Below are 144,179 nucleotides of genomic sequence, written 5' to 3' on the forward strand. Positions count from 1 at the left end.
TTCCTTCCCAGAAATTTTGAATTGGGGACCTATCTGCTTCTGTTTTACTGTACGAACTCATGGGATCAGATTTACACGGGGATCAGTACCCGTAAACATTCCCAAGCTAACCTTACTCGCAAAACTTAACGTCATCACAGGAGCTAAATTTAATTAATTTTACCACATTCCGTCTACATGGTAATGTCTGCTTAACAGCATGTATCTCCAATAGACAAAAGGAAGTTTCTTCTTAACACCGCGTAACCTCGAGCAGAAAAGGCAACAGAACATACCAGCATGGAAATAATAGTAGAACAGTAATGACTAACTCTCTCCGACAAGAAAGCCACATGACTCACGACCGGAGAACGATTGCTACTGGACGAGAGGAAAACGACTCACCAAAGTCTTCATGCTGTCACAGCAAAGAGTTTGCGAAATAGCTAGTATCGACGTTGAACATGGAGATGACGAGATCTCGTAGATTATAGTACAATAATTATTGTGATTCACAAAAAATGGTGAAGTATACTCCGAGGAAGTGAAAGTGCTGCGAAACAGCCATCTTCAAACCCACTGCATCACGTTGATAGCTGTCACCAGATTAGCCGATGGCAAGCATTAAAAACGAATACTTCGTACATGTAAGCGCCTGATATGCCTCCCACGTGATCATGTCACTCCGTAAAAACGTAGTATGGGAGGACGCCCACTAATTTTCAATAATAAAAGACATCAAATACTAAAGCATGTTTAAAGCGTACAAATATTTATTTACGACATTTACAGTACGAATCATATAATTTTCTCTTCTTGAGTATCTCCGTAGTCTCTCTTTCTGTTCCACTAATATTGGCTTCCAATATCTACTGGCAGTCACAGCAGCAATAGCGTAGTGCTAGGTTCGTAGTATGTCACTGCGAATCTTTCTTAAGTTCGGCGTGATTTGAGAGTAATCTGAGGATAATCTGAGACGGAGCTCTGGGAGCGGCGGATTAGAAAGACGGGCAGTCCACGACAGTTACAGGCAGTGAGCTGATGCGAATTCGGTTTCCTCTCCTGGCGTGTGTAGCGCTGTCGGTGACGCGTGGAGAGGCCTTTACAGGGTGATCAGAAACGCCCCGCCAAAGTTGTAATGTTCTTACAGGATAACTTGTGCTGAGAAATAATTGTTAAGAAAAAATTCGATACGTTGCGCAGTTTCCGAGTTTACGTTATCCAAGCAGGCCGTTGTGCTCGTAAATACAAACGGACCGCCGGAGAAGGTGTCGCCAAACGTGTTCTTCGTTTGGTTTTATAAAACCGAGCAAGGTGGCGATACAAAAATTAGACATGGGACTAAAGTAAGGTCGAACCCGAGCCAAAGACTGAGCAGTCTCTTGCGCTCTGGGCACAATTGGCACTAATCGTATCTGGCGGGCTGCTTCAATTTGCTCGTGCAACGGCCTGATTAGCCAACGCCACTGCTGACTAACTCGGAAACGGCGCCAAGTATCTTCTTTTTTTAACAACCATTTCTCAGCGCATCCTACTTTCTAACTCGCTTACAAGCTTTCCAAACTGCTTCTGACCATCCTATACAGCACGGGCTCGCGGCGGCCAGTTCAAATGTCTCTTCTGTGGAGATGCGACGGCACACGAAACGCCGCGTGCGGTCGATGTAGACACCGTCGATGCCGCAGGTAGTTCTACCGCGTCCGAAGTGGCTACACGCCCAGCAGAATATTATTGAAACGATGAAAATTCTTTTGAGTATTTTCAGGGGGTGGTCAAACCGAGTTAACTGTAGACTCCAAGTAAAAACTCAAAACGTGTGACCACCAGTAAAATGTTGGTGAGGCAGCTAAGACAAGCCAATCGAAATATATCCAGAATGAGTAAATATCGGGAGTTAATAAAAAGTGTCCAGTACTTTGAGAGAGGGTAATATGGACCCAAACAGGATAAAATTTCCAGTATACGTTGTCTCAAAAATGCATAGAATAAGAGCTATGAGAACTTTATCATCTTTGCTGCTGTGAAACACATATCTTATTTCTGGATGCTCTTTGCTTTTACAAACGACCTATAGAACTCAGTAACCAAATTAGTAAACAAATGGGGATGTATAACTTTGTTACTGTGAAACAGCAGAACTTCTAACGTAATCTACATAGCATTACATAGTGCTCAACTTGTTAGTCATCACTAAAGGAAGTACTGAGTACAATGTCTGACGTATTAGAGAACCAGAGGTTTTTTTTTTTATTTTCAGGCAATTTTCAGCAGTCGATATTGAGCCGTGTTGCAGCTCATATTGGTGCAGTTGGTAGATTGGCATCGTATAATAGGGATAGTGGCGTCCCGTTTTCTTCTTGTGTTTACTGGTGCCACTATGTTTGCTAGCGTTGTCTGTTCGCGAATGGCAGCAGCAGCGGTTATCGATATATAGTACAGTGGTACTATCTTTGGAGGGAAGTCGAGTGTTTTCCAGGTCGGAGTGTGTCAGGTAGCTTAGCTTGGAGTGACATCCGGCACCATGCAGGCACTGCCGGTCTAGTTGCTGTAGTTGCGAGGGCCACAGCCTCGTTGTCCACTGAACCTAGGACGTTTGAGTTGAGTGAACATTAACCTAGTAGTTGTTCGTTGCTGCTCGCAGTGTCGCTGAGACGAAGAGCACCGAGTGGAGTGTTTGGAGTTGGCGAAATTAATTAGCCATCCTCGACTTCTTATAATTAATCATTAATCATTGAACTCCTTGTGTTATTATTGGTGGATTTCAACCAGCGATATTTTCGTGCCTAGTGGCCGCTAACGCCCCAGTTACCCCGCCCTGGAGGTTAGTGTATTTTTGCGGCAGTGTACCTTTCGCCGCCTTGCCGCTGCTGTCCGGTAAGGCATGACAGCCTCCTTGATTAAGGTTCGGATATTTTGTGTCTTTTGGACTGCTTTGGTCATAGTGGTTCCTTCTGCTTCTGGATTTTCTGAACACCGGATTATGAAGACGCATTGCTGTCCGCCGTTTCCGCCTTGCCTGGGTAATTCCATCGTTGTATTGGTTATCAGACGTTAAGTAGATTTTGCAAGAGTGTTGGTCTGCGTTTAAACTGTCACTAGTTTGAGTTGCCACCCGGTTGAGTGAATACAACTCTTGGCTGCCTGTCTCATTGTTTACGAAGTTAAGCGACTTTCCCAGGTTGATACTTGGAGCACAGTCTGAGACCCACTTTTCTCTTGATTTTGTTGGATAGTGATTGGTTTTTTAAAAAATAATTTAATTTTTAATTATTACTGTTTGGGCCTTCAGCCGACACAGAGTTTAGTAAGGCCTTCAGCTGCGAGTGTAACTTGTCTTAAGAAATTTTAATTAGATATTGTCTCTTAACAGTGAAATTTTAATGATTGTCTTTTTTTTAATATTTTAGTAGCTCTTGGAGAAATTTAACTGGTTCCAGGCCTTCAGCTGTCAAATTGTTTTTTGAGTTATTACTATTGGGGCCTTCAGCCGACAAATAAATTGAATGTCCGATCAATAACGCCTTCAGCCGTGAGTGCAACTTCCTTAACAACTTTTTTTTTTTAAATTAGACGTTGTGTCTTAACAATCAAATTTGACAAATGTTCTTTATTGTCAACTTTATTTGCAATTGTTTGCAAATAAAGTGTACGTGTTTAAAAAAACTGAGCAACCAACGGTAACTGTTCAAGGCCCCGTCCATACAGAATTCTACCTTTCCCCAAGTATGGGTCTCAGATATATGTTTCAGAAAACTCATGACACTCAACTGCATTAACTCGATTTCGTTAGTGCTGCTGATTTCGGCTGTAAGCCATTGTCTGGTATGAAAATCGCTAGCTGACCAAAACATTGAACCTCCCCAAACAATGCATTGTCCTTTGACTGTCTTTGTGAGGTGTTCCCAGACATTTTGAAGAAAATGGGATAGTTCTCTATCATGCATTAACCACTTCTCCAGCCATTCCGGAATTGTACCTATTCCACCAGGACTGGCAAGTCGTGGTGGTAGTAGTAAGTTCCTATGGGACCAAACTGCTAAGGTCATCGGTCCCAGGCTTACACACCACTTGATCTAACTTAAACTAACTTACACTAAGGACAACACACACGCCCAAGCCCGAGGGAGGACTCGAACCTCCAATAGGGGAAGCCACGTGAATTGTGGCAAGACGCCCTAGACTGTGCGGCGACTGGCAAGTTCTTTGATAGGAGCTGACAATACCCTGCACTAGTTAAGCATGCCAGACTACAAGTTGTGCAAATTGAAGGTGGAAGGGCAGAAAGGAAAGTGAAGGAAGTGATGTTTTCAGCTACATCAGGACTTTATGTGGAATCAGCAGTGATAAGTGAATATATGTGTCAGACTGCGACTCGAATTTTTGTGGTAAGTTCCTGTGGGAACACACTACCTAATCTAACTTAAACTAACTTAGTCTAAGGACAACACACACCCATGCCTGAGGGAGCACTCTAACCTCTGATGGGGAGAGCCGCGCAGACCGTGACAAGGCGCCCTAGACAGTTCGGCTAGGGACTCGCATCAGAGATCTCCTGCTTACTAGGCAACTCCGTTAACCACTGCACCACTCAGCCCACAGTGTTAATCACAAATGGGCAGACTATCTCGGCGTGCTTGTCCTAGTTTTAGAGTCCCGCTGGAGGTCATAACGTAAATGTTCATCCACACCGATGCTTATGGATTCGTTGCCCATTGAGGTATATCAGATGTATGAAAGTATGATGTCTCCTCTTTCAGACATGTCTGAAAGAACAGTCACCATCCATTCATATAAGCTATGAACTGACACTGTATTCACAGCCTCTTTTAGCGATGACTGAAAAGTACATGTCGTATGTAGCAGCAAGTAGATTACATTAGAAGTGCTGCTATTTCATAGTAACAGAACAATGTGCTCCCATTTGTTTACTCATTTGTTTGCTGCTTTCTGTTGGTCGCTCGTAATAGCAAGGAGCAGTAGAAGAGACGTGGTTCACAGTAGCGAAGATGAATAGGTGCTCATGGCTCTTAAGATGTGCACCTTAGGGACCACGTTTGCTGAACGTTTCTGTTTTGTTTTCGTCGACAGTACGATTTCTTGAATGAAGGGAGCAAATTTTTTTCTATTTTTTTAAAAAAAATATCGCCCTTCATACCCTGCAGATTTTGCTCAGTTATAGCGGAAAATGTAGTAAATTTTCTGACAGACATATTTAATTTTTAAGGTTTGTAGATGCCGAATTATAATATCAGTCTTGTTTCTTACATAATTATACAGGGTGTAACCGATATAACTCTAGATATTTCTATTGATCACTGAGGAATGTGTACTGAATAACATTTTATCGATATTCAAGTACTTTGTAGACTAATAGTAATAGCTACTGCAAGTCGTCTTTTATTTAGCTTGCTTAGTACCTTCAAGTACTCATATGTGTGTCAAGCCGTTAATACTTATTTTCCCATGGACACAGATCATATCTTCAAGATTGCACGGGTGGACGCAAATCGATTAAGCTATACTGACAGGCGTAGCCCACTTAAGTGGTGCAGTTACAACCATGCAGAAAACGTCAGGTTGTAAAGTTCGTGACGTTTTTGCGGTAAGACTGTTCGACAACTAGCACAGATATGGGTACATATTGGGATACCACATATAAAAATATATGTATTTATACCAGCCACACGCTGTGTACCTTTTCCTGTGGCATTGCAATGAGCCCATGAAGTGGAGTTCAACAACGTAACGTGTATGGAACCGTAACAATATAACAGCATTGCAAGCCATAAAAAGTACTCTGTCTTCAGGCCACAAAGTTGACCATCGGGACCATCCGACCGCCCTGTCATCCTCTGCTGAGGATGCGGATAAGAGGGTCGTGTGGTCAGCACACCGCCCTCCCGGACGTTATGATTGTTTTATTTGACTGGAACCGCTACTATTCGGTCGAGTAGCTCCTCAGTTGGCATCACGAGGCTGAGTGAACCCCTAAAAATGGCAACAGCGCATGGCGGCCCAGATGGTCACCCATCCAAGTGCCGGCTACGCCCCACAGCGCTTTACTTCCGTGACCTGACGGGAACAGTTGTATCCACTGTGGGAAGGCCGTTACCATTGCAAACCATAATCGTCTGCATTATTATGCGAACTCTAAGCAATCACTTAACTTGTAGCCGCGCGGGATTAGCCGAGCGGTCTCAGGTGCTGCAGTCATGGATTGTGTGGCTGGTCCCGGCGGAGGTTCGAGTCCTCCCTCGGGCATGGCTGTGTGTGTGTTTGTCCATAGGATAATTTAGGTTAAGTAGTATGTAAGCTTAGGGACTGATGACCATAGCAGTTAAGTCCCGTAAGATTTCACACACATTTGAATATTTTGAACTTAACTTGTAGTGTCCCAAATTTATGCGGAAATCATCGCATCGGCGTAGCCAACTAAATATATGGTTCACCTCGTTTATTTGTGTTGAATTTATTGAAGGATCTGCATATGCATGTCTTTATTATTGGAACTGTACGTGTACATGTTACTGCAGAAGCACGTATAACTTTCTCTTTCATGTAGTGGTTAGCGTGGGCAATGGAGACGCATCGTGGTGGCGTGTCGAGGCGCGAATATCTGACCACCAGTTACTGCGGAACGAGGGCCATAGCGACTTCGACGTGATTATGCGTTGACCAGAGAATTCACTAAGTGAATTATAAAATTGCTGTGCGATCTTGACAACTAACAATGGTCTTGCTAATCTTTGTCATACCCTTCACCAGTATGCATCAAGTTATGTTGACCTTTATTTGCGGAGCTCTTATTACTCATACAACGCAATAATAGGACGATTTGGGTTTGATTCTTAAGTACTATTCTGCAGCATCTACAGAAACTTATCACGATTATTTTCGCGAGAGATCATTCTACATCTACATTTATACTCCGCAAGCCACCCAACGGTGTGTGGCGGAGGGCACTTTACGTGCCACTGTCTTTACCTCCCTTTTCTGTTCCAGTCGCGTATGGTTAGAGGGAAGAACGACGGCCGGAACCCTCAGTGCGAGCTCGAATCTCTTTGTTAGACTGATGCGAATTCCCATAACATTAGGTAAAAGGTTGCTCAGGCACCTTGTTTTAGAGTTATAAGGCCAACATTTTCGCATTAACTTTTAATTGTAGAATATGTTGCCGCTACCCCACCCAACAGCTAAGATATTTCGCTCACTACTGCTTTTCGTTGACGATTTCTTGCCGTGATTGTGCCTACTTCATAGAGTTTCGCCACACCCGACTCACGAGCAGCCTATGATGCACACACTAAGAAAAAAAGACGCACCACGAAGAAATAATGTGAATGGGACGGAAATCGGTAGAGGGCATGTACATTTACAGATGAACAAATGATTACAATTTCAAAAAAATTCAGTATTAAGCGCTTCACGAACTAAGCGAGTTGGTAACACGTTGGGCTACTTCTGGGTGTTATGAAAGCAGTTATTGGGCTTGTCATCGATTGACAGAGTTCTTGGATGTTCTCGGGTAAGGGTATCGTTCCAAAACTGGCCCGTCTGTTCATAGAAATCCCGAGCTGGTTGGAGGCTCCTGTCCAAAACTCCCTAGACATCCTCATTTGGAGTGAGATGCGGCGACTTTGCAGGCCAAGATGGGCTTTTGGAAGCACGAAGACGTGCAATAGAAGCTCTCGACGTGCACAAGAGGGCGTTATCGTGCTGGAATGTAAACCCACGGAGGCTTGCTATGAAGGGCAAGGAAACGGGGCACAGAATATCGTTGACATACGGCTGTGCTGTAAGGATGACGCAGACAGTAACCAAAGGGTTTCTGCTATGAAAAGAAATGGCATCCTAGATCATCACTCATGACTATCGGGCCGTACGGCTGGTGACGGTCAGGTTGATTCCCACCACTGAAGGTGAACGCCTCCAGGGACGTTTTCGTTGATCATCAGGGCAAACTAGAAGAGGGGCTTGTCGCTGAAAACAATTGTTCTACAGCCAACGAGATTCCAGGGCGAAGACGTGTCTGCAGATGCCACAGACAGTGCTGAAGACCCACACTGTCGCCGCCAACAGCTCGACAGCGAGGAGTGATGATCTGATTTAATTTCGTAGCAAAACCCTTTTTGGTGTCATTGGCGGCACCTCCACACCACAGAAGAGCGTTGACGATATTCTACGTCCCCTTTGTTGCCCTACATAGCAAGCCATCCTGGGCACACGATTTACCAATAAAATAACCTTTCACACATGACAAGACTTTCTTCCGCTTGTATTCTTGCCTGGCAAACCATATCACCCCAGCAAGGTCGTCAGATCTCTCCCCGATTGAGAACTGGATGCTACTCTATCCTGTGCAAGACTCTTCATCTCCGAGTAAGTACTGAAACCTATATCCTTCTTAATCTGCTTAGCGTATTCATCTCGTGGCCCCCTCTACGATTTTTACCCTCCACGCTTCCCTCCAATACTAAATTGGTCATCAGATGCCCCACAACGTGTCCAACTAACTTATCCCTTCTTCTAGTCGAGTCGTGCCACAAATTTGTCTTCTCCCCAATTCTGTTCAGTACCTCCTCATTAGTTACATTATCTACCCATCTAATCATCAGCATTCTTCTGTAGCGTCACTTTTCGAGAACTTCTATCCTCTTCTTCTATAAATTATTTATCGTCCATATTTTCCCTGCCATACATGGCTACACTCCACACAAATACTTTCAGAAAAGACTTTCTACATCTACATCTACATTTATACTCCGCAAGCCACTCAACGGTTTGTGGCGGAGGGCACTTTACGTGCCACTGTCATTACCTCCCTTTCCTGTTCCAGTTGCGTATGGTTCGCGGGAAGAACGACTGCCGGAAAGCCTCCGTGCGCGCTCGAATCTCTCTAATTTTACATCCGTGATCTCTTCGGGAGGTATACCTCATCCAGAAACGCACCCTCTCGAAACCTGGCGAGCAAGCTACGCCGCGATGTAGAGCGCCTGTCTTGCAGAGTCTGCTACTTGAGTTTGCTAAACATCTCCATAACGCTATCACGGTTACCAAATAACCCTGTGACGAAACACGCCGCTCTTCTTTGGATCTTCTCTATCTCCTCCGTCAGCCCGATCTGGCACGGATCCCACACTGATGAGTAATACTCAAGTATGGGTCGAACGAGTGTTTTGTAAGCCACCTCCTTTGTTGATGGACTACATTTTCTAAGGACTCTCCCAGTGAATCTCAACCTGGTACCCGCCTTACCAACAATTAATTTTATATGACCATTGCACTTCATACCGTTCCGCACGCATTCTCCCAGATATTTTACAGAAGTAACTGCTACCAGTGTTTGTTTCGCTATCATATAATCATACAATAAAGGATCCTTCTTTCTATGTATTCGCAATACATTACATTTGTCTATGTTAAGGGTCAGTTGCCACTCCCTGCACCAAGTGTCTATCCGCTGCAGATCTTCCTGCATTTCGCCACAATTTTCTAATGCTGCAACTTCTCTGTATACTACAGCATCATCCGAGAAGAGCCGCATGGAACTTCCGACACTATCTACTAGGCCATTCATATATATTGTGAAAATCAATAGTCCCATAACAATCCCCTGTGGCACGCCAGAGGTTACTTTAACGTCTGTAGTCGTCTCTCCATTGAGAACAACATGCTGTGTTCTGTTTGCTAAAAACTCTTCAGTCCAGCCACACAACTGGTCTGATGTTCCGTAGGCACTCTCTGACACTATCTGAAAATTCTATATTCGTTGTTAGCAAATTTCTTTTCTTCAGCCTATTTTTTGTCTGCACTGGCTTGTTCATCTTTGAATTTTTGCTACCTACTTAATGTTGTCAATCCTTGATCTCCCTCTACAATTTTTATCCGCCCCCCTCCCCCAGTTCTCTGTATATCCAAACTGATGATTCATTATGCCTCAGGATGCGTCCTATCAACCAATTCCTTCTTTCAGATAACATTTCCTGGCATTTAAATGTGTATTGTGTGTTAATACATTTTCATTTTCAGAAACGTTTTTCTTTTATTTCCAGACTGAATTTTGTATCCTACATATTTCGTCCATCGTCAGTTAATTTCCTCCACAAACTTATATACTGCTTTTAGCGTCTCATTTCGTATTGTGATTCCCTTGGCTTCGCATGACTGAATTCGAATACAAATCATTACCCTTTTTTTTACTTTTACTGATATGCATCTCATAATATCTATTCAGGACACTATTCATTGCACTCCGCTGATCTTCCCAATCCTTTTCGCCTCTCTGACAGAATTACAGTGTCTTCAAAAAAATCTATTTTTTTTTAAATTTCTTTCCACGTCTCTTCCGCGTTTGGTTTAATGCTTGCTCAACGCACAGATTCAAAAACATCGGGGTAGGATACAAGCGTGCCTCACTCCCCTTCCTGTACTCCTTTTCTCGTTAGTGTTAGCTCTTAATAATGAAGCAGCGTTTTGAAACCTAGTTTTTTGTATTATTTTAGTACTTTGTATTATTTTAGCACTTTTCCACGTCGGCACTGGTAGAGGATGCCTGGAAAGAACGCATCGTTAACGGTCGTTACGGCCAATGCAAAACTCTGAAATCTGTATCTACAAGTTCCGTCATGCATAACAAGGCTACGTGCATCAGGTAAGACAAATACGAATGATAGACGTGTCCATTGAAACAATATTTACCCAAACGAATAAAACGTGAAGGAAAAGGGAAGTGCTGTTGTTTTAAGATGAAGATATCTCTCTGGTAATTAACGTTCTGTTTCTCACTTTTTCAGAAGTTACGATATTTCATTACAAATGAGACACGAACGCTGAAGTGAGGAAAAAAAATACTGGATTTAAAGGGTGATGTATGCGAAATTCCAGTACTTTGAAAAATAGTCACAAAGTCCAAAATTTTCAAGATAACGGAATTAAATCTAGCGCAGTTCTTAAGAAATTTGTGCACACACACACAGACACACACCCACACACACTAGTTTTCATGCTTATAGACGTTATACGTTTTTAATTATAAGCAACTGAAATGTTTTCAGCAAGGTAGGTACATATCAGGGCTTAAATTTCGTCCGAAACACACCGGAACGGTGTTCCGACTCTTCGCAGGGAATTTTATTTGAACTCATTGGAACAAGTCAGTAACAGAGATTTATAATAGTACACGTGTGTTAAATCACAACGAAACCGTAATTTGCAGCTGCCCCGACACCAGTGACTTGACAATGGTGCCCAATGTGATGATAGGGCAGGGACATGTGGCGAGCTACTATATAACTAGAATAACATATTAATTAATTACATATTTCAGATCAAAAGATTAAATTTCCAGAAAATTCATGGTGAAGTTCCTGAGAACCCAAGAATACGAATGCGCACGTAAAACTTCCGCTTCACCATGCACCTAATACGTAACTGTTTAATATTTGGGACTGACAGCAGTTGAAAACATGACGTCATAGTCACGAAGACTACGACTTGTGCCGATATGGATCGAGCAGAACTAGGGAGCGAAATGACTCTACTAATGGACAGTCAGTAACACCTGCTGTTTGTATTAAATCTAGTGATTATAATAAATTACGTTTTAAAAACCTGAATCGCATAATAATATTTTGCAAAAATTTGTTTCTCGTTGTAAATTTTATAGCAAGTTTTCAAAAATCTATACTTGTGATTTTATGGCTAACGGGGGTGGGGAGGGGTGGGGGGAGGAGAAGACGATTGAATAAATCCGTTCCGGCATCTAAAATTTTTTATATTAAATTCTAGTGCAAATGCTCCTTTTCTGGAAACAACAAAATTTTTGTACGAAATTTGATATGGCATTATTGGCATTATTATAAATATAGGTGGAATAAAATTTTGATATCTTGTTTTGCTGGAATTTTTATAGTTTTCCAAACGTCTGTGAAGAAAAATGGGCCAAATTGTAGGGCTTTTCTCTTGCATAAATGCCTTACTATTGTATCAATGAAAATTACTCCCAATCAGTGAGTCACTATGACATTGACAAGTTGCATGCCAAATGTAAGTACACAGACGCCAATGGTTTAAGAGGAAATGGTACATAAAATTTCCACAATGCAAGCTGTAGGAAACCCAAACGAAAGATCTGACGTGTTTGTATAGGTCTTACCTCATGTGTGTTAACTAGCACAAATCATATGCGTACTCCTTTTCATCCTGAAGCAGTCTTTCGTTTTACCAACTGCGACATAGTCGCGTATACAAACAGTGATCCAACACTGTCAAATGTTTGTTATTCTGGTCTTTGGTCACAATCTCAATTCTTTAGACGATGGCTGGTTTCAGTCCGTAATGATCATTCTCAGATCTTTTTTACGCCATGTCCTAAAGTGCTAAGGCCATATTGGCATCGTCAAATTATATGCTGATTAAATATTTTGACGATGCCAATATGGCCTTAGCACTTTAGGACATGGTGTAAAAAAGATATGAGGATGGTTATTACGGACTGAAACCGATAATCGTCTAAAGAATTGAGATTGTGATCAAAGACTGGAATAAAAAACATTTGAAAAACATTTGAGTCTTTTGTTTTATTGTCTTTTTTTTTGTAAATCTAATTTTCAAACTGAGAAACAATTCTCGTGTCATCGACTTCCTTCAATATCGACAGTGCGAAAGCTTCTGTATCAAATACTAGCCTCTATAGAGTTGGTAGTCTGCCAAGATTACCACAGTTAGAAACTAAAGAAGCATCACATGCCGCAGTTTCAACATTAGTTTCGGAAACAAATCGTTTCTATACCGGAGAATTGTAACTTTCATTAGGATTTCGTATTTTTTATGCATTAGGATTTCGTATTTTTTATGCATTCTTTCTGCAGATGTTCTGGATATGCTGAACATCTAAAAATTAGTTTTATTATATTCAACACAGCCTGAGATAAACTGTGCTTACGTGAATAACTGGTGCCATCAAGCACAGCTTTCTTGAATTTGCAACATAACATTTCACACGAATTGGTTATATATATATATATATATATATATATATATATATATATATATATATATATATATATATATATATAACCAATTCGTGTGAAATGTTATGCTTAGAGTTACTCACTTGCGAAACATAGAAGTACAGCATAATTTTTAGTTGTGAGTTTATTAATTTCAGTCCATAATACAATCTGGAATATTTCAAAGTGTGCGCCACCGTTCTGTAGCCATCTACTAGTAGTATAAGACACTGTTTGCATAAATTGTCATTTCTATCTGAGCACTTCAGTATGTGCTGCTTATACTATGTATATAATAAATTATTTCAAAAGTTCAACTATACTGAACAGTAGAAAGTGCGTTAACAAGAAACAAAGTGTATAACACATTTTTGCACTTGTATGAGAGCTGAACTAGTCAGGCAGAGTCTTTCTTTTTCAAACAACCTTGAGAGTAGTAGCCCGTAACCGTCTGCTAGTTGTGGCAGTGGCGTGTGCTCCGTAGGCAGCTGTGAGCATAATGTGATGACCGATGAAGTACTTATTGAGGAATATTTATAACGTGACTACATCTGGAGTTACAGAAAGGAGACATCAACCACTAAGGAATAATAAACGTAACATGGCAGTAAAAGGAACGAGGAATGATACGGAAATTATTTATCTGCTACTGAAAGGTGACATCACAGCAACAATCTAGCTAAACGATTTGTTACTTGTAAGGAGCAGTTTCTCAGCAATGTTTTGCGTTTACATTCTGTTACTAAAGAGAGTAAAAACTGAGTAAACAACTGATTTCCTTTATTAACTGTTTTCACAGCACATCATTACTAATTATTTTGGCACGCAAGTATAACATTTCATTAGCAGCATTCTGTTTCATTCATTGTTGTAAATCATTCATTATTTTAGTTTGCATGCGAAATGCTAATGGTCGTTGTAGTTACTGCGTTATCATACTATTATTTAAACCAGTGACGGTGTGTAACACATCCTTATCTACTCCATGTCAACGTTCCAGTTGTAATAGTTATTTTGTTTCATTCAAATCACCAGTTGTCAGTGAGTGATCACAAAAGTGGAATAATTTTACCGTGCGTACTGAAATTTTGTTATAACTCTGTGTCGAGTAGTCCGATATCTTCACAGTCATATTTTCAATAATTCAGCATCTTTTGCTGTACATTCTGTGGCCGTGTTCCACGTACTCAATTTTGTAACACTTTCATTTACGTTTTAATTTTAAAACTCTGTCCTCCATTCGTTTTTGCACATCACCAACATTCTAACTTTTGTATAGCTCAACTAGGGTGATACGATTTACTTTTCAAAACATTTTTGGATACTCTGGGGTCTCCTTGAGCTAGGTATGTGTGTATCTAGCACCATACGTTTCCACACTTCGATTCAACGTAAGCTGCATACCTGCAGGTTCCATTCCACCACTAGAACCGGAATAATTTTTACAGCATATTTTCCTGTATTCAGGTTTCCACCTATTTGCGTCATCTTCATCGAAAGCATTGTTGTCTAGTGAACTTTTACCACAATATTTATTTATTACCTAAATCTACAGAATTTTTCCAGTATCAATATTAATTATAGATATTCCCCATGCAGCAATGTGTGGCCACGCTTCATCCATGTTCCGCCACATTTGAGACACAAACCCATGTCTGGTGTGTTACTACTTCTGCCTCCATATCACTATTCACCTTCACAGCTTCATATGCAGAGTATTTCACATTATCTGCCATTCCATTTTGAAGAGCACGTAGACATTCTTTTTCCACTAATGAACCTAGCATTGAGTTGTAGCATGTTCACAATCACACAAAACAGTCTGGAACCTCTAAAAAATTACTGTACACTATAGTAATTATTTACCATAATTACAGAATAGTAATTATTTGCTATTACTACATAGTAATAGCATATTTGCTTCATATCTCCGACTGCTGGATGCTGAAGTTTGTCTGAATGATAGTTGTCAGAAATTAAATGTATTTTACACACTATGCTAGTTCTGTCTTCTTTGTCATATAATATTGGGTAATAATTTCAAATCAATAAGGCTAAACCAACTAGTAGAATGAGTATCTGAGCCATACTCATCAAGTGATATACCATTAAATGCCTATGAGGCGATTTCCAATGTTATAGAGTTCAAAGAGTTGTACTATTATAGAAACTGTAATTTAAATGCTGGCGTCCATGGTGATTAAGTATTGCTTACCCACTACCATTGACAGTTCCCAAACAGTGGCTCAGTTTTGAGAAACTTCACCTGAATGTAGATTTCTTCTATTACTTTGCCATCTTAATTTTTTTTGCCGTCAAGTGTAAATAACTATGATTGTTACAGAACCAAGTATATGTTTAATTGTGTAAAATGAGGTGACAAAAGTCATGGGATTCCTCCTAATGTCGGGTCAGGCAACCTTTTGTCCAGTGTAGTGCAACAACTCGACGTGGCGTGGACTCAAGTAGTCGTTGGAAAACCCCTGCAGAAATAATGAAGCATGCTGCCCCTATGGCTGTCCATAATTTCGAAAGTGTTGCCGGTGCAGATGTTGTTCACGAACTGACCTCTACATTATGTCCCATAACTGTGCGATGGGCTCCATGTCGGGCGATCTGGGTAGCCAAATCATTCGCTCGAACAGTCCAGAATGTTCTTCAAAACAGTCGCGAACAATACTGGTCAAGTGACATAGCGCACCATCGTTTGGGAACGTGAAGTCCATGACTGTCCGCAAATGGCCTCCAGGTTGCCGAACATAGCCACTTCCAGTCAGTAATCGATTTAATTGGACCAGCGGACCCTATCCATTCCATGTAAACACAGCCCGCAAAATTATGGGCCACCGTCAGCTTGCACAGTACCTTGGTGACAATTTTAGTCTATGGCTTAGTGGGTCTGCGCCACATTCGAGCCCCACCATCAACACTTACCAACTGGAATTGAGACTTAGCTGGCCAGGTCACAGGTTCCAGTCTTCTAAGGTCCAAGCGATTAGGTCACTAATGCAGGAGAGGCGCTGCACACGATGCCGTGCTGTTAGCAAACGCACCGGCGTCGGTCGCCTGCTACCATAACCAACAAACGTCATATTTCGTTGCTCTGTCCTAACAGATGCGTTAGTCGTACGTCCGACACTGAATTCTTCTGCTATTTCACGCAGTGTCACTTCTTTGTCAGCACGGGCAACTATATGTAAACACCGCTGCTCTCTGTTATTAAGGGAAGGCAGTCAGCCCCTGCGTTGTCCGTGGTGCGAGATAATACCTGAAATTTGGTATTCTCGACACACTCATGACCCTATGGATCTCGGAATATTCAATTCCTTAAAGATTTCCGAAATGTCCCATACGTCTAGCTACAACTACATTTCCACCTTCAAAGTCTGTTAACTCTCGTCATGCAGCCATAATCATATCGGAAACCTTTTCACATGACTCATCTGAGTACAATGCATTGCCCTTTTATACCTTGTATGGGCTATGCTACCGACATCTGTATATGTGCATATCGCTATATCATGACTTTTTGTGGCCTCAGTGTATATTTAGAATATTTCTGGCACCATATGCACAATGCTAATTCATGTTAAATTTGTCATCTCTGATAGACACATATGTTTAAAAGATTATTTTCTGTATGCTCGGCACCACACCCCTATTAGATCATAGCTCCCTATCACTTCATTGGTAGCTGAGCGTGGGTGATATATGGAGGCAGGTTTCTGGGCCTGTGTACTAGTAGGGAGGGAAGTTTTGTCGTGTCAAGTTTTGCTGCTTGTCTTAATGACTGCAGGTGACTGTAAGTTCGGAACAGGCCATGGACTGAAAACATTGTGATGGGGATATTGTACCTGAATAAGCACCAGCTCCAGTACGAGCTTGGGATAGTCGTTTATGCATTATAGGCAGTGTAGCTGTGTTAAGTCAATGAGTGCATAGTGCGTTGGGCCACTGCCTTAGCATGACGGCTGACACAAGTCGGTGACGCTTGAGCTGTGTGCAGTGGTTTTCTGTCTGATGTGCAAGCAAATTGTAGAATTATTGCAAGGTTGCGTGCTTGCGTCGCTTCAAATCTTTACGATTCAAGCAAATGTGAACCATATGTATAATCACGTTCAGGATTTAAGTATTGTAGAAACCGATTCGAAACAAAACTCTCCTATTGAAGTGCTATTCTGAAAAGCTTTCATTTACAGCTTCATGCAAGTTTGCAGAATTGGAAAGTGGGGCACAAGCAACTCCCTCCAATATTCAAAGAATAAAATATTAAGAGTTTAGATTAACCAATGCGGAGATAGGAAATCATGGAAACAACTGAAATAGCGAATCGCTTCGCTGCAATTTGCATTTATTGTAACACTTGATAACAGACCAAGAACATGTCGCATGTTACACTTGACAGATAATAGCACTAGAACAATAATAAACACCTAATACAGTTTTCTGCTCTTTAGTTGAAGTTCAACAGGCGAACACACTTTAAGTTCTCCCATAATCATAAATATTCGCGTAGGCGCGTTAAAGAACTGGTTATGAAACAGTCACTTACAGCACCAAGGCAGGCACACTTCATGTAAAGAGAAAATAATTAGCTAGTTTACACATTGACTAGAACATTAAAATGAATAACAGGAAAGTGCACCATCCACAACACCTTACGACGATAGTGAACCTCAAATAAGTTCCTTTCTTCACAATAGGACATTAAGTGCAGCTCAATAGTAATAAAAAATTTAGCTTCCACCAATATACATATAAATACATATATGCGCATAAGCACAATTAAAAACTGGTGGAAAAATAATAAATTGGAAATTGACAAATCTATACTCAAAGGATCCGCACTACATCCAAACACCTGAAAAATGGCAACTTAATGGCTATCTAGAGTAACAAATTAAGAATAGCATCCTTATAGATTCATTAGAATAAAGGAATAAATAACACATACACGGCTTCTGACGGCCGACAAACTGTGTTGAGTTATTGGGCAGTGATTAATTTAAATTAGCCACAACATACGCTATCCAGGTTAGCGGTGTATTTAAAGACAAGCGTCGAGCAAGGACCCTGGTCAGAATGTAATCAAAACTAGCAGGCTTGCCTTACACGGCAGACGTGCCAACACATCCGTACATACCCCATAATCAACTACCGCAACATAAATCATTGACAGATTTCAGATAATATTTTAAAAGAACATACTTAAATATCCTTGTTTACCACAGGCCTTAATTCGTAAACAGGTTAGGCTCTGTTATTGAAGCGACGCAAAAGAGCTTGAAAGTTAAGGTCTACAATTTCTCTTTGCCATTTAACACTCGTCGTGACGAAGTAAAGGAAGAATCCAGCTAATTAACTGAAAGTCACTACTTGGAACCGGTATTTGACGATGAGCTCAAAATCAACAGACAAAGGTGAGAGTCATGTTTACACTCGCAAAAAACACACGCAGAACACGAGCATAAGGAGAATATTAAATAAACTGCTCCTTCTTCAGTCATTTACACACCAACGCCAATATAATCTTCGTCGAATTACTGTAGACGCTGGTGTGCCCAATTGCTTGCAAGTAACGCAAAATAATGGTCAAAACATCTTACTTCAAGTCCGGCGACATCCGTAGGATAGGGCTTTTAATGGTCAGCCAGGAGTCATCCCCTTTGATCGATCTGCAGCCGAGACAGCGACACTGGATGCTAACACGGCTTTAACGATGCACCACATCTGACGCCAAACATCAACAAATGGCGTGGCCTCCTGTACACTCCCACACGTCCGCAATTAGAACCCCTCCTCCAGACCGAGGCTCTCTCGCAAACACGGCCGCAGCAACGTCAGAGCGCCCTCTGGCTAGGGTAAGGAAACAACAGAGTACGAAGCGGGAATTTCAAAAGCAACGCCCTACAGACAAGGAGGAAAGGCAGAGAACCAACAGTAACATTTCGTCACGGTTCAGAAAGATGACTCTGGGTGAGATAAAACAGACGGTTCTCTTCTCACCCAGATGCTCGTGGTGAGCGGTTGGAACCTCGGGTAGGTGTTGTGATGGAAGGTGGAAAGAGTTTAACAAATTAACTAATCCGCTTTTACAAGTAATACAGAGCATTGATAAGTTATCTACAGACACGAGTAGTTCAAAGTGGTTCAAATGCTCTGAGCGCTGTGGGACTCAACACTTGTGGTCATCAGTCCCCTAGAACTTAGAACTACTTAAACCTAACTAACCTAAGGACATCACACACATCCACGCCAGAGGCAGGATTCGAACCTCAAACCGTAGCGGTCGCGAGGTTCCAGACTGAAGCGCTTAGAACCGCTAGGCCACAACGGCCACCTCAACTTACTGAGGGGTTAGGGTAGCCATGTTGGCTCTTTGCATTAGGGTTACCGAAATAGAGGCAGTAAACAACATTCTAGAAAGCATGTGTACAGAGGATAGGTTACATATTATATTCACTAATGAACCTTATAGTTTTGCAGAGTTACATGTGTTACAGGCGAGTATACAGAATTTCTGTTTAGGTGATGAAACGCGCGGCATTCGTAAACCTTTGTAAGTAAAAACACGTTTCGTTGTATTAAATCAGAAAAGGTGGTATCTGATAGCAGATCATACTTTCGGTGTAGTCAGTGAGGTCATTCATTGGGGGGCAGTCCGGTACCTTGAAGCAAGTAAAATGGAACTGACAACATCGGGTAGCAGCTAGTGGTAAGAAGTGCCGGGGGCTGATCAGGGAGTGTAATAGGGAAAAGGCGTTCCAGCTCAAGTTTACCATCTGTCTGTGCCACCTGAAATCATGAGCCAATATTGCATACTCGACTAGGGTATGACATCTCTTTTTTTATATACACCAAGCATCTTCATACTTTTAAACCTTACAACAGATAATCAAGAAAAGTGTAACCGTTGACGAGTTGTTGGCTACATTGGGCGGAATCCTTATTAATATAGGGATTCGTGGCTTGTCATGGCTGATGAAATTTACTGTTGTCAAGGGTCTATTGACCGATGCGATTTAATAAAGAACACAGGGTGTGTTCTAGATGAGGCAAGTAAAGATTTCCTTTTTAAGTTTCAGCACAATAAAAATTTTTCTGTGTAACCATAATTATATACGAGTGATTTTCCCCTATTCATGTCGCTTACCTGCGTGAAAATGAGGGCTAGCATTTGCTGGAAGTACTTCACAAATTTTGCAACTTACTGACCAATAATTTAAATCATTGAGTAAAAAATTCAGCTCACCAATCAAATACCTGTCCACTAATCCCCTTACTGATTCTCTCCTCCTAAAATGGAGGAGTTACATAAAATTATCAATCAGCTTTTGGTGGTTGGTGTGGTTAGCTCATCATTGTCTCTGTACTTATCGCCTATTTTTGAGGCTCCTAATCCCAGTGGCGAGAATTATTGGCCAATGGTTGATTACTACTCCCTGAGTCAGAAGGTAGTATTAGAACTTGCACTGTTACCAGATCTCTGTAACTGTTTTACCTGGTTTTCAGGAGCTCGGTATTTTAAGACACTGGATCTTAATGAGACTTATTATCATGTGTCACTGGCCAGAGTCAAAACCCGTCACTGTATTTTGTACTGACTGGAGTCTGTTTTAATGTAATCGTGTAGCTTTTTGGGAAAGACCATGTCGGCTATATTGTTGTGTTTGCTGGAATGACTGTTATGGGAAACTCAAATTTAAATTTATATTACGTTATTACATACAGCAAGACCTAGGTTGAACAACTTGATCATTTATGCGAACTCTTGCGCCATTTATATGAGCTGGGCTGACTGTATAACCCTCCAAGGGCGATAACCTCGGACGTTTCCTTTTTGGGACACATTATGTCAGCCGATGGAACTATCATAATTATATTAAAACTATCACTTCATTCTGCCATCGAATAAGCAAGGGGTAACTAGGCTTATAGGAACTGTGAATTTCTGTCGAAAATTGTCGCTAATATTGCCCAATTGGCCGCATCTGTAAAACAGGTGCGCCGAAAGGGTGAAAGATTACAGTGGACCAACACCCAGCAATTCGTATTCGACCTCTTGAAAATGGCCTTAACTACCACATCTGTCTTAGCTGTACTTGATTTCGACCACAAATTTATCTTGCAAACTGTTTCCTCCAGCTCAGGGGCAGCGGCCATGTCTGGGAGAGCAGAAGCCGCCCACCAAGTGAACAATATCTGAGCGGAGACAACAAAGTCTCTGATACTTTGTCAGTGACTCGGAAACTGTTCGGCCCTCACAAATTATCCTGAAATCCGTAAGCGTTACTGCCGGTTTTCGAGAGGTTGCTTGCCTGTTCGGTAACTTAAAGGAGGTACAATAAGAGAATGCTCTGTTAAGTAACATCAAGCAACAGCTTAGAGACTGTTAACGGATGCTGGACCAGAAGGTACAGGGGATTCAAGAGATTTTGTTTCAATACTGCGATTTCCCACTTCACGACTGCACCGTATTACTCACACCTGTCAATCTCGGAACATATTAATCGTGGCTTGAAATTAGCTCTGCCGATTTTTGACGCCCACCTCAGGCGATGTGGGATCCGTCCATTAACTGGCTTGTTTCACATTTAACACAATTGTGCAGGAAATACTAAAACTACACCCACCAAGCTGATATTTTCGTTTCTGCTTAACTCGCCGACATCAAATCTCTGGTCAATAAATGATTCTTTTCCTGAGGATATTAATCCATAGGTCATCAAGAGAAATTGGGAAACTACTAGGAACAATATTCACCTTGCACAACAGAGGGAGGCAACTTGGTATAAAAGCAACATGTGCCCTGTCTCGCTAAAGGTTGTGATGTTGCTTTTCTTTTTAAAGAAAAAAATAAAAAAAGGCATACTTGTACATTAACAAAACATACACGAGATGGCACACACAAGTCATCGCCTAATCGCATTGATACACTGTGCTTTCACGTTTCAGCTATTTCCACTACCCAGCTGACAGACGACTTGTGCTGTTGCCACCACCTCAGAAATAGGACAGGAAAAATTAAAATTGTTGTTTTTTTTTTTTAAGAAAGAAAAATGCCAGAAGGTATCCCCCATGGTCTACTGTGTGCCACGGCAGCTCGGTCGCCACTGCTGACTTGTCACTCCACACTGCTGCCACCTCATCACCGCCGTGGTCTTCGCAATAAAAACCCAGTTCAGCTGCTGGAGTGTGAATGATGGTACGCCTGTCTGCTGTGGAATGAATGACGCCCACACAGTGTGAGTTTAGGGGAGTGGTCGCCACCCCACCCAGTAGCAGATAAGATCTGTCATTTCGCTCCACACGCCGAAGAAAGTATCTATATGAACGCTTATACTTCTATAACGATGTATAATGCATAAAAACCATGTGTAATTTCGAAAGTTACCAGCGAAGTGCACACGCAGGAAATTGTTTCTTAAGTTACAGTCTACATACAATGTCTTACCATAAGTATCCAAACACATCCTGCTGGAGATGGGGTGTGTCTACCGGTTGTCGCACAGTGCAGTAAAAATTAGGTAATCGTTACCGATGGCAGAAAAAATGTAAACAAATTATATACTTACATGCATGTCATTTGCGACCATTTGTCTGTTCTTGTTTGGACATCTCCGTTTCGTCTGTGGGATTGCTTCTCATCTGTGCATTTAACTGGGTTTCAGGGAAGAAAGACGACGTAGCTCTTTTGAAACACTCTATTGAGTATTTTTATAGAATAGGTGTTGTAGATTGTGTATGAATTCCACAGTCACCATTGTATATGTCAGCAGAGACCATTTGAGTAGGATAAGGGAGATTAGATGGCATGCAGTCACTGTTCTATTGCTCAATACGCGTGTGAGACAGAAAAGTGCTAAAATCTGTACCAAGTATCCTACGCCATGTAGAGTCATCTGTGGTATACAAATGTAGATTTAGATGGTATGAAAGTTGCTTTTAATACTGCGAGGTCTGCAAGATTTGCATCGCTTGAGAATATTACACAGAACAACGAGACTACCGTATTCATAATCAACATGTACGCAGTACGTACTTGGACGCTCAAGCTCAAGATTGATTGTCGATAAACCTCCGTATCAGCTCTAACTTCTTGGATTTTCTTATTGTGATCATTTCTCTATAAATACAACATTAACCCTCTTGTCAATGACTGTCGGTAAACCTCCATATCAGCTCTAACTTCTTGGCTTTTCTCGTTGTGATGACTTCGCGTGGGAGCAAGTAATATATTGTCCAAAGCGTACGTTCTCAAAAGTCCAAGATTAGCCCTGTCGTACTACACAATGTCTCTCTTGTAGTTCGTTGTTTAGCATCTCCGTAACGTTTATGTACCAAATAAACCATAGTGCACCTACTACTTTTCGTTGGATTTTGTCTGCCGCTTCTTTAATACAACATGATTAGGGTTCCAGACTGATGAGCAATACAAAAATAAACCAGTCGAATAAGTGTTTTGTAAATCACTTCTTACGTAAATGTGATATATTTCCTAAAGATTTCTCCTAGTGAGCTATCCACTTATTTTACTATTTGTCTTATGTAATCATTCCACTTTAGGTCAGTCCAGATGGCTACTTCCACATTTTTACGGCTATTAAGGCCGTCTTTGATGTATCACGTATTGTGTAGTAGAACGTAATGAGCCTCTCCGCTCATTTATATGCTCTACATCACGTCTATTTGCGTTCAGTATCTACTTACAGCCCCTGATGCAACCTTTGGTGACTCGTTACATTGTTGTGGAGTTGCTAACCTCTTATAGTCAACTCCACCATCTGTGATCACCCTTCTAGTGCTTCCAACTATTAGGGGCACAGCCTCCAGTCCACCACATTTAGATACAATTTAAACATTTCTTTACACGATTCCAGATACGAATGTATGCTTATAAATAAATTTTTCGAGTGTTCTTTAATGTAGTAAACACCTCAGATCTACTTATTTCTACGAATACTCCAACATATAGCCATTTTCCGTTGATATTTTCAATAAATTCTGATGTCCTACATTCCCAGTCATAGTCAGTTTTTCCGAACACTATCTTTAATGTAATATGTAAACCTTGCTCCCACAACCAAAATGTCATGGTGTTTCCCAGTAACAGTTTCTATTCTGGCATTCTATTTTTATTACTTCATTCTTTTCGCCATATACTACAATTTTCATTTTTTGACCTCGTTCCATTCCGTATCCAGCTTTCTTTTATGTACCCACAAAACGTTCACTGCACTGAAAGGAGTAATTTCTCTTATAGTGAATGGTGTTAAGTCCATTTGAAACATTGGTTCCTTTTCCTAAAGTCTGTGGAGTAACATTGTGGTAACAAACCATAATTCAATAATATCAATATTTACGATATTGTGCAGAATGTCTAATGCTTGTCTTTATTGCATTCTGCGTTAACAATGTGCTGGTAGTTTATAGGTAGATAATTAAAACTGTAGGCAGCAGAACACAGTTAACAACTTTTTGTCGTTCTTGATTGTCCGGTAGTTTCACTTCTATACCAGTCAAATTAGATATGTTCTTGTTACCGCAACAGATAAATTTCACAACGCTGTTAAATACAACACAGCTGCTGTTTTGTATGCTATCATCAGGTAATATCATGTTCTTTAGCTGCAGAAGATGGAAAAATTTCGTATAGATGCTTACCAACGTCCTTAGTTACAAATCTATAACATGTTTACCGATAATTTCGTTTACTCCTGGACATGTGATTCTTCTATCTTTATTCTAGAATTGGAGCTCATTTACGATAGCAGTCTTAGCATTGCTTGCAATAATATTACCGATCTTACACGTTTTCTTCGTGCGCCTGGTTAACAGCGTGTTTCCGGGTGTTCGGACAATTTGTATTTTCGCTTTTATGGGCAATATTTCGACGGCCAGTCTAGCAGTCATCTTCAGGTGCTGTGAGATTTGCTGTTATTGGTACTCGCTTACTGGTCTCCAACCAGACTGTGTTCTGTTGTTGCTCTCATGACGCTATTTATGGCCCAATTCTATTGCCAGAGGCCACCACGTCCTTTGACGCTCTTTGGTTTTCATAGCTCGTACAGATATTTCGTGAACCGGAAACTCTCAGCGTTTTCTAACTCTGGTGAATGTGACGGCTGATGAGTTGGGTTGGTTAGGCTGATTTGGGAGAGGGGTCGAAACAGCGAGGCAACTGGACCAATCGGATTAGGGACGGATGGGGAAGGAAATCGGCTGTGCACTTTCAAAGGAACCTTCCCGCCATTTGTCTGAAGCGATATAAAGAAATCTCGGGAAACCTAAATCGGAATGGCCGGATGCTGGTTTGAACCGTCGTCCTCCCGAATGCGAATCCAGTGTGCTAACCACTACGCCACCGCTGGTGAGTTTGTAATAAATTGAGTGCCCGACCCCAAGCGTTATTTAAAATGAACCCAGCGACCCTGTTTATTAGGTTTCTGACATCTTAATTTCGATTGACTCCGTAATTGTGCTGTCCTAGGAACTTGGCGTTTGCATCACAATACTGGACTCATCGTATTTCATTTCATGCTTACATTTGAGACAATGCTCGGAGACAGCTCAAGGCTTTCAGAGACCTGGGTCGTCTTTCACGTTGCAAAGAATACTTTTTATCTTAGTTGAAGGGAGTGAAATACTCTGGATGCCATATTTCTACAGGAGTCAACCGAAATTTCGAGATATTGTGCCAGCAGAAGATAGAAAATCGATCTTTGGCTTCTCTTCCTCGGTCTCGATCTAAACCTCTTTCTCAAGCATTTTCTATTTTCATTACACTGCCCGCTCAGTTAGATGGTCTGAGTACCCGCTATTGTAATTCTTCGGCGAGACTCTCGTTGTGGGAATGTGTTCGATCTCTATGGACCAAATTCCTTTGCAGCGGATTTCTTTGTGGCGGATGGCGATAGCTCGACGCATGTAGAGGTCTGTATGCGTAGGTTTTCTATACATAGGGTGACACATTCATATTCGTTCTTCCCTTAACTAACATGTCAAGGAAAGGTAGTTAGTTTTCTTTCTCAAGTCCCTCCGAGAACTTAACATTTCAATGGATGGAGGTCAAACGTTCCAGAAACTCATGGAGCTTTTCCACTCCATTTGGCCACACTACAAACGTGTCGTCTACGTACCGAAAGAAACACTTTGGTTTCAACTGGACAGATTCTACTGCCTTTGCTACTGCTTCGTCACGACAATTGGTAACGGACTACCCATCGCTACGCCATTGGTTTCTTCATTATATTTTCCTTCGAACAGGAAGTAAGTTGGTAACCTCCCCCTCACTTATCGACCTTAATGACTGTAAAAATTAAACCGCGTGTACCTAATGGAAATTTGGGAAAAGCAATCGTCACCGAAAATAATCTGTCGGTAAAGAGGGAGGAAAGGGTCACATCTAAATGAAAGAAAAAATGCAAATGAAACTGGTGGAAATTAATTTTGAAAAGGGGTAAAGTTAATAAAGATGGTAAATGTGCGGTCGTTACGTTAACAACTAACTACCGTTAATTAGATATTTGAGATTTGGGGAAAATTATGGTCGCCAGTCCTATGGACAACTACTATAATAACCGAAAAATAATGGTTATTGCACATATAATTAGCATTAAAAGCGTGGCATCTGAAGGTTGACACGTGTTGTGTGAAAACTGAATGTTTATCAGAAGTAATAAATTTCATTACACTCTTGCTTGATTTAGCAAAAGAATTAATAAAACCATGAAACTGAAAGTTAATTTAGTGACTGAAATTAATAGTGAACTTTGTTTCTGAAGCACTACGAAATTCAAGAAAATAAGGTTAGTCCTTGACAACCTCAACAATCATTTCAAAAGCTGCTTGAATCTACGCAATTTAGAAATAAGAGATTTAACTTTGAACTTGAATTAAATGATTCTGAACAATTAACAATAGTAAAATTTAGTACGTACTAAGATGAGCTGCAGTTACAGGTAAGCTAAAATACGGTAACAAAAATCGCACTCTTAATTTGTGCTTGTGTAATCTAAATATTGTAGCCAGATATGAATACCTTAACTGAACTTTGAAATTAAAGCAGTGAAATCGAATGATATTACTTTAATGCTGGCGTTTGATTTTCAACGACACTCGACTTCATTTCGGAAAAGGAAGGGACCCTGCTTGGTAATGCAATTGTGACAATGAGCAACAAAGTTTTTGCTAAGTTACTGTATTTTAGTGATGCTAATGGAATAGTTTGAAAAGCTGAGATCTGCCATACAGTTCTAAAACTTTACGTGCTTTCAGTCTTCCCTGTTGGTTGATTGAAGGTTTGAAGTCGTCGATAGAGGAGGTGGCGACAATCACTCATTGTCGGCCGTAGCTGTTGCAGAAGCTGGATGCTGCCGCACCTTCTTGTCGACATGGTCAGCAGGCGAAACGGGCTCTTGGTGTGTGCGTGCTAATGTTTCCCGTCCGCGACATCGTGCCAGAAACTATTATAGCAAGTCGAGTGCAATTACATGCTGCCAAACCCCAAAAGCGCGGCAACTCGCGCGCGGGAGCGTTACTCAACACACCTGCCCCACCGCCCTACTCCAGCCAGACCCCGCTCTGCCCGCGATCCACGAGGCAGAGTTAACACTCCCAAAGATCCTAAACACTTTGGTTCTCCACACAACTTATCGATGTAATCGTTCCATAGCATAGTTTTCCCTAGGCAAGACCCAACGTAAAAATCAAGTAGTATTTACAAAACAAAACAATTATACATCGACATAAATGCATATATATACAAATAGTAAAACAATTACAATATATAAAGACGCAGAAATGTCTCATCTTCAGGTAACAAAATAAGGAAAAAATTTATAGTACAATAGATGGAAACAGGACGATAGGCATTTCCGGCGTTACGAGTTGCTGTCAGAGCGTCCCTAAAACTACGAACTTCTCCGCTTTAGTTCCAAGGAAACAGTGAGTGATACTCCTGTAAAGAGGGTGATAACATCGAAATTGACCATAACATCTGTATGCTGGAGCCCAACTAAGGAGGTGTACAAAATCTGCAGAGCTGTAGATGTGTACGCACTTCCCCTATATTTGCTGGTAATACGTTTCAGGTACTTTGCCAGCTGGTATGTAGATGTGCCGAAATTACTAACAGTGGGCCTTAGAAGAATATTTCCCTTGTTTGTCTTAAAGTTTCATGTTTAAATACCTTTAATGATGTGTTAAGCGACAAACCTGGCCCAGTGAGGAGATTCTTAATTCTCTTATCGCTTTTATTCATGGTGCTGATATCTGCCTGTCTACATGCATCATTTCCAAGGAAGAAGGAGTGGTACAGAGAAAAGAGCCAGTAGTTCTGCCAGCAGACAAGGGCAACATTATGGTTCGAATGTTACGTGAGGACTGCCTTAAGAAGATTTTCGATCATTTGAACTATGGGTGCACCATCACTCGCACTTTAGCAGCACAATTGGGTTGGCAACAAGAGGACCACTTCTGTTACGATTAGTGGCAGCAGCAAGTAGTGGATAGGTGACAGTGGGTGCTGAGTGGACCTCGGGAGACATTCTCGCGCACTTTGCTTGTTTTAAACAAAGAAATTCCAACTGTTCCTATCGTATCCCATTGATGGCGATAACAGCAACAGATGATTGGAAAGTTTCAATGGGAACCGTGGGATATGGGTGTGATTTGGCGACACCTTGTGTGCGAGCTGGAGTGTGTATTTTTTAATGCGCATACATAGCTGCAAAATTGTTCCTACTTCATTAAAAAGGAGGGTGTGAATCATACTGTGTAATCGATAAGTGAAGCACATACGTCATGTGATTTGTTTCATACAAACTAGCCATTTTAAAGTTTCTGCAAATATAATTCAGTCCTCAATAATAGTAAAGATGAGACCGTTTTATTTTATTTGCTCTCAGAAAAAGCTAAGCTCTGGAAACAACCATAATAAATTGGGGTTTGGGGATTGGTCAAGTAGGGAAATTACGCTGTTTTCTATGAAAGGCTGGTTATGCAGCTTTAGTATCAAGGCGTCCTATGTTTTGATGCTCAAGTAATTTTCTTAAAATGGTGTCAGTCGCTGTTGCTGTCCCTGAGAAGTAGAGTGTTTCGGAAAATTTCGGATGTTTTTAAAAATTTCATAGACCTCTGCGAATTTCTTTCAGTGGCTTCAAGAATTCCACGTGGCGTGCTATACAGTTGACATCTAGAATATTGGTGAACTGTGAACTATTGAGCGAGTATATCAAAACTGAAACCATCATATGAAATTTTATACTGTTTACTGACTATTAAAATTTGCGGTTGTTTAGACGTCACGTCGCGAAATTCTACATTAATCCTGACTATTCATGTGATAATGTGCTGTATGTGTGAATGTGATACTGCAAACTAGTATTATGTCAAGAACAGTGTCTCAGGATGGACTTGGTATCAGCATATGCACATTGCCAAAATAGAAATATATCACAGAAATTTTCGACATGAACTTGTTTTATTCAGACGTGATATAAGGAACCCTCTTTGCAGCAGGAAACAGGAAGTTTTATGCTACCTAGCTTATACAAAGCGTCCAAGCTGTCTTTTAAAAAGTGTTTTTCATGCTTAATCAGATTATATGTCGCTTCAGGACTGCGCGTGGTTCTAAGGAAACTTGAAAGGTCCCCTTTGAACAATTATACATGATTGTGCTTAAACGGACACACAATATTTTTAGCGCATCGCAATCTGACTTCCAAAAATCCATACAAAAGAATGGCCCTGACTAACATTAACCTATACGTTTCACAAATTACTTACCTCACAAAAATCTTCATTACTCGAACTACTGCAATACACCGAGCGCCACTACTGCCAGCTAAATAAAAGATTCAAACTATTGAAGGCACTAACTACTGATAGGCACAGTTAGCAAAAGAAAGATTTTGATAGAGAACAAACAATGCCTTTGCCTTAATAGTGTTCAAAAGTCATATTATATATATCAGTTCATGACATCCAGTCTTACAAATGTACTGTCTCTGATGGACACACGTCCAGATCATCCACTCTCAAAAATCTGCCATCTCACTTCCACACATCCACCATTGCTGACGGCTCACCTCCAACTGCGCAACGCTACGCGCTGTTAACAGCCAACAGTCCAACACTACAATAGCAAATTGCAACAATGCAAACCAGCCACAGACTGCACACAGCACAACCAGTGATTTTCATACATAGCCCTACATGGCGTTACCAATATAAAAACCTGAACAGCCTACTTACAAACTTACGGTGGTAGGTGCGTTTCAAAAGACATAACCAACTAACGCCACCTCACAGACCATTAGCTCTGAACGACAGTAGGTGTCAGGCATGCCCCCAACAGCGTACAGTATCGCCGGGAACTCTTTGTTACTAAATCAATTGAATTTGGGTATTTCCATTTCTTAACAGGGAAGAGATAAATAATATTTAGTTAACGTTAAAACGGAGAAATTTCACATGTGTTTCAAACAAGAAACATTGTTTTATGGAGACGAATGGTACCACATATTTTCAATAATCTTTTTTTTATTCTATTTGGTCTCAGTCAATGCACATTGCAAATCATGCTCCAAAATTCATTCATACACAAACAGTTGTCTATATCATGGCATTTTCTTATCGTTTTTCCAAATCAGAAAAATAGTAACTAAAATAATTTAACATTTATTAGAAGTGCTGTCTTAATTACTTCTTGAATCAGCATTTTTCAACCATTGCATCGAGCGTCATTATCAGCTGTTGCAACATCGAAACGCCCTCAAGCTTTGCTTTGATAAAGATCCAGCTTCCAAATAAAATTACTAATCTTATTTAGGGTTGTTAAGATATACGCCACTGAGTCTCGTAAGATGAGGTCAAATGTATTTTTTCAGAGAATCCCTGAAGGAATGACACTTCAGAAAAGAAATAATTATATGTTATTTTGACTGGAGTGGCCAGTAAACTCCAACAATTATTAAACGAAACAATGAGCAACAAGCGAAGCCATTGCTTGGTCCAACCACTGGGCACGCCGAACCAAACAGCTGCAAAGTAGCAATAAGTTGAACTTGAAGTTCAAATAACGTTGTGCATACATTTTTTTTAATAAGCGGTGGTTTGCACTGCATTGTGGCATTTGATAATAATGGTATTTGTGATTTCTACTTATCTAATAAACATTAATGGCAAAACTCGAATAAAAGAAGTGATTACAGCTTAAAAATAATTTAACTTCGTGACTGAAGCACAATTAAATCATTTTAGTTTTACCCCACAGACTACTTCATTTTACTATCCCAGTGGGTAATTACCTATGGGTTTGCAACCAGAGAAGTAAAGACAGTGCTTTGTTGAGTGGGCGTGCGTTCTACAAGGAAGAATGCACAGAAGCAACAAGTCCCCCAGGGTTCAGTCCGCAACCCATTGATTTTCACCCTATATATCCATGCATTCTCAGTTTTGATACGTTGTTGGATTTACGGTTTACGTAACAGACATTTGCAGTAATGATATCCACATGTGTCTGAATGTTAGATTCATGTTGTTGCTGTTGTGGTCTTCACTCCTGAGACTGGTTTGATGCAGCTCTCCATACTACTCTATCCTGTGCAACATTCTTCATCTCCCAGTACCAACTGCAACCTACATCCTTCTGAATATGTTTAGTGTATTCATCTCTTGGTCTCACTCTACGATTTTTACCCTCCACGCTGCCCCCCAGTACTACATTGGTGATCCCTTGATGCCTCAGAACATGTCCTACCAACCGCTTCCTTCTGCACAAGTTGTGCCACAAACTCCTTCCCAATTCTATACAATACCTCATCATTAGTTATGTGATCTACCCATCTAATCTTCAGCATTCTTCAGTAGCACCAAATTTCTAAAGCTTCTATTCTCTTCTTGTCTAAACTATTTACGTCCATGTTTCATTTCCATACATGGCTATACTCCATACAAATACTTTCAGAAACGACTTCCTGATACATAAATCTATATTCGATGTTAACAAATTTTTCTTCTTCAGAAACGCTTTCCTTGCCATTGCCAGTCTACATTTTATTACATACGTACTGTATTTCATGTCGACCATTACTGAAAGCAATGACTTCGTTCTGTAGCAATTCTCAAGCAGTGTACATACTTGGGTTTGGAAGTGACGAGCATTTCAGCACAATCTCTTCTACTACTTTAAGTGTCTCATTTCCTAATCTAATTCCCTCAGCATCACCTGATTCAATTCGACTTCATTCCGTTATCCTCATCTTGATTTTGTTGATGTTCATCTTCTATCCTCCTCATTCAACTGTTTTGCCAACTCCTTTGCTATCTCTTACTGAATTACCATGTCATCAGCAAACCTCAAGATTTTTATTTCCTCCACCTTGATTTTAATTCCTACTCCAAATTTTTCTTTGGTTTCCTTTACTGCATGTTCAGTGAACAGATTGAATAACATTGGGGATAGGCTACAATCCTGCCTCACTCCCCTCTCAACCACTGCTTCCCTTTTGTGCCCCTCGACTCTTATAACTGCCATCTGGTTTCTGTACAAATTGTAAATAGCCTTCGCTCCCTGTATTTTACCCCTGACACATTCAGAATTTGAAAGAGAGTATTCCAGACAACGTTGTCAAAAGCTTTCTCTAAATCTACAAATGCTAGAAACGTAGGTTTGCCTTTCCTTAATCTTTCTCCTAAGATAAGTCGTAGTGTCAGTTTTGCCTCACGTGTTCCAACATTTCTACGGAATCCAAACTGATCTTCCCCGAGGTCGGTTTCTACCAGTTTTTCCATTCGTCTGTAAAGAATTCGCGTTAGTATTTTGCAGCTGTGACTTATTAAACTGATATTTCGGTCCCTTTAGTCAGCCATAGTGCCAGTAGTGTCTGTGTCGTCTTAACTGCCGTCTGCCTCACGTCCGCTGTGCAGCGAGTTACCTTAATTTAAGTATTAACTGTATTTTTCTTACTTGTCATTTCTTCTTTCGTGTGTTTTTGCTTTTAGGAAGCTTTAATTGTCGACTGCTAGTAACAGTGTTCAATAGATTTCGTGTTTGCTTTGAATACAGTCGGAGAGAGTCCCTTTAGTCAACCATAGTGCCGGTAGTGCTAGTGTTTGTTTTCAATACAGTCCAGAGACAGGTAGTGCTATTTTCATTGTTTTCTACAAGAAACCACAGTTAAGTCAACAATCAGCCTCCTTTAGTGAATTAGCAGTCTAGTTAAAGATTGATTAGCTCTCTACAGTAAATTGATTTCTTAGGATGGATAGGATGTGTGACTGCTGTGTACGGACGCAGGAGGAGAAGGCCGCTGTTCGCGAACAGCTGAACGTGTTGTTGGCCGCGGTCAGCCGTCTTCGGGCTGCTGCCTCGGAGTGTAGAGGCAGTAAGGAGTCTGGTGCATCGCATGGTACACCCCAGGTGTTACATGCTTCACCCACTGTCTGTGCTGTAGTGACATCTTCGCGGGTACCAGGCGCGGTTGGGCGACCCTCTCCCCAAGGGGAGTGGCGGGTTCAGCGGTGTTCGCGGCGCACGAGACGGATGTTTAATGTTTAGGCTGGCCGTGTCGCATCGCCCGCTCTGCCTGTGAGTGGACATGTGGCCGCTCCTTCAGCAAGGTCCGAGCAGGCACACGGGGGTAGGGGTTTATTAGTCATTGGGAGCTCCAACGATAGGCGGGTGATGTAGCCCCTTAGGGAAATAGCGGAAAGGTCGGGAAAGAAGGCCAGTGTTCACTCTTTCTGCTTGCCGGGGGGGGATCTCATCCGAGATATGGAGGAGGCCCTGCCGGCGGCGATAGAGAGCACTGGGTGCACCCGTTTGGGAATTGTTGCTAATGTCGGCACCAATGACTCCTGCCGTCTGGGTTCAGAGGTTATCCTGAGTTAGTACAGGCGGTTGGCGGAATTGGTGAAGGCGGAAAGCCTCGCTTGCAGGGTGGAATCTGAGCTAACTATTTGTAGTACCGTTCCTAGAACCGATCGCGGTCCTCTGGTTTGGAGCCGAGTAGAAAGCTTAAATCAGTGGCTCAGACGATTCTGCGGAGGTCTGGGGTGAAAATATCTCGACCTCCGCTATCGGCTGGAGAAATGTAGGGTCCCCCTGAATAGGCCAGGCGTGTACTACAAGCCGGACGCGGCTACAAGGGTAGCGGAGTACGTGTGGTTTTTTAGGTTAGAGAATTCCCTCCCTAGACCCGACAAGACACCTCCTGAGACGCGGCAAGGTAGGAGTAGGCAAAATGCAACAGAGAATAACGATATTAATGTGCTAATACTAAACTGCAGGAGCGTCTATAGAAAGGTCCCAGAACTGCTCTCATTAATAAACGGTCATAATGCCCATGTAGTACTGGGCACAGAAAGTTGGCTGAAACCAGACGAAAACAGTAATGAAATCCTAAACTCAGATTGGAATGTATACCGCAGAGACAGGTTCGTCAGTGAAGGGGGAGGCGTGTTTATAGCGATAAGAAGTGCTATAGTATCGAAGGAAATTGACGGAGATCCGAAATGTGAAATAATATGGGCGAAGGTCACAGTTAAAGCAGGCTCAGACATAGTAATTGGATGTCTCAATAGGCCTCCTGGCTCAGCAGCTGTTGTGGATGAGCACCTGAAGGACAATTTGAAAAATATTTCGAGTAGATTTCCCCACCATGTCATAGTTCTGGGTGGAGATTTTAATTTTCCGGATATAGACTGGGAGGCTCAAACGTTCATAACGGGTGGCAGGGACAAAGAAAGCAGTGAAATTTTTTTAAGTCCTTTATCTGAAAACTACCTTGAGCAGTTAAACAGAGAACCGACTCGTGGCGATAACATATTAGACCTTCTGGTGACAAAGAGACCCGAACTATTTGAAACAGTTAACGCAGAACAGGGAATCAGCGATCATAAAGCGGTTACTGCATCGATGATTTCAGCCGTAAATAGAAATATTAAAAAAGGTAGGAAGATTTTTCTGTTTAGCAAATGTGACAAAAAGCAGATTACAGAGTACCTGACGACTCAACACAAAAGTTTTATGTCAAGGACAGATAGTGTTGAGGATCAGTGGACAAAGTTCAGAACCATCGTACAATATGCTTTTGATGAGTATGTGCCAAGCAAGATCGTAAGAGATGGAAAAGAGCCACCGTGGCACAACAACCGAGTTAGAAAACTGCTGCGGAAGCAAAGGGAACTTCACAGCAAACATAAACATAGCCAAAGTCTTGCAGACAAACAAAAATTACGCGAAATGTAGTGTGAGGAGGGCTATGCAAGAGGCGTTCAATGAATTCGAAAGTGAAGTTCTATGTACTGACTTAGCATAAAATCCTAAGAAATTTTGGTCTAGTGTCAAAGCGGTAGGTGGAGCAAAACAAAATGTCCAGACACTCTGTGACCAAAATGGTACTGAAACAGAGGATGACAGACTTCAGGCCGAAATACTAAATGTCTTTTTCCAAAGCTTTTTCACAGAGGAAGACTGCACTGTAGTTCCTTCTATAGATTGTCGCACAGATGTCAAAATGGTAGATATCGAAATAGACGACAGAGGGATAGAGAAACAATGAAAATCGCTCAGAAGAGGAAAGGCCGCTGGACCTGATGGGATACTTGCCCCCCTTCTTGCAGCGGTGTACCGTAGGTCTCTAGAAGAGCGTAGCGTTCCAAAGGATTGGAAAAGGGCACAGGTCATCCCCGTTTTCAAGAAGGGACGTCGAATAGATGTGCAGAACTATATACCTATATCTCTAACGTTGATCAGTTGTAGAATTTTGGAACACGTATTATGTTCGAGTATAATGACTTTTCTGGAGACTAGAAATCTTCAGCATGCGTTTCGCAAAAGACGGTCATGTGAAACCCAGCTCGCGCTATTCGTCCACGAGACTGAGAGGGCCATAGACACGGGTTCCCAGGTAGATGCCCTGTTTCTTGACTTCCGCAAGGCGTTCGATACAGTTCACCACAGTCGTTTAATGAACAAAGTAAGAGGATATGGACTATCAGACCAATTGTGTGATTGGATTGAAGAGTTCCTAGATAACAGAACGCAGCATGTCATTCTCAATGGAGAGAAGTCTTCCGAAGTAGGAGTGATTTCAGGTATGCAGCAGGAGAGTGTCATAGGACCGTTGCTATTCACAATATACATAAATGACAGGTGGATGACATCGGAAGTTCACTGAGACTTTTTGCAGATGATGCTGTGGTGTATCGAGAGGTTGCAACAATGAAAAATTGTACTGAAATGCAGGAGGATCTGCAGCGAATTGACGCAGGGTGCAGGGAATGGCAATTGAATCTCAATGTAGACAAGTGAAATGTGCTGCGAATACATAGAAAGATAGGTCCCTTATCATTTAGCTGCAAAATAGCAGGTCAGCAACTGAAAGCAGTTAATTCCTTAAATTATCTGGGAGTACGCATTAGAAGTGATTTAAAATGTAATGATCATATAAAGTTGATCGTCGGTAAAGCAGATGCCAGACTGAGATTCATTGGAAGAATCCTAAGGAAATGCAATTCGAAAACAAAGGAAGTAGGTTACAGTACGCTTGTTCGCCCACTGCTTGAATACTGCTCATCAGTGTGGGATCCGTACCAGATAGGGTTGATAGAAGAGACAGAGAAGATCCAACGGAGAGCAGCGCGCTTCGTTACAGGATCATTTAGTAATCGCGAAAGCGTTACGGAGATGATAGATAAACTCCAGGGAAGACTCTGCAGAGACGCTCAGGAGCTCGTTATGGGCTTTTGTTAAAGTTTCGAGAACATACCTGCACCGAAGAGTCAAGCAGTATATTGCTCCCTCCTACGTATATCTCGCGAAGAGACCATGTGGATAAAATCAGAGAGATTAGAGCCCACACAGAATCTTACCGACAGTCTTTCTATCCACGAAGACTACGAGACTGGAATAGAAGGGACAACCGATAGAGGTACTCAAGGTACCCTCCTCCACACACCGTCCCATGTTACGAGGAGAACAACGACTACTCAGTCAAGCGCTAGATGTTTGTTACGCAGTTCGGCTATTATGGTAGGCTGCACACATTCACGACTGATACGATGCCGCGATGTCACGTTATATCTTGTGTTTCCATCTGCCCTGTTTTCATGCTTCCTGGTGATGCGTCAGTTGACACGGTGACTAACACTGCAGTAACAGGATGCCTGAGTACATGTTAACAGAGTACAGCGACATGTTGCTAATTTACGGTGAAGTTCGCGGTAATGGAAGCTCAACATCAGTGCGACAGGTGCTTTCCAAATTCTGTGACTCCATCTCAACCTATGTTTGACAGAGTAGAACAACGGCTGCGGGAATGTGGCAAATTCACAAGCGATACAGCAAACCGTAGTGCTCCGGGAAGGAACCCCACTGTTGTGCTCCAAGAAGAAGCCCTACATCCAGCTGAAGAGAGTCCATCGGCGAATGATGGAGTCATTACTCTTGAAGTGCGTGTGTTCCACTCGTCTGTCTGGCGTGTCCTTCACGAACAGAAAATCCACCCGTACCACCCTCAGAAGGTACACGCCATGCTCCGTGCGGATTTGTGCCAAGTGTCAATTTCTGTACATGGTTTTTACACCGTGATGTGAATTTTCCTCAGTTTCCGAGGCGAATTTTACTCACCGACGAAGCGCATTTCAACAATTCAGGTGTTCTAAGCGCTAAAAATAGCTCTATTTGTCATCAAAAAACCCACAACCCTCGTGTACATGAAGATTTCAACAAGCCTGCTCAGGTATCTGCGATGGTCGTGTGAATAAGCCGTACATCCTTCCTCCCTACCTAACACATGCCAGGTGCTTGATATTTCTGCAACAAGATCTGGCGAAGTTTTTGGAATATGTGCCACTGGACATTCGGCACGAATTGTTAATCCAGTCTGACGGTTCGGCAGTACATTTCTCAGGTTGTGTCCGAAACCATCTGAACGTAGTATACGAGGACAGGGGGATCGGTCGAGGTGGACCATATCTATGACCACCAGATCTCCAGATTTAACCCTTTGACCTTTTCTTGTGGGGCCACATGAAGAGCCTTGTTTACGAGACCCCTGTCCGGTCTGAGAAAGACCAGGTTGCAAGGATCATGGCTGCGACGGGAGAGATACACCTCACATGTTGAAGAGAGTTTTTGTGAACTTACAGTGTAGATGCACTGTGTGCATCGCACTTAGTGGTCGTCATCGCACAGCTGCTGTAATACCATAATGAATAGGAGTGAAATCTTCACATTTTGTTTTCCTTTCAACATGGAGACGAACCGTTTCCAGTCATGGGTCCCTCTGTAAAACTTGATCTACTAAGTCCCCTCTACAACGTCTACAAATGTATAACACGAATTGTGAAACACCTTGTATGAGGTTTCACAGGAGGAGTGGTCAGTATTCAGGAATGTGACACTCTTCACCAACTCACATAGCCGAAAGGTAGTGTCATAGGCCCTCTGCTGTTCCTGATTTACATAAATGATGTAGGTGATATTCTGAGCAGCCGCCTTAGATTGTTTGCAGATGATGCTGTAATTTACCGTCTAGTAAAATCATCAGACGATCAATTCCAATTACAATATGGTTTAGAGAGAATTTCAGTATGGTGCGAAAAGTGGCTATTGGCACTAAACAAAGAAAAGTGCGAGGTGACCCACATGGGTACTAAAAGAGATCGATAAATTTTGGGTATACGATAAATCGCACAAATCTAAGGGCTGTCAATTCGACTAAATACCTAGGAGTTACAATTACGAGCAACCTAAATTGGATAGACCACACAGATAACGTTGTGGGGAAGGTGAAACAAAGACTGCGCTTTGTTGGCAGAACACTTAGAAGATGCGACAAACCCACTAATGAGGCAGCCAACATTAGACTTGTCGTCCTCTGTTGGAATATTGCTGCGCGGTATGGGACCTTTACCAGGTAGGATTGACGGAGGACATCAAAAAACTGCAAAGAAGGGCAGCCTGTTTCGTGTTATGGTGCAATATTGGTGTGAGTGTCACTGATATGTTACGCGAGTTGGGGTGGCAGTCACTGAAACAAAGGCGATTTTATTTGCCGCGAGATCTATTTACGAAATTTCAATTACCAACTTTCTCTTCCGAATGCGAAAATATTTTGTTGACACCCTACTTTATGGAGAAATGATTATCACAATAAAATCAGAGAAGTTAGATCTCAAATGGAAAGATTTGGGTGTTTCTTTTTCCCACGCGCCATTCGAGAGTGGTATGGAAGAGAAGTAGTATGAAAATGGTTCGATGAATCCACTGCCAGGCACTTAAGTGTAACTTGCAGAGTAACCCTGTAGATGTAGAACGACTATTCGAAACAAAAAAGTTCAGTAAACGTGTTCTCTAAAATGCATACCTTAAGCGCTGTCAGTATCTTTCATACTGTGAAATAAATCTCTTCTGATGCAAGCTCTTTAGATTCACATTAGGACGAATATAAGAAAAAATTGTATTGTAAACGCGGTCTCTAAAACGCATATCTTAAGTGCTAAGAGCACTTAATCTTCGATACTGTGAAACAAGTCTCATTTATTGCAAGCTCTTTTGCTTTCCATATTTTGACAGGACGAAAACAAGAAAAAATGTCGAGTGAACATTAAACAAGGCTTCTGAAATAGATACCTTAAAAACAATTATCACTTGTTCTGTAGAAAGGATATGTTTCACATTAGAGAACTGCACAATTGTTCATAGCTCTAAGCATGCATTTCATCATTTACTGAACATTTCTTTCTTGAGTTGGTCCATATTACCACCCGGGGTCTAGGATTTTCTCTGCCTCGTGATGGCTGGATGTTGTGTGATGTCCTTAGGTTAGTTAGGTTTAAGCAGTTCTAAGTTCTAGAGGACTGATGACCATAGATGTTAAGTCCCATAGTGCTCAGAGCCATTTGAACCATATTACCACCTCTCAAAATATGGAAAACAAAGAAAGGACCAACGAAGAACCATCTGTGGGGAACTGCTTTGGCGTTACGAGGCTGATAGTGACAAGTTTTCGCCAAACAGCGTCACAGTCGACGAAACATGTATTAATCACTTGGATCCGGATACACAACGGCAATCCGTGGAGTGGCGCTACACTATCTGTCCTCCGAAGCAAAAGTTTAAAGCCGCACATTCAGCCAGTAAAATCATGACAACGATCTTAAGAGACTCTGAAGGGACTATTCAGCTTTATGCCCACACTCGCGGTGCAACCATCAACTCTAAAGCGTATTGTGCTACCGTCAAGGGATTGAAGAACCGACTTCAGGTTCTTCATAAAAATGCAAAAGAACTTCTCTTTCTTCATGATACAGCAAGGCCTCATACCATTCCGCACACCAGAGAGCAGCTCACAAAACTTCATTGGACTGTACTTCGTCATCCACCCTTCAGCCCGGATCTCACACCTTTCCACTTCCGTTTGGCCGAATGAACACGTTGCCTCCGACGTCGACCAGTAAACTGGTACTACACGCGCATACAGACCCTAACAGTAAAGTGCTGAGAGACCACTGAACGGGGATCACTTTCAACATAGGATTTTGTACCCCAAATAGTGGGAAATGATATGGTGTACTGGAATCCTGAATAAAAACCGACCTACCTTCAGATCGAAATTGCATTTGTTACTGGACGCCCCTTGTATTTCATATTGTGTTATGCTGTGCAAGAACAGGCTGTATCCATGAAATCGAATTGCTCTTTTAGCAAAGGCGAGTGATTTACGAAGTCTGGCTGGTGTTTCTTATTACCGTTTGGCAAAGAAATTTCTCGAAAGTTAGCACGTGACAGGAACTTGCAGCAAGAACTACACTCCTGGAAATTGAAATAAGAACACCGTGAATTCATTGTCCCAGGAAGGGGAAACTTTATTGACACATTCCTGGGGTCAGATACATCACATGATCACACTGACAGAACCACAGGCACATAGACACAGGCAACAGAGCATGCACAATGTCGGCACTAGTACAGTGTATATCCACCTTTCGCAGCAATGCAGGCTGCTATTCTCCCTTGGAGACGATCGTAGAGATGCTGGATGTAGTCCTGTGGAACGGCTTGCCATGCCATTTCCACCTGGCGCCTCAGTTGGACCAGCGTTCGTGCTGGACGTGCAGACCGCGTGAGACGACGCTTCATCCAGTCCCAAACATGCTCAATGGGGGACAGATCCGGAGATCTTGCTGGCCAGGGTAGTTGACTTACGCCTTCTAGAGCATTTTGGGTGGCACGGGATACATGCGTACTTGCATTGTCCTGTTGGAACAGCAAGTTCCCTTGCCGGTCTAGGAATGGTAGAACGATGGGTTCGATGACGGTTTGGATGTACCGTGCACTATTCAGTGTCCCCTCGATGATCACCAGAGGTGTACGGCCAGTGTAGGAGATCGCTCCCCATACCATGATGCCTGGTGTTGGCCCTGTGTGCCTCGGTCGTATGCAGTCCTAATTGTGGCGCTCACCTGCACGGCGCCAAACACGCATACGACCATCATCGGCACCAAGGCAGAAGCGACTCTCATCGCTGAAGACGACACGTCTCCATTCGTCCCTCCATTCACGCCTGTCACGACACCATTGGAGGCGGGCTGCACGATGTTGGGGCGTAAGCGGAAGACGGCCTAACGGTGTGCGGGACCGTAGCCCAGCTTCATGGAGACGGTTGCGAATGATCCTCGCCGATACCCCAGGAGCAACAGTGTCCCTAATTTGCTGGGAAGTGGCGGTGCGGTTCCCTACGGCACTGCGTAGGATCCTACGGTCTTGGCGTGCATCCGTGCGTCGCTGCGGTCCGGTCCCAGGTCGACGGGCACGTGCACCTTCCGCCGACCACTGGCGACAACATCGATGTACTGTGGAGACCTCACGCAATTCGGTGGTACGTCCACCCGGCCTCCCGCATGCCCACTATACGCCCTCGCTCAAAGTGCGTCAACTGCACATACGGTTCACGTCTACGCTGTCGCGGCATGCTACCAGTGTTAAAGACTACGATGGAGCTCCGTATGCCACGGCAAACTGGCTGACACTGACGGCGGCGGTGCACAAATGCTGCGCAGCTAGCGCCATTCGACGGCCAACACTGCGGTTCCTGGTGTGTCCGCTGTGCCGTGCGTGTGATCATTGCTTGTACAGCCCTCTCGCAGTGTCCGGAGGAAGTATGGTGGGTCTGACACACCGGTGTCGATGTGTTCTTTTTTCCATTTCCAGGAGTGTATGAGCGTTAGCAGGAAATGGCCTACCGAAGTAAGTGCGTTCTGGTCTGAAGGTCTGTTTGGCCATAAGATCTGTAACAATAATTTCGTGGAGCGGTTACGTAGTTCGCGGAAAAGGCTGTTAGTGGGCAGTTCTCACGATGACAGGGCGAGAGTCGTGGCCTTGTGGGGCGGAACGTATGTTTTAAAAATGTTACTGGCGTGAGGTTGGAGTGAATAATCCTCAGTGATCAGCAGCGTTGTTTACCCGCTTCTTTTTTGTGAGAAAAAAGTGAACTCTTGCAAGGAGGACAGAGGTCTCATGTCTGAAATTGGATATCCAGCTAGTTTTGTTTACTGTTTGATAAGAACGAGGCGGACGTCATTATTAAGTTTATTTTGCATATCTTGTTTGGCAGTTTCCACTTACTCGTCTTCTCGCGAACGGTCGTATTTACATAACTGAGGTTGCTGGTGATTTGGATTTTACTGTCTTCGTATTGGAAAGCGCGTCGCCTGTGTTGCATAATATCATTACGCATAGTAACATAATACAAGACAGTCGAAAACACATCGAAGAAAACGACAAAATTCCCACCGCCTATTCCCTGGTCACGTAACTACAATCTTCCACTTGAAGCTGACGTAAGCCTCGGAACACCATCTCGACAGAATAAATAACATTGCTGATTGTTTCTAAGAATATTACATGATAGTTCCCAAGAACTTTGTTGTGATAACAGCCTTTCCCTGTTGGTTAGACTTTATGTTTTATAATGCCCATAATAGTTCTTTCTCAAATTATGAATTTCCGAAACGTAGCCAATAGTTACCTTGTGCTTTGTAAAAGTAGTGATATAAAGAAGTAAACAGAGTACATCTTAGAGGAAAATACGAAGAAACAGTATTTTATTAATTAGGAAACTCTATTTTTATCACGTTTTTTGCGGCATACAAACCTACATTTACGCACAAAGCCTGCCTGCAAACGCAGTTATATAGAAGTCAGCCGTCCAGCGCTTCCCACAGGAACCACGGACGTTGAACACTTGCCGAGTGCCACACCCGTCATACAAACACAGTTGTTTAATATTCATTATTCATCTATTCTACAAACAAATCATTTTGGTGTTAGTGACTTTTTCAACTCTGAATTAAAAAAATGAAAGAAGCAAATCATTTGTGAACTGCCAACACGTTCCACTGACGAAAATTCGATACGTGCTAAAATGCGCCACTGTAAATTATTTCAGTGCGTTGTGCTGAACATACAAGTGGCCATCACTCTTTACTGCATCACAGCGTGTAACTGCTATCATGGGTGCTACTATCAGCAGATGTCAGCTACATCGCCAATCATGTTATGTATCATATACTCTGTTAAATATTGAGCAGTTATGCACACGAATTTATCTGTTCCACGTACATTGGGAGAAATTTTTTGGCGATTTGTTGAATTGACACGACACGATTGATATGGAAATATGAAGCGATCAAACAACACGTTTCATCTCATTATGCGAGAGTATTTCATCTGATGACAATGTCTCACTGATGAGAGAGATAAAAGAAAGAAAAAAGCATAACCAAATGTTTTGCAGCCTGGCTTAGCTTTTCAGTAATCAGCACGCAACCCTCACTGAATACGCAGACGTCAACTCTTTGTAATTGAACACAGTGCCTATAGGAGAGGAAAGGCCATAATAGATATACTGACCTGTCAAGTATCTTCAATAACAGAACAGTTTAAGAGTACATTTTGGTTAATACAATGTCAGTTCTAAGTAAAACAGTTCCATAGTCAGCGGAGGCAAAAGTTTTGGGATTACTAAAAGTGGGCCAAAATGTCTGGAACAGATATGACGCAAAACGTTTCACGGGACACTGTCTGTCGGAAGATGAGTGGAACGCACGTTGAATCAACAACATAGGCCAATCACCTTAATATGTCATCGCTGAGTTTGACGTCAAGGTCCAATAACCATTCACAGAGGGAAAGTAGCAGTGCTGTCTCAGGATGTTACACATATCAAAAAATGTTGGGTGATCTCGTCCTTGGGGACCATGAGCATCCATATATGCAGTTTGTTTGCCCTCAATGCGATGGCATCTACCAGCACGACAGTAGAACGTGCCGCACTGTTCGCAATCTACTGGCGTGGTTCGAAGGGCACAAGGATGAGTTTACTGTACTCCCTTGGCCATCAAACTGCTCTTATTTAAACCCAATCGAGAATCTGTGGGACCACCTCGATCGAGCTGTTGGCGTCATGCATCCTCGACCGAGAAACCTGGTGCAGCTGGCCACCGCACCGGGGTCGCCATGGTTCCAAATCCCTTTCGATGCCTTCCAGAACATCTCACAGCGGTCCACACTGCAAAAGGTTGCATCGTTCTTACGAAAAACACACGTACTACAATATAATATTTATCCGCCGACACCGAGCAACTGAATGTCATTTAAAATGCATCCCATGTATGGGAATACACATTACAACTGCACGAGTGCAGGTTATAAACATATGGTTTTACACTACTGGCCATTAAATTTGCTACACCACGAAGATGACGTGCTACAGACAGGAAGAAGGTGCTGTGACATGCAAATGATTAGCTTTTCAGAGCATTCACACAAGACTGTCGCCGGTGACGACACCTACAGCGTGCTGACATGAGGAAAGTGTCCAAGCGATTTCTCATACACAAACAGCAGTTGACCGGCGATGCCAAGTGAAACGATGTTGTGATGCCTCGTGTAAGGTGGAGAAATGCGTACCATCAAGTTTCCGACTTTCATAAAGGTCGAATTGAAGCCTATCGCGATTGCGGTTCATCGTATCGCGACATAGCTGCTCGCGATCCAAAAACTGTTAGCAGAATATGGAATCGGTGGGCTCAGGAGGGTAATACGGAGCACCGTGCTGGATCCCAACGATCCCGTATCCCTAACAGTCGAGATGACAGGCATCTTATCCGCATGGCTGTAACGGATCATGCAGCCACGTCTCGATCCCTGAGTCAACAGATGGGGACGTTTGTAGACAGCAACCATCTGCACGAACTGTTCGACGACGTTTGCAGCAGAATTGACTCTCAGCTCGGAGACCATGGCTGGGGTTACTCTTGACGCTGTATCACAGACAGGAGCGCCTGCTATGCTGTACTCAACGACGAACCTGGGTGCACGAATGGCAAAACGTCAATTTTTCGTATCAATCCAGGTTCTGTTTACAGCATCATGTAGGTCGCATCCGTGTTTGGCGACATCGCGGCGAACGCACATTGGAAGCGAGTATTCGTCGTCGCCATACTGGCGTATCACCCGGTGTGATGGTATCGGGTGCCATTGGTTACACGTCTCGGTCACCTCTTGTTCGCAATGACGGCACTTTGAACAGTGGACGTTACATTTCAGATGTGTTACGACCCGTGGCTGTACCCTTCATTCGATCCCTGCGAAACCCCAGTTTTCAGCAGGATAATGCACGACCGCATGTTGCAGGTCTTTACGGGCCTTTCTGGATACAGAAAATGTTCGACTGCTGCCCTGATCAGCACATTCTCCAGATCTCTCGCCAATTGAAAACGTCTGGTCAATGGTGGCCGAGCAACTGGCTCGTCACAATACGCCAGTCACTACTCTTGATGAACTGTGGTATCGTGTTGAAGCTGCATGGGCAGCTGTACCTTTACACGCCATCCAAGCTCAGTTTGACTCAATGCCCAGGCGTATCAAGGCCGTTTTTACGGCCAGAGGTGGTTGTTTTCGGTACTGATTCCTCAGGATCTACGCACCCAAATTGCGTGAAAATTTAATTACATGTCAGTTCTAGAATAATATATTTGTCCAATGAATACCCGTTTATCATCTGCATTTCTTCTTGGTGTAGCAATTTTAATGGCCATAGTGTACATAGGGCAGTTTGGGACTGTCCTTGTCTCAGTATCGGATAGCATAAAGGTAAGGCGTCCTCTCGCGATAAGCGGGAAATCAGGGTTCGATTCCTAGTCTGGTACAAATTTTCGTTGTCGTCATTCCATCATACAGCTGATGGTTGTCCACATTCGCAACTGCGAACACATGTCTTGGCTTTCATGCTTTCGAGCAAACCCGTGTTACGCTTTTTTGTGGTGCGTTGTCCTAGAATAAAAAATTATTAAGGTTCATAAGTATAACAAACACGAGTCCACTACAGACTTGTGTTATAATGCAATGAATGTTGTTTATCTTTTGAAAACTTACCAGACCAACGCAATACGTGTTTTGATGGAGGGATGAAACCATCTAATGAAGAATCGTATTAATTCGAAACTGGTTACCTAAAATCCGTCTCTCGCTCGTTCTTGCTGCAAATCAACGCTTTGTATAAAGTAACAGCCACAGTCCGTAGGTACTGAATTATTCTGTTTTTTTTTTCAATATAAGTAGACTATAGGTAATAAGGATGATGCAAATAACATTTAAATAGTTCACGCAACAAGTGTTTCATAAAGTGCATCTAATAGTGAGTGTACTAGATGAACAACCCTTTTCCTGAAGGTAGCTAACACTTGATCATCATTACCTTCCTCTATCTACTTTCTTGTGTTATGAAATTGTGGAACGTGGATCCAAGGTTGGAATTTGTTTACGACGATGGCACAGCTTATTACAGCCTATTAATACTCCATCACTCTCTTTAACTTATTACGAAGAATGATATTTCAGCAAGGTTAAAGACATGTAAATGAAATGTGTTGCTTCCTGTATTTCATGCTCTTCTTTTTATTATTCTACATTTTCCAGTGACATTAATGCGACCACCTGTTAAAAATCCTAAATAATTGCCTTTTGCATGCGTGACCGAAAGAGCATTGCAAAGCACATATGAGCAACACAGGCACTGCCATATCGTACAGCATGAAAGCCACCTGATTGTATCATTTAGAAACTGGTAGTAGTACTTTGTCAATAAAGTTACGTAAAATCAATCTGTGTTTGGTTCAGAATAATTGCTTTACAGCCATCAACAGTCAGTGAAGTAGGACCTTATATACAAATACCGCGAAATCAACACTTCAGCAACACAAACGTAAATATTTACGCGTTTCAATAACCCATAAAAAGTGATTAGCTTTCTACGGCTGCTAACAGCCATCGCTTCGAATAATGTAAGGAGGTTGTATACGTCAAAGAGACCTAGAGATAGTTTCATAGAAATGGAAGAGCAAATAGATGAAGAGGAGACAGATACAATCTTGACGGAAAAAACTGCTAAAGTACTGGGAGAGCCAATCGTGAAAAAACTATTCTATTTTTTTGTGCAAGAAGAATGTGATAATTCCAATTAAAAATACGGCAGGCGGTGAAAAGTGTGAATATTACCGAACTGTCAGACTAATATGGCATGGTTGCAAAAAATTCGTACGATTTACTCAGAAAAGAATAAAAACTGGTAAAAAACCGAGGCCCCGGGAAGATTATTTTTCCATGGAAATGTACGAACAAATGGGAAAATACTTTCCCAAGACTTGTCTTGTATTGATGAAAGATAAACCTACATTTACTGGAGTTGCAGATTTAAAGAAAGCTTTCAACAATGTTGACTGGAAGACACTGAAGTTCTGTGGGAGGCAAGTCTAAAATAGGAGAAGTGAGAGTTTATGTGCAACTTATGCAGAAACCAGTCTACGCTTCTAAGAGTCGAAAAACATGAAAGAAAAAAGTAACTGAGGATGGATGTAGAAGTGGAATGAGAGATCTACTCATTCTAGCCTGCAGCCTACTGTAAGTGGTTTGGCGGAGAGTACTTTCGGAATGACTATACGATCCTCCTGCCCTGTTCCAGCAGCGAATGGCGTGTGGGATGAACGATTGTCAATAACTATTTGCATCAGCTCTAATTGCTCAGGTTTTAACATTGTGGTCTTTTAGTGATACGTATCTGTAATCCAAATGTTGGCCGACCCTTACTGGAACATATTCTCTCGGAATTTCAGTTCCAAACTCCTGTATGATGAAAAACACCTCAATTGTAGTGGCTGCTACTGTAGGCTGTTGAGTATCTTATTAATGCTGTCTTGCTAAACGACCGCGAGATGAAATACGTCGCTCTTCATTGGATGTTTTCTACCTCTTCTGTCAATGCATTCTCAACATCGAGGGCGTATCATCTGAAAAAGAAGAACTTATATCCAACACATGTAAACTTCATTCCCGCGACTTCCTGTGCCTCCGGGAGACACATAGAGGGCCATCACAACGCCGTCCAAGTATTCCTGGGATGACCTTGGTGAAGGAGTGCCCTCAGACCAATATGGAAGTGCTCTGTTTATTCGGCCTGGAATCAAAGTATCCAACATTCAAGTTTACACCGTTAACAACACGGAAATCATTTCTGTTACTATCGGAAGCATTACGGTGTCATCAATATATAAACCACTAGGGGAAAGGTTTGCTTTCAGCCAATATGTCTGTCACCCACAGCTAATAATGGGAGACTTTAACTGTCACAATAGAGTGTGGGGCTATCAAGACACAAATGTGGATGGAGAACTACTGGAAAGCTGGTAAGAAGAACACGAGCTGAATCTCATCCATGATCAGAAACAGCCTGCGTCATTCAACAGTGCAAGATGGAAGAGAGGGTATAACCCAGACCTCATATTTGGATCCAAAACCTTGTCTGGGACATGCAAGAAATTCGTTCTCAACCCTATCCCAAAGACCCAACACAGACCAACCATGCTAAAGTCTAGGTAAAGTTTAGACCAGTAAAACTGCCAAAAAATGTACCCTTTAAAAGACGTTTTAACTTCAAAAGGGCCAACTGTAAAAAAATTGCGGACACCTTAGACATGGAAATCGTAAATTTACCATCAAACACTGAAAACTACGGAAAGTTCGTCGAAGCTGTTAAAAGATCAGCAAGACTCAGCATACCTACAGGCTGCAGAACACTCTACATTCCTGGAGTTTCCAACGACATGAAACAAATATATAACGAATACCTGGAGCAGTACAGCATGGACCCTTTCAGTGAAGAAACCATAAAACTTGGGGATCAGCTAATTGAAACTATAAGCAAAGACAGACAAGAGTCCTCGAAACATACGTTGGAGAGTCTTGACATGAAGCACAGTAGCAGAAGAGCTTGGAACCTCATAAAGCGATTGTCCAGCGACCCGGCAGCCCCCCAAGGATCAGGTTTCCGTAACAGCTAATCAAATCGCACATCATCTCCTTTTGAATGGTAAACCAACCAGGAACAGTAAGATTGCCACCTCATATAAGAGGCCACAAGTGACTGAAATACCACCTGAGCCATACTTCACTTCAACAAAACTGGAAGCTTCTATCAGTTCCTTCAAACCCAGGAAGGCCGTGGGTCCCAATGACGTCATTAATGAATTTATACAGAACCTAGGGCCTATAGCTAACGAATGGCTTTTAGAACTCTATAATCTCTGTATACCCTTGTACCCGTGGTCTGGGGGTAGCGTCTTTGATTCTTAATCAAAACGTCTTCGGTCCCGGGTTCGATCCCCGCCACTGCCTAAATTTTGATAAATAATCAGCATTGGCGGCCGAAGACTTCCGGCATAAGATGTCAGCCTCATTCTGCCAACGGCCTTGTCAAAGAGGGCGGAGGAGCCGATAGAGGTTCAGGGCACTCTCTTGTCCTAGGGGTGGGAAATTGCCCCTAAAGGCGGAAGAATCAGCCATGATCAACGACATGAGGATGCAGAAGGCAATGGAAACCACTGCATTAAAGACACATAACGTGTATCCACAGGACATGTGGCCTGTAGTTGAAGAAGTGTCATGATGATCTCTCCATTGGCAAAATATTCCGGAATAATCCCCCATTCGGATCTCCCGGAGGGGACTGCCAAGGGGGATGTTACCATGAGAAAAAGATTGAATAATCAACGAAACGATAATGTTCTACGAGTCGGGGCGTGGAATGTCAGAAGCTTGAACGTGGAAGGGAAACTAGAAAATCTGAAAAGGGAAACGCAAAGGCTCAGTCTAGATACAGTAGAGGTCAGTGAAGTGAAGTGGAAGGAAGACAAGGATTTCTGGTCAGATGAGTATCGGGTAATATCAACAGCAGCAGAAAATGGTATAACAGGTGTAGGATTCGTTATGAATAGGAAAGTAGGTCAGAGGGTGTGTTACTGCGAATAGTTCAGTGACCGGGTTTTTCTAATCAGAATCGACAGCAGACCAACACCGACAACGATAGTTCAGGAATACATGCCGACGTCGCGAGCTGAAGATGAACAGATAGAGAAAGTGTATGCGGATATTGAAAGCGTAATGTAGTATGTAAGGGGGGGGGGGTGAAAATCTAATAGTCATGGGCGACTGGAATGCAGTTGTAGTGGAAGGAGTAGAAGAAAAGGTTACAGGAGAATATGGGTTTGGGACAAGGAATGAAAGAGGAGAAATACTAATTGAGTTCTGTAACAGGTTTCAGCTAGTAATAGCGAATACCCTGTTCACGAATCACAAGAGGAGGAGGTATACTTGGAAAAGGCCGGGAGATACGGGAAGATTTCAATTAGATTACATCATGGTCAGACAGAGATTCCGAAATCAGATACTGGATTGTAAGGCGTACCCAGGAGCAGATATAGACTCAGATCACAATATAGTAGTGATGAAGAGTAGGCTGAAGTTCAAGACAGTAGTCAGGAAGAATCAATACGCACAGAAGTGGGATACGGAAGTTCTAAGGAATGACGAGATACGTTTGAAGTTCTCTAACGCTATAGATACAGCAATAAGGAATAGCGCAGTAGGCAGTACAGTTGAAGAGGTATGGACGTCTCTAAAAAGGGCCGTCACAGACGTTGGGAAGGAAATCATAGGTACAAAGAAGGTAGCTGCGAAGAAACCATGGGTAACAGAAATATATACTTCAGTTGATTGATGAAAGGAGGAAGTACAAACAAGTTCCGGGAAAATCAGGAATACAGAAATACAAGTCGCTGAGGAATGAAATAAATAGGAAGTGCAGGGAAGCTAAGACGAAATGGCTGCAGGGAAAATGTGAAGACATCGAAAAAGATATGATTGTTGGAAGGACAGACTCAGCATACAGGAAAGTCAAAACAACCTTTGGTGACATTAAATGCAACGGTGGTAACATTAAGAGTGCAACGGGAATTCCACTGTTAAATGCAGAGGAGAGAGCAGATAGGTGGAAAGAATACATTGAAAGCTTCTATGAGGGTGAAGATTTGTCTGATGTGATAGAAGAAGAAACAGGAGTCGATTTAGAAGAGATAGGGGATCCAGTATTAGAATCGGAATTTAAAAGAGCTTTGGAGGACTTACGGTCAAATAAGGCAGAAGGGATAGATAACATTCCATCAGAATTTCTAAAATCATTAGGGGAAGTGGCAACAAAACGACTATTCACGTTGGTGTGTAGAATATATGAGTCTGGCGACATACCATCTGACTTTCGGAAAAGCATCATACACACAATTCCGAAGACGGCAAGAGCTGACAATTGCGAGAATTATCGCACAATCAGATTAACAGCTCATGCATCGAAGCTGCTTACAAGAATAATATACAGAAGAATGGATAAGAAAATTGAAAATGCGCTAGGTGACGATCAGTTTGGCTTTAGGAAAAGTAAAGGAACGAGAGAGGCAATTCTGACGCTACGGCTAATAATGGAAGCAAGGCTAAAGAAAAATCAAGACACGTTCATAGGATTTGTCGACCTGGAAAAAGCGTTCGACAATATAAATTGGTCCAAGCTGTTCGAGATTCTGAAAAAGTAGGGGTAAGCTATAGGGAGAGACGGGTCATATACAATATGTACAACAACCAAGAGGGAATAATAAGAGTGGACGATCAAGAACGAAGTGCTCGTATTAAGAAGGGAGTAAGACAAGGCTGTAGCCTTTCGCCCCTACTCTTCAATCTGTACATCGAGGAAGCAATGATGGAAATAAAAGAAAGGTTCAGGAGTGGAATTAAAATACAAGGTGAAAGGATATCAATGATACGATTCGCTGGTGACATTGCTATCCTGAGTGAAAGTGAAGAAGAATTAAATGATCTGCTGAACGGAATGAACAGTCTAATGAGTACGCAGTATGGTTTGATAGTAAATCGGAAAAAGACGAAGGTAATGACAAGTAGTAGAAATGAGAACAGCGAGAAACTTAACCTCAGGATTGATGGTCACGAAGTCAATGAAGTTAAGGAATTCTGCTACCTAGGCAGTAAAATAACCAATGACGGACGGAGCAAGGAGGACATCAAAAGCAGACTGGCTGTGGCAAAAAAGGCATTTCTGGCCAAGAGAAGTCTACTAATATCAAATACCGGCCTTAATTTGAGGAAGAAATTCCTGAGGATGTACGTCTGGAGTGCAGAATTGTATGGTAGTGAAACATGGACTATGGGAAAACCGGAACAGAAGAGAATCGAAGCATTTGAGATGTGGTGCTATAGACGAATGTTGAAAATTAGGTGGACTAATAAGGTAAGGAATGAGGAAGGTGTACGCAGAATGGGAGAGGAAAGGAATATGTGGAAAACACTGATAAGGAGAAGGGACAAGATGATAGGACATCTGCTAAGACAAGAGGGAATGACTTCCATGGTACTAGAGGGAACTGTAGAGGGCAAAAACTGTAGAGGAAAACAGAGATTGGAATACATCAAGCAAATAATTGATTACGTAGGTTTGCAAGTGCTACTCTGAGATGAAGAGGTTAGCACAGGAAAGGAATTCGTGGCGGGCAGCATCAAACCAGTCAGTATACTGATGACCAAAAAAAAATCTCTGCTGGTCAAACAAGACGATACCTAAGCTATGGTTGAAGGCCAAGGTAGTAGCTATCCCAAAGCCAGGTAAACCAAGAGATGATGCTAAGAACTATCGTCCAATATCGCTGCAGTGCTGCCCTTTTGAAGCTATATGAACGTCTTATCTTGAATAAAATAGCACCACAACTAGAAAGGCAAATCATTCCACAACAAGCAGGTTTCAGACAAGGTAAATCTTGCACTGGCCAGGTCCTCTGCCTAACACAATACATAGAGGACGGTTTTGAGAAGGGAGAAGAAACTGGAGTGCTGTTTGTCGACTTATCAGCAGCTTACGATACGATAAACCACAAAATCCTCCTGGGAAAAATTTTCAAAATGACTGGATACTACCACCTTACTGAAGTTGTGAGATCGCTGATCTCCAACAGAAGATACTATGTGGAATTTCAAGAACAAAGAAGTCGCTAGAGGAACCAGAAGAACGGGCTCCCACAAGTTAGTGTTTTGTCCCCCCTACTTTTTAATCTGTATACAAATGACCAACCACTTGGACCGACGACAAGAAGCTTTATCTATGCTGATGATGTAGCCATTGCATGCCAATCTAGATCAATCAAACAGATTGAGAGAAACCTAACAGATGCCTTAGAAGTACTAACTGATTATTATAACGGGAACCAGCTTCGACTTAATCCAGCAAAGACGCAGACTTGTTTATTTCACCTAAACAACAAGGAAGCAAACAGGGATTTACAAATGGAATGGAACTCAGTTAAACTTCAACACTGCCCAAACCCATTTTATCTTGGAGTCACGTTAAATCGAACATTGTCTTACAAGAAACACGTAGAAAAAACTAGAGCGAAATTCAACACACGGAACGGTATAATCAGTAAACTTACCAACTCACACTGGGGAGCAAACCCTGAAATTCTACGTGCATCATCCCTGGCATTGTGCTTTGCTCCAGCTGAATATGCATGCCCCGTATGGAGAAGATAGACACATGCTCAGAAGCTAGACGCAGCACTAAATGACTCATGTCGATTAATCACGGGATGCCTGATGCCTACAAACCGTGATCTCCTTTACATGTGTCCTGGAATAGAACCCCCACAGATCAGACAGTAAACGTTGGCGATGGCCGAACGAAGCAGGCAGTGCGAAGATAGAAGACATCTCCTGAACGCACATCAGCCAGCGGAGGCAAGACTTAAATCTAGGAAAGACTTCATAAAAGTTGAACGTCCACTAACCGAAAGTCAGTCTACAACTAGAGAATCAATGTGGAAACAGAAATTGGATAAAGGCAGTCTGAAAAGTTGGAACATTAAAGAAAAACTTCCTGAAGGATCACAATTGGAATGCAGAGTCTGGAAGAGCCTAAATAGACTTAGATGTCAAACGGGAAGATCACAGGATAACCTGATCAAGTGGGGATACTTCGAAGAAGAGCCCTGCGAATGTGGAGGAAAACAAACCATGACACACCTGCTGACCTGTCCATCTTTGCTGGCCCCATGCACTTTCCAAGACCTGTGGTTGGCCAACGACGCTACAGTGAAGTGTGCCGAACACTGCAGAGAGAAATGAGCCTTGCTTTAGACAATAATGACTACTTACAATATGTAAAGATCGTGAATGTATATATGAATGTATAACTATCACTTTACTTGTATTTGTAATCCAGTATATATAGCGTATTAATTAATTACAGATGTAGCTCAGACACAATTAAATAAATAAATTCTGGTAAGGATCCAAGGCTGATGTGCAACACACAATAATCGGTCTAACAAATAACCCACCTCTTTCGTGACTGAATAACGTTTCCTTCAGATTTTTCCAATAAATCTCAGCGTGGCATCTGCTTTTCCAACAGTTAGTATTGTTACCATTCCTCTTTATGTTGCTCTGGATGGTCACTGGTATATTTTTACGGAAGTTACTGTGTGCAATGATATGTTGCGAATGGTGTAATCCAAAAGTAGTGGATTTCTTCGCGTATCTATACATAGCATGCTACAATTAATTACGGTCATGATCAGCTACCATTTCTCGCAACAGTCATCAATCATCAGCAAGTCTTCCTCCAATTGGACACAGTCTCCTGGTGTTGTTATTTTCTTATAAATAGTTACATCGTCTGCGAACGGTCTTGTGCAGCTATCGACGATATCCAATAGGTCATCTACGATGGTTGCGCAGAAAGTAATGCACCGCATTTTTTTCTCAGCCGATACAATGGTACGAATGCGAAACGTTACGTATGTATTATTTGAAGTCTCCTGAGTGAGCGCGCCAAGATTCCATCACTTCCGACAGTTAACTTAGCTGCAGGACAGTTTCAACATGGCGACTGTAGGTGATGCACGTTACAAGCAACGTGCCGTCTTTGAATTTGTCACTACAGAGAAAGAAACTGTGAGGAACATTCACAAATGCTTGTGCCAACAGAAGGCGATTCGGTGGAGCTCCATGATTTGCAGCGATCGCGGAGATCATCCACGGCTGCCACACCTGACACGCTGCAGCGAGTTGATTTTGTCATTTGCGAGGACAGGAGGATTACGACTCGGCAGTTGGCGCTGAATTTGCCAATGAGCAAACGAAGTGTGGATGCAATTATCCGAAATCTTTGATATTCAAAAGTGTGTGCAAGAGGGGTCCATCGATGTCTAACGGTGGATCACACATCACACAGAAAAAACGTTTGTCTTGATTTGTTGTAACGTGTCCAGAATTGTGACAGGTGATGAAACCAGGGTTCACCAGTTTGAGCCCGAAACAAAACGACAGTCGATGGAATGGCGACATTCCCACTCGCCACAGAAGAAAAAGTTCAAAGCAACTGCTTCCGGGGGTAAGGTCATGATCATCATGTTCTGGGATTCGGAAAGTGTGATTCTCATTGTGTGATGCCAACAGGCGGTACCATTAATTCAGAAGCATATGTCAACACATTAACAAAATTCAAGACGCGCTTCCGGCGACTTCGTGGGTACAGCAACTCAGGAGATGTTTTGCTGCAACATGATAAGCGCTCGGCCCGACACAAGTCTGAGGACTGCTGAACACATCGCATTTGAAACACATTCGCACTATTTCATGATTTACATTAGATGCAGACAGCTGTGGTACACTGATTCCGTCCCTGGGGTTCGAGGAGGCGGCAGGAACGGCTTCCATCCACCTCTTCAAACTAACCTTACCAAATCCGATTGTAGCCGTGCCAACACTGCGACTGCAGGATAACGGCCCAAGTGAAGGAAAGAAAGAAGATAAAACACCGTTCATATGCGTATTTATCATTATGTTGTTGAAGATAAAAAATGTGGTTCATTACCTTCTGGCAACCCTCATACTATATTCTAGGGGAAGTTGAACAGATGAACATGGCATGAACAACACATTAATTATGAGGGCTTACTTTTGATACTTTAAATTATATTTAATATAACTCAGCACAGTGCGATATATGGTTATACCTGATAGCAGGTACCGATGGGCAAAAACTGGCAATGTTATATTTTCGGTCTGTTGTTTGGAAATCTGGTGTTATTCTTTCTATTGTATCTGATCGTGCAAATTCCTTTTCACCAAATGCATCTGCATTAATCGGAGAAACACGCGTCTTTTAAAACCCAGATAAATCATTAGGCACTGATGTTTTAGTATATGCAAGCCAGAACAACTCAACTATTTCGAACTGGTCCACCCCACTTACGGGCATGGCTGTTAAGCCATGTCTTAATTTCCTGACCATACAGAGCGCTTAATGGTCCCATATGGTCGCATATCGCGTCCGAGAGTCCTAAGACGGTGATCAGTTATCACTGCTCTGATCTGGTTAAACAGATGCCTGAAGTTGATGGCTATGCCGCGCCACAGGTCAGTTGAGAAATCAGTGCCCAAGGAACGTATCGTATCACTGACTCACAGACGGGCCGACGCACCAATCAGGCAGCACCTTACCCATAGAGAGAACATGCGAGTTTTGAACTTCGAGTCAATTTCCCGATGCGGCGGCGTAGGTTGATATCCACGTCAGTGTTGCGCGGACATTTCGCCATCTCGAAGGAGGAGTATCTGATCGTCGGCATAGACAGTGCAGCAAAAAGTGTGTCTGCCAAGTGTCACTCACGCCAGGCTTACTCGGAGGCTCCAGAACAGCGGTTCCAAACCGAAGGCGTACAATAGCGTTGAGAAATGACAGCCCTGCCTCACTGACAGCTGGATCAGGATCGGCGGCACGAGACGGCCGACTTGCAACACCCTAGATGCCGCGTCACAAAAATGACGCATCACCATCTCTACGATGGTGTCATAGTACCCATTCGTCGCAGTACCGTCATAAAGACAAAAAACGCGTGGTCAGCCCTATCATAGACCTGGCAAAAGACGAGGGAGGCCAAGACCCCAAACTTTTGGCGAGCCTTGGCAAGTGTAGTCATATCGCGACAGAGTGCAGTGCGGATGCTCTGATTGCCTCGTAATGATGCCTTGTCCTATGAAATGAGATACTGACCATCCGCGTGGACGCACCACAAGCAGTCGAGTGAAAATCTTCATGCTGCTATTGAGTAAGGTCAAGGGGCGATAATCGCAGTTGCTGGATCTACCTCGTGCCTTACGTATGGGTACGATCAGTCTCTTTGAGGAAGGGTCCAGGAAGCTGCACCGTGGGAAAGAGTAGATCGCGGCAGACGTCCGTCCAGGCTGGCGCCAACACTTACTGGAAAGCCCGGTAGACCCCCAGAAGGAGTCCGTCGGCTCCTGGTGACTTATGAGCGGCTCCGTCTGTATTCCTTCAAGAGTCACCGCCTCTGTTACATCGCCAATCAAATCTCTTGCCACAACAAGGGGATCGTGCCAAAAGTGAGCTGAGAGACCTCTACAATTATCTCCGGAGGATGGCGATGCTAAGAGTACAGCCTAATGTAGTGGACATGAATGGCGTTCATCGTCCGTCATCACAGCGTGGATCAATTCCAGCTGTGCAGGTGAGTGCAGCAGTGTGGAACATCTCCGTAGAATGCCGTAACAGATGTCAGTGCACTGTCGCATCCATGCCGCCATGTCTCTACCAGGGCCAATCAAGATCTTCCGGAGGGCAGCTTGGTGCAGAGTAACCGCAACGAAAGGGCAGACTGGTAGGCGCCGCGCCGGCGAGTACAGGAGTTCCACGTGCCCCCTATGAGCTGCAGAAGCGAGGTGGGCCACATCAACCTCCATGGTCCACGGCTGTGCCATACCCTCTGACGGTTGCATGATTGGAAAAAGCTATGGGCCACACTTCCTCAGCTCTCGTCCCCCTTATGATGGAGAGAGAGCGGGTGGATGAATGTCTACTATAATATGTAAAGCCAGACCAATCACCATGAAAGTGTTTCCATGAGTTATAACAATATGTTTACTTTTGTGCATTAACATATAGCTATAATCGGTGGTGGAAATATATTTGCAGAGAAAATCACTTAATGATAAATATTGTATTTTAGGCAAATAGACATAAGTAGTTATTGTGGTGGTTTTGAATACCTTTACTGATCAGGAATTTTACGCCCACTGTGTGCGGCTGTTTCTTGTTGAATCGTCTGATCAGTCAGAAGTTGCTTTGCAGAGGATGGTATATGACTACGGGAAATACACTCCTGGAAATGGAAAAAAGAACACACTGACACCGGTGTGTCAGACCCACCATACTTGCTCCGAACACTGCGAGAGGGCTGTACAAGCAATGAACACACACACGGCACAGCGGACACACCAGGAACAGCGGTGTTGGCCGTCGAATGGCGCTAGCTGCGCAGCATTTGTGCACCGCCGCCGTCTGTGTCAGCCAGTTAGCCGTGGCATACGGAGCTCCATCGCAGTCTTTAACACTGGTAGCATGCCGCGACAGCGTGGACGTGAACCGTATGTGCAGTTGACGGACTTTGAGCGAGGGCGTATTGTGGGCATGCAGGAGGCCGGGTGGACGTACCGCCGAATTGCTCAACACGTGGGACGTGAGGTCTCCACAGTACATCGATGTTGTCGCCAGTGGTCGGCGGAAGGTGCACGTCCCCGTCGACCTGGGACCGGACCGCAGCGACGCACGGATGCACGCCAAGACCATAGGATCCTACGCAGTGTCGTAGGGGACCGCACCGCCACTTCCCAGCAAATTAGGGACACAGTTGCTCCTGGGGTATCGGCGAGGACCATTCGCAACCGTCTCCATGAAGCTGGGCTACGGTCCCGCACACCGTTAGGCCGTCTTCCGCTCAGCCCCAACATCGTGCAGCCCGCCTCCAGTGGTGTCGCGACAGGCGTGAGTGGAGGGACGAATGGAGACGTGTCGTCTTCAGCGATGAGAGTCGCTTCTGCCTTGGTGCCAATGATGGTCGTATGCGTGTTTGGCGCCGTGCAGGTGAGCGCCACAATTAGGACTGCATACGACCGAGGCACACAGGGCCAACACCCGGCATCATGGTGTGGGGAGCGATCTCCTACACTGGCCGTACACCTCTGGTGATCGTCGAGGGGACACTGAATAGTGCACGGTACATCCAAACCGTCATCGAACCCATCGTTCTACCATTCCTAGACCGGCAAGGGAACTTGCTGTTCCAACAGGACAATGCACGTCCGCATGTATCCCGTGCCACCCAACGTGCTCTAGAAGGTGTAAGTCAACTACCCTGGCCAGCAAGATCTCCGGATCTGTCCCCCATTGAGCATCTTTGGGACTGGATGAAGCGTCGTCTCACGCGGTCTGCACGTCCAGCACGAACGCTGGTCCAACTGAGGCGCCAGGTGGAAATGGCATGGCAAGCCGTTCCACAGGACTACATCCAGTATCTCTACGATCGTCTCCATGGGAGAATAGCAGCCTGCATTGCTGCTAAAGGTGGATATACACTGTACTAGTGCCGACATTGTGCATGCTCTGTTGCCTGTGTCTATGTGCCTGTGGTTCTGTCAGTGTGATCATGTGATGTATCTGACCCCAGGAATGTGTCAATAAAGTTTCCCCTTCCTGGGACAATGAATTCACGGTGTTCTTATTTCAATTTCCAGGAGTGTATAATTGTTTTTGGATAGCTCAACATGAATTTCCTAAGGGACCGCAGTTTATCATGCATTTACTAGTAGAATAAGGTGCGGAGAAAATATTTCACTCTATGCAACTTCCGTCTGATTACGACGAAATAATTCGTGACCGTGAACCATCAAACTTTGCAGAAACATAAAAGAAAATTAAACACGTATGGTCATGAAGTAATGAGACATAGGTTCTATACTAAATAATTAGTCCATACACAAGTTCCATTTAACTTTGAATTTATGACAATCAATAGATAATGAACTTACATCATACGATATTTCCAGATACACGTCGCACAATATAGCTTCTCACATAAATCTACTGCTATGCAATATGGCACTTTCACATTACACTAAAGTAATATTTTCAAACAATAATAATACGGTGGCAAGACATGTGTATCCGACACAAATTACAAGAGACAGAAGAGGCAGTAATTGTTCATAAAGAATATCTCGTACATCAAAAGAATGTGTAAAAGTGTTCTTCTTTTGTCCGCCTTTCGCGCAGCAGCTTTCAGAGTGGATAACCCACTGCATCTCTGACGGCGCATTCACAATAAACATTTCACGTCACAGGAAGTTCGTTTTTTACATTCTCGCAACGTTATTTGCCAACTGTAGCTGTTGCCAAGCGACTGCTTGATTAGTGAATGATTTAAAATGGTTCAGTGAACACGTTGCGTCGATGGTGTTGCGGTATTTTGTGGTTTGCTGAGCTGATGCGGAGGGACGACGATTACCAGGGCCACAGACTCCATTGAAACCACCCCTGCCTCCACATTTTCCAAATGATTTTAAAGATTTTAAGATAGGCTAGCGCTCGCACTTCGCAAAGCAGCTAACACTGACACGTGGTTTCCGATGCATTTCACTTAATAACATCACCGCCTTCGGTTGCACAACCGGAGTATCACTATCCGTCGACGTATCTGCATGTTTAACACTTATTATTTTCATCGTGAATGAAATTATCGCATATTCATAACAACGACGTATTGCTTCATGTCTGTGCCAGACTTCCACAGCATTTTAAGCTTTCACTCATACACTGCTATGTACACAATTTTTATTTATTTATAGTTTATAATCAAATAGTTTGTCTCACTTTGAAGCTTTCCCGCGTGTGGTTCAGTGAACACGATACATCGATGGTGTTGTGTTATTTAGTGGTTTGCTGAGCTGGTGCGGAAGGAGAGCTTTGATTGTCATGTCCATTTCAATTCTGTTGCTTTGTCGGTAACCACCTTACCATTTCGCTTTACATTGCTCATCACCACTCTCCAAGACTAATTACGCTTTCAACTCACAGTCACAAAGCATTTGTTTCTCCGATTTGTTGGCAATTATTTTTTTGGATTTTTTTGAATCGTTCTTTCTATTTATTAGAGTCATTTAAGTTATCACTGTCATTTCGACACAAATTTCCTTTTTACTAGATGCAAGGATCAATCAGTCATACTTGATCGCCCACTCACATGAGAACGAAACACCATTCAAGAAAATATTCAAATTCCTCGTCGCGATCGCAATTCGCGTCTCGGATTGACTTTAACAGAAAAAGTACAGACATTTCAAAACTAGCTTTCCCGGGTTCCGTACACGCGTTCCCTTCTAAAACTCGTTTGCCAAACCAGCCTTCCACGTCAACCGCAGTCTGTGACGTCATGTCTACGGCACGGGTTTAGATGGGTTAGGATATTTACACAAATTCAGAAGAAAGACATACATATAATAGTACATAGAAGAAGAAATATAGCAAACAACTCCTTGTTCCTTATGACTTAGAAATTAATTTTTCTCTCCGTCGTACGTCTGAGTACGGGCTGTAACTAAGAACTACCTGCTTTGTTTTACTGGCGGTTTCATTGTCATTTTATTCCCGCTTTGACGCCTGGTTGCGTAGCGCTGCATTGACCTCTATATATGACCTTAAGTCATCATCGCTTTCTCCTTGTCCCTTACGCTCTTATGCATGGTATTTTACTTCACTTATGGCTTTAAATGTATCTGACCTCCATATTGCAATTAAATGAATGCTACTCTGTTTATCTAGCTGAAGGATAGATCTTTCGTTGTCATGTTGGTACTTACGAGTAACTCACATGCTTCATAAGCATTACGTTATTTTAATGCAGAGATGAACTTGTTCCAGCATAAACCATTAATTGTCAAGCGACCAATTCCCTTTTTGTATCATTGCTCCTTGAGCTTAAAAAAAGGAAAATTCTTTCCATTTCTTTAACATTTCATATTGCAGAAGCCGGCTTGTTAGGCACATCCTTCGCTTTATATTTCATTTTTCTCTCATAAATATTACACACTTAAAACTAAATCTTAAAACTAGAGTTCTCGGAGTCGATCACCTTCTCTGTTAAACAAGAATATTTCATCAGCTTGTCTGTACTTAAATAATGGAACAAGATAACATATTTTAAATTCTCTGCTGTATAGCAAGACCGGCTCACTGTCGTGGAGTTTAACCTAAGAATTTTGTAACGAAGTCAGGTCATTTTTCATTAGTTACTAGCTTTCTCTTAACTTATATTGTAGCATGATACTTTTTAAGATCAGAGTGATGGTATAATCCTTTTATTTTTCCATTTGCTGGGTCAGAAATCAGATAACAACCTGTGTGCGGTATATGAAGGATCTCGTAAGGCACTCAAAAAGACTTTGACGTTTTTTGTTTTTGCGTGAGAGCAACGATGGTTTAAGGTGCGTTTGTAGCAATTCCCATTCGCCTACTTTATAAGTTAACACCTTATTAATATGTTTGTCATACAACTTCTTGCATAAACTGGCTTGGGTGGTAAATGATGTTAGAGCTTGTCTTATTCTGGCATCCAAACTAGCGCTTGTGTTGCTACACTTAGGAAATGAATTGACCCATTCATTTTTCTCTTGGTCAGAAGACATCACCTCAATCAGAGTGAAACCAGTAGACAGGAGCTGTAGATTATTCACAATTTCCTCGAAAGGTGACACAAAGTTAACCCAGTGAGTCTGCTGATTTGATACATATGTACGAATGAAACGATTAAACTCCTAGAAGACTCGGTTAGCCTGGTTCGACTGGGGCCTCAATTTTGAGATAAAGATTTGCCTAATTTGATGGCGAGCAAGGAAAAGTCTCCATCTTTTGCAAACAAAGTTAGACTCATTGTCTGAGAGAATTGATTCAGGTCTTCCGAATCTAGGAAAGTAGTCACAGTCTAAACGATTGATGATTGGCTGAGTGTTCGCAGATCTCATAGCATACCATCTCAAATGGTTGGTAAATAGATCGATGACAGCTACAAAGTACCTTAGTGCTACACGACCTCATGGGAGTGGTCCTGCTAAATCTATGTCTAGGATTTGTCTAGGTTCCTCTGTGATGATAGGATTCAAAGCCAGTATATTCGAAAGATTAAAAGGTTTTACCTTTTGGCAAATGAGACAGTGCTTCAAGAGCTTGTGAATTCTGCTATGAACGTTAGGTATATAGCAGTACTTTGCTATTTTACGCTGTGTATACCAGAGTAAGTGTTCTACATATTCCTGCGGAATGTATACTAGCCAATTTTCTGATGACAATATGTTAGGTGGAAAAGAACTTGATTATACAATTTGTAATATTTGCACATGCGATAGGTAGGATTAGTTTAGAGCATCTATTTCACACCTCTCCATGTTGGATGAGTTTCCTGCAATTGGACAATCTGGGTACAAAGATCAAGAAAATATTTGGGATGTATTGGATCCTTCATCGAAGAATTCTGTACTTTGACATTTGTTCCTAAAGTTCAGTACTGTCAGGGGAACCTTCAGGCATGCGAGATAGAGCATCTGGAATGAAGTTATCTTTGCATTTTATATAGATTATTTCGGAATCAAATTCCTGCAAGGAAAGACACCATCTCGTTAAGCGAGGATGTAGGAGTTTACACGTCAGAAGAAAACTAAGAGCGCGATGATCAGAATAAAGTTTGATTTTCTTGCCATTGATGTAGTAGTTGAATCTCTTGGAAGCCCAAACTACTGCAAGAGCTTCCAATTCAGAAATAGAGTAGGATCGCTCAGTTTCTGTAAGAACCCTACTAGCAAAACTAATTACTCTGATTTCTTGTTTTTCATTGGCTTCATGGATCTGGAAGAGACATGTGCCTAATCCCTGAAAACTTATGTCAAATGACACACAAAAATCCTTTTCCATATCTAGATGATGAAGAATATTGCTATTTAACAAAGCTTCTCTGATAACGAGGAATGCCTTTTGACAGACGTCAGTTCAATTCCACTGAGTATTTTTCTTTAACAATTTCAATAAATGAGGGTTGTTCATCACTTGCTTTCGTAAGACCTTTAAGTTGTCGTTTTGAAGATGGGATCGGAAAGATTTTAATTGCGCTTAGCTTAGCCTGATCAGGACGGATTCCGTCAGATGAAATGACGTGTCCTAAGACTTCGATTTCGGCTCGGCCAAAGTGTGACTTTTGCAAGTTGGCAGTGACTCCGTATTCCAGGAACCGCTGAAACACTTTCTGTATTAGTTTAACGTGGCCTTTCCAGGTTTTAGTAGCAATTAAAAGATCGTCAAGGTAGAGAGTGACTTCATCAAGAAGATCTGGACCAAGAACATGATCTAGGGCACAGATGAATACTCCAGAACTAACATTCAATCCAAAAGGCATGAGCCGAAAGTGATAAGATCTGCCGGCGAAGATAAATGCCGTATACTTTCGTGAGTTAGGATTTAGTCTCACTTGCCAATATGATATCTTCAAATCAATGCTATTCAAATATTTAATTCCATAAAATATCTGCAGGTGTTCTTCAGTCGCTTCAGGTCTCATTCGTACTGATACAATAGATTTATTTTTGTTTCTCTCGTCAAGTACGAGTCCCACTGTGTTATCCTGTTTCAAAACCCTCAACAAGGGTCTTCTATATGGCGAATTAGAATACTCTATGACTTCCTAGCTGAGCATCTTAATTTAATTGCTAACTGCTTTCCTTCTTGAATGCGGTATGGGGTATATCGTCCGACAGAAAGTTTGGTGCGGCACCACTTCCATACTATATTCATAGTCCTTTATAGTACCAGGTCGTTTGGAAAACATTTCGATGTATTGTGACAACAAATGGACTAATTCCGGTGGCTGAGATTCGGATAACTCTGTTGATTCTGAGGTCTTACTGGTTATTTCCTGCAGAGAGGGTAAGTCACTAACTGTTATTATATCATCAAATGTGTCACAGTTACCATAAAACAAATTGAAATGATTACGACAAGAAGGTCTTCTGCTTATCCTTTGTAATCTAATGCTATTACAAGTGATAAAGCTTTTAACTCTTTCTTCCACTACCTCCAGTGCTACTTCTGTCTGCTGTACTAACAGTGTGCAAATGCCAGTATAAAGGTCTATTCGGACTCCATATCGTCTTAGAAAATCCATTCCCATGAGCCATTAGAGATAGGACTGCAAAATTCTTGACAAAGAGGAAAATACATTTAATGGGTATTAATTGAATCTCCAGTGGTACCTACGCTTGTATACTGACCTTTTGTGTCTGGGAGCCGATGGCTCCTGTTATTGAGCATCCTTGGACGGGTAATGTTGGAGTTGTAATTAATGTACTCATTTGCTTATATAAACATGACATACCATTAATATTTGCACTTTTATCAAACATTGAGTCGTCAAAAGTCCTGCTATAATAAGTTTTGTCACAGCTTGCACTTGGTCATGTAGCGGTTCGTCACCGTCAGTCGTCTCCTTCTCTCGTAATAATTCTCCTCTCATGTCAATTCTGTCATTGTATCTCAGTACAAGTACGTCATGGTTAGTCTCTGAGGACACTGAGGAACAAAATTACTATTATGTACAAACCTCGTGTCAGTGTGTTGTTGTGTTTGTTCTGGTGTCCAATACGTGTTACTGTCTTCCGCGTTCACGAAAAATACAGGGGGTTTGTACTGCCTTCGCGGGATCTGATGGTTTTTATTATCATTATGATTTCCGGAATTGTTACGATAAAAATCCACCTTCACACTGTGGCTTGTCGTTAAACTGTATGTTTCTATACATTCCTTGCGCTTGATTTTTACTAGGAGCGGAGTTGTGTTGGTATGAGTTGATGTTATGAGCTGTCTTTTGCTGCCCGTAATCTGAATGTTGGCCGTGCTCATTCCATTGCGATCCGCTCTGCTGTTGCCAACCCTTTCGACTGAAACCATTTCCAAACTTCTGCTTGTACGGTTGATTGCCGTACTGGTTACCACTCGTGTTATACACCGGATTGAATCTGTTGTGTTGATTATGTCTATTCCTTTTGTACGGATGTCCATTGCCTTTATTTCCGTTTTACCAATTGTTAGTATTTTTGTAACCGTTCCCAGACTTCTCATAACCGTTACTCTCGTAATGATGTGGTCAAGAATTGTGTCGAGTGTTCCGCGGTTTGTTAGCTCTCATGTCCTCTTAAATCAGGTCTAGGGAATCAAATGTCGACAGAAAGGTATCTGGATCATCATCTGGTATGGCTATCAGCTTTTCACGAACTGATATGGCTAATTTAGACTTGAGGATCATAATTACATCTTTACTATTAATGGGGGTATCCCAAGATATTTTTCGAAGTAGTTTCTCAGGCTACTATTCCTGGGGGCAAATTGTTCTGCGTTATAAACTTCTTTACGAAGGTTCTTCTGAACTCCTTCGCTCCAAAATTTGCAGAGGAAACAATGCTCAAACTCCTCATATGTTCGACACGTATCAACCATTTCGGTTCTCCATATTACCGATTCGCCACCTACATATTCGGTAACAAATTGGATACGCTGTCTGTGGGTCCACGAATTTGGAAAAATGCCAGGGAATCCACGAAGTAAAACAACTGGGTGTATATTTCGTTTTTCCGGGTTAACGGTTTGAAAAACACGATGTTTTATCATGCTTTCTTTCTTCATCATTTGTACTGCTGAGCAAGATTCTTGGTTTCGGTGACTAACTGAAATATGTGGTGGTGAAGTGTGCTCATTAGATACAACAGGTATTCGGAATTGTCAAAATAATTCATGTTCTTCCTCTGAGGCTAAAGAGGTAGGATAATTAGGTCTCTGTATTCGGGAACTACTACTCACTTGTGCCTTCAAGTTATTTAGTTGTTCCGTTACCTCTTGCTTCCAATTTGGTATTTCTTGCTGAAGGGTATGCCTAATGCTGCCGAGTTCAGATATTACAGTATCTCCAGAGCTTCCAGGAGCTGCCAAGATACAAAGAGTGATTGCTTACACAGTCTCTAATAGGTCTTTGTTAATTTTATTTTCGACAGATTTGTCCTTTCCAGCAATCCAGTTCTCATACTTTTCTCTAAATTCTCTCTCATAACTATCTAGCCTCTCTTTTACTTTTGTTGCAGTTTCCACAGTCAAATTTGAAATTCCCTCATTTAGTTTTTCTACCTGCGTAGTTACTATGTGTAATCTATGATTAACCGTGGTTACAGAGGAGTCCAGATTCTTGATTATGTTTCGGACGACAGCTGTCTAAAGTGTCATTCAGTTTGGAAATTATTCCATTTCGCATTTAAGGAACTGCATCCTTAACTTGATTTGCTACTTCGTTGGCAACGTCTTCTCTAACAGTTTTTGTTTCTTCGCTTACTGTGGAAAGTTCATCTTCAAGCGAGCCTAACATTTGTCTATTTTCCTCCATCAAATCTTTTTTTCATTTGACGATTTTCGTCTTTCAAATCCTCTTGAATGGAATTCACCACTTGGCGATTTTCTTCGTTTAAATCATTTTTAATGGAATTCACCATTTGGCGATTTTCCTCTTTCATTTGGCGATTTCCGTCCTGCATCATTTGACTTATTTGATTCAGTACCCCTGAATTACTTTCCTGCCGCCGTTGTAACCGGCATATGGCTATGAGTACTAGTGGCAGAGGCTGTGCTGACATTGTCTAGTTCAGTAACATTATGGTGTGAGACACCAAAGTCCATAATATTTCCTACTTCACTTTAAAGTTGTTTCGATCGATGTCTCAGCCCTACTAATTATCCTGCAGGATCGTAAGCGACGCGACACTTCACTCGTTTCATTCAGTTCATTTGAATCTAGAGATGACATTTTATCGTCTGCCATAGCTCGCTTATTTACAAACAGTAAGTCAATGAAGTTCGTTTGAACTACGGCCGTAAGCTGTCGACAGAGATGTAATTTATTGGTAGCGAGTCGGTTGTCACTGCTACATCACATGATAGGAATGTCGGGAGTTGCACGTCACGAGAGCAAGTTACTATTATGGACCGTAAAGAAAGTATGGGTGCACATGGATCAAAATAAATGGAAACTAATACTGGCAAGCTTCGTGAACAGGCAGCGGACATTTAAAAACAACTGATATACAATACACAACAATGGAATTTAAGCAATAGTTAAAGAAATGGCCAATCTACTAAATGCAAAGTACTGGATTTGAATCAAATTTTCTACTGCAACTACTATAGATCGTCACAAATTGATTAATTACAGCCGAAACTAAGGAAGCTTGGCTACGGCTGACAAAATTTTAACGTACGTTGCTGATGATTGCCTTCGGTGATGCAACAAGATTTCCGCGCAAATTCTGTTCCAAAAATCTCTTTTCCGTAATTTTCTCTGGTTGACTTATCTCGTTTGTTCGCTCGATGGAAATTTTATTGAATGGTTTTTGATGCATGTAACAAATCAAAAGCACAAGATTAGCTACTATTCTTTATGAAAAATTCCACAATGCGTATCTTACTAAAAATTTTTTATTCCTTTGAGCAGTACACGAGTTTTTTTTTAAAATTCGTGTCCCTGTTCCGGAGCCAATTATAACAATATGTTTACTTTTGTGAATAAACATACAGGTGTAATCCGCTGGGGAAACATATTTGCAAAGAAAAGCACATAATGATATATATATTGTATTTTAGCCAAATAGACATAACTAGTTATTGTCGTGCTTTTGAATACTTTTACTGGTCAGGAATTTTACGCCGGCTGTGTGCGGCAGTTTCTTTTTGAATCGTCTGATCAGTCGGAAGTTGCTTTGCAGAGGAAGGTACATGACTATTGAAAATTTAATTGTTCTTGGATAGCTCAACATGAACCGCAGTTTATCATGCAGTTACTAGTAGAATAAGGTGCGGAGAAAATATTTCACTGTATGCAGCTTCCGTCTGATTTCGATGAAACAATTCGTGACTGTGAACCATCGAACTTTGCATAAACATAAAAGAAAATTAAATACGTATGGTCATGAATTAGTGAGAGACAGGTTCTATACTAAATAATTAGTCCATACACAAATTCCATTTAACTTTGAATTTATGACGATCAATAGATAACGAAGTTACATCCTTCGACATTTCCAGATACACGTCGCACAATATAGCTTCTCACATAAATCTACTGCTATGCAATATGGCACTTTCACATTCCACTAAAATAATATTTTTAAACAATAATAATACGGTGACAAAACATGCGTGTCCGACACAAATTACAAGAGACAGAAGAGGCAGTAATTGTTCATAAAGAATATCTCGTACATCAAAAGAATGTGTAAAAGTGTTCTTCTTTTGTCCGCCTTTCGCGCAGCAGCTTTCAGAGTGGATAACCCACTGCATCTCTGACGGCGCATCCACAATAAACATTTCACGTCACAGGATGTTCGTTTTTTTACATTCTTGCAACGTTATTTGCTAACTGTAGCTGTTGCCGAGCGACTGCTCGATAAGTGAATGATTTAAAATGGCAGGGCAATCACATAATGTTACAGATCCCACACACAGGAGGTTATTGACACCTGTGGAAAGTTCTGTGTTCTGTGGGGGAACGATTTAAAATGGTAGGGCAATCACATAATGTTACAGAGTCCACACGCAGGAGGTTATTGACACATGTGGAAAGTTCTTTGTGCAGTGGGGGAAGCGGTAACTGGTCCTAAGGCAGTTGGGTGCAGTTGAAGTCCCATTCCATTACCAACGCAATTTTCCGTCCCATAAAGAAGTGCATGACGGCATCGAGGAAGAAGGTAGATCTTTCACGACGTCAACCCGATCCAGAGGCACATAGATGTCTGTGATGCTGACTCTTCTAATAGTAGGAGCCGTACGTCTGGTGTACCTTCACGGTTGAGGACCGCCACTCCATTACCAGTGGCCGAATAAGCTACATCCGCACTGCACTATTGCCCACACGCTTGACATCGGCGGGGGAGATACACAACAACCTGCAACTGCGTTGGCGTCGAACGTAATTGAAAGGAAATACTTCCACATAGATTGACGTGTTGTGTGGCAGGCGGTGAGCTCCGTCGGTCTCGATATGGAACTTCAGTCCACTTCATACGTAACGGTTCACGGGAAGCAGGTGTACCAGTTTCACCTACGTCAAATTCACCTGGCGGGCGCTCCATTTTGTGTCACCTACGAAGTGATGGACACATATGCATATGATCATCACCTTGTCTGTGGAACGGTGAATGATGTTTGCCATTTGGTGCACAAGATGTTGGCTTTCCTGACACGCATTACTTCCGACCATATAAATAGACAGTCGCTCCTCTTCCCGGATGACGTGTGTTTCCAGGGGATAAAAACGAATTCTCTGATATGAGTAAGCGGTCATGACAACCACTACTTGTCTGGTGGCGTTGAGACGACGGTCCTAGATTTTAGGCACTAGTTAAATGTGTGCGATCGTGCAGAACCCCAAGTACCAGCAGTACTTCTCAAATCTTCCCCAGAGCGTGTTCCATAACGCATCTCGCAGCTGAATTATTCATGACAGGAGAAATTGAACCACGAGCAAATTTCTTTTCTTAAGATCGAACTAGCAGCGGCCACGACAGAGATACGAAAAGACGTGCATCGTAGCGTGTAGCACTTGTAGAGCATCCTCATGTCGTAACGAGATGACATCTTTTGTTTTTCTTCCTGCTTGGTAGCCGGCTTTCATTTACCTACACGAGCTTTTGCAACACACTGGTCATTGTTGCTCTGAGGGACAGAGCGGAACTCGGGTTGCGACCTCTGTTCACCTTGCCCTAAGCCTCCCCCCTCCCCACTTACCAGTGGCACATCTGATATAATTATTTTCGTCCCTCTCCTTTCCTTTCTCCACCCTCCACATTCAAATTACATAACCCATATTTTTAATAAAAGCGGTTGCAGAGACCGCTTGGATGATGTGGGAAATCTATGTTCGAGTCCCAGTCCAGTCCAAATTTTCACTGTCTTCAGTCCCCTATACAGTTAACAGTTGTTCATATTCACACCTGCGAATACATTTCATGCATTCATGTAACTGTTTTTTCAGGCTGAAATCCCTTAATTTCACATACGAAATCCAAATGGGTTGTCTCTTATTAATTCTCTCGTGTATCTGCAATAGCTAAAAAAAAAAAACGGCAGTGACAAATCTTAAAAACCGAAGGAAACATGTAAATATAGTGAAGAACGTAATGAAAGACTAATAGCAGTTGAAAGATACGCCTATAAAGTATAATTAACAGGAAACAAAATCACAAGAACTCAGTGTGCGTTATCTCAGCATACATCCACACCGAAGGGAAAAAGAGTCAATAATACCCAAAAACAGAAACTAACAAGTATTTTCTGTATCTCAGCGGCCTGGTGCAAGTCTTGGACGCGACTGGCAACTCATGTATCCCTAAACCACCTTAGTAACCCTACAAAGGAAAGGGGACATTCTGTTTAACGTGGAATCCGAACCACGTGTCGTTCCTAGTGAATTGTCAAATTAGTGAGAGGTGAAAGCTAGGTTAAAGGGAAACTGAAATATTCTGCAGTCCGACCAGGATTAGATCCCACCGCACTTTGGCTTCCAGTCACGCTCTTTGCCGCTATATTTGCAACGACAGAGTGTCACCTCAACGGTGCTAGGAATCTTGGAGGGTGGTGTAAACCCCTGCCAATTGCGCCTTTCAAACAGCGCTAAAGGTAGCACGAAAATACGTATAATCAGTGTAATTCCTGCTCAGGCCTACAAAGCAGTTGTATCAGTCAATTTGTCTCATGCAGATCTGTGTCCTAGTCTTAAATATATACTAGATGAGTACCTAGCATTGCATGGATATGTATTTATTCCAATCTTCTATTAGCCCATCTCCCACTGCCCCCCATTCTCTGTTCACCCCTTCCATTTCCCCAGTCTCTGTCCACCTTCTCCTGCCCTTCTCTCTCTCTCTCTGTCCATCTCTCTCTCTCTCCCTTCTCTTTATTCATCTCCTCCTCACCCTCTCCCTGTTAATCTCATCCTCTTTCCTTTCTCTGTCCTTCTCCCTCCTCTCTTCCACTTTCCCCTCAACCGCTCTCTGCAGCTTTGCCCACGTATGAACATTTAAACTATATTTCACATATATTTAACACCTTTCACTTGAATTTGTACACATGTTTCACCTGGTCTCTAGCGACTTTCACCCTGCAGTTTCATGTTCACGCAGCTCAATTTTATGACTTTATATCCTATGAACTACGAGCTAAACAATGATATAATTTTGTAGGAGCATTCGGCGACGTATGTGGATAGTGTCTGTGATGTATATTGTGAACAGAGTTAGTAGTAAAGAAGTAATAAATTAATACGTAATATACAATGTCGCAGTTTTTCACGCATCTCCGTATTTAACGTCGTGTCTCGTGAACTATGTCATACAGTAATATATTTTTGTAGGCAAATTCAGCGGCAATTGTGGATATTGTCACCGAAACTTGCGGCGAATAAAGTTAGTAGCAAGTAAGTAATGAATTTAAACGTCTTTCATAATGTCAGTGTTTATGACCTCATGTCTCCAGAACTGCGTGTCTTACAATAATATAATTGCTGTTGTGCATTCAGTGGTATATGTGAATACTGTCGGAGAAGTGTATCGTGAATACAATTAGCAGTAAATAAGTAATAAATTAAAACTTCTTACAGTTTTATTTTATGAACAGCGAAAATGTAGTAAGCGATGTACTTCTTTCCTTTCATCATTATGGCGGTCGTCAGCGACAAAAAGTTTCTTTAAGGTTTAAAATTATGTGTAAAGTTTCTAAGTGCTCTCATTCTCAATTTCTTGGAGACTTAAAGTATTGGTATTCGCACCTCGTGGGCAAAACTGCCTTTTCACCCCAACACCCACTCCTTTAAATGGAGGTGGTTTTTATACCCATTGTTACGATTTCCAGACAGTAAGTGATATGTGTGCCAAGCTTTGTTGAAATCGGTCCAATGGTTTAGGAGGGAATGTGTAACAATAATACATACATTCATGTAAGTGCAGATTTCCTTATATGAGGTAACTTAATATGTACATACAACAGTGTGTTGCTTATTTTTTCTCTGCGTCTAACAGTTTTCCCACAAATACGTGACAAACTTAAACATCTGATTTTTTGCCACACAATCGTACTGCACCTCCAAGCGAATTACGCCTGTCAGTATGTGAAGAATACTCAGTATTGGAGAACACTCAGTATAATGTCGTTTACTACACTTCTCGAACAACAACTATATACACACAAAGAAAACAAATAAGATGTAGACGAGTGTTCATCAAGAGCGTCGGCGAGGTCCGTCGGAGCTGGTCCTAGCTCGGCGAGGAACTGGCTGTACTGCTGCTGCGCTCGCCTTAAAAAGCCGACGGAGGTCGGCGGAGTACTCCAACTTCCCTCTGTCTGTGAGGCGACCTCCGCAGAAAAAGTTTCGCATTAGCCTCTAGCAAGTTCTGTTTATTTTGAAGAATTGTTTACCTCTTGGTTGCGCCTGAAAGTGCTTGTGTATGTTTTATGGTACGCAGAGGTGTCTTGAGTGTAGTCTGCCTGGCAGGGGCCATCTGTGGCAGACGTAACAGTATGGATGGACTCTTTTGCTTTCAGGTTCCCAAGTGTCGATACCTGACCTGGTGCCCAGTGGAAAACAGCTGTTAATAGTTTGCTCTTGCCACATGTCACATGTACTTGGAAGTTCTAACATATCTAGAAACATACTTCTCGTAATAGCTATAATTATTAATACGCAAATGACGTAAACACTGACGTAGTATGGTTCGGTAAACACTGACGTAGTATGGTTCGGTACACTGTTCTCAGTCACCAACAGAAATATTTGTACTTATATCCATTACACCCTGTATCCACATACCGAGAGAGAAAACGAAATGATATTTTGCAAACGCTTATTTACAGTAACTCAATTTATTTCATATTCATGTGACCGACAAAACATGCTACCCAAATGAAAATTTGAGCACTAAAATACAAAAAAAAGTCAAGTTACTTACTGAGGCACTTGGTAGCGTTAATGCTTTGCAAATCAACAGAAATCAGCTACTGGCATATGAGATTACAAGCAACTAAATTCGTGTACAAGTGTTATATAGGCCGAGTGTCGAAGTATACCAGTAACTAGGAAACCGTTACACGACAAAGACTATACATTCATTGCGAATTATAAAGCTAACTCCTCTGACCAATATATAAGCACAGTATTCAGCTATAATGGTCATGTTACATGCAAGAAAATTACCATGTAAGTAATGTTTCCCCAACAGAAAATATTAATGCGTCGCGAAAAATTACACGCTCGTGTAAAACTCTCTAGAAACTCCTTCAAACCTATTTTCTATAAATTTTTTGACTCTAGGTTCAATTTATCAGGACTCTCAGGCTTGTCAGATATAAATATTGTTACAATATCTGTTAAGACTGATTCAGGAAAGACTGCTTTGAGGAAACCACGCCTCTCTGGGACAAGGTACTTAGCGCTCCATCTCTAATGATATCGAGTTGAACGTGTGTTCGCCTAATTCTTCCGCTTACAGTTCATACGGATTACAAAAACATATTTACTGAAACTAGCATCAAAAATATGTCATAAGATTAAACGTTCATAAAATGTTGGTGGTGTAACGCAAAGTTATGATTCGTCTCTTTCCGAAGGATGTTGACAAGGTTAATTGTAACACTACGTAAAAATGGCTGTAACTATACAAACAGCAAGAACAGTATTTAGTATTGGTAATGGACGTCATTCTTTCCGCAACATTTCATCAGATGAAATAATTATCGGACCACAGAGTCTACGATAACAAACAAAGGGCTACTTTTTAATTAAACCGGGAATTGCCCAAAGGTGCATCGTGATACGGCTGTTGCTTCTAGTCTCTGTCTTTGCCTGTTGTGAAATGCACAATACATCGTGAACATTCAAATGTTCTGAAATGTACAATCTCGTCCTCTCATGAACCATTATCTCGCCCTGCACCTTTCACGCCGGAGTACAAATGACAATTCCACCAGTGCACTGCCATTTTATACTTTGTATACGCGATACTACCGCCATCTGTATGTATGCACATCGCTATCCAATTACTGCTGTCAGCCTTTGGAATTAACATCAGTTTAAAATTGAAAAATGTGTTACTTGGTGCTGTTATTTCCTGGGTTCGCTTAGTAATTTTGAGGATAGTTATGGGAGTCGTAGCTCATCCCCATGTAAAGCCTGTTTTCATCTAGAAAGTTGTTCTGTACAATGCAGTTCTTTAGCGAGAACAGTCTTTTTGCTTTTTGCCGATAGTCACCCCCTCCTCCATCTTTTCCCCTTTTGGCAGGTCCCCGGACTCGCACACGTCAAGTGAACATTCGTGCGCCGGAGATCATCGCCATCGGTTCTGTGTGTGTGCCGTCATGTTCGTGCTTCAGTGTTTTCACCAACCCACGCTCCATCGTTCACGTGTGTTCTCTCAGTCGTCAGTGTTCGTGTACAGTGCCGACGGTTTTTTATCTTTTACTCCATCTGTGAACGGCTACGTGTTTTTTAATTAATGTGTATACAGTTTTTTGTCCACCGTTATGTTATGTTTTTCTGTGTCTTCATTGTTTCTCTTTGTCCTGACTGTGGCTGAAGAGCGGCGTAATATTGCCGCTGCCAGCCCATCTTTTGTATAAGCTGTCAAAATTCGACGCTGCTGTCGTTCCGTCCATTTAGAAATCTTATCACTGTTTGAAACTCACATATGGCTTGTCTTTCAATTTTGTTTGTTTCACATAAAGTTTTTGTGTGCCATACGCGAAGAAGCGTACCACGAAAAGTGATGTTGGCAGGGTTTATCTAAGCGACAAAAATCAGATTGACCTATACGATTATGTGAGGAATTCATCTAGGAAGAGTAACACAGGACAACGAAAAAATTTTTTTTGTAAAACTTTTTTGGTTTGATATCTGATTTTTATAGACTTTTATGAACTGAATCCAAATCTAACCTTAGTCTTTTTGTATCACCCATAGTTTTCGAGCAATATGCTTTTTATTTATAGTATAAAAATCCTATGCTATACGCTTTGTATTTAAAGTAAGCTACTTAAAACAATGATATGTATTTTATAGAGATTTCACTTGTCGGCTGGAGATGGTTTGTATTTTATTTCTCTTTTTTCATTGAAGCTTCTAATGTAGCTATTTCTACGACGAGTCGCTTGCTGGACTTCTCGGTGAAGTGACCAACAGTAGTCCCCCATCACGTTGGTGTTCCAGCGACCTTGACAGCGTTTTTCTATCACTTTAATGTCCTAGTAAAACCGCTCTCCTTGCTCCTCACTAACATCTCCCATATTGTCCGGGAAGTAATCAAGGTGACTGTGCAAAACGTGAACTTTCAGGCTCATTAAACATCCTAAAGCTTTAAACTTCTTTAACATTGTAGCTATAATATAAACACATGTCCTAAGAACTTTTTAACGACTCGATTGAATGATACCCGCGCTTCTTTCTCATTTGAGGTCATTGTGGATTCATAGTTAACATCAAACATCAATTTTCTAATGGCAGATATACTTCAGCTTTTTCTATCATTAAACCTAGATCCCTAACCAAATCGTCAACCTCGGACTCAGTAAAGAATTTGGGCTCTAGGCTTTTTGTATTACATTGGAATTCACCATCATCTGCTTCATCTAAATCAGATTGTACATCAGAAAATACTTCTGTTAGAATACAATTTAAATCATCTGGTGGTTCAAGATCCAGCAAATCTACTCCATGCTCTACTGGTCGGATGGCGGACGGAAGGTAAGGGTAGCTTATTGCCTTCTTGTTTTTGAGTTATGACCAGTAATATCAACACTGCAAAAGTAGCAATCATCGGAATGATTTCTTGGCTCCATCCGTACGATAGGAACAGCAAATCTAAAGGCTTTTTTCTCCTTTTTGGACCATTTATCTTGATCACCAGGTTTAGATCCAAAAGTATGATAGATAAACCTTTTTCACAAAGTCTGTAATGTTTCTTTGGTGTTTTTTAATCACAAATTCATCACAAATATTACAAAAACTGTCAGCAGAGTTTTTAGAACCACGATTATTCATTGTACTGAGCACGTGTACGGGAAACGGGAAAGTGAGGTTAAGTTGAGAGTAAACGAAACACCATTTGTTAACACAAAAATGGAATCGACCTTTTTTGTCAACAAATGTTTTTCAGCAGTGCTACCTACGTCATCTATACTCATTACACCTCCTTTTTAAATTATTTTAGCTCTATAAAAGCTGTATAATTCTTTAGAAATCGCTTAATTTAATAAATTTAACTGTAAAATGTGAAGAAATGGTGAGTGATGCAGTTTTTTATGTATCATATTTGGATTTCCCACCCTAAAAAACATAAAAATAAGATGTTTTCAGCAAAAAAGTTTTTCCATCGATGGCCTGTGATAATTAGACAAAAATTTCTTGTTTTATGACCAGAGACATCACGGTCTGTTTTCTATTAAAAACACACATCTTTATCTAATCAGAAGCCTCACATTATGAAATTCAACAAATAAGCTTAAACAAATGAGCATCTCTCAGTGTAGACATGTATGTTTCGTATCTGCAAAATGTCATGCTACACCTTTAAAAAAGTATTTGAGAGAAAATGGTAGCAAGTTGCCGTTCCTAAGTAGTAAGCTTACACATTTTACGCCATATAAGTTCTGCTTATGACAAAATAGCGATGGACCTTTCATATCACTGGAAGAGACAACACGGGCCTAGATAGGAAGAAAAGTAGTACTGTGCCCAAACGGGAAAGCGTGTTAGGCATTTTCATTTAGGTAGAAATGTCATCTATCGCGTGTCTCGTCTGCGGTAATGGTTTACTGTCGAGAAAAATCTCACGTTGCACCGAACTGTACGATTAATCTCAGGTCTCCCTTAGAGGCCATTTGTAGCCATTCAATGATGGAATTTTTACCGATGACAATGTGCCGTGTCACCACTCTACATTTGTTCGTGATTGGTTTGAAGAACATTCTGGACAATTCCAGCTAATTATTTGGCCATCCAGATCGTCCGACATACATCCCATCAAACATTTATGGGACATAATCGGGAGGTCATTTCTTGCACAAAATCCAACACCGGTAAGACCATTGCAATTATGGCCAACTGTAGAGGAAGCATGGCTTAGTATTTCTGAAGGGGACTTGCAACAACTTGTTGAGTCCATACCACCTACTGCCGAGTTCCGACACGATATCAGCAATTATCCCATGACTTTTGTCACCTCAGTGCATGATGCACCCTAGCGCATTATCATCTTAGATTTGGCGCTATTACCTCTCAAATCACGTGTAATGTTAATTACTCTTGCTTGTCTCCACGTTTGATCATTAGCTTTACCCTTCAAAGGGTCACTATCATATGAAATGTTGTTTTGGAAAGTCGTCGAAGAGCTTTAGCAACTGTCCCGCACACGTTCTTAAAAAGGTGAGCAGTTTTTGATCATAATTTTTGATGACAAATTTGCATCTGCAGTATCTGAAATATTTTACGGGTTCCAAGATGCCATTAGCCCGACCTGTTTGTTATTCTTTGCTTCCAGCACCATTTTCTTGGTAATATTCTGCACTGTGACTTAAGGAGACCAAAGCATACTGAGCAAAGAAACAGATGCACGATGTGCTCATCATATTACATCGGTCGTGGCTCGCCAGTACCATGGCGTCCCACGTACCCCGACTTAAACCCGTTGGATTTTTCTGTGTGGTGGTACTTAAAAGATTTATGAACGCATTATGAGAGGGTGTTAATGCTTTCCGTACGCTCGTGGGACTTTAGAACGTGTTCGAGCAGCAATGAACACATACCTTAACATGTATGATGGGCACGTGTATATTTGTCTTAAAGTGCTGACAAGTGGCAGCACCTTACACAAGCGCTGTAAGTAGGGGCAGGAATTAGCCCATAGGAGTGCCGTCATTCCTTATATTATCAGCCCACGTAATTTTCAACATTGTTCTGTAGCACCACATCTCAAATGATTCTCCTCTGTTCCGATTTCCCACAGTCCATGTTTCACTATCATACAGTGCTGTGCTCAAAATGTACATCCTCAGAAATTTCTTCTTCGGATTAAGGCCTATGTTTGACACTGGTAGATTTCTCTTGGCCAGTAATCCACTCCGCTGCAGAGCAATACTTCCATTCTGGATCAATCTTAATGTTAAGTTTATCGCTGCCCTTATTTCTGCTAATTCTCATTAGTTTCGTTTTTCCTCGGATTACTCTCAGTCCACATTCTGTTAGTTTCCCAATGTGTAAAGCCTACAAAGTGTTCAAAAGCGCGTTATAGAGCGTGGCTGGCTGGCTTAGAATCCAAAACATTACATTCAAATGAAACCCGATTTTGAAACAGTTGTAAAGTAACCTTAATATCCTGAAACTCTTGGCCCGTCTGACAAAAACGACCTGTTAGAAATGATATTTCTTTCAATGTTAGAAGCAAAAGGAAACGTATAAATGGATAGAAGACGACTGAAAACACTTTTCCAACTCTGAGAGACCAGAGACGAAAAAAAACCAAAGTTTTAAATCGGCTGTTCCGGTGGTGCGGAGCTATCGAGAACGGGGGACAGCACTTGCAGTCGATGGCACCAGTGCGACCTGCTCAGTATTTTGAGCTGTTGCAGGGTAAGCCACATACAGGTATGAAGCGGTTGAGGTGGTCAGAAAGCTGCCGTATTTAATAGATTTCTAGTGGAATGCCTCTTTAGCTGATAGATGAATTTGTAACTGTACAGAACAGCTGAACACAATAAAAAGCATGATGTAATGTATAATTATACTCGAGGCAACCAGTTACATAGATACGCTTACACACTCATTTGTTTTATTGTTCTACCAAGACGTTTGCCAATCAAACAGTCCTGAGATATACTGCCAGTTCAAACTGTACAACGGGCAAAATATTTCGGCGATCAGACATGTCGCCATTTTCAGATGCTCTGACGAACTGAACGCCTGAAGCAAGAGGCTCCTTCCATAAGTAGTGCGCCACCGAGGGTGAGCGTCGGCGACCTTGGAAAGGAGACTTAGCCATCTGTAGTAGCAGGGGTAGGGTTGCTCTGTCCGGCATGGCCGCCAGAAGATCGTAGTTTTCTGCGTCTCTTCTTAGTTAGAACCAGTGTTGTGTCCACAACGATCAGACAGACAAGGCCGGAGTGAGTACATACGTGTAGGTTACCAAAGACGCCGACGCCTGGCTTCCGCGGCCGCCGGCCGCTGACGCACCCCCACGGGTGCAGAGTGTCGTGGACCGCTTAGCAAACGACTCCCGGGATAGGAGGGGAGTTTAAATTAGTGCACTTGACGACCACGCGACATGTCTGATAGCCGAAATATTATGCGCGTTTGACACTACAAACAGCCAGCACACCAATGGACTGTGCGTTCAACAAATACGCTGGGAGACGCTGTACAATCGCAAGATGTACACCCACCTCTCCCGAAACTTCTTTTTGTCGAGAGGCACTCACAGAGAGTATTTTACCTTGGAACACTTTTCAAACTTACGTCTCTAGCCAGCTATGTTACAGAAGATTAATACATTTTCTTACTCCATTTCTAAATGTCACTTTTCGTTTCCTGCGGTGCTTTCCTGTCATACCAAAAATTACTCCAGAAAAGTCAGGTTATAGTAAATGCTAAAACATGTTCCACGGTAAAATGTGCACAAGTAACTACTACACTACTGGCCATTAAAATTGCTACACCAAGAAGAAATGCACATGATAAACGGGTATTCATGGGACAGATATATTATACTAGAACTGACATGTGATTACATTTTCACGCCGGGTGATAGGCCAGTATGGCGATGGCGAATACACGCTTCCAATGTGCGTTCACCGCGATGTCACCAAACATGGATGCGACCGTCATGAGGTCGTGCATTATCCTGCTGAAATGTAGGGTTGCGCAGGGATCGAATGAAGGGTAGAACCACGGGTCGTAACACATCTGAAATGTAACGTCCACTGTTCAAAGTGCCATAAATGCGAACAAGAGATGACCGAGTCGTGTAAGCAATGGCACCCCGTACCATCACGCCGGGTGATAGGCCAGTATGGCGATGGCGAATACACGCTTCCAATGTGCGTTCACCGCGATATCACCAAACACGGATGCGACCATCATGATGCTCTAAACAGAACCTGGTGAACATTCACTGAAGAACGAAGAATGTGTTTGGAGCAGAACGTATCTTGAACAGCACCATTGCAGGTGGTGCTGCTGCTTCATGAGGACGCACGTCCTCACATCGCAAATGTGGCGCAGAGGTTACGCCAAGTCAGGTAGGAGACAGTCGAGCACCTGTTCTATAGTCCTCATTTCTCCCCATGCGATTACCCTGCCTTCGGTTCCTTAAAAACAGCTTCGAAGGGTCGACGGTTCCTGTTAAAAGGAACAAATGGTGGTGATCGTTCCGCTCTATGTAGGTCGGTGTCAACAAAATATTTTCCCATTCGGAGGAGAAAGTCGGTGATTGGAATTTCGTGAGAAGATTTCGTCGTAACGAAAAATGCCTTTCTTTTAATGATTTCCAGCCCAAATTCTGTATCATTTCTGTAACACTCTCTCCCATATTTCGCGATAATACAAAACATGCTGCCTTTCTTAGAACTTTTACGACGTACTCCGTCAGTCCTACCTGGTAAGGATCCCACACCACGCAGCAGTATTCTAAAAGAGGACGTACAAGCGTAGTGTAGGCAGTCTCCTTAGTAGGTCTGTTACATTTTCTAAGTGTCCTGCCAATAAAACGCAGCCTTTGGTTAGCCTTCCTCACAACATTTTCTGTGTATTCCTTCCATTTTAAGTTGTCACACTTTTCGTTATTAAGGGTCAACTGCCACTTTTCGCACCATTCAGATATTTTTTCTAAATCGTTTTGCAGTTTCTTTTGATCTTCTGATGACTTTATTAGTCGGTAAACGACAACGTCATCTGCAAGCAACCGAAGACAGCTGCTCGGATTGTCTCCCAAATCGTTTATATAGATAAGGAAAACCAAAAGTGCCTATAACACTACCTTGGGGAACACCTGAAATCACGTCTGTTTTAGTCGATGACTTTCCGTCAACTACTTTGAACTGTTACCTCTCTGACAGGAAATCGCAAATCCAGTCACATAAATGCGAAGTATTCCATAAGCACGCAATTTTACTACGAGGCTCTTGTGTGGTACAGTGTCAAAAGCCTTCCGGAAATCCAGGAATACGAAATCGATTTGAAATCCCTTGTCAGTAGCACTCAGCACTTCATGTGGATAAAGAGCTAGTTGTTTTTCACAGGAACGATATTTTCTAAACCCATGTTGATTGTGTGTCAATAGACCGTTTCCTTCGAGGTAATTCATAATGTTCGAACACAATATATGTTCTAAAATCCTGATGCATATCGACGTTAACGATATGGGTCTGTAATGTTTTTAAAAATATATAGAATTTTACTGACCATAAAATTCTGTAACTAAAGAATTAACAATATCTTCCAAATACCATTAACATAGTATACGGCACTTAAATCTGTAGAACTAAATATATTTACAAACGCTGCACAAAACAAAACCTCATGTCTCCCAACAGCAAAACCAGAAGAAAACACCGGAAACTGTCACGTGAATCTAAAATCGTTCACTGGACTGAAATAACGAACGAGAAACACGCCATTTTACTTGGTACACTGTCCACAAGAAACAATACTTTGCCCAACGGTTGACACAATTCTTTCCTCGAATAGGATTCAAAATGTCTACCTCATTGCCCAGTATCGCGACTACATAACGACTGCGATCAAGGAGATGGGTCATTAACACGTGGAGACTTCCCCACATTTAATAAGACACTTTATAATTCCTACGCCTACTTTACTTCTGTCTCATTACTTCGATAACATTCACTGTATCATCGGCAACTGTCCCGAAGAAGCTAGTCTGTTTTCTCCACTGTTTAAATGTCAAAATGCGAGGAACTCGTCAAAGTATTTTCAGCCGAGTTTCACGGAAAGTTTTTATGCAGAGAGGGTAAACAGTCCACTCGTCCGTAAAAACGAAACATCACGGTTTCTAACTGCGAGGAAGACGGCAGAATGCCCAAAGGAGTGGCAATATTTCACGGTTGCGTGGTCTGCGCACCGGCAAACTATGGGCTTTCTTTCTGGCGAGAGATATACGTCTCTGTAATGAACAGACTCACTTTTTGATAAAAGACATAAACATTAGTATGCTTTGACCAGTAGAGGCCTTAGATCAATCTCTTAGTACTTTTACGTTACATACCGCTTCTCCAAAAGGCCCTAATCTGATATGTAGCTCTCTGTTTATTCAGAGTCTTCTGTAGTTCTTCAAAGAAATTTCTATATTCATCCTTGTTTCCTTCTTCTGTTGCATACACGCTTATAATGGTGGCGTTGTCTCTTCTCAATCAGACTGTGAGTATTCTTTCGCTTATGTTTGTGTGATATTTGATGTGTGTTTCCCATCTCTTATGCAGGAGTAATGCAACGTCTTTACTTGCTCTTTCATTGTATTCGACTGCACTATATAACAAAATGTAATCACCTACATATTTATTACCTCCCATTTCCATTTTCGTCTCTTTGATTGCTACAGCAACGATGTTCACGTCTTTTAGTATATTTGCTAGCTCGCTCACTTTTTAGGTAATTCCTCTGACATTCCAGGCTGCCACTTTGATTGATCCATTGATTGATACATTTTCGTTTGTTCTTTCCCACAGCTTCGTAGTAGACCTTTGAGACCGCCCTGTTTCTTAGACTCCCTGGGGTATCAAGAGTAATGTTTTTCCGAGATTTGATTACCAGCTACCTGCTCAATCCCCTATCTAGGAGGATCAGGATTTTCTTTCGAGGCTACCTCCCTTAGTCGATATGTTCTGGTTATTTAAAGGCGTCGGAAAACTCGCCTTTCATCCTTTCCCATTGACTACATAACGTACAGACACTGTGCGCCATGCATTAAGCAGATGTCAAGTGGCTCACGTCTTTTTGGAGATCTGCCGTGAGTTCTGAAGGATACTCATAGATCTCGAAACCTAATGCTGTTGGGGTGGAAAAGAAGCAAGAGTTGGCCAAGGGAGGCAGACAGCAAAGAAAAAAACAGAAGGAGCCCGACGCAAGTAAGTGAAAGTAACGTCAGATTTTATTAAGGACCCATGTGGTTACCACCCACTTACTTCCAAGAAGGGAGGCTAGTTAGGATAAAAACTGTCTGAACATAGTCTAGCTATTCGCATGCGATGCTTACACTTCTTTTTCACCACCACCCTTACCCCTTTGATAGGTGTTTCTTATTCCCATAGCGATTGTACTCACACTGTAAGTGATATGTATACCCAGTTTGATGGAAATCGGTCCAGTAGTTTCAGGGGCGATGTATATACATACAAACATAAATGCATATTTATAATATCTATGACTATCTTTTTGATGAAATATGGCCCGCACAGTGCTACGCTGAAGATACCAGTGAAAGGCGCATAAAAACTCGTCTAATAATTTTGGAGATTAGCATATTCAGACAGACAGCCAACAAAGTTTTAATAAGTATTTCAATAACGTGATCGGATTTTGATCAATCAAGCCTATAAAGTGGCCCAACTTATGGTATAGTTACTCATGAAAATCCCACGAAAAAAGTTTTGTTAGCTTCTTCAAAGGCCAGCACACAGATACTGATGTTTTACCGATTTATTATTAGTATACAATAGATATATATCTAAGTTACCTTTTTACCAAACGCCTACTCTCTGCCTCCTAAACATTCGCTCACTTTATAGAATGCATTTATTAAGAGGTACTTTTAACTGTCTTTTTAACTAAGCTCGTTATAATAATCTCTTAATCACCTTGGGCAATTTATCGTATAATTACGTTAAGCGCCATCAGCGGAAACAGTTAAGAATTCGTCAGTCTCTGTCGGAGCTGGGAAGAGCAAGACTGCACTTTACGTCGCTTTGTATTTTGCTATCCGCTTTTTGAAATAACTATCTGACAAACTTGGAATGGTTTTTGTTTTGCCAATTTTCTGTTAGAAACTAGTACAAAAATAAACTGTGATTGTAGTGTAATATCCCGGACAGTTTCTGTTCGCTGGGCGCAGCTCCTTCACATGTCTACACCGTCATTTTGTAAACGTCTCTATGGCAACGCTTCTTCATAGCTCTATAGACGGCTATTGTTTCCGCCTACAAACGTTTGCGCTTCGCAGTTGAAAGCTGTCAAAATCGCTTCAAGTCGTTAGGGATTTCCTTGTTGACTCGATTATAGGGGTAATGAATAAAAGCATTAAAACTTCGTGCATAATGCGGCAAATTTTCTCGTGTCTTAGTGTTTATGAAGCATTAGCTTCTGAACTACGTGTTGTGAAATAATACATTTCTGTAGTCCCATCATCGACGTATACTGATACCGTGTGCACAATGTGTGGCGAATACAGTTAGTGGGAAAGAAGTAGTACATTTAAAAGGCATTTTTTCGAGCATATCGTTTATGACGTCATACCTCCTTATTTGTGAAATGAGGTGATTCTTACCCGCACAGAGGTTGTTGTCTGATAGTAACGGATATGTGTACCAAGTTTGTTTGAAATTCGTCCAGTGCTTTAGGAGGAGATGTGGGACAAACACACACACACACACACACACACACACACACACACACATCGAACATTTTTATAATGTATATAAATTCTTACATATTCAGCTGTGGCACTACAATTACAATGGATCCGTGTGGGTTTAATTTTCGCGGTCTTGAAGTATATAATGAAAAAAATCGTCATCGACAAAAATAAACTGTTTTATACATACATGGTAGGAACAGGAGGAAAGAAAATTAGGTTTTAAGGCCCTATCGGCGACGCGATCTAGCCATGAACATTTCGTAGGAACCTTCTCTACATTTTCTTAATTTAGTGAAACGATAGGAAACGTATATCCAAACTTTTGAGTGTGGCCTTGATTCTCCATCCTCTGGAATGCAAATGTGTTATCCGAACCGGTCTCCCTCGATGTAGACATAAAAGTTGAGATCAGAAGTAACAGATCGAAAATCAAGCTGTTAAACAGAGAGGGGTTGATGATAATATCCTCTTACGAGCGTGGAAGATAATTGCTCAATTAAAAGCTCTGGCCGCTACCCATCTTCAGTTCTTAATAGATGCATAGCCGTTGGAACCGCCGCAAACCTAGTTACATGTGCTCCCTACAGCTTTTTCGCAATATGTAAAGGTGGTATGCTTGGCGCTCGGCAGCTTACAAGTGTTTGTTAAGAGATATCGTATTGCACACCATGAATCGCATGCAAAAATAATTAACTTCGGGGCATAGACAACTTGAAACTCATGGCGTACAACAAGATACCTTTTAACAAATACCTCCCAAGTTGTTGTCATAGGGTCCATGATTCTGAGTTGATATTCTCCGTTATTTTAGCATTATGAAATTTTTGCCTATAAGACCCGAAAATTTTGATCTCCTTCCATCCAACTACAAAAAGTATTTGCGTGTTATTGCTAGCTTTGTACTTAATGCTGTATTTTGCTCTCAAACAAGTAAAATTCCTTCACTTCTACAGCTTGGTCACCAATTCTGATGTTACGATTGTCGGTAACTTCATATCTGCTTCTCCTTAAAACTTTCGTCTTTTGTGGTTTACAATCAGCCGGTATGCCGTTATTCAATATTGTTCCCTAGGTATACACATATAAATGGATTTTCGGTTTCTGGGTAGCTCCTATTTTTCGAATTTGATATTTTTCTTTGGTTCTGTTGCACAAAAGAGTGAATTGATCGTAATTTGGGCTCCATAGGAAGAGGGTCCTTTGGTTCGGAACAAAGGAAACAATCTCATCAAAAATTCATTTACCTTTCATCTCAAAAAATATTATATTGAAGTCACTAATTTCATCTTGTTTGTTACGTTTATATCAATAACCTTCATTACTCAATCTTTAATACTACTACGTACACTGTTTGCGGTGCAAATACAATGAGAAAACATATTATTTAGTAATTCTTGCTCTTTACTGTGTTTTTTTATGTCCTAAAAATTTACTCTGACGATCGGATACAGCCTCAACAATATACTCCTTCTGTTTTCGTTTCTTCTAAATAATTTATTGTTGTTCAGATGAGCTTGATGCACCGTTCTGAAGATCATTTGCAATTTTTAGTTTCTTGCCTATGTCTATATGTAGAGCATAGACGGAATCTTCATTTTCACGCCACTCGCAAAAGATCTGTCGCAAGCCATTCATCAATCTCGCCAAATCTTCTAAAAATTCTCTTTTTTATCAGAAACAAACTGTTAGAACCCATTATTGATGATTTCAGGGTTTGATCGATTCCTACTTGAATCATTTTAATATTTTCATATTATGGTTTGAGTACATTTTCATTTTTGCATCGATAAACAAATAAGAATCAAAGATCGCTAAAACGCTAGATCCAGGAGAGAGGTACTGCAAACGATTTTTCAGTTTCTGTAAAGCCACACACGACAAACATCACAATCGCCAACATAATATCTGTAAATTTTTAAAGAATGATAAAATCCATAAACATGTGCTTTGACTGCAGAAGGTGCAGAGAATAACGCCTCGACGTACACACTGACAAAGAAAATACAAATGTCATAAACCGCATGCTCTTCGTTTTGAGATGACTGAAATTCATCGCGGAATACACGTTTTCAAGCAATAAATGACTGTCACATGATGGAGATCCCATGGAGCGCGGGACGTTACTGCACAAGGTCGTATTTCACCAGGAAAAACGGCAGCTACCAAAAACTTCTGCATAATGCTTTCTAGGATGCCGTTCTCTCAAAGTATCTCGACCAAAATCAAGTATTCGATAAACGTTGACTTGATAAAGTGTTACTCGATTTGTCGGTAATGAATTTACTATAATCTATTGCAGATCAAGTTATTCAGTCAATGAAGAAAAATTAGAAGAAAAAACCTGTAGTCGCAAATTTTTGTTGAGTGGCAGGGGGGAGTGTCCTGAATAACACACTACAATTCCCCACCTTTGGAGTGAGAGCGAGAGCAAGGGTCGTGGGTCGTTTAAAGGTCTCTTTTTATGGTTGTCTTGAATAACTCGCACTGCGGCTTCTAGCGAAAATGTTTCTCAGCACAAAATTTAACTACATTAAATTTCCTGCACACAAAGAACTTCATTGAGATTACAGTAGAACCCCACTAATCCGACCTTGGATGGTCCGTCACTCCGGTTAGTCTGACCCTGTTCAGGCTCGCGAGCCTGTGCCGACTTGTCACTGACTGGACGCCTGTCGGGCCATTGCTGATGTATCGCTGTGCATATTGTTATACTGTACGTTATTGTGCAGGTTTATCCTTTGTTGGGATTAAAAATCTCGTTGCTTGCTTTATTCCGTGTTCTCTACAGTACTTATTATTATACATTCATTGTGTGTACAGTTGTTTGTTTCTCAACATGTCTGGATTCAAACGTAAACACGTAACTCTTTCACTAAATGAAAAATTAACAGTGTTACAAAGACTGTACGAAGGAGAATCGCTCCAAAAAATTGCAGAGGAACTGAATGTAGGTGTTACGACAATTAAGGATTGGAGGAAGAATCGGAAAGACATTGAATCCTATACAATTACGATTGATGGTGAAAACACTCTGAAGAATCGTAAAACATTAAAAAAGCCTAAACTTGAACTGGTTGATAACGCATTGTGGATGTGGTTTTGTCAAGAAGAAGGAAAGGAACTCCAATATCCGGGCTAATTCACAAAGAAAAAGCGATAGGTTTGCACAAAAAACTGGAAGCCGAAAGCAAATTTGCTGCCAGTGAAGGCTGGATTGATCGCTGGAAAACTCGTCATGGTGTCCGATTTGTTTCTATTTCCGGTGCCAATGCCGCAGCTGCTGGGTTTTCTGTTAAATTTCAAGAAATGGTAGAAGAAAATGAACTGTTACCCAGCCAAGTGTATAACATCGACGAGACAGGGCTGGACTTTAAAATGTTGCCTAGAGAATCGCTAGCAGCTTCAAATGAAACCGTGGTAGGAACGAAACTTATAAAAGATAGGATAACAGTCATTGCTTGTAGCAACGCAGATGGTACCTACAAGCTCCCCTTGTTCGTCATTGGCAAATATAAGAAGCCAAGGGCATTCAAAAATATAAACTTATATTCCTTGCCGGTTTATTACCGCAATCAAAAATCTGCTTCGATGGACTGCAACCTTTTTAATCCCTGGTTTTTCGACGAGTTTGTGCCATCGGTCGAAAAAGACATGAAGCAAAAAAAACTGCCTTTTCGTGCTCTACTGCTGTTGGGTAACGCACCATCACATTCATATGAGGAAGATTTGGTGAAAGGGGACATAAAAGCTTTCTTTATGCCTCCTAATGTGACCTCACTCATCCAACCAATGGATCAGGGCGTTATCGAATGGTTAAAAAGGCGATATCGCAGAAAGTATATCAGCTCAATCTTGGAAAAATCTGAAGAAGGTCATAACTTATTTGAGGCAATGAGATCCCTGAGCATCAAAATGCTATCTACACAATCACTGTAGCATGGGATGAACTGCAACCTGACTCACTGCGGAAATCGTGGCGTAAGCTTTGGCCGTAAGTTATGACTGAAACTGAGCATACCCAAGATGAGCAAAACAACGATGCACTGGAAATCTTAACGATCTACAAACTCTGGAGCCGAACGTCCCTGCCAATGAAGTTGAAGAGTGGATCAACGAATGTGACGAAGACGGTGACAGTTTTGAAGAGCTCAGTGACGACCATACTGTTGCCGCTGTTAGCCAGGAAACTGTGAGTGAGGACTCGGGCGGCGAAGACGAACCCCCCCCCCCCCCCCCCACCTGGATTTCACACAACAATGCAAAAACCACTTTTGACATCGCGCTTCAATACATCGAGCAGAATGCAACTTCAAATCCAATGGAAGTTTTGTGGATAAAAAAATGGAGGGACTCTGTAGCTAAATCTAGAATAACATCTGCCAAACAAAAATGTATCTCTGACTGTTTTCCAAGTAACTTCTTTTCGTTTTTACTGTAAAAACAATGCATACAGGATAATCATTTCTTAGTTTATACATACAGTAGTTTATTTCTTTGTAAAAAAATTCTTTTTTTTTATACTGTGCTATAAACAATTTTTAGTTTACGGTATATATCGATTATACGTTATTAAGTACAGTAAATTACTGTAATTTCTTTGTCGTTTTTACCTTTTTAAAGCCTGTACATATAATAGTGTGTGTAGACGTTTTTTAGTTAATACATTGTTTAACAATGTGTAAAAAACATCTTTTTATATTACTATAGACGTATTTTAATTCTTAAATCGTTTAATTTTTTGTACTAAATATCTTTTCATATTTTTTGCAATAAATATCAGATTTTTTTCGGATAATCCGAACTTTTCTTTCATTCCGACGATGGTCCTGGTCCCGGAGGTGACGGATTAGAGGGGTCCTACTGTATTTTGTTTACTCACATACGAGAACTGGACAGGAAATGCTGCCGAGGTACCATCTGCGTGTAAACTGGAAAGCCAGCATCGCTTGTGATGGGGGAAGCTGCCTTCCTCGGCAGAACGCCACAACTGCCGTACAGGATGACTAAGAATGAATGTCCCCTCTTTTATGATTCTCGTCGTCAGCTGTTATCATGACAGGTGGTCAATGCTAAATAGAAACATATATTGCACGTTTGGCAGTGAAGTCGATAAGGAGCTGGCTGCATAGTTTGTTTCTGCAACGACTGAAATAATTAGTAGTCGTGGGTAAGAAAGTAATATATATTGTACTTAACTTGTGGTACAGGCTTCTTCATATGCTACATACATATAGTTACAAACAGATACCTAGAGAGACATTATTTATGCCATATTTGACTAAGCGCCTTGATAGAGGTAGCTTCTTAACAGCTGAAGGCTGTGCTACATTCCTAGTTGACGTCCCGGGCAAGAGTGGACGAGAGCTCCCTAGATATTGTTACAAGCCGCGGAGAGGCGCTAGCGGCGCTAGTCGCGACTCGCGGGTCAAGCGATATCTATTACGAGCCGCGGTCGATACCTGCAACCCCTAACAAGTGTGATATAGATCATTGATACCACACCCTCTAGTAGTCTAGAACAGTGTGCAACGAGTTATGTAGATTCTTTCCATATGCGTTTCTTGCGTTAGTATTAATAATAACTTCTACCTGTATTCCATGTAGTGTTAACAATGCACTTCACCAAAAGGAACACCATAGAGCATGTCAGTGATGCTTAAGGCCCACTGTGTGGTGGTACACACACAACATATTTTGGTAAAATATCTTTCACTCCATTAGGCCGCCTGGTACAAAAAACGTATGTTGAATATTTGAATTAAAACCAGTCTCGGTTGCAATTTCTTATTTTTTAACAACGCGCTTCGCCTTTGTGGGGCACCTTCATGTCATCTATAGGGGTACAAAAAATCTGCAAAAATTAGTCTAGCGACAGCATGCACGATTCTAAATGTGAATAAGAAATTTTTAATAACCTTCAAATCGGACATTTTAAAAACGATAAAACGGGTCTCTGCTAGATTAAAGAACGCGTCAAACCAGATAAATCGCAGAGACCTAGTAAAAAACGACTAAGATAATAGCGTGGAACGGTGGGATAGTTAGTTCAATCAAACTGAATGAATAGTATCTTTTTTTTTTTTTTTTTGTCGTCAGTCTACTGACTGGTTTGATGCGGCCCGCCACGAATTCCTTTCCTGTGCTAACCTCTTCATCTCAGAGTAGCACTTGCAACCTACGTCCTCAATTATTTACTTGACGTATTCCAATCTCTGTCTTCCTCTACAGTTTTTGCCCTCTACAGCTCCCTCTAGTACCATGGAAGTCATTCCCTCATGTCTTAGCAGATGTCCTATCATCCTGTCCCTTCTCCTTATCAGTGTTTTCCACGTATTCCTCATATTAATTTCATCTCCGATTCTGCGTAGAACATCCTCATTCCTTATCTTATCACTCCACCTAATTTTCAACATTCGTCTATAGCACCACATCTCAAATGCTTCGATTCTCTTCTGTTCCGGTTTTCCCATAGTCCATGTTTCACTACCATAGAGTGCTGTACTCCAGACGTACATCCTCAGAAATTTCTTCCTCAAATTAAGGCCGGTATTTGATATTAGTAGACTTCTCTTGGCCAGAAATGCCTTTTTTGCCATAGCGAGTCTGCTTTTGATGTGCTCCTTGCTCCGTCCGTCATTGGTTATTTTACTGCCTAGGTAGCAGAATTCCTTAACTTCATTGACTTCGTGACCATCAGTCCTGATGTTAAGTTTCTCGCTGTTCTCATTTCTACTACTTCTCATTACCTTCTTCTTTCTCCGATTTACTCTCAAACCATACTGTGTACTCATTAGACCGTTCATTCCGTTCAGTAGATCATTTAATTCTTCTTCACTTTCACTCAGGGTAGCAATGTCGTCAGCGAATCGTATCATTGATATCCTTTCACCTTGTATTTTAATTCCACTCCTGAAACTTTCTTTTATTTCCATCATTGCTTCCTCGATGTACAGATTAAATAGTTGGGGCGAAAGGCTACAGCCTTGTCTTACTCCTTTCTTAATACAAGCACTTCGTTCTTGATCGTCCACTATTATTATTCCCTCTTGGTTGTTGTACATACTGTATATGACCCGTCTCTCCCTATAGCTTACCCCTACTTTTTTCAGTATCTGGAACAGCTTGCACCATTTTATATTGTCGAACACTTTTCCAGTCGACAAATCCTACGAACGTGTCGATTTTTCTTTAGCCTTGCTTCCATTATTAGCCGTAACGTCAGAATTGCCTCTCTCGTGCCTTTACTTTTCCTAAAGCCAAACTGATCGTCACCTAGCGCATTTTCGATTTTCTTTTCCATTCTTCTGTATATTATTCTTGTAAGCAGCTTCGATGCATGAGCTGTTAAGCTGATTGTGCGATAATTCTCGCACTTGTCAGCTCTTGCCGTCTTCGGAATTGTGTGGATGATGCTTTTCCGAAAGTCAGTGGAATTCCCGTTGCACTCTTAATGTTACCACCGTTGTTTTTAATGTCACCAAAGGTTGTTTTGACTTTCCTGTATGCTGTGTCTGTCCTTCTGACAATCATATCTTTTTCGATGTCTTCACATTTTTCCTGCAGCCATTTCGTCTTAGCTTCCCTGCACTTCCTATTTATTTCATTCCTCAGCGACTTGTATTTCTGTATTCCTGATTTTCCCGGAACATGTTTGTACTTCCTCCTTTCATCAATCAACTGAAGTATTTCTTCTGTTACCCATGGTTTCTTCGCAGCTACCTTCTTTGTACCTACGTTTTCCCTCCCAACTTCTGTGATGGCCCCTTTTATAGACGTCCATTCCTCTTCAACTGTGTTGCCTACTGCGCTATTCCTATAGTGTTAGAGAACTTCAAACGTATCTCGTCATTCATTAGAACTTCCGTATCCCACTTCTTTGCGAATTGATTCTTCCTCACTAATGTCTTGAACTTCAGCCTACTCTTCATCACTACTATATTGTGATCTGAGTCTATATGTGCTCCTGGGTACGCCTTACAATCCAGTATCTGATTTCGGAATCTCTGTCTGACCATGATGTAATCTAACTGAAATCTTCCCGTATCTCCCGGCCTTTTCCAAGTATACCTCCTCCTCTTGTGATTCGTGAACAGGGTATTCGCTATTACTAGCTGAAACCTGTTACAGAACTCAATTAGTCTTTCTCCTCTTTCATTCCTTGTCCCAAGCCCATATTCTCCTGTAACCTTTTCTTCTACTCCTTCCACTACAACTGCATTCCAGTCACCCATGACTATTAGATTTTCGCCCCCCTTTACATACTGCATTACCCTTTCAATATCCGCATACACTTTCTCTATCTGTTCATCTTCAGCTTGCGACGTCGGCATGTATACCTGAACTATCGTTGTCGGTGTTGGTCTTCTGTCGATTCTGATTAGAACAACCCGGTCACTGAACTGTTCGCAGTAGCACACCCTCTGCCCTACCTTCCTATTCATAACGAATCCTACACCTGTTATACCATTTTCTGCTGCTGTTGATACTACCCGATACTCATCTGACCAGAAATCCTTGTCTTCCTTCCACTTCACTTCACTGACCTCTACTGTATCTAGATTGAGCCTTTGCGTTTCCCTTTTCAGATTTTCTAGTTTCCCTTCCACGTTCAAGCTTCTGACATTCCACGCCCCGACTCGTAGTACATTATCCTTTCGTTGATTATTCAATATTTTTCTCATGGTAACATCCCTCTTAGCAGTCGCCTCCCGGAGATCCGAATGGGTGACTATTCCGGAATCTTTTGCCAATGGAGAGATCATCATGACACTTCTTCAACTACAGGCCACATGTCCTGTAGATACACGTTGTGTGTCTTTAATGCAGTGGTTTCCATTGCCTTCTGCATCCTCATGTCGTTGATCATTTCTGGTTCTTCCGCCTTTAGGGCCAATTTCCCAGCCCTAGGACAAGAGAGTGCCCTAGGGCCTCTATCCGCTCCTCCGCCCTTTTTGACAAGGCCGTTGTCAGAATGAGGCTGACATCTTATGCCGGAAGTCTTCGGCCGCCAATGCTGATTATTTATCAAAATTTAGACAGTGGCGGGGATCGAACCCGGAACCGAAAACGTTCTGATTATGAATCAAAGACGTTACCCCTAGACCACGGGTATCTTAATGAAGTCATACCAGTGGGCCAGAATGGAGCAATGATGTACTCGCAAAGGTTCCCTTTATGTCCAACTATGTTTTGATTCAATGTAACCTCTTAATTTTAATATAGCGATTCATCCATTTTAGATGCTTTTTGCAAACATTAAATTCCATCGCTCGCCTATGTGCCTGCTTGACGCTCCGGCGCTGAACGTGCGGCGGCGCCTCTCTGTATTCTGTTTACACGTGTACACTTCTGTGTGAGTACACCATCGCGCTAAGGTGGGCTCTTGCTACGACTTTATTAATGTATGTTCCGTTGCTTTTGATAATTTATTTAGAACTGTGTCCTCTCGTGACACGAAGTTATTTTTGGCGTTTTATGGTTTTTAAAATGTTGTAAAAGGAAACTTTTATCATTTAGAATCGTGCACGCTAGGACCACACCCTAATTTTTGCTTACGTTTGTTATCTCTTTAGATAATGTCGGTAGTATCGCGTACACAAGATATGAAGATATGTAGTTTGTACTCAGGTGATTCATCTGAAAATATGTCGACGTTATTACGGCCGCACGACGGGAATTAACAGACTCTGAACGCGGAATGGTATTTGAAGCAAGACGCATGAAACATTCCATTTCGGAAATCGTTACAGAGTTCAATATACCGAGAACGACAGTGTCAAGACAGTGCCGAGGATACTAAATTTCAGGCAATCCCTATCACAACGAACAAGGTCGTTACCGACGGCCTACCCTTAATGACCGAGGGCAGCGGCGTTTGCGTAGAATTGTCAGAGCTGCACTATGTGATGAAAAGTTTCCGCACACATGGCTGAAAAAGACTTACAAGTTCGTGCCGCCCTCCATCGGTAATGATGGAGTTCAATATAGTGTTGGCCCCACCCTTAGCCTCGGTGAAAGCTTCTACTCTCGCAGCATACGTTCAATCAGGTGCTGGAAGGTTTCTTGCGGAATGGCAGCCCATTCTTCATGGAGTGCTGCACTGAGGGGAGCTATCGATGTCGGTCGGTGAGGGCTGGCACGAAGTCGACGTTCCAAAACATCCCAGAGGTATTCTATAGGATTCAGGTCAGGACTCTGCGCTGGCCAGTCCATTACAGGGACGTTATAGTCGTGCATTATTAACAGGCGGTCGATCGTGTTGAAAGATGCAATCGCCATAGTCGAATTGCTCTTCAACTCTGGGAAGCAAGAAGGTGCTTAAAACATCAATGTAGGTCGGTACTTTGATAGTGCAAAGCAAAACAGCAAGAAGCCTTCTCCATGAAAAACACGACCACACCATAACACCACCGCCTCCGAATTTTACTGTTGGCACTACACAACCTGGCAAATGACGTCCACAGGGCATTCACCATACCTACACCCTGCCATCGGATCGCCACGTTGTGTATCGTAGTTCTTCACTGCTCCCAACGTTTTTCCGCTGTTACATTGTCCAATGTTTACGATCCTCACACCAAGCGAGACGTAGTTTGGTATTTATCGGCGTGATGTGTCCCTTTTGAGCAGCCATTCGACCATTAAATCCAAGCTTTATCACCTCCCGCCTAACTATCTAGTACTTGCAGTTGATCCTGGTGCAGTTTGGAATTCCTTTGTGATGGTGTGGATAGATGTCTGCCTAGCCTCTTCAACGTCGGCAGTCTCTGTCAGTCAACAGACGAGGTCGGCCTGTACGTGTCCCTTCACGTTTCCACTTCAGTATCATTTCGGAAACATTGGACCTAGGGAAGTTTAAGAGTGTGGAAACCTCGCGTACTGAAGTATGACAACCAATCACTTAACCACTCTGCCACAGGCCGTGCATTATGAGCAGGTGCTCGATCGTGTTGAGCGCCCCATTCTGCTCTCCCACGATAATGACTACTGAGATCGCTGATATGGAGTACGTGGCAGTAGGTGGCAGCACAATGCACCTAATAAGAAAACCGTATGTCTCTGGGGGCTTCCGGATCACCTTGTGTAACTGGCAAGCGACAGTGCATGAAATAACCTCATAAATCGATGTGGGATGTACGACGAAAGTATCTATTAGGACAATGCTGCGAAATTTGGCGCTAATGGGCTGCGACAGCAGCTGACCTACGCGAGTGAATTTGGTAAGAGCATGAAATCGCCTGCAGCGAGTCTCCTGGGCTCGTGACTGACTGTATCGGTTGGACCCTTAGACCCTACACCGCGTTATTGTGAGTCCCGATTTCTGTTGGTAAGAGCTGTTGATAGGGTTCCAGTATACTACAGACTCCACGAAGCCATGGACCCAAGTTGTCAACAAGGCACTGTGCAAGCTGCTGATGGCTCCATAATCGTGTGTGCTGCGATTACGAGGAATACAATGGTCCTGAATCTGTCATTGACTGGAAATGGCTACATTCGGTTTATTGGAGACCATTCGCAGCCATTTACCAATGGAACTTTTGTGGATGACAATGTGCCATGTCACCGGGCTACAAATTCTCACGATTGGTTTGAAGAACATTCTGGATAATTTGAGCGAATAATTTGATCACCCAGATCGGCCGACATGAATCCCGCCTAACATTTATGGGACACAATCGAGAGGTCATTTTCGTGCACAAAATGCAGCCCCGGTTATGGACGCCTATAGAGGCAGCATGGCTTAATACTTCTGCAGGGGACTTCAAACGACTTGTTGACTCAGTGCCACCTACTGCCCTACGCTGGGTAAATGGAGGTCCGGCACGATATTAGGAAGTTCCCATGTCTTTCGTTAGCTTATGGTATGGTACAAAAGTTATAAACACAAATCCAAAATTTAAACAAGGTTTACCCATAGCGCATTATCATCACAACTAATCCTAGATTTGGCACTGTTACCTCTTAAATCATGCACAATATTCATTAATCTTGCTTGCCTCCAGGTTTCATCCTTAGTTTTACACTACCATCGGTCATTGTCATACGAAATGATGATTTGAAAAATCGTCGAAGAGTTATATCAGTTGTTCTGGACAAGTTCTTGAAAAGCTGATCAGTTCTTTATTAAATTCTATATGGGCAAATTTGCTTATGAAATATTCGAAATATTTTACGTTTTCTAATATACCATTATCCCGACTTAGTTGTTTTTCTTTGCTGCCAGCACCTTCTTTTTAATATTTTGCACTCTAAGTTAAGGTGAGCAGAGCATACTGAGTAATGACACAGATGTATGATGCATCGTAGTACATCGGTCGTGGCTCGGCAATACCATGACTACACACGCTCCCGATTTAAACCCGTCGGATTTCTTCAAATGGTTCAAATGGCTCTGAGCACTATGGGACTTAACTTCTGAGGTCATCCGTCCTCTAGAACTTAGAACTACTTAAACCTAATTAACCTAAGGAAATCACACACATTCACGCCAGAGGCAGGATTCGAACCTGCGACCGTAGCGGTCGAGCGGTTCCAGACTGTAGCGCCTAGAACCGCTCGGCCACCCCGGCCGGCTTGGATTTCTTGAGTGGCGATGTGTAATAGATTTATGGACTCCAGGAACACACTGTGAATGGTTGTTAATGTTTTCCGTACACGTCTGGAACTTTAAAACGTGTTCGTGCAGCGATGAGCAGGCGTGCTCAAGTCTACCTTAACATGTATGACGGCCACGTGGGCACTTGCAATGTGTTTGTCTTCAAGTGCATATCTGCATTTTGCATCTATAGGAACTCTGTTATAGGATGTACAAGTACTCAGTCGTAATACTGTAACACGTTATTTCTAGACCGCACCTATTTCCTCGTTTCAGTGGCTGTTGCGTACGCCAGGGAGAAAAGATTTTCTTCAACTTGGAGGTAATCGGCTGGGTCTTTCCTTAATGCCATTAGCTAGGTAGGTCGTCTCCGGGCTTCATGGCTTGCGGTATTCCTCAAAGCTCCAGAGAAACCACAGAAAATTCTGGTAAGAGGAAGCACCTTACTCAAGCGCTTTAACTAGGGGCAGGAATTAGCAGCCGACTGTGATTGGCTGAAAAGCCTAGTTGTATTTCGTGGAGCGGTTTGGAGCTCAGGGAGAAAGTCGAGGAATTGATCTGCATTCCTGCAGTACCTTGGAAGCTGTTCTCTGATGCCTTAACAATGTCCTACCATTCTGTCCCTTCTCCTTGTTAGTGTTTTCCAAATATTCCTTTTCTCTCCGACCTTTCCTCACCGATTTTGTGCAGAAGCTCCTCATTCTTTACTTTATTACTTCAGCTAATTTTCAACATTCGTCTGTAGCACCACATCTCAAATACTTCGATTTTGTCCTATTTCCGTTTTTCCATAGTCCATGTTTCACTACCATACAATGTGTACTCCAAACGTACATCCTCAGACATTTCTGCCGCAAATTAAGGCCTATGTTTGTTAGCAATAGACTTCTCTTGGCCAGGGATGCTTTTTTTGTCCTTGCTCCATCCGTAATGGGTTATTTTACTGCACAAGGTAACAAAATTCCTTAACTTCCTAACCATCAATCCTGCTCTCATTTCTGCTATTTTTCATTAGGTTAGTCATTCTAAGCCTTCAATGTGTTAGAAAGCGCATTATCGAGCGTGGGAGGCTGGCATAGAAGCGGAGACATAAAAAATTAATTGAATCCAAAAAGATTAAATCCAATTTTGAAACAGTCAAGAGCAGTCACTATTTTCTGAAGTTCTTGCGCTGTCTAATAAAGAGGACCTGTCAAGAATGATACCTCTCTGAATGTGAGCAACAAAAGAAACGTAAGAAATGGGTAGAAGGTAATCGAAAATCTTTTAGCAATTTTGAGAGACCTGAGCAGAACAAAATGAATGTTTCAGATCGGCTGTTCCAGTGGTGCGGAGCTATCGAGGACAGGTTACAGCACCTGCAGTTGAGGGTACCAGTGCGACCTGCTTAGCATTTGGCGCAGCTACTATGTAAGCCACATATGAAGCTGAAAGAGGTCGCAGAGCTGTCGTATTACAGAAACTTCTAATGGAATGCAGCTTTAGCTGGTATGTGAATGTATAACTGTGCGATGCAGCTGAACATAATAAACAGCACCCTGTAATGGACCAGTATTCAAGGCCTCTTTCTCGTGGCGACCAATTACGTAATTCGACTTAGAAGAACAGTGACTTACACACCCATCTTTTTAAATATTATACCGAGATGTATGTCAGTCAAACAGTCCTGGGGTATATTTCAGGCCATAGGGGCCGACGGGCACAACATTTCAGCGATCAGACTTCACCCCCTCACAGCTAGCGGATGCCCACACAGTGAGCTCCCGAGGGTGCCCGTCGGCAGCCTCGGCAATGAAGCATCGGCGTCTGCGGTAGCGGAGGTATAGTTGCTCCCTCCGCTTACTTGCACCCAGTGCTGTTTCCAGAACGAAAAAAAATGTTCAAAGGTGTGTGAACTCTTATGGGACTTAACTGCTAAGGTCATCAGTCCCTAAGTTTCCAGAAGGATCTGGCAGGCAAGGGCGGAGAGGGCAGCTACACATAGACCACAACAGACGGCGATACCTGTCTTCCACGGTCCCGGGCCGCTGATGCACGTCCTCTGGTGTAGATCTCATAGGGAATGACGATTGGGCTGTTTCTCACGCATCTCAGTGTTTATGACGACATATCTCCTGACCTGAGTACCGTACAGTGATATAATTTTGCACGTACATCCAGCTCTATATGTAGGCAAGGGATTAGTGCATCCTTTGTGTTTTTCTCTGCCTCGTGATGACTGGGTGTTGTGTGATGTCCTTAGGTTAGTTAGGTTTAAGTAGTTCTAAGTTCTAGGGGACTGATGACCATAGATGTTAAGTACCGTAGTGCTCAGAGCCATTTGAACCATTTTGAACATCCTTTGTGTATTTCTGACGTTAGCGAGATAAATGCGGAAGCGTGAACTGAAACGTCCGCTTAGAAAAAATAGCGAATTACTGTATGGTAAACCCCTTAAGTTATTTGATTTTCACACAGCTGAGCAAAACTGAACGTACTAAGACATTTCTCTCTTCACTTATTCTGATCATCACTAAACTGACACAAAATTTTTATCGCAAAACTCCGCCATCTCTCTCCCCACATCCACAACTGCTGGCGGCTCACCTCCAACAGCCAACTGTCCAACACTACAATAGCGACTATTTCAATAATGCCCACCACCCACAGACTGCACACAGCACAGCCAGTAACTTTCATACAGAGCGCTAGGTGACGTGACCAACATAACAGCCTAAACAGCCTACTTACGGAACTTTGTCCTGCGTCCAAACAGGACCAACGTGCTGTATTTCGTTTCTTGGCTGCCGATGGACAAACACCGGTGGACATTCGAAGAACGAAGAATGTGTTTGGGGGGGGGGGGGGGGGGAGGGCGGCAGCACGTATCTCGAACACCACCGTTGCGGATGGTGTTGCTGCTTGATGATAATGAACGTCCTTATATCGCAAATGTAATGCACAAGTTAAGCCAACTTGAAGACGAATACAAATTCACATTTTAGAAAAATTTGGGATAGAACTGTTAAGACACTAAAGAAATTTAGTTCATTTACAAATATCAGAGTCCTATGGTTAAAGGCTTCCCGCCTTTGCCTGTTTCCGGGTACAAGGTGTCTCACTGCCAGTGGAGTGTGGCTTAACTGTCAACACTAGTTTTAAAAATCTATAGAATTTTACTCACCATAAAATCCTGTAACTGAAAAAATGTGTGTGAATTTCTAAGGGACCGAACTGCTTAGGTCATCGGTCCCTACACTTACACACTACTTAAACTAACTTAATCTAACCTATGCTAAGAACAACACACACACACGCCCATGCCCGAGAGAGGACTCGAACCTCCGGCGTGAGGGGCCACGCAATCCATGACATGACGCTCAAACCGCGCGGCTCTGTAACTGAAGAATTAACAATCTCTTGCAAATAGCTTTAACATAATGCGGCACTTAAATGTATGGAACTAAAAATATTTACAAACGCTGCACAAAACACAACCTCAAGTCTCTAGTGCGCTTTCCTTCATGTGATTCTAAAATCGTTCACCGGATTAAAGTAACGACACAAACAAGAACATGTTGTTTTGCTAGCTACACTATTCGCAAGGAACAATACTTTCCCCTAAGGGTTCAGATAATTCTTTGCGCCAGCAAGATTCGAATCAGCTACCTCCAAAGCCAGTATCACATCTATTTAGTAACTGCGATTAAGGAGATGGGTCACTAACACGTAGAGACTTCTAGCAGATTTAATACGACACTTTATACTTTCCACGCCTAGTGTACTTGCGTTTTATTATTTCGAAATTTGTCTTGTTGCTTACATTCTCCGTCTGTTTTCTCCACTGTGGAAATGTCAGAATGTGAAGAACGTATGACAGCATTTTTAGCCGAGTGTAACCAAAAGTTTTCATGCAAAAAGTGTAAACAGCGCTCTTTGCATGCATACGTCCGCACAAAAGGAACTTCTCAGTTCCTGGCAACGAGGGAGGTGGCACAAAACGTCCAAAGGAGCGGCATAATTTCACGGTTGTGTGGTCTGCGCCATCGCAAACCGTGGCTTCTCTTTCTGGCGACTGTTATGAGTCTCTGAGCGTGTGACACGTGGCCTTTGTTGTATTTTCAGAGTAATAACGAAATTGGAAAGTGATATTAGCGTGAGCACGTAATTCAAGAAGGTCGACATATGACTCAAAAAGCGACAAGCATAAAGTATCTTCAACCGGAGTGTACCAATCTGAGTTTTTTTTCCTACCGTAATCCTTTTGACCACTTTGCTGTAGTGCATAAGTTATTCGACATCGTCGTGTCGCTTTCTGTTCTTGTCTGAATTATCAGTATTCTACATCAAACATTATTTTTCGACATTTGTTTCTTCATCTGTTCTATTAAGACTCTTTTGTTCAATATTTAATTCGTTTACTTGGCATTTAGCGTAATCTCGAAAACGTATGCACTGCGAGGTTTCTCGCCTTTTGCATCGTAAAATTATTATTAGAGTTTTTAATATAAAGGTGAGTGCTAAAAAGAATTCCACAAAATCTGAATGTTACATCTTCAAAATTCAATTTTAAATCAATCAAGCGGTGTTTCTTCCCCAAATTAAATTAATCCTATGTAATTACCAGATATAAATGTATTTTAATCAGAACTGATCACGAATGTATAAAAGGAAAGAGGTCATGAGCGTAACCACATAGGGAGAAATACACCTGTATCACGGAAGAAAAAAGATTTGTCTCGGTATTTAGCCTTTTCGAGGTGTAGTGAACTATGGCTGATCGCCTGTAGCCTAACATTCTGATGGTTTGTAGGGGTAACATTGTCACCGTTTTACAGCTTATGAACAACAAAAAAGTATAATTCGTGTTTATATATTTACATACTCGCGTTGTTTCATAAGGACGGGACGGGAATACTGTGAATGTACAGCAGGAACAATCCCTGAATTTGCATGTAATAATTTAAGCAAACCAGGGAAACTTAAATCAGTAGTATCCCGGTCGTCATCGTCAACACCCAGCGCAGTGTTCTGAAGATCCTGTCCGTCGGCATATGGGGTCTTCATAGTCTCGGTTTAGCTGTTGTTGTTCATTCATGTTTCCACTTCACAATCACATCACCAACAGTCTTCTTGGACAGTATTAGAAGGGTTGAAATTCCTTGGTGGATTTGTTACTCAGGTGATATTGTAAGATGGTATTGCCATTTTTTTTATTTCGTCGATGTGCACGTCAGACTATTAGTGTCAAACAATCTCTGGTCTTATCGTGGCACCGTCTTTTCCTCAGCGCAGTCTGATACATTCTCAGCTGAAGGGTGGTAGTGATGGACTTATTTAGTTGTGCTGTGCGAACTTGTAATTGTACCTGCTAGATGAAGAAAGGACAGCACGGATGAATATGATGCAGACAATGAAAGGTGAACTTAAAATAAATTTTGAATAATGTGATTCTTATTCAAGAGAAGTAGTTTGAGGTAAGACTGCAGCACTACTCGCCTGATTTCTGGGAATGATTATTGTCACATACTTGACTTGCTCAGAGCTGAGAGAACGACAACCCCACTTCCCTGCATCATGGATTAATATATTAATTGGTTAAGCTGCTTCATTTTATGAAAATTCTCTGTTAACATAGTACCCTTCTTAAATCGTTCTTCATTCTGTTAAGCATAGTATTGTTCAGAAAATTTTACATGTGAAGATCACGCGAAGTTTTACTCTGTCTTTCCAATATATACACTATGTGATAAAAAGTATCCGAACACTCCCAGAAGCATTCGTTTTTTTCATATTACGTGCATTTTGCTGCCACCTACTGCCTGGTACTCCATATCAGCGACCTCAGTAGTTATTAGACATCGTGAGAGAGCAGAATGTGGCGCTCCGCAGAACTCACGGACTTCGAACGTGGTCAGGTGGTTGGGTGTCACTTGTGTCATACGTCTCTATGCGAATTTCCACACTCCTAAAGATCCCTATGTACTCTGTTTCTGATGAAATAGTGAAGTGGAAACGTGAAGGACACGTACAGCACCAAAATGTAGAGGCTGACCACATCTGTTGACTGAGAGAGACCGCTGACAGTTGAAAAAAGTCGTTATGTGTAACAGGCAGACATCAATCCAGACCACCACACAGGAATTCCAGACTGCATCAGCATCCACTGCAAGTACTATGACAGTTAGCGGCAGTTGAGAAAACTTGGATGTCATGGTCGAGCGGCTGCTCATCATGCTGGTAAATGCCATAAGACGCCTCGTTTGGTGTAAGAAGCGTAAACATGGTCAATTGAACAGTGGAAAAACGTTGTGTGGAGTGACGAATCACGGTACGCAATGTGGCGATCCGACGGCTGGGTGTTGATATGGCGAATGCTCGGTGAACGTCATATGCCAGCCTGTGTAGTACCAACAGAAAAATTCGGAGGCAGTGGTGTTATGGTGCGGTCGTGTTTTTCATTGAGGGCGCTTGCACTCCTCGCTGTTTGCGTGGCACTATAAAAGTACTGGTCTACATTGATGTTTTAAGCCCCTTCTTACTTCACACTGTTGAAGAGCAATTCGGGGACGGCGATCACATCTTACAACACGATCGAGCACCTGTTCACAGTGCACGGCCTGTGGCGGAGTGGTTACACGACAATAACGTCCCTGAAATGGACAGGCCTGCACAGAGTCCTGACCTGAGTCCTATAGAAAACCTTTGGCAAGCTTTGGAACGCCGACTTCGTGCCAGGCCTCACCGACCGACATCGATACCTCTCCTTAGTGCAGCACTCCGTCAAGAATGGGCTGCCATTCCCCAAGAAACCTTCCACCACCTGACTGAACGTATGATGCGAGAGTGGAAGCTGTCATCAAGGCTATGGGTGGGTCATACCATATTCAACTCGATCATTACCGATGGACGGCGCCACAAACCTGTAAGTCATTTTCACTCACGTGTCCGGATGCTTTTGATCACATAGTGTACTTTATTCTAAAGTCATTGTCTGGGCGTATCAGTTCACAAGAATAATTACTCTCCCCTCCCCTCGGTTTTTAATTACGCATTACCACATGCAACAGACTGAATATGTATTTAGAAACAGGAATCTAATTCAGCCTCTACCTGCTTGCAGCTTGATGTGGCGCTTTCGAGAAATCTGCTACAATGTTGTCAAGACAGAGGTAAGTGGAAATTTTGGTTAGGGGCAGATAAGTTTCACTTCCGTTGTGCATTTAATACAAAGACAAGTTGCATTCAGATCTGCTACAGTTCAGTTCAAATTAGATTCTGTTTAGTCAAAGATTATCAAACGACTCTAAGTTGGATAACAGTTTGTGAATACCTAGTTTTGGTAATACGCAGGATTTCATAGGGTGGGAGGTAAAGTTGGCCTAAATTTCAGACAGAGACAGATTTAGTGAGGAGGTTATATAATATTTAATGATTAGACCACGTTAACATGGCAGCCATCAGCAACTGTAGAGTTATGGATACAGTGGAAATCACATATCCAACCAGTGGCACGTCAGAAGTTTAATCAAGCCTTTATCCAGGTTTCGACAGAAGTAAACCTGTGTTCTTCAGAAGAAATAATAAAATGTGCTAAATAACACAAGATTCAGTCACCTGCCTGATGGTTATGCCATAGAATTTACATAGATTATTTACTAAACCTTATGACTTCGTTTCTCTTCGCGTTATGTAACACGTGTTATTGCTTCTTCTGAGGAAGACAGGTTTATATCTGTCTAAACCTATGTAAAGGTTTGAATAAACTTTTGACGTGCATCTGGTTGGCTGTATGATTCCCGTTGTACCCATAATTCCTCATTACAGAATGGTGTGTGGATACTTTTGACCAGATAATGTATGTAAAGTACGAACACCATCATTCGGTTTCACTATTGCAGATTTTATTGGTGATTCGAATACAGGCACAATCTGGTTACAGATGTAGATTTGACCCAATTTACACTGGGAAGTAATGACTGAATCTTTTAGAACAGAGCAATGAGAATGAATAATCATTTAGACTGGAAGTCAAAAGTTTCGAGTAAGCTTTTCACTCAGTTTAAATCAAACTGGCACCATGCTAGAAGCCTACAATAACAATGCATTGTGAGTATACTGCAGAACATATACATACGTCAAAAAAAAAGTTTTGCATCACCGCGGTTAAGAGAGTTCCGGAATCTGTACAGAAAATAGAAATAGAGGTCAACATAAACATCATTTCCGTCCTTTTTATTGCTCTTGAAAATCACACATTGCATGTTGTACCACCATACGGCGAGACCTTCAGAGTTCGTGGTCCAGATTTCTGTACACACCTATACCTCTAATACCCAGTAGCACGTCCTCTTGCATTGGGCATACCATCCACAAGTTCATCAAGGCACTGTTGATCCATATTGTCCCACTCCTCAACGGCGATTCGGGGTATCTCTCTCAGAGTGGTTGCTGGGTCATGTCGTCCATAAACAACCCTTTTCAATCTATCCCAGACATGTTCGATAAGGTTCATGTCCGAAGAACGTGCTGGCCACTCTAGTCGAGCGATGTCGTTATCCTGAAGGAGATGTGCACGATAGGATTGTCGTCCATGTAGACGAATGCCTCGCCATTATGCTGCCGATATGGTTGCACTATCGGTCTGAGGATGGCATTCAGGTATGATACAGCCGTTACGGAGGCTTCCATAACCACCAGCGGGGTACGTCGGCTCCACATAAAGCCACCCCAAAACAGCAGTGAACCTCCACCTTGCTGCGCTTCCTGGGCAATGTGTCTAAGGCGTTCGGCCTGATCGGGTTGCCTCCTAACTCGTCTCCGACGATTGTCTGGTCGAAGGCACATGCAACACTCATCGGTGAAGAGAACGTGATGCCAATCCTGAGCGGTCCATTTGGCAACTTCTTGGACCCCTCTGTACCGCACTGAATGGTGTCGTGGTTGCAAAGATGGACCTCGCCATGGATGTCGGGAGTAAAGTTGCGCATCGTGCAGCCTATTGCGCACAGAGTCGTAACACGACGTTCTGTGGCTACAGGAAAAGCAGTGATGGTGAGGTTGCTGTCAGGCTCCTCCGAGCCTTAATTCGTAGGTAGCGGTCATCCACTGCAGTAGTAGCCCTTCGGCGCCCTGAGCGAGGCATGACATCGACAGTTACTGTCTCTCTGTATCCCTCCATGTCCGAACAACATCTCTTTGGTTCACTCAGAGACGCCTGGACACCTCTCTTGTTGAGTGCTCTTCCTGGCACGAAGTAACAATGCGGATGCGAACGAACCACGGTATTGAGCGTCTAGGCATGGGTGAACAGCAGACAACGCGAGCCGTGTAGTTCCTTCCTGGTGGAATGACTGGAACTTATCGGCTGTCGGACCTCCTCCGTCGGCGTTTCTCATACATGGTTGTTTACATCTCTGGGAGATCTCTGAACAGTCAAAGGGACTGTGTCTGTGATACAATAACCACAGTAACCGTCTATCTTCAGGAGTTCTGGGAACCGGAATGATGCATTTTTTTTATGTGTGTGTATATGCATCTCATCTTTCCCATCTAGGCCTCATCAGGATTGTGCAAAATGACGAATTCAAAGAGGGGTTTGGTGATGAGTTTACATATCAGTATAACTATTCTATCAGTTCTAGAGAAAGCTGCACATTATTAAACTGGGGAAACAAAGAACGATATGTGTTAACAGAAAATGTCTTACCCATCTTTGTTTTGCTGCTGACACTTTTTCCTTTGTTTGTGTTATGTATACTTGGAGACAATGGCATGGCGACAGAAAACAAAATTTAAAAAAGCGTAAATAATTTAGAAATAAAAATAGGTTTTTGTGTAACAAGTTTTTAAATCGGACTAAGAAGCATAACATAATTGCTCCTAGCACCATACAGATTCCTAATCCCTTACACATATTTTTCGAAAATTTTCGATAGTGAATTTGTGAGAACCTTGAACATATGATATCTAAGAGTTAGTAGGTGAACTTTTCATGCCTCAATTACGTATAACTTGCACCCAACGTTTTTCGTTATAAATCCTACAAATATTTTCATTATTATTAAAAGTTAAGAATAACAAATTTTCAGATTGTTCTCTATGTCCATCTCTTCCTCCTTCTCTTTGTACATCGCCACTCCCCACCCCCCCACCCCCATATGTTTTTGACCATCTCCTCTTTCCCCTTCGTCTGATCATCTCCCCTTCCTCTCCCTTTATCCTTCTATTCCACACTCTGTCTCCTCCTCTCCCCTCTCCAACCATCTCCTTCTCACCCCCTCTCCCCTGCTCCCTGCTCCTTCTATTTGTCTATCTCTACCTGTCCACTTATTCTGTCCATGTCCTCCTCTGACCTCTGTCCATTTCCTCCACCTCTCTCTATCTATTTCCTCCTCCCTCTCTCGGTCTACCATTTCCCTATTGCCCTCTTCTCTTTGTCCATCTCATCCTTCCACCATCTCTGTCCATACATCCCTCCCCCTCTTATTAACCGTCTCCTCCTGCCCATTCTCGCTGCTCAGCTGTGCCCGTCCACATATGTACCTCCGGAAACACATTGTGATGTTATCCGCAAAACATGTCAGTCATGTAGGGCAGCTTTGATATCACCTTTTACGCCCTTCTTTGCCAATCAGACTGACAAAAAAATTAGATAATAATGCATTGTCATACTATTGTGAGCTATGTTTAACATTCCAAGTCCTTAGCTGATCAGGAAGTTAAGTCAAAGTCAGTTGCAAAATTGTGCCAAGCAAACAGATAGACAAGAAAGCGACTAATAAAAATGTGTTAAAATTCCTGTAGTACATGAAAAACCGTTTCAGAACCAAGATTCTAATTGGTCTGTAAAGGAAGGACTATAATCACGATGCATTATAAGTTTTTACTTTTGTTAATAAGACTATGACCTTTCATGTCAAAATTATTTCAAACCAAAAGATTAGCATTGTTTAAAACCCAATGGAGAGATATATATTAGCAATTATCAGGATAGTCAGAGAAATAATGACTTAGGGAAGAGCTGAAGACGTAATTGTGAGCACAATTGTGTCGTGCGCATGCAACATCTTTACCACTCAGTTGTCCATAGTTATCTACCCTGTGTGTATCTCTGCCCCTCTGTTGCAAAACTGGAAAACTCCGGAGTGCAAGAGGACGCTTAGCCAACAGTGACCAGGGATATAGCGGCATGTGTGGCAAGCAGAAGAGGAGGGTCTTGCCGGCAGCAGTATTGAGAGTTGGAGCTCCAGTTTCAACAAGGACGAGTGAGCGCTCCATTGGACCTAACCTCGCTCGAAGGCAGTGGCCTAGCCTGTATAATGTTATGGGCGCCGCCATTATGGTTAGAGTTTCGCTGTCTGTTACTCAACCACTGGAGAAAGCGAGTCCTCACAGAGAACCGTTCTATGCCTGTATCGTGCAGATTAAAGTGAACCCTTTTCTGCAACAAGCAGTAATTTTGTTAGTAACTGACATGTCACCAACTGCATCCTTTCGGATCCAGCTGTAACGGTTGTTCCTGCAATATTCTTTTATCGGTGAAGGCATCCGTTTAAATTTTTGTACCAGGCTATGTTTAGGCGATTTTCTGGACACGTATTCGCGATTTATGATGAACATGGATTGTATTTGGATTTTGTTTCCTACTTGCTTCGTTACTGGGTATTGTTGCTTGGTTGACTGTGTATGCAAGCCCACACATACTGTTAAAATTGTTCCTCAAGCTATTTATCTGGCGTATTTGTTTATTAAACTAGCCATATGTGTAATAATTATATTGTATATTGTTTGTTGCCACTTCCGCCCACCAAGTTTAGCTAATTCATTCATTGAACAGCTACCATTGTTGTTTGCCTTCTTGTGACCCAGAGAGATGAAGTGTTTACCTTTTTAGATGTTCTATATTTCAACTGTGTAAGATATCATCCAAGGGTCCTTAATATTTATAATTGGTACCCGAATTTCACGCCTTGTGTTTTTGAGTGGGCATTGCGCTGTGAGACTCACTATGTTTATTAATCAGGTAGCCTGTCTGCCTGCCCATTGTCGGTTGCAGGCCTTCAGTTGGCCTCTTCTAACCAACAGGACCATCACTGACACTGAGGCAGGATCAGCTTTCACCGACACCACAATAGACCCCCAACCTGTCCTTCAGTGAGCTCTCGTTTGACACCACTAAAATCGCAAATGCCGGTGGTTTGGGGTCAGTGGACTGCACGCTACAGGGCGTCTGGCTCAGAGCTGTCCTCGCAGTAACCGATTTCTGAGAGTCCTTCGTGTCACTGTGGCGCCATCTGCTGCTCAGACTGCTGCTGCAGATGCAGTGCGATGCGCCAGAGCCTTACGCAGAACACAAGGGGCTTCCCTCTCGATAGTGCCACGTGGCCGTGCAGAACCCAGTCTTCTTGCGACAGTACATTCCTGTGACCACAGCTGAAAGCAAACATGTAAAGTGGCTACATTCCTGCCAAGTCTGTCTGCATTACTGCAGAAGGAGCATTCAGCTTATAGTAACCGTATAGCCCAAACTGCCCGTTTCTGAGACAAAAATATCCTTTTAGAATGGGAAGAATTACCCCAACATACAATACCATAAGCGAATGAAAAGAAGCAAAGTAGACTAATTTTCGTGTCGAACGATCACTCACTTCCGATAGCGTTCGAATAGTAGAAATGGCAGTATTAAGTCTTTGAACAAGATCCTGACCGTGGGCTCTCCACGACAGTTTACTATATATCACCTAGAAATATGAACTGTTTAGTTTCACCAATCATATGCCCATTCTGTAAAATAAAAAGTTTGGTGTTGTCGAATTGTGTGTTAGAAACTGTTGGGCCTCGGCCACTCGTCTCGTATAGGTTGTCTAAGGGATGCAGCGTGCTCGGAATGCTATACAACAATTCAAGGAAATAACGTTAATAGTTTTATTTCTATAAATCAGAATGACAATACTTAAATTATATTTACAAAAGTGTCGCAAACGAAGGACGACATGCAACCAAGTCAGAGCTCATGTAAGTTCGTCACACAGTTTGTGGATCACCAATACCCAATTCGTAGCACTCTCACCTAGGCCGTGCTATGCTCCGTGAATATGTTCAACTAATGTGCGGCCGAGGTCGGCACGAGTGGCTGTTACATTCACTTCCTGCGGGTGTCACTCCTGTCGTGGCGCGGTTCTAATCAACCCAACAATGGCCGACGTCGTTTCACCGCCTTCTCTGGTCTTGCGTTCGTCGCCTTCGTTCTGGCGCTTGTCTTGCCAGAACATAAACTGTAAAAACTCAATCTTACTGTGTTTTAGCGTTAGTTTATTTTCTACAAGCCATCAACTTATATCATAAACTGCACTATTTGAAACTGACGCAATGCTGCATACAACATCTTTTACTATCGAGCCAGTCTCGTCAGCAAACATATATGTTTTTGAATTACCTGTAATACTAGAGGGCATATTATTTATATAAATGAGGAAGAGGAGTGGCCTCAACACTGATCCTTGGAGCACCCTCATTTGTCTATACCCCGCTCAGACTCCACATCACATCCATTCTCAACATTGTGAATAATGACCGTTTGCTGTCTGTTGTTAAAGTAAGAGATGAACCAATTGTAAAACGGCTTAGTTAAATCAAAAATTATGTCTGGCGTTCCAAACCTTTCGTTTAACTCGTCCAATACCTCACAGAGACAAGACAATATAGCACTTTTAGTTGTTAAACGACTTCTTAAGTCGAACTGTACATTTGAAAGCAAATTATGTGATGTAAAATGGTCAATCATCCTTACATGCACAGCCTTTTCAATAACTTTAGCAAACACTGGTGGCGTAGAAATAGGTCTAAAATTGTCAACATTACCCCTTGATCCTTTTTTATAAAGTGGCTTTACTACTGAGTGCTTTAATCGTACAGGAAACTCACCATTCTTACAGGGGCTAACATATGCAGGACAGTACTTTAAAATCCATGAGAATTTTTAGCCTTCATTGATTTAATTATTGACTCCATCTATCTCCCCCTTGTCAGTATCACACAGGAGTATTTCAGGCATCAATCTCGGAAAGGCATATCCCATGATTCCTTGTAGAAACTAAGTTTTTATTTAATTCACCAACAAATCAGAAAATGATACTGTACTTACATCTGACTTATCAGCAACAGAAATATTTTTTCTACAAAATGACTATATATCGTCGACCTTGTGTTGCTGATCAGACACTTCCTTCACAACTGACCATACGGTTTTAATTTTATCCTGTGAGTTAGCTAATCTACTTGTGTACCACATACTCGTTGTCTACCTAATAACATTTGTAACCATCTTACAATACTGTTTGTAATGGGCTACTGTAGCTTGATTGTGACTACTAACATTTTGATATGATTCCCGCTTTGTTCTACATCATATCCTTATCCCACTAGTCAGCCACCCAGCCTGACTTTTACTACTAAAACCCCGTTTAGAATGTTGGAATGGAAAGTAACTCTTAAAGAGCACGAGAAATGAGTTAAGGAAAGCATTATATTTGTCTTATGTGTTATCGGCACTATAAACATCCAGCTATCCTTGTTCCTTAAAGAGGTTTAAAAAACTTTGCTTTCCTATATAATCTGTAATTATATGTGACATTTGTTTGAGTAAAAAAATCCGTTAGTGCTAAAACTAGTGCATCGTGGTCTGAAAGGCCATTCACCCTTTTCCTAACAGGAAGCCCATCTAGTAATGAAGAACGAATAAAAATATTGCCTATGGCTTTGCCATTGTTCTCCTGCACCCTGGTTGTAGAAACACAGTCTGCATCAGATCATATTGTAACAACAACGACGCTGTACTATTGTACATATAAGTAATTTTTCCTTCAGAATTTTTTGATAAATTTGTGTAATTGATGTTCTGATTTCATTTCTTTTTTGTTTCATGTCATTATGTTAAGAAAACTGTAAATAAGTTTCAATGTGAATATTAATGTTTATGTCAAATATCAAGCAATATTGTAATAGAATTGAAATGTAACAAATGTTGAAACTGTTGTAAGATGTTTAAAATTGTAACTGTGCGTCTGGTCCATACGTAGACAATGTGTTAGGATATGTAGAATCCAAAACCTCGGGTGAATACCAGGCCTGTAAGGGAGCGGTAAAAGGTGGATGGCAGGCGAGCGCGGGAAAATGCACACGGGCAGTGCACGGCACAACAGGCTCAGCAGCAGTAGTTGGAGTCTGGCACTGGTCTGAGCAACACGTTCTGAAGCGAGGAGGCCCTCCGGGAAGACATAGCTTCACTGAGACTCTGTGCCGTTCCAACGCCCACACAGCATGGCAAAATTTCATAGGCACTAAATGGAAAAGTATTGCGACGCTAAGAAGAATTAAAGTGCCGATACGTCAAGACCCATAGCTGTGGTTGCATGTGTGCTCTGTGCCTCGCCATCTCGCCGCTTGCCAACTGCCGCATCGATACAAGCAGGTTGAAACTTTTAGTACTGTATTCGTATGGATCAGAGAGTGAACTGTGCAATAATAACCTAAATTTTACTAGAACTTTCCCATCATTTAATTATCCTCACAACTAACCTAGACAGGGTCCTATCCAAATGTTTTGCAATCCGAGTGTCCCAAAATGAAAATTAAAATTTGTGTTAATAATAACTATTTGCAGAACTAGCTATGTTAGGATGGTGTTTAAAGAAATGTTTTCTTAATGAACCATTAAATGAATAACGAAGGTCTGAGTTGAAAGATAACTTTAATATTGATATAGTAATGAAGTTTAATTATTTTGAGACAGATATAAAGGTATATAAATGAGCAGTAAATAAGATGAAAAGAGTAGTAACTTATGTACTGGAAATCTTGAATGCACAATAAATTCAGTAATCATTTTTTTAATACAGCTATCATAACAGTTTCAGGTTCCCCCCCCCCTCCCCCCCTCTTTTATTCATTTGAATTCTGAAGTTCTCTAAATTGGTTTCACCAGCTAAAGTTAAATTCAATATAAAAGACAAAATTTATCAGTGTTTTATCTTTATCAAAACTGAGATTTTGTGTGTGGCTCGGAAGTGCTATTTCTAGGGTAACCTATGCCCGATTTCAATCAGATTAATAGACAGTAAAAAGTTTTGTAGTATACATTATAGTGTAGCGTTAGGTATTCACTGTTTTTCCATATCAGTGCAGAACGTAAAACTATCAGTTCAATAGATTTTCTGGTTCTAAAATTCTGCTATATTATGCAGAGTTACTACTTGTTGTTTTGCATGAATATATACCAACTTGTACTGGGAAGAAACTCAGTTAATGCCTAATTAGGCTGGCGACCGTATTATTAACAAATTGGTAGCATCTTAAGGGTTGCTTTTGGTCTATCTTGACGTGTAATTGCATTTCGAAGTTACTTGGCGGATCATTGTTATTACAGAGTGGATGTAAGTCTGATTTGCCACCATTCAGGTACACGTGGTCTATATCTATACGAAAATCCTTTCTCATAAGGTGAACCCCGCTCACTTACTATAGTACAGGCTTTAACGAGTATTGTGTCACGCGGAGGTTACAATATGAGTTTAGAATGTCTACCAACATCCTTCTTCTTGCACAGTCACATGCAAAATTAACATCGAAGTGACCACGTATAACTAATTTTTGGTGCTTCCTATAAAGGGAACCTAGAACCTTCTCTAGCTTGTTCAGATGTGCTCTGAAGTCAGAGTTAGGGGACCTGTAAACAACAACAATTAAAAGTTTAGCTTCACTTAATTCAACTGCCCCTACACAACATACAAATATCTGTTGAGTGCAGTAACGTGAAGCGTCTATGGACTCAAATGAAATACTGTTTTAACGTACATGCCCACTCCCCCACTATCGAATTCTTTGTAAAACAGCCAGCTATTCTGTATTTTGTTAAAGGAAGTCTCTGTATTGTGAAATTAACTGGTGCTCCGATATACATATAATGTAAGAGTCAACATCGATACGCACTTCATTAACCTTTAATAACTCTTATAAACCGTGGTTTTATTTTCAAAGAATATTCTTAAAATTTATTTTATTTACTAGCGATTCATCAAGAACATTAACACATTTAATCACACTATGTGAGCGTGGGAGTAGTTGCCACAGAGTAACTGATGAAATCATAATCGCTTTTAACAAATGGGAATTTTATTCCTAAAAGCATTTTTTTAAACAAACCAATTTAAAATTATAATCAGAAAGCACCCTTTAAATATCAAGTTACTGTTTATTCAGAGGCAGAAAGAAACAAATTTTTTGCTGTATTAGCTTTCGGGCTGAGAATCTTGCTGCCCCCCTTGTGACACAGCCGTAGTCACGACCGCCCACAACAACCTCTGAAAGACTACACTGGTGCAACTCTGCAACACACCAGATTAGCTTAAACTAAAAGTTTTAACAATTCACACAAGCACACAAACTATGCACCCCGTAGGAGGGCTCGAAATGGTCCAAACATTAAAATTAAATATTAACTTGCCACCGAAGGTGCAACTTGATTTTAACTTCTAAGAAGAGTCTTACGGTGAAAGGGTGGCAACTTTATGTACTAAAATGGAATCTTATATAAAATTCTACAAGGTTGGCCAAACAAACTAAGATGCTCTACAGTACACAGATACCGCCTCTCAAGATGATAGGCAAGATCAAAACATATTTCAGGTTTTAGGCCGTTACACTCCAAGCAATAAATCCGTTAACACACCAAATCCGACAAACATGACAGAAGCAGCTACTAACATACGGCAGATTGATAGGTAGATTACCGAACAACCCGAACCACAGGTCGCTCTAACCCGCCCCTACTCCACAACGGAAAAAGGGACCACCCAATTCATAAATAACCACCTTCTCGCGGGTGGGCAAACGGAGAAGAATGAAAACTCAACGCAGGACACTCCGGGATTCTACAAGAAATAGAAGTGGAGATCGAGAGAACAGCCGCGAGACAAGGTGTCGGACATTAGAGACCAGATCTGACACACCCCAGATCATGTACTCGACTTCAGAAGACGGCCAGGCCGGGCGCGGACGGCGGAGGTAACACCGGCGACCAGAGACGGACAATGTAGCCGCGTCTGGCGGGCGCGGACCACAGATGGAACACTCGAGTCGGCGCGGACCGATTAGGGAACGCCCAGCTCCTCCCAGGCATAAATACTGGACTCGATCGACCCAAGGACCAGTCTCAGGTAGGACCTGAAGAAGACAGCGAGGCACGCTGTTGAAATATCGTGCGAGAACGACGCGAACATCCGGCTGGATTCCAGAATATCCAAGATGAGAAACTTAATTGATTACCACAAATAGGGAGTATGATATAAGACGTTATGCTGGTGTGTCCTCTCCAAAAAGGTATCTGCAACTCTGGCATGTTCTATTTATAATCGTGACATTGTGTTTTCCATAACTGCTATTAGTTAAATTACATTTGTTCCAAATATGTTTATGACTAGATGCCAGTGCACTAAACTGATTGGAACAATGGCTGATGTGTGTAGATGGTATGTAATACGTGTATTTTGATTTTTTTCGTTACAACGAATATTGAATATTACACAATTTAAATTTTTCTTTATTAATTGTGCTCTTCAGATATGAAGATAGCAATTTAGATTACTGAAACTAGTTGTCCTTAACTTTGTCATAAATTATCGAGAGTGTGAGTGTATTTCAACGCGCAGCTACGAAGTATTAAACTGGACTGGAGTAGTAATTCGTTCCCCCCTGGATATGGTCGTTGCAACACGTATGACCTGCAGCGCCACGTACTGTGACGTTCGCAACACGGCTCGTATATCTCAGTCGGCCTCGATAGTACTTCAGCTCTGGGCCACAGACTATCGTAGTGGCTGGCGAGTGATGGCGTGCCGAGGTAGGTCAGGATAATACGAACCACTCAGGCGTCTCCGTACAGCGAAGTGCATCTAACTCAGATTGCAGAGATCAACCATGTGGCAATTTGGTGCCCGCATTCCGTCAGACAAAGGCGCGAGTTTCTAAGGGGCTTGATCAGAGCAGGAATTTCCCAAACTACGTCTGTGACGGACCTGTCTCGGCAGCTGTCCACAGCAGATTGTGTTGGTTCGCAGCGCAGCAGATTACTCCGAGTCTTCACACCTTACTGTGATTGTGTCTTGCCTTGTAGCCGGGAGGTGAGAATCTCTTTCTGTTCTCATATCAGCACGGCTGCCGATGGCTGCGCCGGCAATGTGCTCGCATACCGCGAGCGTGCCGTTCGTTATGCACTCCCTATGAATCTAAAGAAGTAGCCCTAAAATTTTATTCGACCCTTTTCATATTCCTCATACATACTTGTATTACAACTACGCCGTAAGAATCTCAGCTCAATATCTTCAATATTTTTCTGGTGTTAAAAAAGCGATCTAGGGATTGCAATTCGTTGATCACTACATATAAAATGCAGTGTTCCAATTGACTGACCCTCTCACGGATTCACCTCCGTCCAGCCCAAACCACTAAGGATAGAAACTTGAAATTTACAGAGAATGTTGATCTTGTACTGTAGGTGTCGCTCAAGAAAAGATGTTTCGATATTCCAGCCCGAAGGGGGTAAAATAGGGGATGAGCGGTTTTTGAAAGTATCTCACGATTAAGGCAATTTTAAAGTTATACCAACGGAAAGTGGTATTTGATTTCTCGGTCAGAAATCAAGATATGCGTGTTTCAGCATTTTTCCAAATTCAACACCTATTGGGAAGAAACTGTGGGTGTTTTTTTTATAACATCGTTGTTGAAGCCCTACTAAAGTATTTTGAATGCTAAGTCTACGGAAACTGGTATCTGGCTTCTCAGTCACAAATAAAAAACATACTGGTTTCATTGCTTTTAAAAATTAAACCCATACAAGATTTTTTGTGAAAATACACTGGTGTCCAAAATTAAAGTAACAAACTGCTATTTCCTCGTTCTGCTTCTGATTCACGATATAATCATACACACCGTCAACAAATGCACGGAAGATGGCATTCCAGTCAACGAACAACCGCGCCCGCAACGACGTCTGGGCACCTATCAAGCGGGTTGGTCTTGCCAGCCAGTCTCGCACCCGCAATCGCTGTGTACACTTTCACAGACGGTGCAGTATGGCACAGAGAAAACGATTACAGACTCTCTGCTTTGAAGGGCTATAGGAAGAATGGAAGCAGGACAGTCGCAAACTGATGTGGCCCGATGGCTTAATGTGAATCGTTCTGTTGTTTCTCGGATGTGGCGACAGTTTTTGGAGACAGAAACAGTATCCCAGAGACCAGGGATACAGACATCAGAAAGAATGGACCGTTATTTTGCTGTAAAGGCACGACGGTTTCCTCTAACTTATGCACTGCAACTTATATCTGACCTCGCAGCATACGCTGGACCTCTTGTACGGAGTCAAACGGTCTACAAGACTTCAGCAGATTGTCCTTTATTGTTGGAGACCTGCCGCCTGATTACCTCTGGCCTTTCTTCACAGAAGGGAACGTCTAGAGTGGAACCGTCCACACCCCACCTGGCCGCTCGAAAGTGGGCCAATGCTCTTTTCACAGACGAGTGCCTATTAGGTCTGGAGAGTGATTCTCGACGGATTCGCATATTGAGGGTAAATGGAACACGATTTTGGGACCCAAATATCGTGGAAAAAGACCGGAATAAAAGAGGATTACGTTGACCACTCGAACACCTCGTCATGAAATTGTGCAGGTGAATCAAATGGTTCAAATGGCTTTAAGCACTATGGGACTTAACATCTGAGGTCATCAGCCCCCTGGACTTAGAACTACTTAAACCTAACTGACCTAAGGACATCACACACACCCATGCATGTCTGGGATGCACTAAGGAGACGGGTTGTATCACGTCAGCATCCATCAACCGTTCTCCGAGACTTGTGAGCAGCTCTGCAGGAAGAATTGCCGTTATTGCCTCAACGGAAGATTGATGATATCCTCCACAGCATTTTCCGTCGTTTTCAGGCCCGTACTGGTGACAGAGGTGATCACACCCCATACTGATCACACTAACCAGTTGTCAGATTGTGTGTACAAATTCGTTAAGTTGGAAAAAACGAAGAACATTTTTGTCTTCCGTTATGAATGTTGCAGTTGATTATGTTCTGTATTCTTTACATTGTTTCTATTTTACTGTCACCTGCTCATACTGATTTGTGGCAAAAAAAACACAACTTCCAAAATTTCCGTTTGTTTCTTTAATTTTGAACACCAGTGTATTTTGTTATGCAAAATTTTGAAGCTAAATCTACGGAAATTTGTATTTGGCTGCACTGTTAGAGATAAAAGAATAGGTATTTCATTGCTTTTGGAAATTTAGCCCCTAATGGGTGAAATAGGAATGAAATGCTTTATGAAAATATATCATTGTGAAAGCATTTTTAAAGCTAATTCTTTGAAAATTGGTATTTGGAATCTCAGTTAGAAAGGGAAAAATATGTCTTCCATTGTTTTTGGAAATTGAACTCCTAGGTGGAATAGGTCAAACTGATTCACTGATTCATCATCGCCCAGCCCAAACTGTTAAGGACAGAAACTTGAAATTGAAAGACTGTCTTAATCTCATAATGCAGTCATCGTTTAAGAAAAGGTTGTTCGAAACTCACTCCTAAGGACGTGAAAGAGGTAGCAAAGACTTTTGGCAAATATATAGCTATAGAGATAATTTTGAAACTAGAACTACGAAGATCGGTATTTGGTTTCACAATTAAAAATAAAAGAAAGAAGTTATAAGTTTGAGCATATTGGAAAATTCAACTACTAAAGCGGTAACATAGTGGGTAACAATTTTTTTAAGTAAATCATTATTAAAAAACGACAAAAGTATTCTTAAAATTTGTATTTGAGTTCTCTGTTATAAATAAACAATACGTGTTTAATTGTTTTTTGGAAATTCAATCCCCTAAGGCAGAGAAATAGGGGATGAAACTGTTTATGAAATTATTTCGTTATGATAGCATTTTAAAGCTAAGTCTATGAAGTCTTGGCTTCTCTGTTAAAACTGAAAGTGTGTCACTGTTTCTGGAAATTTAACCCCTAACGGGTTGAAACAAGTGATGAAAACTTTTAAGAAAATGTTTCGCTATAAACATTTTTAAAGGTAAATCTATGAAAATTGGTATTTCACATCTCAGTCAGTTATAAAGTAATATGTTTTAGTCTCTAGGTAGCTGCCAGAATCGTCTTTTGGTCAGAAGTACATTCGGTAATGACCATACTTCTCTGGCCTTAATTAGCGTGAAATTAGCGTGTTTCACTTTGTACACAACATGAAAATTCGATTAAAAGAGAGAAAAAAGAAGTCTGAGCAGCCCATATAAACAACGCGAACGAAACAGGCGGGGCTTAACTACGTTATAATGTAACTGGGAACTATAACTTAAAAGAATCAGTTCATAGAAGTTAATTTTCTACATTTTTGTTTCATTTCATTACTGTAACTAATGACGTAATAGTACCCACTTTGAAAACTATTATTTAATTATGTTTTGTTGTACGTGTTGCTGAGAGATTGAGAGAGTATATGGAGTACATACGCAAAGTGTGGATGCTTTATTTTATCTAAAACTCACGTAAAACATGCGCGTGGGAAAATTCATGTGTAATCATGAATCACGTCACGTATGTTCTAGTGTCCATGCTTTTCTATAAATGCAGCCAGAAGAAAAGTTAGGTATTAAATCAATTAGTATTTAATTTCTGGGGATAAGCTGTTGTTTGTTTTATTTAAATTAAATTTGGTTACTTAAATACAGAAAGTCTTTTATAAATTGCTTTCTGTGATTCTATTGCATGACCCAGGGATTACCGCGAGTATTTGAGGCCAAGAGCTGCTCTTATTGGATGCGTTAAGCATCATTCAATAGGAATTACGCGTTTCCAGCAGTTTGTGTATTGTTTTGTGCTACAGGTCCGTATCCCTAGGAGTAGCTTGTGAACCGTATTATTGTACAGATCAATGTGGAACCGCTGCAATCGAAGTTTTGTTAAGATGAAGCAAATTTTACGCTCTATCGGTATTGTCATCTGAATTGTGTGGTGACTTTAGTTTTGAACTTATAGTGAGAGGTCTGCAAATCTTAAGGGAATTTGTTTGTAAGTTGTTTGCATATGAGCTTAGTGCGTTTCATAAACATCTCGGAACCTTTGGACTAGCACTTCTTTCTAAGAGACCTACTGAACGAGTTGATGTTGTAGCTCGCAAATACACTCCTGGAAATTTAAATAAGAACACCGTGAATTCATTGTCCCAGCAAGCGGAAACTTTATTTACACATTCCTGGGGTCAGATATATCACATGATCACACTGACAGAACCACAGGCACATAGACACAGGCAACAGAGCACGCACAATGTCGGCACTAGTACAGTGTATATCCACCCTTCGCACCAATGCAGGCTGCTATTCTCCAATGGAGACGATCGTAGAGATGCTGGATGTAGTCCTGTGGAACGGCTTGCCATGCCATTTCCACCTGGCGCCTCAGTTGGACCAGCGTTCGTGATGGACGTGCAGACCGCGTGAGACGACGCTTCATCCAGTCCCAAACATGCTCAATGGGGGACAGATCCGGAGATCTTGCTCGCCAGGGTAGTTGACTTACACCTTCTAGAGCACGTTGGGTGGCACGGGATACATGCGGACGTGTATTGTCCTGTTGGAACAGCAAGTTCCCTTGCCGGTCTAGGAATGGTAGAACGATGGGTTCGATGACGGTTTGGATGTACCGTGCATTATTCAGTGTGCCCTCGACGATCACCAGAGGTGTACGGCCAGTGTAGGAGATCGCTCCCCACACCATGATGCCGGGTGTTGGCCCTGTGTGCCTCGGTCGTATGCAGTCCTGATTGTGGCGCTCACCTGCACGGCGCCAAACACGCATACGACCATCATTGGCACCAAGGCAGAAGCGACTCTCATCGCTGAAGACGACACGTCTCCATTCGTCCCTCCATTCACGAGGCGGGCTACACGATGTTGGGCCGTGAGCCCACGATGTGCGGGACCGTAGCCCAGCTTCATGGAGACGGTTGCGAATGGTCCTCGCCGATACCCCAGGAGCAACAGTGTCCCTAATTTGCTGGGAAGTGGCGGTGCGGTCCCCTACGGCACTGCGTAGGATTCTACGGTCTTGGCGTGCATACGTGCGTCGCTGCGGTCCGGTCCCAGGTCGACGGGCACGTGCACCTTCCGCCGACCATTGGCGACAACATCGATGTACTGTGGAGAACTCACGCCCCACGTTTTGAGCAATTCGGCGGTACGTCCTCACGGCCTCCCACATGCCCACTATACGCCCTCGCTCAAAGTCCGTCAACTGCACATACGGTTCACGTCCACGCTGTCGCGGCATGCTACCAGTGTTAAAGACTGCGATGGAGCTCCGTATGCCACGGCAAACTGGCTGACACTGACGGCGGCGGTGCACAAATGCTGCGCAGCTAGCGCCATTCGACGGCCAACACCGCGGTTCCTGGTGTGTCCGCTGTGCCGTGCGTGTGATCATTGCTTGTACAGCCCTCTCGCAGTGTCCGGAGCAAGTATGGTGGGTCTGACACACCGGTGTCAATGAGTTCTTTTTTCCATTTCCAGGAGTGTAGTTGTGGGACATTGTATAGGACGTGAAACTTATTCGGGCCGCACTGGACAACTTGGTATTCAGAACAGTTATTAACTTGCATCAGTACTAGTTTAACAGTAAATGCGGACTTGTTAGCCATTTACAATATGTTTCAGAAGCAATAAAGTGTAATTAGTTAAACTCAAGAATATTTTCAAGCGAGTTATTCAGTAACCCGAAAGCCCGAAATTTGTACAAACTTGATGATTCTACCTCCAAGCTGGATTCATGCGACCTTTGTTTGGTTGGTATTTATTCGGTGCTTCTTGAACGCTGTTTTTCAGCAGTTAAATTAATATTTATTAACCAGTGTGAAAGGGACGGATAGCAAGAAACTTACCTAGGTAAGTGGACTGTAATATCACTTAGGGATGAGAAAATTTGAGCCGCTCCGCCACAAGTATAGGCCTCTTTTTCCATGAACACCAAGGATCCAGCATGGGAAGATGTGACACCTGGACTAAGTACAGTGTACAAAGTGTACTCTGAGGTTTAGCTTGTGTCAGTGTAATGTAATATGCCTTTGTTGTACACACAATACTGTATACCAAGTCTGTCTTTAGTAACTTCTCTAGCTAAATGATTAACATCAAACGACAATAAATAAATAAAAAAACCAGAGCCACATGTGTGTTGCGTCATCTTTTTGATGGATGACGTCACTGAGACTTTCAAAATAGATTACAGCTACAAGCTTTAACATGTCAGATGCTGTCCAACTTGGCGGGTCTGCGAACTGGACTGGATGGAGTTCCGTACGCAGAGGCATCCCACACCATTACACGAAGTATTGGACCCTTATGAAGGTGAATGCATTCTCGCAATGTTCGTTCTCCGAAGAGCACCCACACAAGGATACGTGCAGTGTGATGCTGTACACAGACCAAGGGCTCGTCTGAAGAAACGACGTTACGTCACTCCCGTGACTGGTGTCGCCGATGGCCGCGTTTCTTTCAGCACTACTCTCTATGTTTCGAAGACTAATTCGTAAGTCCGAATTGTAACAACCATTTCAGAGTTGCTGCGAGACGAAACTGTCAGCATAAACGCTGAAGCAAATCAAGGGTAAGCAAATCAGGAAGAGGTAATTGTTTCCATCAATGTTTTCATGTTTCCAGCAAACCATTACGTGTAGCCCATGTTCAGAGAAAAGTCGTTGTGCACATTTCAAGAACGATAGTTATCACCTCTATTAACATGCTCTCGAAACACCAACCAAAAAATGCATGTATTACACAGAATTTTCTCTACATGCTGTTGCACTAACTTCTTTGTATGAACTAATCTTTTATTCATTATAATGATTTCGTAAGATATAGCTAAACGATAAGTGCGGCAAAGGAAACGAAGCAACAACCGTTCCTAAATAAGACGAAACTTCAGCAAAATGTAATGATTAAGCAAGAAGACTCTGTCCTAAACTTACTCCAATCTGCATTTTGTAGATGCTCTTACGGATAGTAGGATGAACTCGGTACCTGTGACAAGTGGGAAACCTTCAATGATTTTGCTTCATGTCGGGAAATATATAAATAAAGTCCAACTGCGAGCAGAACTCGCGCACTGAGGTTTCCGTGCAAACTTCTACATGTTGTATGGTTTATCCGTCTTCGGCTCGCGAATCTCAATGATTTTTGCCTGTTATCTATAAGGATAACGGCAAGCTTTCGCTCCCGGGATTTCCAAGACCGTATCGAAACTTCTAGATCCTCAGACTAGCCAGTACATACAAAAATAAATGAACAAGGGACTTCAGTTTATAGATGTAGAGATAGAATATTTAATAAAACATTTTTTTATTTACTTACTGAACGTGACTAAAACTTACATGTCAGTTTTCATGGAGTAATGTTTGTCCATTATCCCTTTCAGGGATGATGAAAGCAATATATGTAAAATGACAACACGTCCAGAATGAGGTTTTCTCTCTGCAGCGGAGTGTGCGCTGATATGAAACTTCCTGGCAGATTAAAATTGTGTGCCCGACCGAGACTCGAACTCGGGACCTTTGCCTTTCGCGGGCAAGTGCTCTACCAATTGAGCTACCGAAGCACGACTCACGCCTGGTACTCACAGCTTTACTTCTGCCAGTATCTCGTCTCCTACCTCCCGAGTTCGAGTCTCGGTCGGGCACACAGTTTTAATATGCCAGGAAGTTTCATGACAAAACGTACTTTTATATGACATAATTATCGTTTAACAAGTTTCGGATTTTTTACTTTACTTGTAGCGTGAATCTTTGCACTTTGCCGAATTTTTTGATTCTTCTTCAATGGGAACTACCTTATAGGTTTTGATGAGTGAGTTTTTGAATATCAGAATGTGTGGCGTAAATGACTGTATCTTTATACTGCACTGACTTTGGAGCTTAAGTTACTGTAGACCGCAAAAGGACCATAGATTCAAGTATGTCACATAAATTTGAACATGATACGCCAATCTGTCCCACAGGGAAAGGCGTCTTAGAATCCTTGCTTCTTGCCAAATTTCATCATTCCGATTCAACGCGAAGCACCCTACAGGTTTTGATGAATGAATTTTCGAGTAATAAAATGTCACATAAATGATCGTATCTTTTGATTGCATTGAATTAGAAGCTTACAATTATTATACCGCCACGGGGCCACAGGCCTTAATATGTGACATGAATCTGAACTTTATACGTCGATCCTTTCTTGAGAAAAACGGTTCTTAACGGTCCTCCAGACAGACGGACAACAAGGCAGTCCTATAAGGATTTCGTTTTTACAGATTCACTCATGGAATCCTAAAAGTAACATAAACATTTCATAAAAATATTTTGGTTCTGAGGAAGCTGCCATGAATGTATAGTCTGAGATAGGTTCGATCAAAAGTTCCACCACTGCTTGTACTGTGGGATGCTCTATCATTGCACAGATTGCCTTTTCGTAATATACCTGTCGTAACATAGGTGAAATATTACTATCACCGTAGTTTCTGGCGCCTCTTGAAAATTATTGGATGATTCGAAGACGAGACGCTGATTATAGAGACAACGTTCATCCAGTTTCAGTATGGAACACTCTTCAGTTACCTGGAAGGCTTGGAAAACTACAAGGATCGCAGAGGCAGACCCTGTTAAAAAGTCTTGAAGGGCCATACATACATAACAGCTGAAAAGGAATTACCTACTCTGGACCATACTATGGAAATGTAGATCGCAGTGACATTACCAGAACGTGAGATACACTATGTGATCACAAGTATCCAGACACCCCCAAAAACATTCGTGTTTCATATTAGGTGCAAAGTGTTGCCACCTACTGCCAGGTACTCCATATCAGCGAGCTCAGTAGTCATTAGACATCGTGAGAGAGCAGAATGGGGTGCTTTGCGAAACTCACGCACTTAGAACGTGGTCAGATGATTGAGTGTCACTTGTGTCATACGTGCCAGGCCTCACCGACCGTCGTCGATACCTCTTCCCAGTGCAGCACTCCGTGAAGAATGGGCTGCCGTTCCTCAAGAAACCTTCCAGCACCTGATTGAACGTATGCCTGCGAGAGCTGTCATAAAGGCTGAGGGTGTGCCAACACCATATTGAGTTCCAGGGCTTTTCAGCCAGGTGTCCGGATGCTTTGGATCACACAGTGTACTTAGTGCGGTTGTTACAACTGTCACTGTGTAAATTACCATTAAGTATCTGTAGAGTGAAAACTCTGCGTATTTCAGAGTTAATCAGTTATTAATATGTCTTGCAGTCGTACACTACAGAATTACCTGCGTTTATAAACCGACTAAAATATCTTTGTGGTTGACAGATGTGAGTACGGGAAAGTGGCTTTACGAAACGGGTACTAGAAGTGACGCGTTCCTGTGCTATCGATTGAGAGTTTCACACTCGCTGTAAAGTGGGAAGTGGTCTGTGAAAATTTAACACTGTTTGCGCTGCCGGGACTAACACAGTCACCGACCATTTGGTGACAACGCGATTCCAATTAGGCTACAAGAACAGCAAGTCCTGCACCCCAGTTTAATACTAGCTTTTCTCGGTACCTTTCAAATAACCCAGAGGAATTCGTACAAATACCAGATTTGTAACTAACAGAGAAATGTTACTGTGAACTACTCGAAACGTAAAAAGGTAATGATCTTTCAGTACAAAAGCTATTTTTCGAGTTATCTACATTATACAAAGATATAGGAAAGTTAGTCTACATTTACATCTATACTCAAGCTTTTCAAATCGCTATGGAGACCATGGCAGAACGTACTTACCATTGCACCAGGTATTACGGCATTTTTCCTTTCCATTCACCTACGGACCGTGGGAAGAGTGACTATTTAAATGTTCCTGTCTGCGCCTTGACTAATCTTGCCCTCGCCGTTGATGTGTAGCGGGTTTTAGCATACTCCTTCAGTCGTCACTTAAGGCCGGTTGTTAAACATTGTAAGTAGGATTCCTCGGAATAATTTACAAGTGTCTACCAGTTCAGTTTCTTCAGCATCTCTGTGACACTCTTCCATGCGTCAAACTGTGACATTTCGTTCTGTCCTTTTCTGCTTACTTTCAGAATACCCTGTTATTACTATACTGAAGAGTCCAAGAAACTGGTACATCTGCCTAATATCGTGTAGGGTCCCCGAGAGCACGTAGAAGTCTCGCAACACGACGTAGTATGTCTGACATAGTGCTGGAGACTATTGATACCATGAGTCCCTCAGAGCGTCCATACATTCGTAAGAGTACGAGGCGGTGGAGATCTCTTCTGAACAGCACGTTGCAAGGCATTCCAGATATGCTCAATAATGTTCACGTCTAGGGAGTTTGGTGGCCGGAGAAAGCGTTTAAGCTCAGAAGAGTGTTCCTGGAGCTTGTCTGTAGCAATTCTGGACGCGTGGGGTGTCAAATTATCCTGCAGGAATTGTCCATGACCGTCGGAATGCACAGTGGATGTGAATGGATGCAGGTGATCAGACAGTATGCTTATTTACGTGTCATCTGTCAGAGTCGTATCTAGACGTATCAGGGGTCGCATATCACTCCAACTGCACACGCCTCACAGCATCAGAACCTCCATCAGCTTGAACAGTCCCGTCCTGACACGCAGGGTCCATGGATTCATTAGGTTGTCTCCATACACGTACACGTCCATCCACTCGATACAATTTGAAATGAGACTCAGCAACATTCCCACAGTCATCAACAGCCCAACGTCGGTGTGTTGTGCAGTCACCAAAGGCACACCAGTAGGCCTCCGGCTCCGAAATCCCTAGTCAATGATGTTTCATTGAATGATTCGCACGCTGACACTTGTTGATGGCTCAGCATTGAAATCTGCAGCAGTTAGGCCAAGGGTTGCACTTCTGTCACGTTGAATGATTCTCTTCAGTCGTCATTGGTCCTGTTCTTGCGGGATCTCTTTTTCCGGCAGTAGTGATGTCAGGGATTTGATGTTTTACCAAATTCCTCGTACTCACGGTACACTCGTGAAATGGTCGAACAGGAAAATCCCCACTTCATTACTACCTCGAAGATGCTGTGTCCCATCGCTCGTGCGCCGACTATAACACCACGTTCATAGTCACTTAAATCCTGATAACCTGCCATTGTAGCAGCAAAATCTATGTAACAAGTGCACCAGACACTTGTGTTCTTATACTGGCGTTGCCGACCGCAACGCCGTATTATGCCTGTTTACATATCTCTGTATTTGAATATGCATGTCCGTCTCTGTGGCACTTCAGTGTAGTTGGTACATGTCTCACACACTTGAGAAATATTCTAGGATGGTTCGCACAAATCATTTGTATGCAATCTTCTTTCTAGAATCATTACATTTCACTAACATTCTACCAGCAGCCAACGGCTTTGCCCCAGTGACAACACCTTTTCCCATAAGATCACCGAAGTAAAGTGTGCGGTGTGGTGACCACATGCCTCTCCATATCCACATCCGGTGGTGCCTAAGGGCTGAGGATGAAATGGCGGCCAATCGCTACCGTTTGGCCTTGAAGGCTTGTTCGGACCGTGTTTGTTTGTTTGCTTGAAATATTTTACCAATAAACCGAAGTCTATTACCTGCTTTACCTACGACTGGGTCTGTGCAATCGTTCCGTTTATACCCCTACAAAGTGTTTCAGCAAAGTATTCTTTGTAGCAACTGTGACTAGTTGGTAATGAAGCCATAGGAATTAATATAACGCCACGTTTACAGGCAAATGAGATGCTAGGCTTCGATATATTCGGGAAGTACTGTGGTACTGCTACTCCTTAAGGGAGAGATAGCTTATATGTCAGGTTTTAACTCCACATTGCTTTGTACATGATTAACCTCACGTAACTTATTGTTTCTTGCAATTTTTAGTATGTAAGGTAGTCAACATACAACATACTAAAGGTAAACAACGCTACTTGTCAATGACTAAAGGAAATACTAACGCTGTAAAAGTAAATAAATTTGCCAAATCTAGTTACTATTATAATTTTAAGAGTAAACTGAACAAACTTGTAAGTAAATTTTGAGGAAAATGTCCCCACTTCAGTTGCGTTTCTTAATTCACACAGCAAGCATGTTTTCAGTGATTTTCAGAGTCACGGACCATGTTTTATTTAGTCACATTTTTTCCATAGTTTTAGGGTGGCTTTATTATACGTTACGAATTACCATTCGTAAGTCAAATACTATGTGTAGGGGGCGATTCAGCTGTCCCTACCTGTGTGGTTTATGTAACCAACAACGTCTTCAAAAACCAAGTGCGAGATTTTCATTTTTTGTCATTCGCTATGTGCAAAGTGTTATAGCTACAGAAAAAAATTTACAGGGCCTTTTGGTAAGACATTTAATGAAGCTAAATTTTGTACCAGAAAACGTTTTCGCTAGAGGCCGTAGTTCTCTAATTACTCAAGAAAAACAAACAAGACTTACCTTTTTTTCTTTCAATAACTCAAATATCCAGACACTCAGGGATGATGATGGCATTGAAACATTGGATGACAGATGTAAAGCTGAAATACTAAACACCTTTCTCCAAAGCTGTTTCACAGAGGAAGACTGCACTGCAGTTCCTTCTCTAAATCCTCGCACAAACGAAAAAATGGCTGACATCGAAATAAGTGTTCAAGGAATAGAAAAGCAAATGAAATCACTCAACAGGGGAAAGTCCACGGGACCTGACGGGATATAAATTCGATTCTACACAGAGTACGTGAAAGAACGTGCCCACCCTTCTAACAGCCGCGTACCGCAGGTCTCTAGAGGAACGGAAGGTTCAAAATGATTGGAACAGAGCACAGGTAGTCCCAGTCTTCAAGAAGGGTCGTCGAGCAGACGCGAAAACCTATAGACCTATATCTCTGACGTCGATCTACTGCAGAATTTTAGAACATGTTTTTTGCTCGCGTATAATGTCGTTTCTAGAAACCCAGAAACAACGGAATTCCGGAAACAACGATCGTGTGAGATCCAACTCGCTTTATTTGTTCATGAGACCCAGAAAATATTAGATACAGGCTCCCAGGTAGATGCCATTTTCCTTGACTTCCGGAAGGTGTTCGATACACTGTCGCCTGATAAACAAAATAAGAGCCTACGGAATATCAGACCAGTTGTATGGCTGGATTGAAGAGTTTTTAGCAAACAGAACACACTATGTTGTTCTAAATGGAGAGACGTCTGCAAACGTTAAAGTCACCTCTGGCGAGCCACAGGGGAGTGTTATGGGACCATTGCTGTTCACAATATACACTCCTGGAAATTGAAATAAGAACACCGTGAATTCATTGTCCCAGGAAGGGGAAACTTTATTGACACATTCCTGGGGTCAGATACATCACATGATCACACTGACAGAACCACAGGCACATAGACACAGGCAACAGAGCATGCACAATGTCGGCTCTAGTACAGCGTATATCCACCTTTCGCAGAATGCAGGCTGCTATTCTCCCATGGAGACGATCGTAGAGATGCTGGATGTAGTCCTGTGGAACGGCTTGCCATGCCATTTCCACCTGGCGCCTCAGTTGGACCAGCGTTCGTGCTGGACGTGCAGACCGCGTGAGACGACGCTTCATCCAGTCCCAAACATGCTCAATGGGGGACAGATCCGGAGATCTTGCTCGCCAGGGTAGTTGACTTACACCTTCTAGAGCACGTTGGGTGGCACGGGATACATGCGGACATGCATTGTCCTGTTGGAACAGCAAGTTCCCTTGCCGGTCTAGGAATGGTAGAACGATGGGTTCGATGACGGTTTGGATGTACCGTGCACTATTCAGTGTCCCCTCGACGATCACCAGAGGTGTACGGCCAGTTTAGGAGATTGCTCCCCACACCATGATTCCGGGTGTTGGCCCTGTGTGCCTCGGTCGTATGCAGTCCTGATTGTGGCGCTCACCTGCACGGCGACAAACACGCATACGACCATCATTGGCACCAAGGCAGAAGCGACTCTCATCGCTGAAGACGACACGTCTCCATTCGTCCCTCCATTCACGCCTGTCGCGACACGACTGGAGGCGGGCTGCACGATGTTGGGGCGTGAGCGGAAGACGGCCTAACGGTGAGCGGGACCGTAGCCCAGCTTCATAGAGACGGTTGCGAATGGTCCTCGCCGATACCCCAGGAGCAACAGTGTCCCTAATTTGCTGGGAAGTGGCGGTGCGGTCCCCTACGGCACTGCGTAGGATCCTACGGTGTTGGCGTGCATCCGTGCGTCGCTGCGGTCCAGTCCCAGGTCGACGGGCACGTGCACCTTCCGCCGACCACTGGCGACAACATCGATGTACTGTGGAGACCTCACGCCCCACGTGTTAAGCAATTCGGCGGTACGTCCACCCGGCCTCCCGCGTGCCCACTATACGCCCTCGCTCAAAGTCCATCAACTGCACATACGGTTCACGTCCACGCTGTCGCGGCATGCTACGAGTGTTAAAGACTGCGATGGAGCTCCGTATGCCACGGCAAACTGGCTGACACTGACGGCGGCGGTGCACAAATGCTGCGCAGTTAGCGCCATTCGACGGCCAACACCGCGGTTCCTGGCGTGTCCGCTGTGCCGTGCGTGTGATCATTGCTTGTACAGCCCTCTCGCAGTGTCCGGAGCAAGTATGGTGGGTCTGACACACCGGTGTCAATGTGTTCTTTTTTCCATTTCCAGGAGTGTATATAAATGACCTAGTAGATAGTGTCGGAAGTTTCATGCGGCTTTTCGCGGGTGATGATGTAGTATACAGATTGTAGCATTAGAAAATTGGAGCGAAATGCAGGATGATCTGCAGCGTATAGGCGCTTGGAGCAGGCAGTGGCAATTGACCCTTAACATAGACAAATGTAATGTATTGCGAATACATAGAAGGAAGGATCCGTTATTGTATGATTATATGATAGTGGAACAAACACTGATAGCAGTTACTTCTGTAAAATATCTGGGAGTATGCGTGAGAGACGATTTGAAGTGGAATGATCATATAAAATTAATTGTTGGTAAGGCGGGTATCAGGTTGAGATTCATTGGGAGAGTCCTTAGAAAATGTAGTCCATCAACAAAGGAGGTGGCTTACAAAACACTCGTTCGACCAACAGTTGAGTATTGCTCATCAGTGTGAGATCCGTACCAGGTCGGGTTGACGGAGGAGATAGAGAAGATCCAAAGAAGAGCGGCGCGTTTCGACACAGGGTTATTTGGCTAGCGTGATAGTGTTACGGAGATGTTTAGCAAACTCAAGTGGCAGACTGTGCAAAGGAGGCGCTCTGCATCGCGGTGTAGCTTGCTGTCCAGGTTTCGAGAGGGTGCGTCTCCTGGATGAGGTATCGAATATATTGCTTCCCCCTACTTATACTTCCCGAGGAGATCACGAATGTAAAATTAGAGAGATTCGAGCATTCACGGAAGCATTCTGGCAGTCGTTGTTCCCGCGAACCATACGCGACTGGAACAGGAAAGCGAGATAATGACAGTGGCACCTAAAGTGCCCTCCGCCACACACCATTGGGTGGCTTGCGGAGTATAAATGTAGATGTAGATGTAGAAATATCGCGGCCTGAAGCGAAAACTTATCCCAATACCAAATTTAACTACCGTGAATTTTCTACAAACAGTCCTACTCAGTTTTTCTGTGTGTAGCGAGCAAGAGAATCTGAAAATCTTATACCTTGTTTCTGAAAGCATTTCACGTCGCATAAAACCAGTGGGTTGACACAGCTGAATTTCCTCGTGAGTTGTTATTCTGCTGTGATCTTTTGTTGCCTCATTATATTGGCAACCAAATTTTGTTCTAATTCTTATTTCAACAACAAATTTACTATTTTTAAAAAACAACTGTGTATATAATGTCTATCGCATTTGTAAGTCATACACGTCCCATCCATTTTTCACGGCATGAGTGTATTTTGTGTGTTGTTAAAAATCTGACTGCACAAACATACTACGGGGAACTAATAAACCCATTGGAGTCGCTGTAATACTTGATATATCGATTATATCGTAATATAGTAACATAGTCGTTATCATAAGTGCAGAAACATGGGAATGGACACTAAATGTCCATTCTGTTGTGGTTGGCAGGAGAGCGAACACCGTCTTACTAAAGGAGGCCGAAATGCACGCGTTTTAGCTCACGCAGGCTGGCGTGAGGTCTGGAACATGACAAGGGGATTAGAATTGAGAAAAACGGACGTAGCTGGTTCAATACTTAACTTTAATCCATTAATGACGAACGTCGCTCTTGACATTACATGATTCACAGTATCAATAGTAAGTGATAAAGGCGCCTTGCTAGGTCGTAGCAAATGACGTAGCTGAAGGCTATGCTAACTATCGTCTCGGCAAATGAGAGCGTAGAAGTCAGTGAACCATCACAAGCCAAGTCGGCTGTACAACTGGGGCGAGTGCTAGACCTGCCGTGTGGCGGCGCTCGGTCTGCAATCACTGATAGTGGCGACAAGCGGGTCCGACGTATACTACCGGACCGAGGCCGATTTAAAGGCTACCACCTAGCAAGCGTGGTGTCTGGCGGTGACCCCACACATTCTGTTCAGTTAAGTCTACACTCCAGAGAGGTACATCAGAATTATGTTACTGACTGGACTTCCATTTTGATAAACTGTCTCTAAATAATGCTACTCACTGGAGTGCCATTTTGGCACGCAGTCTCTAAATACAACTCATCAGTAATGGGTCCACACCACTTCACTAACAAAGGGCCTGCGGTTCATCTTGTATGAACAAACTGAAGACTTTACTGAGACCCTTATGTAAACACACAGACCATTGTGTTCTTATATTATGTTTATGCAAATCTAATTTATGACCCAGTTATCTTAATCGCTATAATTTATGACCCACTATCGTAACACAGCTGCTTTATCTTCATTTCCGTAATTTTTGGTCCAAAATGGTCATCTTTTAGATTACCATGGCTACTCCCCCATCCCACATAGGTCTAGGCTAGTTCGGTGGTGCTAAGTTTAAAGAAGCATTATCCTACTGGCTGAATTATCGCAAGGACAGCAATTTACGACCAAAAATTGACGTCACAGTCAAACATGGCTGCCAGACGTTGTGACATTAGAATGGATGTGTAGCACCCAGCTGATATAGCGTGCATTTATCAAAAAGCATTCCAGATGAGGAAAAATTATAAATTACAGAAAGAAGAAATTTGATCTTATATTACCACTGTGTTAAAATAGATAGATTACTCTTACTATATAACCCAAAAAATGGTCTACGACTATCACATCACCATCAGGTTGCCTTAGAGGACTCTGAGGCTATGGGATTATAGTAGATTTGCAAACAACAGCGGAAAAATAAAAAATCGAAGTAGGGGCTTTTCTACAGGCATGCATATATACACTCCATAGGTCACACACAACACTCCTCTAAATTACACTAAAATCCCACACTTAAACAATTTCTCACACCCACTTCTGCTGTCACCATATTGACAGAGGAAAGGAATGATATAACCTCTTTATTATAAACAAGCAATAATACGTGAAGGTATCTTCCGTGGACTGTGCTGATGCTGGTCATATAGACATCACATCATGCAGGGTCAGGTCATGACTACTGCAGCTGCTACTGCTGCTGCTTTGCGGGCAGCCCCCACATGCGCTGCATCTGCCTACGGCAGAGATGCGACCTGGGATGATTTTAATAAAGCCTAGAAGCGGCCGGCCCTTTGGTAAGTGTATACAGATCAATTGTGTTAAGGAAACGCCGGCCGTTGTGGCCGTGCGGTTCCAGGCGCTTCAGTCTGGAACCTAGTGACCGCTACGTTCGCAGGCTCGAATCCTGCCTCGGGCATGGATGTATGTGATGTCCTTAGGTTAGTTAGGTTTAAGTAGTTCTAAGTTCTAGGGGACTGATGGCCACAGATGTTAAGTCCCATAGTGCTCAGAGCCATTTGAACCATTTTTTGTTAAGGAAATAAATATTATTTTGTAATTTTAATTTTATTTGTATGTTTCTTTCGCTGCACTAAGTTAGTACTTAATGTTTTTGTATATTTTATGGTGTCCGAGTTTGCTGATTGGTAAGTTTTCGGTGTTTATCCGATTTAGTGAACGAACCCTGTATTTAGTTTGTTGAGAACGCCTGCGTCACGGGATTTTGATGATAAAATGAGGTTGGCGACCGTAAAATACTGTTTTAGAGATGCAGAGGGAGACAAACAGGCATATGACATGTTGCCAGTTTAGTGTGGCATTTGAGTGGTGCTCGGATAGAGAATTTGAGATAAATACGTCAACAAACAACAAGCATTTCAGTATGTCCGAAGGCTTACTCAGGCAATTATTAACTAAAACTAGACAAGAATTATAAATCACTATTGTTTCCGCACCACGGTTGTTACTGCTGCCAAGGGGAGCTCCTTTCATGATAAACAAAATCAGAATACTTAAAATAAAATAAAATATATATGTTGCAAGACCCTCTAAAGGAATTGAAAAAGGAATAACACTAAAAGATTTAAGCTAAACTGGTCTCCCTGTGGTATTTGCCGATTTATTTTAAGAGGAATTACCCATAATATATCCAGCTGTTTACCTGCGAGGGATAGAGTTAAACACGGGTGTCGAAATTCAAAAATAGACATTTCCAAAGTGGGGTTGCAGAACGGATAACAGAGAGTTGAGTACCAAGCAGGCAGTAATTACTAAACCGGTGCAGCATACACAAGTGTAAAAAAGAAAAAAAACCACGCTGATCATTAAAACGGACAACAACAGTATTCGACCAAGCATGGGAAGTAAGCCGCGCTAATGTCCGCTCAAACTAGACAGCAAACGGTTGGAAAGCCGCAAAGCCAACAGCGCCAGCACGCGGGACCCGTTGCTGGAACACGCACACACCGGCCAAGGTAGCCACGCTATCCCAAACGTAGTAAGTAAGCTATCCCTCATGCGCCGTTCTCTCCACGTCTCCACCGCAGCCTCCACCCCACTGACGTCTCTACCGCTCCTCCACCAGAGAGGGCTAGCTACCCAGATTTCCAAAGATAGTGATCAAGTTCGCCGGGTACGAGGTATCGACCTCGCCACGAGGCTCAAGGACCCGTCGCAGTAGTTGGGGGGCAGCTTCCAGCGTGAGAGAATACGATGGCTTTGTGACACCCTTCTCAAATGAATCTGTGATCCCCAGACGGGGGTGCAACGTCATACTCATTAATGGGCTGGTGCTGCCAAGTTCTTTGTCAATTTGACTCGATTTGTAATCACTGAAGTAACATCGCACACCTCTGAAACCTTCAAGTTTCATTTCGTTTCCTCCACCCTTTCTGCGTGCTTCGCTTTCTTTCTCAGACATTTTCTCGCCTACCTGTTATCCGAATCTTCTTCTAATCTAAGACACACATCTCACCTATTAGTTCCCTCTCACATATACATCCCACATACTTGTTCATTTAACATCCTCACCAATGCTTTCCATATCGCTGTTCCCTCATACAGCTATCTCAAAACCCCATCACATTAAGCTCATACTAAATATTACTCCAAACACCACCATCGTATCAGAAACATCACCTGTTTTACCACCTTAAATTTTCTTATACTGAAATTATAAATTATGTAATGAGGTTGCTTAACGTTTCGCAGCTCCCATTGCATCCCCAGCAAAGAGAATCCTCAGAGAACATAGCAGAGCTATTTCTGCTGGTTTCCTGCTTGTTTTTTATGGTAATAGGTTCTTCATTTCTTTTCTGATGCCTTCGCTGGGGATTTGATCCAAGTTTCTACAACTACGTTTCCTCTCATAAACATCTGTGGCATTAATTATGTTCCTTTAGTTAAATTTCAGTATCAATTTTTCACAGAGTTCCGTAAGGTTTGGGATTGTCGTCGTCTTTTAGAAATTCATTTTCGTCTCTGTACGGTAGATTTTAGCCCATATTGTTCCAATTATGTCGTAAGATCCTGTGTAATCATCCATTACATTGTAAACACGCCATGTACCACTGAAAAGATATAAAACTGTAGCATCATCCATACAGACTTAAACCATCACTACATTTACACTCGGCTTCCCCATTTAACAAATGGATTACTCTCTACAGCGTCCTCACTTCAGCGTACAATGCAAAGTACCCGTGCGGTCTCGGGCGCCTTGTCGTGGTTCACGCGACTCCCCCTCCGGAGGTTCGAGTCCTCCATTGGGAATGGTTGTGTGTTGTCCTTGGTGTAAGTTAGATTGTGTGTAAGCCTACGGACCGATAACCTCAGCAGTTTAGTACCACAGCCCTTACCACAAATTTCCAAATTTTTCGCTGCATACAATGCGGAGTAGCTTGAAATGTAGCCCTCAGGATACTGTACGTTCGTGACGAAAATTTCTTTATAATCTGCGCGAGTGAAGAGAATTAGCTCACTGGAGAGAGTTATATGGAGAATTTTAGTTCCGTTTGGTGTTTAATGATTCAAAGGAGAGTCCTGACAATAACAATTGAAACTAGTTTAAACTGACAGTTTTTATCAGAGAGTTAATCCTCTGCTATTCTACTCATTTACTGTCGTGTCGCTATATTTCTGTGCGAATGTTTACGTCCCGTCAACCTCATTTTCCTTCTCAAACAGATGCCGCGCTATTGTGAAACGAATAATTTGCCTGAAACACTTTGATGTTGTGTTCTTCGTTTCGGCACAGTTGTTTTATTTGTGCGGACTGCAGTATTTACTTCCTAATTCAGTTGTCTGTGGGGGATTAACTGTTGATCTGACCTTTACATATTGTCATCTCTTTCAGGTGGAGCTGCAAATTGGCAACTCCATGTGAATTCGATGCGGACATTTCATTTCCACATTATCACACATTATCAGTCAACTGTGTTTGTTTCTCCCCGACCCCCTCTCTCTTCCTCACCCCATTACTACCACCCCACCTCTCTCCCTCTCCCCCCCCCCCTCTCTCACTCTCTCTCTCTCTCTCTCTCTCTCTCTCTATATATATATATATATATATATATATATATATATATATATATATATATAGAGAGAGAGAGAGAGAGAGAGAGAGAGAGAGAGAGAGAAAGGAGTAGGTAGGCGAACGAAAACTGATAATCAAGTAGTGTTTCAGGGATAGCTTATTCTATAGTATGTTCTTTCTGTGCATGTTTTCGTTCGTATGGCTTCAAGAGCTGACAAATATCGGATATCATACGTCAGAGGTTAACGGCAACCTCTAAGTGCACGAGCTTGTACAATCATATGAACAGAGCTGAGCTCTGTGGTAGATCCTCTTAGAGTCATCTTAGGAAGATATAGAAGCTGTTTACATTGTCAAACTTAGCTTCAGCTCGATACACATTAATGATAATTATCAGGATGACTCCACCTGTGGAATAGAAAACTCATATACGTTTTCCGTGATGTTCGCCACGGTTCTAGTATTAATATAGTTATTTACGCAATGGAAGTGTTGTATTTATTGTAAGAACGTGGCCGTGATCTGAATGCAATATTTTCTTTTCTCTGCATGATTTCACATAATCAGAAGAGTACTGCTAATAACAATGCCACCAAGGACTTTGTTGAATGACACCGGGGTATAATATGTGCATACTGAGGGATTGCAGTGTTGTGATTCGTTTGTCAAGGTCAGCGGCTATCAAACGGCCCTAAGGAGACCTGTCTGTGTGTCCTGTGTTGTGACTAGTCAGGCACTACCTCTGCTAGGTTCATGGGTGAGCAGCGACTGTAACTTTCATTGCAGAGCACAACCACGCTCCGCAGACGAGAACGTACTCCTGTTGAACAGCTTCAGCCACTTGAACGGGCTCTCGTTGTGCGCCTGTGGGAAACTAAATGGACATGTCAACGAACTGCTGCAAACGTTGGCTTCGGGTATCTGTGGAGTGTCGCTGCTTTCAACAACGGTCCGTGGAACATTCTCACACCCATAGACCAAGTTCTGGGCGTCCGCTTATACAGATCCATGTCAAGACCGTCACAGTGTCCTAGCAGTTGGGAACCGTCTGCTTGCAGCAAGATCACGTGCGCCTCTGACCAGGCTACTTCTGTCAGTATGACACCACCAACCATGGCTACTCTGCTGTCGTGAAACGTTGGCTGGAGGGTGAAATGGCGCTCGATTGTCTTCATTCGCCCACGACATACGAGTCCCATCTCAGGCTTCATAGTTGGGACGGGGGGGGGGGGGGGCGAATCAGCTACAGCTTGCGTCACGTTTGGTGCTTATCCACCACAGAGTATCCCAGTGCCCGCTGCATTTCACGTGTTCTGATCCCGTGCTACTGTTTTTTTCTCGACAGAGAGGTGATGTGCTTTTTCATCAGGACAATGTACGTTCACATTGGCTGCTGCGACACGACGCGATCTTCGCGGTGTACAACAACTGTCTTGGCCAGCAAAATTTACAGATCTCTTGCCACTTAACACGTGCGGGACATGATGAATCGGGAACTTTCTCGTTCTCCAGGGCCTGCAAAAACCATTGCTGAACTGTACCAAGAGGAGCAAGATGAATGCGATAAGCTACCAGGATGTAATTCGACACCTTTGTGATCGTTTCTATGTCTACATACACGCTTGCGTGCAGTCATACAAAGATGGTGGGGGATAGGGGGTAGGAAGGGTGTACAGTGTGCACTGATTCGACTGTCTGAGCGACCTTTGTTACATTCAAGAGATGGATCACCTGCCTAATATCTTGTAGGGCTCCAGCAAGTACGCAGAAGTGCCGTAACACGACGTGGAACGAACTAGACTAGTGTCTGCAGTAGTGCTGGTAGGAACTGACACCATGAATCCTGCATGGTTGTCCATAAATCCGTAAGATTACGACGGGTGGAGGACTCTTCTGAACAGCGTGTTGCAAGCCACTCCAGATGTTTTCATGCCTGGGGAGTTTGGTGGCCAGAAAATGTGTTTAAACTCAGAAGAGTGTTCCTGGAGCCACGTTGAAGCAATTCTGGGAGTATGGGGTGTCGCATTTCATGCTGGAATTGTCCAAGTCCGTCGGAATGTACAACTGTCATGAATGGATGCAGGTGATCAGACAGGATGCTTACGTATGTTTCACCTGTCAGAGTCGTATCTAGACATATCAGGACGATTCATTATAGAGCCTCCACCAGCTTGAACAGTCCCCTTGTTGAGAATCGCGCCCCTTGGATTCATGACGTTTTCTTCGTGCCTGCACACGTCCATCCACTCGATAAAGTTTGAAAGGAGACGCGTCCGACCAGGCAACATGTTTCCAGTCATCAACAGTCCAATGTCGATGCTGATGGACCCAGGTGAGGCATAAAGCTTTGTGCTGTGCAGTCATCAAGGGTGCAGGAGTGCGCCTTCGGCTCCGAAAGCTCATGTACATGACGTTTCGTTGACTGGTTCGCACGATAACACTTGTTGATGGCCCAGCATTGAAATATGCAGCAATTAGCGAAAGGGTTGCACTTCTCGTCACGTTGAACGATTGTCTTCAGTCGTCGTTGGTCTTGTTCTTGTAGGATCTTTTTCGGCCGCAGCGATGTCGGAGATTTGACGTTTTTTTCGGATTCCTGGTATTAATGGTACACTCGTGAAATTGTCGTACAGGAAAATCTCCAGTTCATCGACACCTCGGATACGTTGTGTCCCATCGCTCGTGCGCCGACTATAACACGACATTCAAATTCACTTAAATGTTGGTAACCTGCCATTTTAGCAGCTGTAACCGATTCAACAACTGCGCCAGACGCTTGTTGTCTTACATAGGCGTTGCCGACCGCAGCGCCGTATTCTGCCTGTTTACATATATCTGGATTTGAATGGCTGTACCAGTTTCTTTGGCGCTTCAGTGTATTTGATGTGAACTTGTTTTCATGTACTCCTAAAATGATGAACTATCTGAGTCTTCAGTTGTCAATGAAATGACGTTGTCCTTGGGGGCGTTCCATTCTCTTCTGGTAGTGAATAATGCGACGGGAAAATATTTTATGGCGTATGCTCAGAATTGGCTCCGGCAAGTACATAGATTAGGTTAGATTAGATTAATTTTTCATTCCAAATACCCATAAAAGAGGGAATTCTCCTGGGTGTGGAACATGTCACATACACACATTACAAAAATGTAACTAGAAAAACTTGAGTTTCATTAATTTTAATTATCCTCAGTCATTAAACAGTAAAATTATGTACATGAATTAAATTTAAACTTCTAATATTTACTGGATTAATACTTATGTCTGCTTTCATTAAATCCATCATTCAGACATTTGCTAGTTTCTTGCCGAAAATTAAAGTAAATTATTCATTTCAGTGATCCTCATTTAAGAACAGTCAGATTATGTACAAGATTTAAAATTAAACTTCCTATATTTACAGACTTAAGACTTACATCTGCTTTCCATACATCCATCATTCACACAGTAGGTAGTCACTTGGCTGTTACAACCAAGTATTGTCAAAAACTAAGGTATAATAAATTTTCATTAAAATGGTCTATTGCACTTGTTGAGAAACTCATGGATGGAATAGACGGAGTTGGCCACCAAATCGTGAATACTGGACACATTTATGGGCAAGAGTAAGTGATTTATCTCAACTATTGATGCTACCACAGTCACAAGATTTTGCTGAAGCTAAGTTTCGAAGTCTTGCGACTTAAACAGAGGCATTCATACAAGAGGACAGGCTATGGACCTAAACTGATACAACCATTGACCTGGTTACATGCACTCAATGCGTTACAGAATGAAGCTTCTTGTTACTGCTTATGATTCTCCAGAAGATTTGGCAGTCTGAGAGTTGAACGTAAATAAAGATCTGAAACCATTGCCAGAGTTTTAATTTTTTATTTATTGGTTTAGGCGTTTAAGCTGATAACTATGCACTACAGAAGTTCGTTTACATTTGCGGCTTTATTAAAATTTTAAAACTATGTGTATTGATCGTTGAAGTAATCTCTGAATGCATTGCAGTTTTAACGTTAAAAATGCATCCTGTTTTCAATTTCAGCCCGAACTAGTGATCACTGTGAAGGTCACGTGGATGCCGCGCACTCACGTGAGACAGCGATATAAGCAACTGATAGGGTTTGAAAATGGCCTCATTGTAGGTGTCCATTTGACCGGCTGGTCGAATCGTGCAATATTCAGATTTGTGAGGCATTTGGATGTGACAATGGCTCGATGTTGATCTGCACGGGACGACGTCTGGCCACTACAACGAAGGATCGCCGTATTATGCTCCAAGCACATCGTCATCTCCTGACATCTGTGCCTTCGATCCGAAAACAAGTAAATGGCCTCCTTCCAAAATTCTGTGTCATCCATCATCACTGCTCGGAGACTAACACCAGCCCGGCTAGGGAATTACTTCCCACGCGTAGGCTGCAGTTAACGCCAAAAACAAACGGTTGTATTATGAGTGGTTTCGCGACCGGGAAGGATGGACTACTGACGAATGGCGTTGGAGGTATTCTACGACGAGTCACGCTTCTGCATTACTCCGGACGACAATCAGTGCCGACTATGGAGGCGACCTGGGGAGAGGTCCCGTTCTCCCAGTGTTTCAAAGAGACCTAGCGGTGTTACTACTGGCGTGATGGTGTGGGAAGCCATCCGGTATTTTTGGGGGCAATTCATCAAGCCAAGCTAAAGTATACCGGGCACAAAAAAAAAATGGTTCAAATGGCTCTGAGCACTATGCGACTCAACATCTGTGGTTAACAATCCCCTAGAACTTAGGACTACTTAAACCTAACTAACCTAAGGACATCACACACATCCATGCCCGAGGCAGGATTCGAATCTGCGACCGTAGCGGTCACGCGGTTCCAGACTGACGCGCCTAGAACCGCACGGTCACATCGGCCGGCCCGGGCACAAAAACGGGCAGTAAGAATTATATGTGGTGTGAACTCAAGAACATTTTGCAGAAGCCTGTTCAGGAAACTAGGGATACTAACTACTGCTTCCCAATATATTTATCCCTTAATGAAATTTGTCTTTAAAATACATCACTTTTTCAAACCAACAGCTCAATTCAAGGAATCAATACTAGAAATAACAATAATCTTCACAAGGATTTAAAGTCACTTAGTCATGTACAAAAAGGTGTACATTATTCACGAACACACATTTTCAATAACTTGACAGCAGCCATAAAAAGCTTAACAACCAATGAAATTAAGTTTAAGAGAAGTCTAAAGGATTTATTGGTGGGCAACTCCTTCTACTCCATTGATGAATTTCTCAGTAGAACCAACTAATATATATATATATATATATATATATATATATATATATATATATATATATATATAATCCTGGAAATGGAAAAAAGAACAGATTGACGCCGGTGTGTAAGACCCACCATACTTGCTCCGGACACTACGAGAGGGCTGTACAAGCAATGATCACACGCACGGCACAGCGGACACACCAGGAACCGCGGTGTTGGCCGTCGAATGGC

Source organism: Schistocerca gregaria, chromosome 6, assembly GCF_023897955.1.
Source record: "Schistocerca gregaria isolate iqSchGreg1 chromosome 6, iqSchGreg1.2, whole genome shotgun sequence".
Taxonomy (NCBI): Eukaryota; Metazoa; Arthropoda; class Insecta; order Orthoptera; family Acrididae; genus Schistocerca; species Schistocerca gregaria.